The sequence below is a fragment of the Leucopleurus acutus genome (assembly GCF_964270905.1).
Source record: "Leucopleurus acutus genome assembly, chromosome: 14".
NCBI lineage: Eukaryota > Metazoa > Chordata > Mammalia > Artiodactyla > Delphinidae > Leucopleurus > Leucopleurus acutus.
Window position 1 is genome coordinate 70,972,540 of NC_139156.1, and position 144,179 is coordinate 71,116,718.

General features: G+C 38.3%; 1 protein-coding gene across 1 annotated transcript; it reads left to right on the forward strand.

The window, feature by feature from the left end:
- Positions 1-67,487: 67,487 nt before the first annotated feature.
- TMEM26 (transmembrane protein 26) lies at positions 67,488-111,106 on the forward strand (the record flags this gene model as incomplete). The annotated part of the gene is made up of 6 exons (XM_082854515.1): positions 67,488-67,678; positions 86,092-86,170; positions 90,329-90,442; positions 92,436-92,656; positions 107,373-107,449; positions 110,435-111,106. The coding sequence occupies 6 exons, from the start codon at positions 67,488-67,490 to the stop codon at positions 110,857-110,859; spliced, it is 1,107 nt and encodes a 368-aa protein (XP_082710641.1). The 3' UTR covers positions 110,860-111,106.
- Between the last annotated feature and the right edge of the window lie 33,073 nt (positions 111,107-144,179).

Consider the following 144,179-nt stretch of genomic DNA (forward strand, 5'->3'; position numbering starts at 1 on the left):
ATTTAAGAAAGTTGAAATCATAACAAGCATCTTTACCGACTGTACTGCTATGAGACTAGAAATCAACAACAAGAAAAAAAAAACTGCAAAAAGCACAAACAAGTGGAGGCTAAACAATACGCTACTAAACAGCCAAAGGATCACTGAAGAACTCAAAGAGGAAATCAAAAAATACCTAGAGACAAATGAGAACAAAAACATGACAACCCCAAACCTATGAGATGCAACAAATACAGTTCTAAGAGGGAAGTTGATAGTGATATAAGCTTACTTCAGGAAACAAGAAAACTGATATGATACAATAACTGTATCCAAACAAACTGAATCCAACAATACAGTAAAAGCATCATACATCATGATCAAGTGGAATTTATCCCAGGGATGCAAAGATTTTTCAATACCTGTAAATCAATTTATGTGATGCACCACATTAACAAACTGAAGAAAACCGTATGATCATCTCAATAGATGCATAAAAAGCTTTTGATAAAATTCAACTCCATTTATGATAAAAACACTCCAAAAAAGTGGGCATTAGAGGAAACATACCTCAACATAATAAAGGTCATATATGACAAGGCCACAGCAAACATCATACTCAATTTTGAAAAGTTGAAAGATTCCCTCTAAGATCGGGAAAAAGGCATGGATGTCCACTCTCACCACTTTTACTTAACATAGTTTTGGAAGTCCTAGCCACGGCAATCAGTGATAAAGAAATAAAAGGAATCCAAATTGGAAAGGAAGAAGTAAAATAGTCACTGTCTGCAGAAGACATGATGCTATACATGGAAAATCCTAAAGATGCCACTAGAAAACTACTAGAGCTCATCAATGAATCCAGGAAAGTTGCAGGATGCAAAATCAATACACAGAAATCTGTTGCACTTCTATAAACTAACAACAAAATATCAGAAAGGAAATTAAGCAAATAATCCCACATACCCTTGCATCAAAAAGAATGAATTACCTAGGAATAAACCTACCTAAGGAGGCAAAAGACCTGTACTCTGAAAACTGTAAGATGCTGATGAAAGAAATTGAAGATGCCACAAACAGATGGAAAGATATACCATGTTCTTGGATTGGAAGAATTAATACTGTTAAAATGACCATACTACCTAAGGTAATCTACAGATTCAATGCAATCCCCATTATATTACCAACGGCATTTTTCACAGAACTAGAACAAAAAAAATTTTTAATTTGTATGGAAGCAGAAAAGACTCTGGATAGTCAAAACATTCTTGAGAAAGAAGAACAGATATGGAGGAACCACTCTCCTTGACTTCAGACTATACTACAAACAGTCATTAGAACAGTAAGGTACTGGCACAAAAAGAGACACAAAGATCAATGAAACAGGATAGAAAGCCCATAAATAAACCCATGTACCCATGGGCAATTAATCTAAAACAAAGGAGGCAAGAATATACAATGGAGAAAAGAGAGTCTCTTCAATGAGTGTTGCTGAGAAAACTGATCAGCTACATGTAAAAGAATGAAATTAGAACAGTCTCTAACACCAGATACAAAAATAAACTCAAAATGGATTAAAGACCTAAATGTAAGACCAGATGAGGAAAACATAGGTAGAACAATCTTTGACATAGACTCTTGCAATGTATTTTTGGATATGTCTCCTAGAGTAATGGAAACAAAAACAAAAATAAACAAATGGATGCTAATTAAACTTAAAAGCCTTTGCACAACAAAGAAAACCATAAAATGAAAAGACAACCTACAAAATGGGAGAATATATTTGCAATGGATGCTACCGACAAGGGCTTAATTTCCAAAATATACAAACAGCTCATACAACTCAATTAAAAAAAAAAAAAAACCAAAAACCAAAAAGAAAACCAACCCAATCAAAAAATGGGCAGAAGACCTAAGCAGACATTTCTCCAAAGAAGACAAACAGATGGCCAACAGGCACATGCAAAGTTGCTCAACATCACTTATAACTAAAGAAATGCAAATCAAAACTACAATCAGGTATCACCTCACACTGGTCAGAATGGCCATCCTCAAAAAGTTTACAAACAATAAATGCTGGAGAGGGTGGGGGAAAAGGGAACCCTCCTACACTGTCAGTTAGAATGCAAATTGGTGCAGCCAGTATAGACAACAATATGGAGGTTCCTTAAGAAACTAAAAATAGAGTTACCATATGATCCAGTAATCCCACCCTTGGGCATATATCCAAAAAATACAAAAACTCTAATTCGAAAAGATACATACACCCCAGTGATCATAACAGCATTATTTACAATAGCCAAGACATGGAAGCAACCTAAGTGTCTGTCAACAGATGAATGGATAAAGAAGATGTGGTATATATATATATATATATATATATACACACACACACATACATACATATATATATGTATACAAACACGCACATTTTGCATTCAAATGGAATACTACTCAGCCATAAAAAAGAATGAAATAATGCCATTTGTAGCAACATGAATGGACCTAGAGATTATCATATAAAGTGTAGTAAGCCACACAGCAAAATATAAATATCAAATGATATCACTTACATGTGGAATCTAAAACAATGATACAGATGAACTGATTTATAAAACCGAGAAATAGAAACAGACTCACAGACATAGAAAACGAACTTATGATTGCCAAAGGGGAAAAGGGGGAGGTATAAATTAGGAATTTGGGATTAGTAGGTACACACTACTATATATAAAATACATAAACAACAAAAACGTACTGTATAGTACAGGGAACTATATTCAGTATATTTTAATACTGTATAATGGAAAAGAATCTGAAGCAGAATATATATATATATTTATATATATATAAAACTAAATCACTTTGCTGTACACCTGAAACATCATAAATCAGCTGTATTTCAATAAGAAAGCAAAAAATAAATAAAAGGATTCAAGAAGTAAAACAAAATATGTAATAGTGATCAGCATTTAAAAAAAATGTACCTTAAATATCTCTTCTTTTAGTAGAATGTTGGCCTTCAAAGCCTACCTTTCAATTTATCAATATATTTTTCTTTTATATTAAAATTTAAAAATTATTTTGATATATATGGCTCTTCTAATAAGCTACTGATTCTGTAATATTGGAAGAGTAAAAGGTAGCTCTTAAAAAAATAGGAATACCTCATTGTAGGTCAACCAGATGGGACTAACTTTAGTATTAGTCATGTGAACAATCAAAAATGGACTAAAATGAAGGCTACTATTTTGAGAGCAGAAAAAAATATTTTGAGTGCTTATTTTAATCTCCCACTTTTAATAAGTCACTTGTACATTCACTCAACTTATACCCTAGGTAATTATGTCTCAGATTCTTCTTTATTATTGTGTCTGACTGCCAAATTCAGGTACTTTTATGTTGATACTTGATTAGATAGATAGATATTTTTAAATTGAAGTATAGTTGAGTTACAATTTTCATGTGTATAGCAAAATGATTCAGTTATACACACACACATATATTCATTTTCAGATTTTCCGTTATAGGTTATTATAAGATATTGAATATAGTTCCCTATGCTATACAGTAGGTCTTTGTTGTTTATCTATTTTATACATAGTAGTGTGTATCTGTTAATCCCAAACTCCTAATTTATCCCTCCCCTCCTTTCCCTTTTGGTAACCATAAGTTTGTTTTCTATGTCTGTGAGTCTTTCTGTTTTGTAAATAACTTCATTTGTGTCATATTTTAGATTCCACATATAAGTGATATCATATGATACTTGTCTTTCTGTCTGACTTACTTCTATTAACATGATAATCTCTAGGTCCATCCATGTTGCTGCAAATGGCATTTCATTCTTTTCTATGGCCAAATAATATTCCATTTTGTGTGTATGTGGGTGTGTGTATATACATATATACACACACATATATATACTTATATACAAGTATATAATATATATACTTATATATTTTTTCTAAGACAGCAAAAAGTCCAGAGGAAAAGATTTGCTTTCTGTTTGTTTCCTGTTTCATTTTCTTCTATTTCTCTTTCTGTCTCTTTTTAACCTTCTGAGTGTTATTAGAACAGTTTTTAAGGATTCCCTCTTATTTATATTTATAGAATTTTTAGTTTCAGTAGGGGTTGTCCTGGGTATAACAACATGCATATTTGATTTATCACAGTCTGCTATTGTCAGCATTTTACCACTTTGAGTAAAGTTTAGAACGTTTACTTCCACTTAGGTCCATTTACCCTCCCTACCTTTTAAATATCACTGTCTTAAGGACTTACTCCATATACTTTGAGTAGGATGACACTGTATTGTAATTTTTGCTTTAATCATCAAAAATAATATAAGAACCTCATGAGAAGTAGGATTTTCTATTACATTTTGACATATTTTTCCCCATTCTGATGTTATTTCCTCCTGAAGTTCAAAGCCTTCTATTACTATTGCCTTTCTGTTTAAGGAACTTCATTTAGTCATTCTTTTATGGTAGATTTGCTAACAATAAATTCTCTTAGTTTTCCTTTTTCTGAGAATGTTTTTATTTCCCATTCATTTTAGATATTTTCACCAGATACAGACTTTGCAATTGAGTTCTTCTCTTTTAACACTTGAAAAATGTTGTGTCACTTGCTTCTGGCCTCCATGGTTTTAGATAAGAAATGGGCTTTCATTTAAGTTGGTGTTTTCCTATAAGTAGTATGTGACTTGGTTTGGTGTTGCTTAATTGGTATTTGTGTCATATTCTTTAGAACTTACTAGTTAAGAGAATAGAGATAATGTAGAGATTTTCGGGAATGATATAACTTCTAAACCATGTAGGCAGAAGATAAAAAATATGGTCAGTACTCATTCACTAAGAAACTCCTGTGTTATATTATTTTCCCTTTTGCGGGGAGAGCTCTACTTTCATGTTCCTGCATGAAAACATTTTGGTGGATGGGAGGTTACAGGAGAGCGGTGAGGTAAAGAGTGAGTAGTCTCAAAAAAATGGAGAATTGAGAAACCGAAAATGTCCCAAAGAGGTTCATGAATTTGCAGTCTAGAATGTATTCCTTTCTGATGTTTTTGTTCTCTTAACCATCTCTGTTTGAACTGGCCTAGGTCATCCTTGTTTCTGAGAGCAGATTTTCATCAAGAAGAATTGTGCCTTCTATTTAAGGTTTAAGAGCTCCCTCTCATTTAAAGAGTTACAGCAAAGGCAGTGAAGAGATGGTAAATGCAAGGAAGATGTACAAATAAGATCCTGTTAACTTTCTTCTTGGGGACGCACACTCCAATTCCCATGACCTCTTTGAAATTCTCAACTGAGTTTGTTTAAAAATTCTTTTCTTCAGTTGTGTTCAATTTGCAAGCAGAATTTAGTGGCAATATAGAAGACAGGATGTATGATTGAAGAATAAAAAAAGGATTTTCATTCTTAGAAAACACTGTAGCAATAAAAGGCATTAGATATAGAGGAAATCAGGATGTGACTATAAGGCCCACTTCTAAAGATTCAGAAAGATTTAAGGCAGTGCAGAGTAGACTCAGGTAGAATTAACAAAAGGGCTTCTCAGAATCATCAGTGCATTGTGCTACAATTTTCTTATCCAAGGACCAAAGTATAAAAGGATCTATCTCAAAAAAGACTTACGGGTGAGGCTTTTGGAACATGGTGTGAATCCCAATTATATTCATAGGAAACACATAAAGGATTTAAGAAGGCTGTGTGAAAGAAAACTCTACAGCTAGCTTGGATTTAAAGGGCCAGAAATGATTTATAAAAGGAGGGTCTCTGGGCTTTGAAATTTCTATGATGAGGAAGCAGAATAATAGATACTCAGGAATAAAAAATTATATATTTTTAATTTTTGTATCAACTTTATGAGGATATATACATGCATATATATATACACACACAGACACACATCTATATAAGCCCTATATGCTATCTATATATACATATATACATAATTGTATATTCACCGAGTTTTGACAAATGTGTATACCCATGTAACTGCCACCATAATCAAGATGTAAAGTATTTCCATTTTCCTAAAAAACTTATTTCACTAGTTAATCTCCATCCATTCCTGTGCTCATGTTACTACTGTTTCATTTATACCAATACTGATGAAATCTGACTTTTCTAGAGTATCATATGAATGGAAATAATAAATTTTATATAAACTTTCATAAAAATGGAATCATACACTATTGACTGGCTTTGCCTGGCTTTTTAAAAAATCACTATGATGGGGGAGAGAAATCAAGATGGCAGGGTAGAAGGACGCAGAACTTACCTCCCCTAAATGAACACATCAAAAAATACATGTACATGCGGATCAATTCTTGCTGAAAACTAACTGGAGACTGGCAAAATGATTCCTGTACAACCAAAGTTGTAAGAAAGATCCACAGGGAAACTGGTAGGAAGGGAAGAGAAGTAATGAGGTCTGTGTACCCCTGGGAAGGGATTCAGAGGAAAAGGGAAATTACATGGGTGGAGACCCTCCCTGGAGAGTGAGCCATTTGAGCCACATATTGGGTGCCCCAGCCCTGGGGTTCTATGAAAGGAAGTTGAACCCTTGTGACTGGTTGGAAGGCCAGTGGGACTAACAAGAGGGCTGTGGGAAGCCTGGACACTGCTCATGAGGAGCACGTGAATGCTTGCCTGCTCCCAAAGCAGGGCAGAGGGGGTTGACTGAAATTGAAACTGTGCAGGTGGCTGACTTATTTCCCATGACCCATCCGGTGCAAGACCTAGCCTGAGCTGACCACCTGCTCTAGCACCGCTTGTCTTGTGTGACAGGTTCAAACTGGAGTGATGGCTGCCACAACCAAAGAAAACGCTTGGCTGGCTGTGCGATGCTGAGGCAGCTCAGACCCTAAGTGGCATCTGAACAGGGAGGGGGAAGCCATTACTGGTGACTGCATAAATGTCACATTAGAGGCAGTCCAGATCTTTCACAGAGCCTGGATTGCCACAGCCCATGCCCTGACCTTTGCTGAATACCCACATCTGGGCCTCTTGCTCTAGCAATACTCCCCTCTGGGGCAAGGGTGCCTGTGCTAGGAGGAGAAGAGCACACAGTTAAAGGGAACTGAGTCAGCTTACACCCAACCCTCAGGCCTTCTGCTCCAGCAAGTTGGGCCTGCCCCCTGCCCACCCCCTGCATAGGGTGGTGATGGCCACTGAGTTGTGGGGATGCCTGGCCTCACACCTGGCTCTGGTCCTATCCCCTCAATCTCCAGCACCACCTCTTACCAAGGTGACAGCTGCCAGCACACCCTGAGAAAAGACGTTACTTGTGTTCAATTCAAATTCAGCTGTCCCACCAAAGCCAAAGGGCACATGCAGACTGTCTAGAGACGCTCCCACATAAGGATCCCACTTCAAGACCACCATAGTTAACTATTTCACCTAATTTCATAGAGACAGAGAAAGATGAGCAAAATGAGAAAGCAGAGAAATTTGTCTTAACTGAAAGAGCAAGAAAAAAACCCCTGGAAAAACAACTCATGAAAGAGAAATAAACAATTTACCAGATAAAGAACTAAAAACATTAGTAATAAGAATTGTAACTGAATTAAGAAAAAGAATAGATGAACACAGTAAGAATTTTAACAAGGAACAAGAAAATATAAAAAGGAACCAATCAGAACTAAAGGATACAATAACTGAAATGAAAAACACACAGAAGGAATGAAGAGCAGACTAGGTGATTTGAAGAATGCATAGGTGATCTAAAAGACAGAGTAATGCAAATCACAAGTGCAGACAGTAAAAACAAAAAATGAAAACAGTTTAAGGGGTCTTTGCAATAACATCAGATGTACCAACATTTGCATTATAGAGGTCCCCGAAGAAGAAGAGACAGAAGGGGGTCAAGAATATATTTAATGAAATTATGGTTGAAAACTTCCCAAGCCTGAAGAAGGAAACAGATATCCAGGTACAGGAAACACAAAGGGTCCCAAACAAGATGAACCCAAACAAAACCACTCCAAGACATATCATAATTAAAATGGCAAAAGTTAAAAATAAAGAGAGAATTCTAAAGGCAGCAAAAGAAAAAGAGTCAAATACAAGGTAACTCCCCAGAAGTCTATGAGCTGGTTTATCTGTGGAAACACTGCAGGTCAGAAGGGAGTGGCATAATATGTTTAAAGCATCGAAAGGGAAAAACATTCAATCCATGATACTCTACCCAGCAAGGTTATCATTTAGGACTGAAGGAGAAATGAAGAACTTTTCAGATAAGTAAAACTAAAAGAGTTCATCGATACTAACTTGACCCTAAAAGATATGTTAAAGGGTCTTCTGTAAGTGGAAAAGGAAAGGCCATAACAAGAAATAAGAATCTATAGGAAAGAAAAATCCCACTAGTAAAGCCAAATATATAGTAAAAGCTGAAGATCAAACAATTAAATCAGCTAATACAAAGATTAAAAAGTTGTAAAATCAAGTATAACTATAATAATCAGTAAAGGGATAAACATGAAGATGTAAAATATAACATCAAATACACAAAGTGTGGGGGAATGAAGTAAAAAATGTAGCTCTTTTAGAATTTGTTTGAACTTAAATCACTACCTGTTTAAAGCAAATAGATATAAGTCAACATATATGAACGCTAAGGTAAACAAAAATAAAAAGCCTACAACAGATATATAAAAACAAGAGAAAAAAGAACACAAGCACACCACTAAAGGAAAAATCAATCAAACCACAAGGGAAGAAACAAAAAAAGAACTACAGAAACCAACAGAAAACAAGTTATAAAGTGGCTATAAGTACATATCTATCAATAATTACTTCAGGGGCTTCCCTGGTGGCACAGTGGTTGAGAGTCCGCCTGCTGATGCAGGGGACACGGGTTCGTGCCCCGGTCCGGGAGGATCCCACATGCCGCAGAGCGGCTGGGCCTGTGAGCCATGGCCGCTGAGCCTGCGCGTCCGGAGCCTGTGCTCCGCAATGGGAGAGGCCACAACAGTGAGGCCCGCGTACCGCAAAAAAAAAAAAAAAAAAAAATTCAAATGTCAATGAACTAAATGCTTCAATGAAAAGACATAGGGTGGCTGATTGGATAAAAGAAACAAGACCCATATATACGCTGCTTACAAGAGACTCGCTTCAGAACTAAAGCACACACAGACTGAAACTGAACGGATGGAAAAAGACATTTCATCCAAATAGAAAGGACAGAAGAAGTGGTGGTAGCAATACTCTTATCAGACAAAATAAACTTTAAAACAAAGGCCACGGGCTTCCCTGGTGGCGCAGTGGTTGAGAGTCCGCCTGCCGATGCAGGGGACACGGGTTCGTGCCCCGGTCCGGGAAGATCCCGCATCCCGCGGAGCAGCTGGGCCTGTGAGCCACGGCCGCTGAGCCTGCGCGTCCGGAGCCTGTGCTCCGCAATGGGAGAGGCCACAGCAGTGAGAGGCCCACGCAACGCAAAAAAAAATACCAAAAAAAACCCAAAGGCCACAATAAAAGACAAAGAAGGGCATTACATACTGATAAAGGGATCAATTCAAGAAGAGGATATTATACTTGTTAACGTACGTGTACCAAATACAGGAGAACCTAAATATATAAAGTAAATATTAACAGACATAAAGGGAGAACTAGGCAGCAATACAATAGTAGGTGACTTTAACATCCCACCTACATCAATGGACAGATCATCAAGACAGAAAATCAATAAGGCAACAATGGTCTTAAATGACACAATAGATCAGTTGGACTTAATCAATGGCTAGAAGAAAAGATTCCATCCCAAAACAGCAGAATACACTTTCTTATCAAGTCACATGAAACATTCTTCAGGATAGATCACATACTAGGCCATAAAACAAGTCTCAACAAATTTAAGAGGACAGAAATTATATCAAGCTTTTTTTCTGACCACAACGGTATGAAACTAGAAATCAATTACAGGAAGAAAAATGGGAAAAGCACTAACATGTGGAGATTAAACAACATGCTACCAAAAAACCAATGGGTCAATGAAAAAATCAAAGAGGAAATCAGAAAATACCTTGAGAGAAGCGAAAGTGAAAATACAACTTTCCAAAATCTGAGACGTAGGAAAAGCAGTTCTAAGAGGGAAGTTTACAGCAATGCAGGCCAATCTCGAGAAACAAGAAAAACTCAAAACTTAACCCTCCTTCTCAATGAATCAGAAAAAGAAGAACAAAGCTCAAAATCAGCAGAAAGAATGAAATAATAAAGATCAGTGAGGAACTAAATATATTGGAGACCAATCAATTAATCAATAAAAGATCAATAAAATCAAGAGGTATTTCTTTGAAAAGATAAAACAAAATTGATAAACCTTTACCCAGGCTCACCAAGAATAAAAGAGAGAAGACCCAAAATAAATAAAATAAGAAATGAAAGAGGAGAACAAAACAGTGATACCACAGAAATACAAAAAAGAAAATCGTAAGAGAATACTACAAACAATTATATGCCAACAAATTGGACAGCCTAGAAGATATGGACAAATTTCTAGAAACAAACAACTTTCCAAGACTGAATCAGGAAGAAATAAACAAGCTGAACAGACCAATCTCTAGTAGTGAAATTGAATGTGTATTTTAAGAACTCCCAGCAAACAAAAAACCAGGACCGAACAGTTTCACAAGGGAATTCTATGAAACATAAAAAGAAGAGCTAACACTTACCCTTCTCAAACTATTCCTAAAAGTTGAAGAGAATGGAACACTCCCAAATTCATTCTACAAGGCCACCATTACCTGCATACCAAAGCCAAAGACACTACAAAAGAAAGAAAGAAAGAAAGAAAGAAAGAAAGAAAGAAAAAATTACAGGCCAATATCTTTGATGAATATAGATACAAAAATCCTCAACAAAATATCAGCAAATGGAATTCAACAATATATAAAAAGGATTATACACCATGATGCAGTGGGATTTATTCCAGGGATCCAAGGTTAGTTCAGTATTCACAAATCAATCAATGTGCTACACCACATTAACAAAAGGAAGGCTAAAAATCACATGATCATCTTGATGCAGAAGAAATATTTGACAAAATTCAACATCCATTTGCAATAAAACTGTCTTCAAAGTGGGTTAGGAGGGAACATATCTCAAAATAATTAAGGCCACTTATGACAAGCCCACAGCAAAACATCATACTCAACTCTAAAAAGATGAAAGATTTTCCTCTAAAATCAGGAATAAGACAAGGATGACCACTCTTACCACTTCTATTTAATGTAGCGTTAGAAGTGCTAGCCATAGCAATCAAACAAGAAATAAAAGGCATTCAAATTGGAAGGGAAGAAGTAAAACTGTCACTATTTACAGAGGACATGACACCATATATAGAAAACCCTGAAGTCTCCACCAAAAACACTATTAGTATTAATAAATGAATTCAGTAAAGTTGCAGAATACAAGATTAATATACAGAAATGTGTTGCTTTTATGTACACTAGTAATTACTATCAGAGAGAAATTAAGGAAACAATCCCATTTACCATCACATCAAAAAGAATAAAATACCTAGGAATAAACTTAACTAAGGAAGTGAAAGACCTATACTCTGAAAACTACAAAACACTGATGAAGGGATTTGAAAATGGTACCAAAAAAATGGAAAGATATTCCATGTTCTTGGATTGGAAGAATTAATATTGTCACAATACTACCATACTACCCCAAGCAATGTACAGATTTAATGTAATCCTCATTAAAAATACCCATGACATTTTTCACAGAACTAGAACAAATAATCTTAAAATATATATGGAACCACAAAAGACCCAGAATTGCCAAAGCAAACTTAAGGAAAAAAGAACAAAGCTGGATGTATCATGGTCCATGTCTTCAAACTGTATCACAAAGCTGCAGTAATCAAAATAGCATGGTACTGACACAAAGACAGACATACAGATCAATGGAACAGAATAGGGAGTCCAGAAATAAACCCACACTCTTCTGGTCATTTTATTTAAAACAAAGGAGCCAAGAAGGTACAAAGAAAAGATAGTCTCTTCAATAAGTGATGCTGGGGAAACTGGACAGATACATGTAAAAGAATAAGACTAGAACATTTCCTCATACCATATACAAAAATAAACTCAAAATGAATTAAAGACCTATATGTAAGACTGACTGAATACTATAAAACTCGTAGAAGAAAATATAGGCAGAACACTCTTTGACTTAAATCACAACAATATTTTTTTGGATTCATTTCCTAGAGTAAAACAAAAATAAACAAACTGGACCTAATGAAATGTAAAAGCTTTTGTACAGCAAAGGAAACCATCGCCAAAACAAAAAGAAAATGGAAGGAAATATTTGCAAATGATATGACCGGTAAGGGGTTAATATCCAAAATATATAAACAGCCCATACAACTCAAGATCAAAAAACCAAACAACCTGATTAATACATGGTCAGAAGATCTGAAGAGACATTTTTCCAAAGAAGATATGCAGATGGACAACAGGCACATAAAAAAATACTCAAAATCACAAATCATCAGAGAAATGCAGATCAAAAGTGCAATGAGATATTACCTCACACATGTCAAAATGGCTATCATCAAAAAGAACACAAATAACAAATGGTGAGGATGTGGAGAGAAGGGACCTCTAGTGCACTGTTGCTCGGATTGTAAATTGCTATAGCCACTATGGACAACAGCATGGAGGTTCTTCAAAAAACTAAAAGTACAACTACCATATGACCCAACAATTCCACTGCTGGATATATGTCTGAAAAAACAAAACCACTAATTCAGAAAGATACATGCACCCCAATGTTCATAGCAGCATTATTTACAATAGCCAAGATATGGAAGCAAACCTAAGTGCCCATCAAGAGATGAATGCATAAAGATGTGGTATATGTATACAGTGGAATACTACGCAGCCATAAAAAAGAATGAAATTCTGCTATTTGCAACAACATGGATGGACCTAGAGAATATTATTCTTAGTGAAATAAGTCATACAGAGAAAGAAATACTCTGTTATCACTTACACGTGGAATCTAAAAAAAATAGAATGAATGTATATAACAAAACAGACTGAAAGATACAGAAAACAAACTTGTGGTTACCAGTGGGGTAAGGAAAGGGGGAGGGGAAAAATAGAAATGTAATTAAGAGACACAAATACTATGTATAAAATAAATAAGCAATAGGATATATTGCTCAGAGCAGGGAAATACAGCCATTATTTTGTAATAACTTTAAATGGAGTAAAATCTATAAAAACATCAAATCACTATGTTGTACACCTGAAACGAATATAATATTTAAAATCAACTGTATTTCAGTTAAAAGTAAATAAATAAAATAAGAAATCACTTTAATGGTTTGAGATGTATCACATATTTTCATGTATCAGTTTCATCTATTCATTGAATACCTACATTGCTGAATAAATTCTATTCTATAGATTTTAGGAAATTGGATTGTTCACTCATCCAGGAGTTTATAGTTGTTCTGTTTCCAGTTTGGGGTTACTATGAATTATAGCAGCTATGAACATTAATGTATAGATATTTGTGTGGACACGTGATTTTCTCTCTTTTGGGTAAATGCCTTAGCGTTGAATCACTTAGCCATAATATAAGTGTATAACTACCTTCAAAAGACAATGCCAAAGTGTTTGCAAAATTTTACATTCTGACCAGCAATGTATGAAATTTCTAGTTGTTACACCCCAATTTGTTGTTGTTGGTCTTTATAACATTATTTTTAGTATAGTGTTATCTCACTGTGCTCTTAATTTTCACTTTCCTAGTGACATAAAATTCAGCTTCTTTTCATGTGTTATTTGTCACGTCATTATTGAATTCTAATTTTTTACACATACTTTTTCATATATATGCATGGTGAATATTTTCTTTCAGTTTGTGTCTTGCATTTTCATTTCCTTAATAATGCCTTTCAAAGAGCAAAGTTTTTAATTTGGAAGAAGTCCTATTTAACAAGTGATTTTTTTTATGTTGTGCTTAAAGAAACACATCTAAAGAATCTTGAACTACATCAATGATGAAAATATTCTATGTTTTATTCTAAATATATTATAGCTGTGAATAGTAATGATTAATTTTGAGTTAATTTCATTGCATGGTGCACAGTAAGTGTAAAGGTACCTTTTCTGATACAGCAGTATCCATATGTTCAAAAGACTATCTTTTTCCCCATTAAATTACCTTCTCTCCTTTCCCCATGAAAGATCCTTAGGTTAAAAAAAAAACAAACAAACTTGACCACATATATTTAGCTAAATTCTGGACAATTTTTCCCCAAATTAATTGACCCTTTACACTTAGGTCTATTTCTGGACTCACCAATTTGTTCCATTAGACTGCTTATCTATTTTTATGTCAATATAACACTATCTTTATTATTATAGTTTTAAAATACATTTAAAAATCAGATACTATAAGTTCTCAAATTTTGTTGTTCTTATTCAAGATTGTTTTGCCTATTCCACATGAATTTTGTTATCTGCTTGGTAATTCCTACTAAAAGAAAATCCCTTCTTGGAATTTTGATTGAGATTACTTTGAATTTTTAGGTCACTTTGGGGATAAATTACATCAACAGTTTTGAGTCTTCCAACACATGAATATTATATATCTTGCATGCACCAAGTTCTTTTAAAATTTCTCCTAACAACGTTTTGTAATATTCAGTGTATAACACTAATACTAATTTGTTAAATGTATCTTTCTACATGTTTAATTTTGACATTATGATAAATTATCTTCAATTTAATTCCCCACTTTATTGTTAGTATATAGAAATACATTTGATTTTTCGTATATTGATCATGTAACATCTGATTCTGCTAGACATTTTAGTTCTAGTAGCCGTTTTCTAGATTTGTTAGTATATTCTACACATAGGTACAAATCAACTGCGAGTAGAGAATTGACTTCTTTCTATTTTGTAACCCTTTAAGAAAATTTTCTTTTTCTGTTGCCCTGTTTAAGAACTCCAGTTCACTCCTGAATAGAAGTAGTGAACATAGATATCTTGCCTTGTCTTAATATACAAGAATAACACTGTCTTTCACTTATAAGTATGATGTCACCTGTAAGGTTTCTGTAGATGACTTTTATCAGGCTAAGGATGTTCCTTTCCTTTATATTGTTACCCTATTGAGAATTTTTCTAACAAATTTATGTTAAATTTTGTCAGATGCATTTTTTAAATCTAGTCACTCATTATATTTTTCTCCTGTATGCTGTTAATTTAGTGAATTGACTTTAATGAATTAAAACAATATTGAACAACCTTGTTTTCCTAGGATAAAATTCCTTAATTATAACACTTTCCATTTTACATATCACTGAGTTCAGTTTGCTAACATTTTGTTAATGGTTTCTGCTTTTATATAATAAGCAATTGTGGCCTGACGTTTCCTTGCAAAACCTTTATCTGGTTTTGGAAGCAGGGTTATACTTGTCTCATAAACTGGGTTGGACAAAATCATTGTATAGATTGTTATTTTTTTCTTCCCTAAATGTTTGACATTCACCAGCACAGCTTCTAGCCGGAAGTTTATTTTGTAAGAAAAAATTTTACTTATACAATTTAAAGAGATATAAGGCTACCTATTAATAGATATCAGGCTTTAACAGACTATTGGAAAGCTTATGTTTGTCTAGGAAATTGTCTATTTTATCTAAACTGCTGCCTGTGTTGTAATTAAGTTTTTCATACTATTCTGTTTTATTTTTAATATTTTTACTGCCTATAGTGATGTATCACCTTTAATTTCTGATACCAGTCATTTTTATCCTTGCTCTTATTTTCCTGATCAGTCTGGATAGGAATTTGTCAATTTCATTGGTCTTTGCATAGACCTTACGACTTTGTGCTTCATGTTTTTTTATTTCTCTTTTGTTTTTAATTTCCTTCATTTCTGTTTTTATATTTTTATTCCACTGCATCTATTTCTTTTGAATTTAATTTTCCCTACCTTTTCTAGTTATAACGTAGAAGGTTAAATTTTTCTTCCGACATCTTTATACAGGCATACCTCATTTTACTGCACTTCTCAGATACTGCATTTTTCCCAAATTTAAGGTTTGTGGTGACCTACATGGAGCAAGTCCCTTGGTACCATTTTGCCAACAGCATTTGCTCACTTCACGTCTCTGTGTCACCTTTTGGTAATTCTTGCAATATTTTAAACTTTTTCATTATCATTATACTTGTTCTGGTGATCTGTGATCAGTTATCTTTCATGTTACTACCATGAATCACTGAAGGCTCAGATGATGGTTAGCAGTTTTTAGCAAGAAAGTATTTTTAATTAAGGTACGTAGATATATTTTTTAGACATAATGCTGTTGTACTATGTAACAGTCTATAGTATATCGTAAACCTAAGTTTTATATGTACTGGGAAACCCACAAAATTCACGTGACTCACTTTATAGTGATATTTGCTTTATCATGATGGTCTGGAACCAAACCTGCAATTTCTCTGAGGTATGCCTGTACCGTGTTATTTCTGTCTGGCTGCTTTGGGATTTCTTCTTTACCTTTCAGTTTTCGAAAAGTTAATTATTCTATGTCTTGGCATGGATTTTTGGGGGGGGGGGTTGAATTCTACTTTAGGTTTGCTTAGCTTCTTGAATCTGTATGTTTATGTGGGTTATTGTCTCACAGGTCCCTGAGACTCTTTTTATTTTATTTTCACCCTATTTCCTCATTGTTCAGACTGAGTAAATTCTATTGATCTGTCTTCAAGTTCACTGATTCTACTCTCCATCATTCCCATTCTATTATTGGGTGTATAGTGAGTTTTTTTTAATGTCACATAATTTTCAGTTCTCTAATTTCCATTTGGTTCTTTTTGAAAAAAATAAATTTCTATTTCCATGCTGAGATTTTAATTTTTCATTTGTTTCAAGAGAATTTGTAACTTCTCATGGAAGCATTTTTGTGGTGGTTCCTTTGCAATCCTTGTCAAATTGTTCTGGCATCGGATTCATCTTATGCTGGTATCTGTTGGTTGCTTTTCTAAATTGTACTGTGATTTTTCTGGCTCTTGATATGATGCACAATTTTCGATTGTACCCTGGACATTTTGGGTATTATATTATGAGACTGATTCCTATATTAATCACCTTTTATGTGAAGGTCATGCCCCTGTTAACGTATACCTCAAGGTCTGGGTGATTGTGTATGCTCAGCTTCTCGCAAAGTCTAGTCTACTCCATTGTGGCAAAAGTAAGCACCCACTCACACTGCTTTGTTGCTGCAGGGTGTGGCTGGAAGCCTGGCTCCACACTATGCCCTACTGACACGAGGGGAAGGAGCGTGTGGGCTCAGTGGACTGTCCACTAACTGCCCCACCTCATACCACTTTATTCTACCTCCTGGATGCTAGGTGTACGTGGAGGCTCAGGTCCTCACCAAGTCTTCCTGACTCCAGGGGTGGGGTGAGAGTGGAGCACTTATTACCTCCAACTGGCATCTCACTGTCAGTCTCTTTGATGTCAAGTAGAGGTGGATGCTCAGCTCCCAGTGGGTTCCAGTACCCTGGTGGGGAAATTGGAGCATTGCCCTCTTCATCAGGCAGAGGATGGATAATCATCTCCCTGCTGAGTCCCTCAGACATCTAACAATGACGGAGGAATCTGAGTGCTGCCTGCTTTTGTCTGGGCAAGGGACTGGGGTAGAAGATCAACTTCCCACTCCACGGCTGAAACTGCAGGGGCGCAAGGTGTGACTTTTCCCCCTTGGTGTTTGGCTGGAGTAAGGAGGGTTTTGCCAAGAAGATTTCTAATGTTAGGCTACATGTTTTCTGGTCCCTTGCCTTGAGGGGAGCAAGCTCTTCCAGAAGCTCTTTTGGTCTGTACCTGTTGCAGGTTTCTGCAGTGCCCTGTCTGGGATATATGGGCAGTAATAAGGAGACATGGGGAACTCACCACCATGTTATTCCTCAAGTCTCGGGGTCCCTTTGCAGTCAGACTTCTTTACACCTTCCAGAGAAGAAAGATTTAAAACTTGTAGGAATCACAATCAACCCTTCTTATCTTTTACTTCACATATTGCACATGAACTTGGTCAGGGATTCATTGGGCTGCCAAACCTTCCTTGTCAAATCAGACCCGAGAAGATCAAGGGCAGACCAGGTTTAAGTCATCATTAATCTGTTAGAAGAGGGTGAGGGAAGAAACCTTTTCCCTGAGTAGCCAAGGCAGAATTTTTAAATATGTCTTTAGATGATAAATGATAAGTGAGAATATTTGATCTATAGACAAGTGTAATATTTCCTCTAGATTTATATCTACCATGTAGCACAACCACATTCAGTTCATGAACACGTTTAATGATAAATACCCCTTTTAGGTTAATTTTTCTATATCTAAAATAGTGGCCCAGTGGGAAGTGATGACCGAGCCATTCCCCGATGGCTTCAGGTAGGAAAATTACTGAGTTCATCATCCATCTCACCCTTTAGTCCTCCAGGGAAGATTATCTTTGTAGAACACTGTAAAGCTAAACAAATTTAAAAGATTATCAAAGAGAGATTATAAATCTAAGCAGAAGTTCTCAATTCTGGGCACCCATTAGAATCACTTGGGGGATTAGAAAAAATAATACTGATGGGTTTGCATTGCCCCAGATCAATTAAATAAGAATATTTTGAGTGGGGCCTGGACATCAGTAGTTTTTAAAGCTGTCTAGGTGATTCTAATGCGCATCAAGATTGAAAATAACTCATATAGGCAGGGGCTGTTTTCCTTGACAAGGGAATTTATATGTTATTACAAATTGCACTTAACGTACCAGATAAAACACACTGAATAGATGTTCTGGTTATATGAGATAGGCAGCTCAAAGGCAGTCCCTTTAAAATTGTTCCTCCCAGCTTTGCTAGTGGCTTATTCTGCTACCAGAAAGTCCTTTCAAACCGGGAATAAGAATGGACAATGCTCTAAAAATATTTTTCCCCAACAGGTAAAGAATCTAACACCGTGATTCTGGAGAGACCGGTTGCTCTAAAGTTTAGATCTCTTGTACAGAAGTTGTGTTAATAACTATCAGGTTCAATCCATTGGGCTCCTTAATTTTGGGACCCACAACATGCTGATTTACATAACAGAAACTTTACCTTTCAAGAAGTACCTGCAAGTGGGCCCACCAGGCATAAAGCATTGAAACTGTTGGATTTACTGGGAGTGGGCATTCCCTGAATCCACTGCTCCTGGTAGAGAGTTCAAACCAATCTCAGTTTGTCTATGGAGAACATTTCTAAGCAAGAGTTTTCATTTTTGAAACTCCAGGGTTTCTGGGATGGTTACCTATATGGTGAGTTAGTCACGCCTGGAAAACGATGAAGGACTCTTACTCAGGGAAGTAGTGTTGGGCTGACAGGGATGACAGCAAGAATGTACCTTTCCTTAATCTGGAAAGGGAGAAGGGAGGGTGCCAGTTCCTGAAGCTAGGTGCGGGTCCAAAGGTTATATGATCATGTGTCAGGGCTTTCATAGGGAAAAGCAGGCCTCCGCATTGGTAGAATCTTGTAAGGAGACATGACAGAAGTTTCTAGATGAGATGAATATTAGTATTAGGGTAGAGGCATTAGAGGCTGTTTAAATCACCTTTCAGAGAAGGCAACTCCTATGGTTCATTAACTTATTCTCCCTTAGGGATATAGACAAAGGATTGGCAAGCAGCGGCCAAAGCTATCTCCTTTTCCTGAGAGATAAGCCTGTTGACTCTGATAAAACGGATCTCTCCCCCTTAGGTTCTGATAGTCTGTGTTTCCTTGAGTGGTCTCTCATGGACTCTGATAAAGTAAGAGGGCCTCCACAACTGATCTCATTTACAAAATTCTACTAGGATTTTACTCTGTTCAAGTTCTCCTTAATAACTATTAATACAGCTGAGGTACCTGCAGCAATTTGCTCTGGTGTCAAGGTATTTTTGAGAACATCATGTTTCTTTTGATGTGGGGTTTAAGACTTGGGATTTTCTATTTACACAGGTCATTTTTTTTCTTGGCTTAGAAAACAGTAGTAAGGCTCAAGAGTGGCATAGGATCAGCCAACCCAGCTTCTAGAAACTGCAGGTCATTTAGTAACTAGTCAGCGTACACAGAAGTAACCCAAATGGTTAAACCTAGTTGCGCACATGGGTGCGAGCAAAAGATTCCTTGGAACTGCGCCACCCTTAGATTTCAGGGCAGGACTGGCAGCTGGCTTAATATTCTAGAGATAGCACTGGTTCAGTTACCAAAAATTTATTAAATGCCTCTGCATGCTAACATATATAGAAATGGATAAAAGATGGTCTCTGTCCTTTAGAAATGTACAGCCGATCATTATCTTTCTATTTTCGGCCAAACTTGACTGTGAAGAGCACCTGCAGCTTCACAAAGTGCTAAAAGGAAGTGTAACTTCTGCTTCATAGCTTACCAACACTTACATATTTACTATTAAAGCCTTTCTACATAAAGAACCCTACAAACATTCAAATTATATGAAGAAGGCTCACCTTACCAAGTGCATAATTATAATTAGTGGCTCTTTAAGTCTTACCAAGCAGCCACCCACATTTTCAATACTTCTCAGCCACCTCTGACATGCTGTGTCCAAAAGGAGCAACAGACTCATTGTCTAAATCTATGAGGAGCGACATCACACAAGCAGCACAGAAAGCTTCCTGCATGATTGATGGGATCTCCAAAAATATCAAGTGATAGCAAGATAAAAAGAAAAGTTCATGATGGGTACCTATAATGCTTGAAAACAGATGATTCATTCTCACTTAATGACAGTTACAACATTACAGTGAAGATGTGTATTAGATGTTAAAGCAGAAATTGAAGAGAAAGAAACTTCATTTGGACTTCATAAACAAATGACTGGTGAAGGAATGTCAGCTGCATTACAGTACTACTTTCCATATTGGCTAACTAAATGATGTGCTCATTAGTTTACTGGGTTAATAAACGAGAGGCTAAAAAATGTACACGCTCTTAAAGTGAAATATTTACGCAGAGCCAAAGGAAGACTGACTAATTTGAGTTAGATTTAAACCCTCCGTCTTTTGTAATGATTAATACCATGAGACAATGAAAGAGTAATCAGCTTGTAATTCTGACTCCACCCGGTGACAAACCAAGAGAACTTGGGAAATTCTCTTAACCCGTGGGCCTGCATCTCCTCATCTGTAAAAGGTAAGATGAAACTGATTCTTGGGGCTCTACCTAGTTCCATGTTCTGTGCCATCAGATAAAAATTCTAAGGGGTTTATATTTGTAACTGAATCTTACATATAATAAAATTGGTCTGGTGTTTTCAAAGTAGTCTTGTAGGATCAAGGTCATTTAAGGACTGAAGTATATCCGGCCCTGAGAAACACTCCAGGGCCAAGACCCATGATATAGCTGCAGTAAGTAAATTGCTAAGCTCTCCAAGGAGAATGGGGTTGATGATATATTATCATGAGATATAATAATGTAAATGAAAATACTTTGCAAACTATTTGGGGCTATATAAATGTCGACTGTTAGGCATTATTATCTACTCCATTTATTGAGGGACCAACTTACAGAACTGACTTCAACAAGGCCATATAATAAGTCAGGGACAATTTGGAAGAAAATACATCTTTTACTCTGACATTCCTTCCTTTCCTTCATCCCACCAATATTTATGGAGCTGTTTCTAAGTTTAAAGTACCAGTGGGGGAATTAAAGAGGTGTCTAGGACACTACTATTTTCAACAAGTTTGCAATCCAGTAAATACGTATGAAACAGCAGCATCTGTTTTTCTTTAATGATTTTATGGATAGGAGATGATTTTTCTTCACCAGGTTTTAAGCTCTTTGAAGTCCCCCAAAGACTTTTATTTCCTTTGACTACCTTCACTATGTTCAGTGGACTATGGGGCATATTGGTCCTAAAAATAGTCTTTGATGGGAAAGTAAAAAATAACCTCTGTGATAGGATTTAGACCCTCTAAGGGGCTAAACAATGTCACTTCTTACCATTATTTATGTTTGACGCTTTCTCTAGTGCAACTCAAAAAGACATCTAGACACTTAGGATTCTATAACTTTAGACTGATACTGGACCACTAACAACCAAAAATAATAATACAAAAGATAACAACCAACTTTTACAATAATGAGCTAATAATTATTAGCGCTAATAACGATTAGCACTAGTAACGTGCCAGGCACTGTGGTCCGTGTTTATATTCATTATCTTATTTATTCTCCACAATAATTTTATTAAGTTGGAACTGTTTTATTACTCCCATTTTACAGGTGAACAGACCAAGGTTTAGAGATGATAACCAAAATCACATGGATACTGAGGGGCAGAACTAGACACTGAATCTGGTCAGTGTAGCTGCCGATACCCAAAGTGGGGTACCATTTCTGGAAGCTGAATCTACCTGATTTACCACATTAAAAAATACCTAGAATTTTAAATCAGTCTAGACCAGTGTTCTCAATGGAGGACAATTTCACCACCCAGGGAATATGTGACAGTGTCTGGAGACATCTGTGGATGTCACGACTTCACATGTGCTATAGAAACCAGACATGATGCTGAACATCCTTCAGATCAGAGCACCACACCCCCAGCCCCCAACAGAGAATGATCTGGTCCAAAATGTCAATAGAGAAAACCCGACCTAGACCTGTCTTTCCATGCCAGGGCAGTTCTGAGGTCAATCAGGGACTCCCTTCTAATGGCTCAGGCACTCATCGCAAAACGACCTAAAAGGCCAGCACAAGAGCTCAGGGAAACGTAAAGAGGCAGCACATGTTCCCAGAGCTTCTATGAAAGGCAACATGATGTGGAATATTTTTTTCCCAGAGGTAGGAAGAGCATTCTCCTTTGATATGTATTATTTTTTGGTGAAATCTGAAATTTGTAAAGGTTTCATTTATAGTTCATTTCTCCCCAACTACCCTCCACGCTTTTCATTAATTTAGAACAATGTCCTACTGTTTTTTAAAATATAAAATCTAGCTGAAGATTATATTCAGCTGCAACTAACACAATACTGTAAATAAACTACTTCAATTAAAAGATTTTTTTTTAAATTTACAGTGTTTATTCATTTTTAGTACTTTGTTTTAAACATCTTTATTGGAGTATAATTGCTTTACAATGGTGTGTTAGTTTCTGCTTTATAACAAAGTGAATCAGCTATACATATACATATATCCCCATATCTCCTCCCTCTTGCGTCTCCCTCCCACCCTCCCTATCCCACCCCTCTAGGGGGTCACAAAGCACCGAGCTGATCTCCCTGTGCTATGTGGCTGCTTCCCACTAGCTATTTTACATTTGGTAGTGTATATATGTCCATGCCACTCTCTCACTTTGTCCCAGCTTCCCCTTCCCCTTCCCCGTGTCCTCAAGTCCACTCTCTACGTCTGTGTCTTTATTCCTGTCCTGCCCCTAGGTTCTTCAGAGCCATTTTATTTTATTTTATTTTAGACTCCATGTATGTGTTAGCATACGGAATTTGTTTTTCTCTTTCTGGCTTCCTTCACTCTCCATGACAGACTCTAGGTCCATCCACCTCACTACAAAAAATTTCGTTTCTTTTAATGGCTGAGTAATATTCCACTGTATATATGTGCCACAACTTCTTTATCCATTCATCTGTCGATGGACACTTAGGTTGCTTCCAGGTCCTGGCTATTGTAAACAGCGCTGCAATGAACATTGTGGTACATGACTCTTTTTGAATTATGGTTTTCTCAGGATATATGCCCAGTAGTGGGATTGCTGGGTCAATGGTAGTTCTATTTTTAGATTTTTAAGGAACCTCCATACTGTTCTCCATAGTGGCTGTATCAATTTACATTCCCACCAACAGTGCAAGAGGGTTTCCTTTTCTCCACACCCTCTCCAGCATTTACTGTTTGTACATTTTTTGATGATGGTCATTCTGACGGGTGTGAGGTGATACCTCATTGTAGTTTTGATTTGCATTTCTCTAATGATTAGTGATGCTGAGCATCCTTTCATGTGTTTGTTGGCAATCTGCATATCTTCTTTGGAGAAACGTCTGTTTAGGTCTTCTGCCCATTTTTGGATTGGGTTGTTTGTTTTTTTGATATTGAGATGGATGAGCTGTTTGTAAATTTTGGAGATTAATCCTTTGCCAGTTGCTTCATTTGCAAATATTTTCTCCCATTCTGAGGGTTGTCTTTTGGTCTTGTTTATGGTTTCCTTTGCTGTGCAAAAGCCTTTAAGTTTCATTAGGTCCCATTTATTTTTGTTTTTATTTCCATTTCTCTAGGAGGTGGGTCAAAAAGGATCTTGCTGTGATTTATGTCATAGAGTGTTCTGCCTATGTTTTCCTCTAAGAGTTTTATAGTGTCTGGCCTTACATTTAGGTCTTTCATCCATTTTGAGTTTATTTTTGTGTATGGTGTCAGGGAGTGTTCTAATTTCATTCTTTTACATGGAGCTGTCCAGTTTTCCCAGCACCACTTATTGAAGAGGCTGTCTTTTCTCCACTGTATATTCTTGCCTCCTTTATCAAAGATAATGTGACCATATGTGTGTGGGTTTATCTCTGGGCTTTCTATCCTGTTCCATTGATCTATATTTCTGTTTTGTGCCAGTACCATACTGTCTTGATTACTGTAGCTTTGTACTATAGTCTGAAGTCTGGGAGCCTGATTTATCCACCTCTATTTTTCTTTCTCAAGATTGCTTTGGCTATTTGGGGTCTTTTGTACTTCCATACAAATTGTGCAATTTTTTGTTCTAGTTCTGTGAATAATGCCATTGGTAGTTTGATAGGGACTGCATTGAATCTGTAGATTGCTTTGGGTAGTATAGTCATTTTCACAATGTTGCTTCTTCCAATCCAAGAACATGGTATATCTCTCCATCTGTTTGTATCATCTTTAATTTCTTTCATCAGTGTCTTATAGTTTTCTGCATACAGGTCTTTTGTCTTCTTAGGTAGGTTTATTCCTAGGTATTTGATTCTTTTTGTTGCAATGGTAAGTGAGAGTGTTTCCTTAATTTTTCTTTCAGATTTTTCATCATTAGTGTATAGGAATGCAAGATTTCTGTGCATTAATTTTGTATCCTGCTACTTTACCAAATTCATTGATTAGCTCTAGTAGTTTTCTGGTAGCATCTTTAGGATTCTCTATGTATAGTATCATGTCATCTGCAAACAGTGACAGTTTTACTTTTAGAAGTATATAGCTAAAGTCTTGCCTATATTTGAGACTCTTTCCATCTAACAGTTATATGGCTTCATCTATGAGTAGCTAAGATAAATAGCTATGGCAATTTCATGGTAGTTAAAATCACATTTCTTAGTAATCTCTAGATCTTCAGGGACCATTAGAGATCCCTGTGTGAATCTTGAAATAATGAAAAGTACATTTTAGCAAATATTTTAGGTATTCTACTATTGCTGCATTGATTTAGAAACACATTTCTAAATCAATTTTTTTCCCTGCAATTTTAACTTGTAATAAAATGAGTCTTAACAAAAGTGCCCTTTGCAATCTAAATGCTTAGTCTGAGTAACAGAGGGCCAAATTGAGAATTAATTAACATTTTGAAGCCATAGTGCTATATTGCTTAATCCTAAATTGTACTTCAAATAGGGATCGATTTCTACACCGGAGCAAAAAAAACCCTGTTTTCCCTTTCCATGCTTTTTTTTTTTTATTTTTAATAAAAAATATGGATGGCATGTCTTTAGACAATAAGATTAAATAATGCAATCATTAAATGTTTCTGATGAGGCCATAATAATATCCTATTACAGAACCCATGTTCTCCAAGTCATCTTTAAAACTTTGAGAAAACAATCATTACTGAATAAGGAAGACAGAAAACCAACCAATACTGAACACATTAGTATAATTTAGTATTCATAAAACTGATAACAGACATCTATTTCTAAAAATCCTTAAAGCACAGGTAATAATGGAGCCAGTCAGCAATTTGCCACTTGCAATTAATCACTCTCTTCATATTCACAACATTCAATTCTTCTTGCTATTTGAGAGAGTAATGATTAATTGATAAAAGTTTAACAAGTGCACTAATAGCAGGTGCTCCTAATTGCAAAGTCTTCAGAATGATTCCCCCCAAACCTACTTTATGTTAATTTTTACAGCATGAGTCATAACACTTTATGATTTTACTTTTAAAACGACTTTTCTTTTAGTCACCCTAATTTAATTAAGAATTTTAACTAGTTACATGTATCAAGAACACCAATGAATTTTAAATTTGTGAGTTTGATTACCATAAGAGATTAACAAGAGGACTCATAAAAATGCACGGCTGCCAATTAGAAGCACCAACACTGTGTAAATTAGAATTTGTTAATTGGTTTAGCAAATGTAAATTCAATTTTTTGAAATTTTATGAACTGAAACATTGATTATATTTTTGTGAGCTTCCAGAAATATCTTATTAGTAATGGTATTTGTTTCAGCAGTTCCTGAGATTATGCTTGTATTTTAGCCATAAATATTTCTATTTCATTTATTTCAAAAATATCTGATTATAGAATTCATTTTTCATCCACACATGTTTGCCCCTCACCATCTACACTATTAAATGAATATTTAAGTACACACTTTTCTTTCATCTGTCTTTCCTCTCAGCAAAACAGATAAAATATGCATTCAAGGTAAGGTTTGTTACTTTGTACTATAAGACTAAAGTGCATGTAATTAATTTAGTTTCCTTAAACACTATGTGTTTATGACAAAACCTAAAGATGCTTTTTACAAAGACGAGTACTGAAACAGCGTTTCAGGTGTGTAGATTAATACTGTTTGCCTCTAGGAAACAGACCCAGGAATCTTGTATGTTATAATTATAAGAGGAGCAGAAGCTGTACTTCAGTATGCATTGTGGAATGGCAGGGTCTCTTAGCAATGTAAGATTAAAATCCATTCTCAGCGACATACAGACACAGTCTGAGCACTAACCTCCCATCAGTCACTCCCAGGCTGAATTGCAGTCAAGAAAACTGAGGGCAGAATTGAGGACAGGCCTAAAATACTCTTATGGCAGAGTCTACATGCTGTAAGTGAGGAGCTGGGGAAACGGTGCATCGGATTGTTCTGTGAACTCAGCACTCCATTTTCCAGATAATGTGACTCGTTTGATAGTAACCACAAACACCCTCACTTGGCCCCTTAACTACTCCTACCCCTCCCAGAAATGTTTTCGAGAATCACAGTGCATGATAATCTCTCCTGAAGGCTCCAAATTTAGCAGAAAATTATTTGGCTGTTCAATACCTCTTGCATTAATGCATTATCCTAAATTAGTGTAATTAGATTATTCTATCCATGATCAGCTCCCGAAAGGGATAAAACACAGGATGAGACCAGACGGAAAAGGAATCATGAACTCAGTGCCTTCCCCTTTTATCAATGTGGGTAGGAAAGGACTTGACATTTACAGAGAACACGCCTCACGCGTATAGTTCCTCATCATCTTTAAGCAGGAACTGGGACCCACACAGCCAGATACGGGAACCAAGTAGCAGAAGGAAAGCATCTGACCTGGGAGGGCTCCTGCAGGAACTCAGGGTTAAAAGAGATGGAGTTCCTAGAAGTCAGCTGGGTCACAGGAGCAGAGCAGTCCCTGACCGCCAAGAAACAGGGTGGCTTTGATTTTTCACCCAGATCCCGTCCTCCTTGTTACACTCACCCTTCCCCAACATGATCTTCATGTTATACTAGTTTAAACGAAAAAAAAAAAAAAAAAAAAGTGGAAAACCACCTCAATTTCCAAAAACCAAAGATCGTTTAATAAATTTAGATATTAGGGGACTATTATGCCACTATTAAAATAATAATGAAGACATAAATAGAGAGAGAGAGACATGGAAATATGTTCACTACTTCTTAATTCATTGGTTCACCGAATATTGTTGCCTGCTTGTTATGGGTCAGGCTCTGATCTGTTTCAGCAGTAAAGAAAACACTGAGAGATTCAAAAAATTAAAAACTAAACAAGTACATAATGTAATTTCAGGAATGATCGTTGCTATGAAGAAATGTAAGGCAGGGGAAGGAATGGGGGGAGTATGTGGGAATGACACTTGAATAGATAAAGAGCTAAGACCATTCCCAGCAGAGGGAAAAGTCAGTGTGAAAGCTCAGAACTGGGAGTAAGAAGGCCAGACACATGGGGGGAAAGAAAGCCTGAGGCTGAAAAGGAAGCAGAATGAGAGGTGGGACAAAGAATAAAGATTGCAATGGTGGCAGCAAACTGGAGATGCTCTAGCGCCCTCATTTAGCTATCCTTTCCCAGGATGGTTCCAAGAAAGGAACCATCATCTGCCCCGAGCTGGTGGGAGTTCTGGGTGTAAGAAGGCATCTCTGGATGTTGTGCTCTACACGTGTTAATAACCACGGGTGTCGAATGCATTTGTCTCCTACCCAGTGGAGAGAGTGCAAGGACGTCTGCACCCTAAATATGTGCAATTAAAAATAAAACACTGTATAGGCCAGACGGATACATCTGTGAGCTGTATGAGGCCTTTGGGCTGGAAGTTTTTTCCCCCATTTTAAACCCATTTAGTGAACGTTCCAGGACTGACTGTGCTGGAGAAATTGGGAAAACGTGTGTTGCAGTCTAAGGAAGTTCCTTGAGCAGGAGACTTTCTCTGGGAGCAGGCCAACTTTCTGATACATTGCCCTTTTCCCTCTTTTCTAGATGTACCCTGGGACATCTTCTCTAGTAACAGAAGCCCGCTGTAAGTAAGTTTCACCGCTTTGAAGCTCCCCCTCATAATGTGGTATTGGTAAACTTTATGGTCTGCTCCTAGCCAATACAGGGACTCTTAACTCTCAACTCTCCAGTTGAGGTATTTTGGGGGAGTCCTGGGCAAAACCATGCCACTTGAAGCTACAATTTCTTAAGCTATTAATAAGGAGAATAATATTTACCTTTCCCACAGGGCAGTGTGATGGTTGATTAATAAGTGCTTAAAGGATGCTTTGAAGATTACAAGTGTCAGCTATTACAGTGATTATTATTAGCTGATCCTACAATCCAGAATTAAAATGAGCACCAGGTTACAGCTGACTCTTTCATCTTCTGTACACACGTTCTATCCACCGGAGGAATTAAATTTAAGCCCGGCATAATTAATTAATGTTTATAAAGCATGTTTTTAGTCTCAACTGCTCTAAGTGCCGAGCGCAGTTATAAGAAACACCACAGCTTTGGTGTGAACCTTGTAGTAATATTACATTCTGATTGACTTCATTTACATCACAGATCAAGTACTCAGGGGCTCATTTCTACTTTCTGTGCAGTGCCCAGCAGCCTGCTGGCATATCATAACTATCCAATAAAAGCAGAAATAAAGTTGTAATCTCCTTTCCTTTTCTCTTGATTTGTCTTTACATATTAAAAAAAAAAGTAGACTAGACAGGAAAAAAAGATGCTCTCTTATTTTTGGCAAAAGATGACTCAAAATCTTTGCTAATGGGAATATGGAATCTTCTTTCTCCTGCCTACCAATCAGGAAAATGAAAATTATTTACTCCGGGATGTCTGGTTGTATCACTCTTAAATCATTTATAGTCCACTAAGTGCCTTGAATAATGGAGGAGCTAGGAGGGCCCCTGATTTAATTTGATCTCCTGTGTTTCTTTAGTATCTTTGTGCTTTCTTACACGTAGGGGAATAGCACGGAAGAGAGAGTTAAGAATGATTTTTTTTTTAAAGAAAGCTATTAAAAGCTTTTACAAGCTTTAATAAAACCTCTCTGCATGCAGGAAGGCCAAATCTCCAGGGATTTGGAAAAAGGCCCCCTCAAAGTTAAACATTTGAAGAGCAAACTAAATTCATGACTTTAGCATCACTTCCTTTCTTCTCTCACCCTTATCCTCCTTGTAAGATACAACATTGGGTCAGCACATTCTTTAACCCCAAATCTCCAAGAGATTGCAGTATCAAATTATAACAGCACATATTTGTCTGACATTTCAGTTTATAAAATTCATATGTACTGGTTTTCTATTGCTGCCATAACAAATGACCATAAATTTACTGGCTTAAAACAGCAACTTATTATTTCATAGTTCTGTAGGTCAAAAGTATAGGCACAGGTTGGATTAGCTGGTTCTCTGCATCAAGTTTCACAAGGCTGAAATCAAGGTACCTGTAGGGCTGTAGTCTTTTCTTGAGGCTCTGGGGATGTATCCACTTCCAAGCTCATTCACTGTTGCTGGCAGAATTCAGTTCCATGTGGCTGTAGGACTGTGGTACCCGTTTCTCTGAAGCTGTTGGCCAGGGATTATTCTCTAGTTTCACCGGCCACCCACACTCCTACAGTGACGGCTTGCTTTCTCCATCTGCGAAGACAGAAATGGTAGATCAACGCCTTTTCAAGCTATGAGTCTTTCTGATCTCACCTCTGCCTCATCGCTTGTCTGCTTCCCACCTGAGAAAATTCTCCTCTTTTAAGGGCTCATGTGATTAGATTGGGCACAGCTGGATAATCCAGAATCTCACCATATCAAGGCCTGTAACCTTCATTATATCTCAAAGTCTTTTTTGCCTTGTAACATAACATATTCACCGATTCCAGGGATCAAGGCATGGACATCTTTGGGGATAGGACATCTTTCTGCCTATTATTTCATGGAATTATTTTACTAGGCAAGGAGAACACTATTATCCCAGTGTTACAGATGAAGAAATGCAGGATCTCAGTAGTATAAGTGATTTAACCCAGACCACAGAGCAAGTAGATGGCAGAACCCAAGGGTAATGACTAAAGTCTTTCTGTTATTTTCAGTTATTCTTTGCTTTCAGTAAATAGTTAAAGGGTGCTTCTTAAGAGTCAGGTTTTGTACTAAGCCTGGGAATAAAGGGGTAAAAACTGAAATTTCTGCATTCAGGAGGTTCACAATCTTCCAGGCTAAACTGACAAATATACAAGCCATCTTAATACCGTTTGTAAAGGCTTAATAAAGAACACAGAAAGAGCACAATCTCAGGGAAGGAAATGAGTGGGCATTAGGAAAGACTTCCTGAAAGAGGTGATCCTTGAAAAGGCTTTTCAAGAACGAGTAGGAGATCATCAATCAGATATCCAGGGTTTAGTGGGAAAAGCAGGTGCAAAGTCTTTGTGGCAAGGAAGTCTAGGGCTCCTTTAAGAGCCGGCAAATGGGATAAAGGGCACAGGTGAAGAAGAATTAACAGAGAAGCTGTAAGCGTGGGTAGTACTACATTGTGAAAAGCTTTAAAAAAAATACTCCCCTTCCCACCATGGAAAGGAACAGTTGAAGCATTTGAGCCAGGTTTGACCTAATCTAATGAACATTTTAGAAAGGTATAAAATGAGGAGATTCAATTAAATGGAAGCTGAGATGCTGAACAACAGTGACCATCATATTCAAGGCACTTGTTAATATTTTGAGGTTTAAAAATACAAATTAAACATTTGTCCTTAATTTTTTTCATCTTATGTCAGAACTCTTTCGGGTGCAAGGAGCAGAAAGCCAATTCAAACTAACTTTGGCCAAAGAAGGAGAATCTATTGATAATCACAGGGATAAATGGTTTCAAGCCAAGCTGGATGCCGGAGCTCAAATTATGTCATTAAGGGTCTGTCTCCACCTCTGACTTCTGACCTTCTCTTATTGGACTCATTTCAGAGAGCTTTCTTTCATGTTGTATCAAAGATGACCAGCACCAACTCTAGGTTTACAAGGACTTTAAAAGTAATAATCCCAGAGAAAAGAGCATGTCGCGTCTCCCAGCATCCTTATGATTCAGAAAAAGGGTTTGGTTTACCCATGCCCAGCCATGGACCACTCTGTTCACAGGGATAGGGTAAGTCAATAGCTTACCTGAGTTATACATCCACCTCTGTAGTAGAAAAAGTGGAACCATCCTCATGTGTTGGAGTTGGGGTATTTTTTGAAATAGGGAAATGATAGATTTTCTGAAATAGAGAATGGTAGATGAATATATCAGATCTCCATTACACCAGTGCCTACAAATCACCTGAGGAGCTTGTTAAAATGCAGATTATGATTCAGTAATGTTGGGGTAAGATCTGAAATTCCGTATTTTTAACGAGCTCCCAGGTAATAATACTGCTGCTGCTGCTGCGTGGACCACATTTTGAGCAGCAAAGCACTATACTATCTATTGAGGGAGCCAAGGTCAGCATGTGGAAAGATATAGCCATAATAATAAAAAGTACAAATGGTAATTCAAGATGATGACAGAAGACATGTGGAAAAAGGGAATGTCACACAAACTGTAAAGGCCATAGGTAGCTTAGGATTTCAAAGAAGAGAGGGTTTCCTTAAGCTACATCAGCAGTTTTCAAACCATGGTCTGCAGTTTGACATGGGACCTTTTCAAGAGGCCCATGAGGTCGAAACTGTTTTTTAATGATAATCCTAAGATGTTACTTGACTCTTTCCTGTTAGCACATGTAGTAATGGTGTAAAAGCAATGATGAATCAAACAGCTGGCACCTGGGCATGAATCAAGACGGGGCATCAACTGTATAGTATTTATCATGGCCATGTTCTCATGAAAAGAAAAGAAAACGGCACTTTCATTTAAGAATGACCTCAATGAAGCAGTAAAAAGTATTAATTTTTATGAAAGCCCAAGCCCGGATTTTATTCAGTCTTTTTAATACTTTGTGTGGTAAAATGGGAATTACACATAAAACAATTCTGCTGCATCCCAAAGTAGAATGGTGTCAGGAGGAAAAGCACTTGTGTGATTGTTTGAGTTATAAGCTGAAGTAGCCACTTGTTTTTAATGGAAAACATTTATTACTTGAAAAAGTGACTAGCAGATAAACTATAGTTATTCTAACTTGGGTATTTGAACATTTTCTTAAAAATAAACAAGTAAACCTACTGCAAGAAAAGAAATGATAGCATTCATTTTTAATGATAAAGTTTGAGCTCTCAAGCAAAATTAGAACTTCTGAAAATGTTTATCAGTCACCATGAGCTTCACAGCATCTCAAGTTTTAAAGGCTTTTCTGATGAGAATGAAGCTATATTAATAAATGTGATTTTTTCCACATTGCTGTGTCATCATCTGGGTGGTTTACATAATTCAGTGACTCAAATTTTCCAGATGGCCAATGCATAGTGTTACAAAACTATGCATGGGTAAAACACCCAATGAAAGTGCAAGACAGACCTATAGATTTAACTATAACTTGTACAAAATGGTATCAAATACCATTGATATGGTTTCCGATTCCATATTGCAATAAACCTGTAACAAACTACCACTTCTTAGGTTTGAGTGTAGTATCAAAGAAGAATATCCAGAAATGTCAAAAAAAAGCTATTAAAATATTCTTCCCATTTCAAACTATATAGTGTATCTGTGAGGGCCAGATTGTTTTCTTGTACTTCAACCAAACATATATTGCAGCAGACTGAATGTGGCAGGTGACGTAAAAACTCAGCTATACTCTCTGAAATCAGACATTAGAGGGATTTGTAAAAATGTGAAGCAAAGTCACTCTTGTCACCAATGATTTTATTTATCTATGGCTTTGGAAAATATAGTTATTTTTTCCTAAAAGGATGTCATTTATTTTAGCATGCGTTTGATTTAATGTTATTTTTAATGGCATAAAAATAGAAATTAAAAACATTTTCCATTTCAAGTGTTCTAATTCTGTAAATATTTATTGACATAATCCACGTACAAAAAGCTCTTGGGGTTCTTAATAGTTTTTGAGAGTGTAAAGTGGTCCTGAGACTAAAAAGCTTGCGAATTACTAAGCCAGGCTTATCAGAAAAGCTTAAGATTGCTAGTTTTTTACTGCGATTGAATTATGGGTATATCATAATAGAGCAAAAGCATGGATCCTCACTCTTAGAATAAACTTCTGTCATCTAGTTGGGCAGAAGCTTAGGTCATTTCTTAGATATGCTATTTGGAATAGAATCTATGCTTTTAGAATCTATCAGACAAAAAATAAAACAACCTCCCCAAAACACCCTTAAGTAAATGTAGTTGGTCTTATTTAAATGCCACTGAATAGAATGCGGCATTAATATTTGTCCCTTTGTTTAAAATGTGATTCTTCAAAATAAAGTTTAGAGATCAAGTCTCTCACATTTTTGAAATAAATGCTATCTGGCAGGGCTTCCATTTGTCCTAGTCTTTCTATTGCTTTCTGGGATGTCAAAACACCCTTAAACAGCTCTTTCGGGTTAGAAGTTCTCTTTTTTTTTTTTTTTTTTGGCACTTTGCCTTCCCTTCTAATGCTACTAAGGGTTGGATCATTAGAAAGTTGACCGATAGATGTATTCCACCCAGGGTTATCACCTCAAGATGAGGTTATGAAACTCCTTATATGGATAGCCATACTCCTTCTACCTGAAAATAAAGCTTTAGAAAAATAAAACTTCAGGGCTCCGTACAACAAGGTTTGTACCACTTATGATATTCCAAGTAATTTTCGAGATGCTTTACAAATGTTGACCCATTTAAATCTTGTAACAATCTTATGAAGGGACAATGAAATTGAAGAAGAACATAGAGGTTAGGTTACTCATTCAAGGTCACACAGCTGTTGCATGAGAGTCCAGACCATCTGACTTCAGACGTGTGTCATTAACCAGGATAGTATGCTGAAATAGTGCTTTAATTGGGGATAATTTTAAAAATAATATTTCAAATGAAGAGTTGCTCGATTTTGGTGGACATAATCTTAATTAAATTTACTTGTGCTTTGGACAAATACGCTTACGCTTCTAAAACTTCTGAGAAGAGATTCAGGAGCAACTGAAGGCACAGGGGATAGAAGCTGCAATGAGTTGGAGTTGCCAGAAATCTAGCTATGCTGCCCAAACTCTGCCAGTAAAATACCCAAGAATGGCAGAAGCACGAGAAGCCTGGTTCTCTGGTACTAGTGACGAATGCCTTTGAAATTTCATGCTTTCTTTTGTAAATGTTCTTGAATTCTGCAAACTATAATACTATATTTTAATACAAAAATCATGTTTTAAATGACTCCTCATTGAAAATGAACGAGGCTTCAAGAAGACCCAGTTACTACAATTCTTTGTTGCTTGAAGTGGTTCCTACCATACTGTCCCAATCTTAGAGAAGCCCGGCTCCATAGAATACTTTTGGAAGGCCCTGGAGGATGATCTCCTTTTTGTATCTCTTTTTCATGCACTATTGTCCAGGAACTCTGTACAAGTCCGAACTTGGTTACATAGCTCTAAAATAAAATGACAGTAAGAGAGTGCAGGGAGCAGCGGGGGTGGGGGGGGGTACTCTGTAAGCTCTATAAGTTTGGCAAAGCCATTGAATGGTCCCCCTTTCATTGCTCCTTTTAATTTAAACCCATAGTTATGGAGTCAAATATCTAAAGAGACAAGGCAGGCAACAAGAATGAATGAACCAAGCCAGGTAGGAAATGCTGGGGACTCGCGCACATGTGCTATTTAATGTGGGCTGCACCACACACCTCCAGCCCAGTAAGAATGGGTCCAGATTTGCCAGGTATCCTGATTTTTTTTTTTTTTTTTTTTTTTTGCGGTACGCGGGCTTCTCACTGTTGTGGCCTCTCCCGTTGCGGAGCACAGACTCCGGACGCGCAGGCCCAGCGGCCATGGCTCACGGGCCCAGCCGCTCCACGGCATGTGGGATCTTCCCGGACCGGGGCACGAACCTGCGTCCCCTGCATCGGCAGGCGGACTCTCAACCACTGTGCCACCAGGGAAGCCCTAAAATATTTTTAATTTTAGTAAATAATTCCATTTTATAAAATATGTGGCCAACCAAAAGAGTTTCAGGCCTATGCTATACATTCTTTAATGTACAGCATTGAAAATATTAAAAATATTTTATTAAATTTCTATGATTTCTATAAAACCATTATTTGCATTTTATTAAATTTCTATTCTAAATTTCTAGTATTTTTATTATCTATTAAACTTCTATTATTATCTACAGTAAAATATTTTTAATTTTAGTAAATAATTCCATCTTATAAAATACGTGGCCAACCAAAAGATTCTCAGACCTTTGGCCTATGCCGTACATTCCTCCCAGAAACCCCATAAATGTTCAACATTCACAGTGCACAACTGTATATGTCTTTGGTTGGAAGATGGATACTCTCTGGCAGTGTGTGTTTCAGGGACAGTGTGAGAAGAGAAACTTTTGTCCTCTGATCATATTAAAGTTTTTGTTTCTTCCTACTTACAAGTCCCAAGAGGGAGAATTAAGATGACTCTTCTTAAATAGGATAAAGAATGACCTCTTTATCACGTTTATGGTATTATCCTCTGAGGATCACACATTTCTTTTGCTCTTTCTTTAGCGTAAAAGGGGAACAACTGTTTCCCGTCCTCTGAAAAAGTCTTTTTGTATTTTGAAATAGTTATTAAGGCTCTCCTTGCTCACATCTTTGCTCTCTTCAGACAAAATAACCCCACATCCTTCAACATTTCCTCAAGGATTTCTTTTCTTCTTAAATTTTAATTATTTTCATTATAGACCTCTGGACCCTCTCCCAAGGCTCCCATATCTTGCTTATTATGTGGTCACAGTGGAATGACTTGTCCTCATAAAATCTCAGCCAAAACTAAGTACAGATAGAAGATTACTTGCAGTTACTACATGTTATGTCTTTGTGTGACTGTCAAATGGCATTGCATCTCTGACCAATACGTTAACCTGTAATCTGCTCCAAGCCCCGTATCATTTCCAAAGTTTTTATGCGTAGCCAGTTTTCTTCTTATTCTCATGACATAATTTGTGACTTTTACTGCCTTATCGTTCATCCTATGTACTTTTCTTTCTGTTTACTCTTTTCTCTATACCCAGAGTGCTGGAACTTTAATGCCAACACCTACATAGTGCCCAGTAAACAACAGGTCCTTAAGATATGTTTACTGAGTGAAATAACTCAAAACACGATTTAGGCAATAGTCCCACTAAAAAAATTTTATTGAATCTAGTAGAAATTTCTGGTACCTTTTTCAAAACTCGACTAAATTTCTGGATTCTCTTTAGAGAAAGATCTGTGTATAAGTCTTGGCCCTTGATTCTTAATAGCTATTTGACTTGGATAAGTTATTTAAATTCCTTAAGCCTTTGTGTCTAACCTATAAAATATGCATAACAGTATCTATCTCAAGTTACTGTGACATTTATATGAGACATTGCATGTAAAATAATTGGAAGTGTTCTTAGTATATAATAAATCCCCCCCAAGATGCTAGATTAAGAAAAATATACTATCCCAAACAGAGTTCTATATCTGAATAAGTTAAAGAAGAGATTATTTCATCTCAAGTTTTCCCTTCTAAAAGGTCTTATGCTGGAAGTTATTTCTGGACTCTGAGAATTCTTGTTCATGGTATTCTCTCTTGACACTTCACTTTCTCATCTTTCTGCTCAAATTGAACACAGGCATAAATGTTTAGTCCCAGTAAAATACTCACTACACAATGTTAGCATCTCAAAATCATCAGTAGTTTTAGTTTCATCTTTTCCTATATCTTCATGAGCTAAAAATCTAAATGGAAGATAAGAGTCCACTGACACAAAAAGAAATTGTATACCTGCTATTGAAATACTTTAAGGAAGAATAAAATATTTGAGCATTCAAAGAAGACTCCTGGTCCCAATGCAAGGAAAGAAGCAGGTCTTACCCAGACTGTGCTCCAAAGAAGGTGCTGGATAAGTGTCTCTTGGCTGATGGTGGTGGTGATGGTAGTGGTGGTGTTGAAGTCGTGGACAAGTTCCCATGTCACAGAAAACAGGGTGCAGCCGCTAGAGGAACAACAGAGAGTTAAGTATCCCAGTGAGTATCAGACTATGGCAAATCTTTAGGAATGACGGGAGAAGTAAGAGGAAATGACAGTACAGAAGTGATTCACAGCAACAGGAATGTAACAAGCCGTCAGGCTTCATGGATGTTAAAATTCACAGTTCTAAAATGGTCACCAACTTAACTCCTGAAGTGTGTGTCTCAGCAGAAATTGTAGTTTAAAGTGGAGATTTACAGTTTCTTTAGCAGGAGGTGAATTGCTTAGGAACAAAACTTTTATAAGGCTTATTGGTTGTCAACAAATAATAGCATTTAGGCATGTCATCTGTTAGCACAAGTGGCTATAAGGTGATAACTCACATAAAGTTTATATTAAGCTTAGGATTCATTAGAAGAATTTTTGTAATCCAGATGACCTTGCAAGCAATTTTCATTTTTAGCCACTACAGTAAATCATTTCATTTCCTACTCAGAACTACTTCAAAATTATCATGTGTCCCAAGGACACACTGAACTTTATTTTTATACCTGCCCAGTGTTACCTTCTCCATGAAAAAGGTCGTTGACAATGAGATAAATAAAATCATAAGATCCTATAATCATCACTACTATTAGGCTCACTGATGAGGATACATCAAATAATGAAAAGATTACACTTTTGTACACTGAGGAATACAACACCTTTCAAATTATAATATATTACTAGCCTAAACATTTGTGCCAATTTGTTGTCTATATTTTCTTGGGATGACTGAATACAAAATGCCTCAAAAAACAGTGAAACTAACGCAGGTCTAGGAATCAAATGACAATTTTGTATTAGTTCTATCACATTTGATACCTGTATACCATTTGTTAGGCAAAAACGTTGAGCCTCATTTTTCCCTTTAGTGAAATGGGAATGACTTCACAGTGCTATTTACTAGTACAAAGGTGATAATGAAGTTCATTTAAGACTCATGAGGGCTGAATGCACGCATGTAAGGCTCAGCTACCACTACTATAGCTACTAATACTACTTTTACTACTATTACTGCTATGACAATGGCTACCACCACTGCTAACAGCATTATTCTTTCTTGGATTTGCTTCAAGCAGGTACTTCTCATCCTGGGTTTGTATATGATTAATATATAGATAGATAGATAGATAGATAAACTACGTATGTACATTCCTCTCACACCTATATAATTAAAAACAATGAAAGATCATGGAGAGTGTGGTAATATGCTTTTATGTATTTATTTTTAATAAAATTAATACATATCAATTACAAAAAATGTCAAAAAATAATATAGAGTTTTAACGTAAAAAGTAAAGTATTTGAAGAAACAGAAGAATGACTGTCTTGTGTTATTCTCTCCCAATTCCATTCCCCATTTGAGTCTGTTTTTTCAGTCTGCTGCACTCAAGGCTAGCTGCTTAAGGAACAGAATATATACATTTTGAATGTAAACTGTTCCATACGAGGTAAGTTTCTACACAAGTAAGTTAGCAGGTAAGGGCCTTCAAATACTTTGCCTTTTAGTAAAAAGACAAGGCTAACTTAAAATATTGTCATTGACAAACAGATTTTGAGTGCCTGTTAGACACGGTGCAGAGTACTGGATACACTGACAAGTACAAATTCTCGGCTCTATTTTTTGCTAAGCCTCTTGCAGACTGTTTTTCTCTTCTATCTATGGTGACCATTAGAGCATCCCTCTTTTTATTTTTAATAGATTTTAAGACTGTCTTACAGTTCCAACTTTGTAATTTATTTCCTCTGGAATGTGTTCCTTATTACATATATAAAGTCAATTCAATTACAGCAATCAAATGTACCTAATTTTATTGCAGGTTTCCTTGAGATACTGATTTCCATCCATCTTAAATGGAGGAGCTGGAGATCTGAGAAACAAGATAAGGTAGACAGCGCTATAAATGAGCCTGCCCAAGATTATCCAAGGATTATCCAAGTGGAGCTGCCACACCGAGGTAAAATCTGGTTGCTGATACTGACAGGACCAAGGCTATGTTTGGTCTGCGCAGGCAGGGGTCATCAAAGGGTAAGGCATCAAGAAGACATAAAACATGCTTTCACTTAAAATTATAGCTGAAGCATTTCTCCATGTAAATTTAAATGACTATATGATAATCATGCAGATACCATTTACCACTGTTGTGTTACGGTGTTTCTAATGTTGCATTATAAATAACGGCTACGTGGAACGCATAAAGATCTCTACATATTTATGCTAATTTCATTAGAGCGGAGTCCCTGAGGTAAAAGTTTAAAGTCAAAGAATATGAAAAATGTAATGACTACATACGATATTGCCTAACTCACAACAGTTTCACTTACAGCCTGGATGCCTGAGATGACGCATCCCGCTGATTCCTCCACCTGCCCTCTGACTCCTCACTCCTGGTTTGGTTAATATCCAAAATATATAAAGAACCAATACAAATCAATAGCAAAACAACAAATAAACACCCCGCCCCCCTGACAACGATATGATTTAAAATGGGCAGAGGAGGAACTGAATAGAAGACATACAAATGGCAGGTACAGGAAAATGTGCTCCATATCACCAACGATCAGGGTCCACGGTGCATGAAATGGTGCATGAAAAGATACTCAACATCACTAATCATCTGGGACATCCAAATTAAAAGCACAATGAGATATCACTTCACAGCTGTTAGAGTCGTGATAACAGCCACTGTCTAGGATTGGGAAAAAGAAAACCCTTTTGCCCCATTGGTGGGAATGTACATTGGTGGTTCCTCAAAAATGTTAAAAAGAACTACCAAAGGATCCAGGAATCCACCTTCTGAGTATATATCCAAAGGAAATGAAAACAGGATATCAAAGATATATTTATACTGCTCTGTTCATTGCAGCATTATTCACAGTCGCCAAGATATAGAAACAACCTAAGTGCCTGTCAACAGACAAATGGATAAAGAAGTTGTATATACACATACAATGGAGTATTATCCAGCCATGAGAAAGAAGGACATCCTGCCATCTGCCACAACATGAATGAACCTTGAGGGCATCATGTTAAGTGAAAAAATTCAGAGAAAGAAAAAGACTGTATGGTATCACTTATATGTAGATTTTAAGAAAGCCAAAACCCATAGAAACAGAGACTACAGTGGTAGTTACCAGGGGCTAGGGGGTGGAGGAAAAGGTAAGATGCTGGTCAAAGGGTACAAACTTCCAATTATAAGATAAATGAGTTCTGAGGATGAACTGTACAGCATAGTGACTACAGTTAATAATACTGTATTAGATACTTGCTAAGAGAGTAAATCTTATATGTTCCCATCACAAAAAAGAAATGGTAATTATGTGACATGATGCACGTATTAGCTGACGCTATGGTGATAATCATTTTCCAATAATATAAATGTATCAAATCAGTATGCTATATGTCAATTATATCTCAATAAAGCTAGAAAAAATATTTCTATTTTTTTCTCTTGCGAATTGCTGATTAATATGGAAAACCTTATACAAACCTTAATAGTTTGACGTTTTATGTGGAAATTGTCTCAACCCATTGTCATACTTGTATAATAACATTGCTTCCAGATTTTTTTTTTTTTGCCTTTTAATTTGGATTATGTTTCCTTTCATTTATAGAATAAAAGAATTTTATGAAATCAAATTAATGGCCATTTCCTTTATTGTTTGTTTTATTTCCATTAAACAATGCAGTTAATCACAGGTAATAATGCAGGGTCACTTAAATAACTCTAAACTAATACTACTACCATCACCAGCACCACCACTACTATTTTAGTTTGCAGTATACCAAATAAGAAGTGAAAATCTGTCTTCATCCAACGTCTCCACTCATCCAAACCCAAAGCAGAGCTAACGGCCAGCAGTTTGATGTTTATCCTTCGTAGCTTTTCTTTTTTTCTTTCTTTTTTTTTTTTGTGGTACGCGGGCCTCTCACTGTTGTGGCCTCTCCCGTTGCGGAGCACAGGCTCTGGACGCGCAGGCTCAGCGGCCATGGCTCACGGGCCCAGCCACTGCGCGGCATGTGGGATCTTCCCCGACCGGGGCACGAACCCGTGTCCCCTGCATCGGCAGGCGGACTCTCAACCACTGCGCCACCAGGGAAGCCCCATAGCTTTTCTTTTACATGAATTTACAATCTCCTTTGCCCTCATCCTTCTCATCCTATCAGCCAATGAGCTCAGTAGATGTAACTTTCAAAATACATTTTGAATTCTCCATTTCTTTTTGTTTTCTTTTCTGGTCGAAGTCATCATCCTCTCTTGAAACAGCCTAATAATTGATTTACCAATTTCCACTCCATCTTCCCAACAATCCATTAACTTCATAGTTGCCCACAACGATCATTTAAAAAATATGCTTTCCTTTAAAGCCATTGAGTGGTTTTCCATTACAATTAGGTTAAAATATACATCTTTTTTTTGTTGTTGTTGTTGTTGCGGTACGCAGGCCTCTCATTGCCGTGGCCCCTCCCGCCGTGGAGCACAGGCTCCGGACGCGCAGGCGCAGCGGCCATGGCTCCCGGGTTCAGCCGCTCCGAGGCACGTGGGATCCTCCCGGACCGGGGCACGAACCTGCATTGGCAGGCGGACTCCCAACCACTGCGCCACCAGGGAAGCCCTAAAATATACATCTTTAATCAGCTTAAAATGCCCTGCAGGGATTGGCTGGTGCCTGTTGCTCCAGTCTCCTGCTTTGACTCTTTTCGGCTTACAGCACTATTTTTTTTTTTTAACATGTTTATTGGAGTACAATTGCTTTACAATGGTGTGTTAGTTTCTGCTTTTATTTTTCAGGTCCTTGGAGCTCTTTCTCAACTCAAGCCACGTACTGTTCCCTCTCCTTGGGCTGCTCTTCCCTCCCTATCGTCTATGCCTGACTAACTCCTACTCAGTCTTCGTGTGATATATTACTCCTTCTGATTCGTCTTCCCACAGTTTCCCCAATCTAAATAGTATTTCTCTTTTTGCACTTTTCATTTTTCCTAATAATATGAATACCACGTATTAATAATCATTTGTCTATTTATTTACTTAATATTTGTCTCTGCCAGTAGACCATAAGTTCCATGAGAGGTTCTAGTCACTTAGTGGAAAGGAAATATTACCCAGGATCGAACACCAGGTAAACTTCTAAAGTGCTGAAAGCATTTCATATCTTGATTTGGGTGGTGGTTACGTGATTGTATATATTTATTTTTACATGTGCACAAGCGTATAAATTTGTAAAAACGAAGATTTCTGAAGTTTATCATATATGCATGTTATTCTTAATGTTTTATACTACTTTTTTATTCTTTAATTAAAAAGTTTAATGAATTAAATCAAAGATACACATTTTAAAATTTTCATAGTAAATACCAGATTATCTTTCAAAAGCTGTAACAATTTAGGTTTCCACCAACAGTATATGAAGGTACTCTTTTATCCCCATGCCCTCATCAATAAACTCTTTCCACCAACATGACAAGCAAAAGATTGTATCTCACTGATGTTTAAATTTGCTTCCTGGATTATTAGTAAAATTGAAAATTTTTAATCCATCTTGGATTTATTTTAATGCATGATATAAGAATTAATTTATTTTGCCGATCCTGTTGTCTGAGCGCCATTTATTGAATAATCTTTCCCTTCCTCTTTGGATTGTTATGCCATTAATCTTTATCATAGTTTTGTGATGTCAATGGCCTTCATAATATAATAAATTCTTGTATGTAGTAGGATCTGTGTCTGAGATATCTATTCTCCTCTATTCATTTGTCTCCTTATTGTTTCACCAGTGCCATGCTGATTAAATTAACATAACTTAAAAACAGTCATCCTCATTAATCTTCTTTTTCAAATGTAAAAAGGATCCTGATACTCTAAATGATGTCTAAAATGGTTTTGTCAAGTCAAAAATTACCGACTGAGATTTTGATTTGAAATTCACCTTAGGTAGGTTTCATTGGGGATACAGACATTATGATGGAGGTTTGCATGCAGGTAGTTTATGGAGAATGCTTGTGGGAATAACACCTGTGAAGGCTGCAGAGGCGAAGTCCAGCTATGATGAAGTTACAACAGAGGCTCCAGCTGATCCCATCAGAGGCTATACGGCTAGGATGATTCTTCCGGATTGACCGGAATTAAAACAAAGGGGCTACATTAACCAGGCAATAGATACAGGCTGAGGGCCAGTTCTTAGAGACGGACTCAGCTCTGAGCTGTCAGGCGCCAACACTCAACCTCTGGAAGTGAGAGTCTCGATCCTGAACGGGGATATGGGTGGTGAAACCACAGCGTCCACTGCACAAGCTTCACAAAACTGCTTCCTTTGCCAGGGAAATGATTAGCCTTTCCTTCTATTCAATTTTTTTATATCTTAAATAACTTTTTGAGGCTAAAAATACAAAAGAAGACAACTGGAAAAACTGAGTAACTTTTCTGTACAATGACTGCTAGTCAAAACATCAGCTCAGTAGACTGGAATAATGAGCCCAAATCAACAAGGGAACTTAACAGGAATAAACAACCATCTTTTATTCAACGTTCGCTAAAAGTATAACGTGGCCATTAAAAAAAATCCAGTTCTTTCCTTTGCTTCACTTAGTTTTTCTAAACTCTTTGCATCCTCCTTGGGTGACGAAGTAAATGTTACGAGCCTCCTCTCTTTCTTTTTCCCGCTAAGTCTGCTTCTTTTGATGTAGCTAACAACAAACACCCAGCATTTGCCTGCACAAATATCTGCTGAACATCTCTTTCATCCCAGTATATTCATTATCTTTCTCCCTCAAACCCAGTCCTCCCTTGTGTTTTCTTGGGGCATCTCCAACTGTTCTCCCTCATAGCCTAGTTTCAGTTTGTGGTCAGGATTTACCACGTCTACCTGCCTCTCGTTTTTATTCTCAATGATATGGACAAAGTTCACATCAATGTCATTTGTTGCGTGGATTAATGTTGTAAATTTCTAATTGATTTCTATATCTCCAATTATTCCTGTCTATAACCAATTATGTCAGGGACAACACCATCATCACCACCTACGCTCAAACTCATTGATGATTCTCTGTCATTCGTAGAACAATAAAATCTAAGTGTGTTAATATAGAATTCAAAGCTCCGTGCACTCCTGACCTCACCTAGAATTTTGTTCTATAGCCTAGCTTTACTGTACCACTTGCATTCTCATTCTTCTCATTCTTGCATTCTTGCATTCTCATTCTTCTCATGCTTTTCTATGTATCTTTATCCATCTATAAATATAATTCTCCCTCTGTCCCTCTCTAAAGACAGTATATTTATCTTCAAGACTCAGCTCAAATGCTACCTCAGGGAAGTAGTCTTACATTTCCACAGCAGAAATTAATTGTACATCCTTCTATTTTCCACAGCGGTTTGTTTATGCCACTTTTAACATGCATATTGCTTTATTTATGTTTATAAATATATTTATAATATATTTTATGTGTGTGTTTTCCTAACTAGACTGTGTTTTAGAAGGCAGATGTTTATTCATCGCTGTATTCTTCACAAAGCCTAGCCTAGTACGAATCATCACTGGGCAAAATATATGATTGTGGAATATAATTCTGACGTTTAAAACAACAGGGATGCAGTTCTTTCATTCATTTGGTCCTCATTGGACTGCTTCTAGAGCTGGATTTTTTTTTGTCCAACATGGTCACCACTAGCAAAATGAGGCTATTTAAATGAATTAAAATGATATGAAATGAAAAATTCAGTTCCTCGGGCACACCAGCCACATTTCACACACACTATAGCCACATGTGACCAATGGCTATTGGACTGCACGGCTATGGAACATTTCCACCATCACAGAGAGTTCTGTTGGACAGCACCACTCTAGCACGTTTGCAACAGAAAGCTTTCAGCTGTAAGTAACAGAATATACAACTTGTCTTAATTTGTGTTCCTTGAAAACAGACCCTAGACAAGGTCTTAGACACATGTGATTTATTTAGAAGGTGATCCCAAGGTCAAGGAAAGCAAATTTGAGGGGAAAAAAAGTGAGACGGGGGCTTCCCTGGTGGCGCAGTGGTTAAGAATCCGCCTGCCAATGTAGGGGACATGGGTTCGAGCCCTGGTCCGGGAAGATCCCACATGCTGTGGAGCAACTAAGCCTGTGCGCCACGACTACTGAGCCTGAACTCTAGAGCCTGCGAGCCACAACTACTGAAGCCTGCACATCTAGAGCCTGTGCTCCGCAACAAGAGAAGCCACCGCAATGAGAAGCCCTCACACCGCAACGAAGAGCAGCCCCCGCTCGCAGCAACTAGAGAAAGCCTGCGCACAGCAACAGAAGACCCAATGCAGCCAATACATAAACAAATAAAATAAATCTATTAAAAAGAAAAAAGTGAGACAAGGAAGGGAGACAACCCAGCAAAAGCTGAGTTAATAAGTGGGTTTCTGCTGTGGGCAACTTGGACTCTGTTGGAGCTCTTTGAGAAACCACGTTTAATGCGTTTCAGAGATGGGCCACCAGAGTCGGGGGAGACTTAACCCCTCAGCTCCACTAAATCCCATTTCCTATTGATTGAGGCTCAGGGGGAAGGGACTTAAATTCCTCCTCACCTATCATGTTTAGCACAGGACCTTCAAGAAGAGAAGAGGTTCAGGCACCTGAGGTGGAAAGCTGTCAGAGTGCTGGCTACGAGCAGATCATCTCAGGTGGGCAAAAGGGACGGGTAGGGGCTTCAAAAGACAGTGCTACAGTCCTAAATAGGGCTTAGGCAATAACTAAAATGGATTGCCCTACATAAGAATATCTGCAAAATGGAAAAATGAACACCTGTTAATTCAGTGGCTTCATAATAAAGGAGCCCTGGGTTGGTGGTTCTACAATAATCTTGGCTTTCCTCCTAGCATCATTTCAGGTCGTCTGCGGCACATCCAAACATCACCCCACGGGCGGGAAGGGGTGAAGCCCGGTCTCGGATCTTTTCTAAAGAGTGAAGAGAACTTTTCTAAAGGCTCTCCTGAAGACTTTCTCTTGAATGTTAGTGGCCAAGATTGCATCACATGAAGGTGGCAGGGTAATAAAATTGCCATGATTGACTTAAACTAATCAATATTCACCTCTGGGCTTCCCTGGTGGAGCAGTGGTTGAGAGTCCGCCGATGCAGGGGTTACGGGTTCGTGCCCCGGTCCGGGAAGATTCCACATGCCGCGGAGCGGCTGGGCCCGTGAGCCATGGCCGCTGAGCCTGCGCGTCCGGAGCCTGTGCTCCACAACGGGAGAGGCCACAACAGTGAGAGGCCCGCGTACTGCAAAAAAAAAAAAAAAAAAAAAAAAAATCACCTCTTGGGTCTGGGGGCAGAGCTGCCTTTCTTGAGCAACTACTACCACACGCTCCAATATCTGAACAGAACAGGCCTCTGCTGGCAAAGAGAAGGTGCAATCGGAATGGAGATGTGTATGCGCTAGGTGAGCAGCAGTCTGCCACAGGTATAGGCACCAAGTTTTGAGAAGGATATTAACAAACTCAAAGGAATCTGGAAGAAAGGGACCAGGATTTCCAGGGCTGGAAAACGCATCATATTTTGAGTAGAAAATGGAACGAGGTAAATCCAGATCTTGATGTCATTAAACAACCGAATTAACCAACCCTTGAATTTTCCTCTGTAATATACAGAATAGAAAAAACTTAAAGGGTATTATGATAACTCTCATTATTGAAGAAATACCATTGGATAGTAGATCAAGGTTAATTCTGATGTACCAGGGGATGTAGCTTGAATCAGTGTGGGAGTGGTATATTTTTTTCATATATTTTACAGTCTTCTCTCTTTAGCAATTAGAGCTGTTCATAACAACATGATAAAGTAGTAATATCCTCACCAATATTAAAATTGAGCAAAAGCTGAGTGATGTTAACAATTTACATTCCAATAATGCTTTATGTTTCTAAGTATAATTTCATTTGACTACTCTGAAATGCTATAAGGTGGTAGTGTGTAGATACTATTACTTCTATTTTCCTATGGAAGGAATGAAGTTCAGCAAGTTTAATGATTGCTCAAATCGTGAAACTAATAAATGGCATAGATGTGACACACTCAGATTTTCTGACTCAGAAATATTGACAATTTCTAAAACTTTATAACTGGTAGCCTATTTAAAAAGTCTTACGTAATTAAAAATAATTTTGTAATAGACCTGGATGTGACACTCGTTCTGCTTTATTTCCTATAACTAGCACTATTTTCCCAGGAATGCCCATCATTAACCACTCTATTTCTCTCTTCCCTTGATAACTTAAACTTACATTTCTTATAGCCCCTGCTGCTATACTCTCATGTCTTACAGATTCTGCTTGTCTTCCCCTTTAGCTGAAGATGCTTTATTTGGTATTAGTCATTAGGTAGATTTTTTCCCCCTTTCCCAGTATTCTATGGGGTCCAGTTTGTGAACAGATAAAAACACAGCTAGAGGAAGTACCCTTGTTTCTCTCCTTGATCAGTCTGAATTTTTTTTCTTTCATGGAGTGGTCTGGTTTATTTCATGATTTGCTGGAACATAATAAACTCTCTCTTTCCCTTCCTTTGTATGACATATGAACGATTAGGACTGCTGTTCCAGTTACACTGTCCTCTGTTCTTAACTTCCTTACTGGGTGGAGGTCAGTGCCTCTGTACAGCCAGCACCCATTGAGCTCTCTTCAAATCAATTAGGGAAGTCTAATCTGAGCTGTGGGATCTTTTGATTTAGTTCCGGATGTTGCTTTATGGCTCTAATTTTTATATTCGTGCAAACATACTATTTCTCTAGTTCTTGAGTTGGAATTTTTTAACAATCACCAGAGCTTCAAACTTTGCAGGATTTGAAGCAGCTATAGGTACAGGAAAAAAAAAAACAACTTCCCATCTCAAATATGCTTGATGCAGGGGTTCCTTCAACTTCTTACAGGGGTTATTTTTGAGATAAGAAGAGTGACTGTTACACTGTACTGGTGATTTTGATATGTGTTATTTGGGGACTCATCCAAAGAGTACCTAAGAATCTTTAACTCCAGATATATAGCAAAAAACACATGAAAAGATATAGATTAAGTAAATGACTTTCCAATTACTGCAGTGATGCTTGCTTGTTTCTTAATGTTCACTTTGATCTGCTATTTTCTACTAATTGGTGCTTTATTTTATAGTAGCAGTGACAAAAATAATAGTAAGTAACAATAACAGTTACTGAGAGTTTACTGTGTCTGAGGCATGATTTTAAACATTTTACATGTATTAGCACAAAAACTTGGTCAACAGAGTACCATTGGTATCCTCATTTTACATGTTTGAAAACTGAGGCACAGAAAGATTAAGTAATTGTGCTAAGTCACACAGCTTTAAATGGTGAAGCCAAGACTGCTAGTCAGCCAATCTAGCTCCAGAAAACCATACACTATTCACTATACTATTATATTATTATTATTATTAAATGTACTCACCATGTTGGAAGTTTTAGAGGTATGGCAGGAAAGCACAAAAGAAACTTGTGTCTTAGACGGTATTAATGCGTTTTTTATTCCCTTCAAACAAACTCCTGCTATTTCAACTTGCATGTTTATGCACTGGCCAACTTTATTTCATTTTTATTAATTTCTACACTTTGCCACCTACCTAAAGTGTGTATGTGTATATGTGTATATATATATATATATATATATATATATATATAAAATAAATTGTTAAAGGTGATATTCTTGCATTAAGTCCTCTGTTTAGACCTCTAAAATCTTTGAGGTTAGAGAGTATGCCTTGTGAATTTTCTGAAAGGTTGACTTGAACTGTCTTTGAAGGAAGCCCAAACCAGGAAGTAAAAGAGAGTGAGAGGAACAAAACTAACCAGAGCAGTGACGAGAAGGATTCTCAGTAGTTGTTCAGACAATGAAAGCAAGTGAATAAGTGAGATAAAAGGTTTAAAACACAAGTACTAAAAAAAAAATAGTTTACATAGTACAAATATTCTTATCTAGGGAGAAAAAATTGGGAATGTTAGGAAATAAAAGCTAGTCTAATGGTATTATAAATGTAGGATTAATTTTTATAAATCAGAGAAAAAAGAAAAATTAGATTTCTACAAAGAGCTATAGATATATGCAGGAAAGAAATTGGAATCATTACTACAGAGCTTCAGAAAAATGAAGGAAAAGTCAAGGAGATGGATAGGGAAAAAAATGTGACAAAGCAGTGAAAAAAAAACAAGAAAGAAAAATATTGAGGGCGCAATATTTACAAAGACATTCCCGTGATTTTTAATGACTAAAAGTCACAGATACATAAGATGTGAGAGAAAGGCAGAGTTGAGTCATTCCCACAGCTGGCTGCTGAAGGAAAGGCTGCAATGTTTCTTTATTATGACAACTGACCGGCCAGATAAATTATGATTCAGTAAGTTACAGGTGTGGGAAATGGAGTGGAAACGTGCAAGGGACTCGGCAAACTATAAACCTGCATTGGCTTTATCAGTGGACTCGTGTTGAGTCCACCTACTTGATGAACACCCTTATCAGCCAGCAAATATAAATGACTTATGGGAATAATATTTCAAGGAATAATGACACAGCTATATCTAGTCTTCTTCTAAGATCTGGCTTATTAAATATTAAATATCAAAGCTGTAAATTACAGTAGCAGCTTTATATAACTAAATTAATTTCAAACAAAACCTAATTTCCTTAATCATTGGCTGTAATCCTCCAGGAACATATGCTATTAACTCAACTACAAATGGCACTGAAATTGTATGACTTCAGTTATTTGATATCAAATTCTAATCCAGGGCACACTTCTCTGTAAATCTCCTATAGGGATTTTAATACTTCTACAATTATGTTGGCTTCGTACAGAGTAATCTTTTCATGCTCTTATTTCTCACTCCTTTATCCAATTTCTTTTTCTTTTTTTCTCTCAGAGCATATTCTAGGTCAAGTTTTCAAAACAAACTTCTGTGGAATTAAAAAAAATTATCCCAAATGATCACCAGAGTTAACATAACCTAAGATTCTGCACAGAGAAATAATTAAACGTAACTGGGGGGCTTCCCTGGTGGCGCAGTGGTTGAGAGTCCGCCTGCCGATGCAGGGGACGCGGGTTCGTGCCCCGGTCCGGGAGGATCCCGCGTGCCGCGGAGCGGCTGGGCCCGTGAGCCATGGCCGCTGAGCCTGCGCGTCTGGAGCCTGTGCTCCGCAACGGGAGAGGCCACAAGGGTGAGAGGCCCGCGTACAGAAAAAACAAAACAAACAAACAAAAACTTAACTGGGAGCATTTATAGATCCAATTAACTGTCTATGGCCATGTATGTCGGGGCAAACCCAAAATAGTTAAAAAAAAAAAAAAAGTGATCCATATAATTTAGCTCATTGTCTCCATGGCCAAATGTTTATCTTGGAGTTTGCTCAGTGATGACGCGCATCGTGTCTATTGTAATTATGAACAAATGGCTTAAGTGAATTTATTTTGTGCTCTTCTTGGACAAATGTTATCCATTTTTTGAAGAGTCCATTATGGTCACAGGCTAAATAATATATGATTAAGAATCTAAAATTGCTTAAAGTAAAAGATTTTGAGAAGGAGAGAAGAATTAGTTCATCCTATGGGGATGTACACAGCAGTACGCAGATGAGAATCCTGGCAAAAGTAGATGCCTGGGAAGTTTGGGCTTCTGTTCATAAGTAGTGATGTGATGCATGGGGAGACTGGTGTTGACAGACACTTAGAAGAAGGAGAGTAATTAGTTCAGGTTTTAACCCTAGATGTCAGCCTTCCTCAGCGTAAGGAGGGGGCAGTCCAGGACTGCCTTGAATCCAACAAGATGGTAATTCAAGATAGTGGGCGTCAGCAAGAGGGGATGGTTGCCTTCCCAGAGAGCAACAGGTCATAACTATTCCCCTCTGCATCTAAAGGCTGAAAATTCTTAAATGTTATTTTCTCCAGCTCAGACTTTCCCGGCCTTAAGGTTTTTCCAGACTCACTGTTGCTTGCCTATCTACATCTTCACCTGGATGCCTAACAGGAAGATCAACATAAAGTCGGCTCCTCTTATAGTCAGGGTCTCGTCATGGGATATCTGGCATCCTTGAAGGTTAACTTTTGTCTAAGCAGGCAAGTTTAATGAGAAAACAGTTTACACAGGTGTGGGTAGAATGAACGGAACCAATACCTGAAGCTGAAGCACCCAAGGATTGGTAACATTGGGAAGCTGTTATCTCCTTTAAGCCTACAATGTAGGGACAAGGGCAAGGAGCCCAGAGGAAGATTTGAGCCACGGGACAGTCTATTTGATTGAAGCAGTAATCCCAGAAGGTAGTCACCGGCAGAGATGAGGTAGACAGGAAGGGATCATAAGGAATAAATTCTCCCATTTTTCTTTTCTCCTGTCTCCTGCTGTTATCTCACATATGTACACATCTATGGAATACACACATTATCTATCTATTGGGGTGGCCAGAAAGTTCGTTCGGGTTTTTCTGTAACATCTTATGGAAAAACCTGAACGAACTTTTGGGCCAACCCAATATCTATCTATCTACCTATCTATCTATCTATCTACCTATCTGTAGTGATCTCTTATCCATATAAATTATAGAGACAAATTCCTCATTCATATATATTTATATAAGCATGTATATATGTATGTATAAGTCAACTCTGGTCTATATTTTAAGTAAACGTAAGAATCAATGTCTGTACTAGTTACTGTAGATATCTAGGCTGGCTGATCCTTACATGCGGCAACTGGCTTTGAACTCTTACTTCTAACAGGGTCCCTCCAGTGCCTAACAGCGGAGTCCCCAAACGCTGAGTCCTCAACCCTCAACTCTTTCTCCTTATGTCCTATTCTCAGAATTCAACTATTGCCTTTATGCTACTGTGGGCTCTGACCTCAAGGCAACAATTCATAATTCACAGGAACAGTATTTGATTAGGAGTGAATTTAAAATGAGGTCTCTCTTTTGCTATGAAAAGGTGTAGAATTAAAAATTAAATAGACCCACTTTTGCCCTTTCTTGATGAAAACTGAAGCAACCCAAACAAAACAAACAAAAAAGAGAAAGGGAGCAGGTGGTCCGTCAAGCTAGCAGTGAACGTCTAAATTACATTCTTAACACTAGCCTAGGTCTGCTCTGTAATCATGAGCAGGGCTTGATCGAGTGTGGTTTAAGTCATATGTAACTGAAATGTTCCCAGCTCTCTCCAGCTTGTGGCTCTCCAGCTTATAGAAAAGTCACCAAAGGAGTCTTTTCTCAAGTCTCTGAGGGCCGATGGCTGTCCGGCATGATTGACACTCCCTCCGCCCTGTTTGAGGGTCAGTGCTCTTGAGACAGATAATCATCTCCATAAGGGCCAGGACTGCACTTACAGCTTCATTGCCACTTGCCTCGGACTCTCTGGTTCTCTTCTTTAAGGCAGCAGGAAAACGCCTTTCCGTTCTCACCCCTATGCTTACAGGGGATGTCCCATGGTGGAGTGGCCTGATTCCCTAGTGACAGCCGGTTGTAATACTCACCCAAAGCATATGGGTGACTCAGGGCTGGAGGAGTTACAGAACACCCAGGACCTCTCCTTCCTCCCCTACTTGGGCTGCTCACCTGAGTCTGACTCACAGAGGCAGAATCCTTCATCCAGCTTGGTAAGTGATTTCCTACACTTTGTCTCTGAATTTAAACTCACAACCTCCAACCCCAAGCCGCATCAGGCTACATCCCTGCTGTGGATGAAATTCAAGTCCTTTGAGACTTACGGGTCCCACAGAAGCCTGGAACATGGCTAGGTCTACGAGTTTGGAATGTACAGAGTTGGGGGTGACCGTGGAAAAGAAAGAATGAACAGCCTCTTTCTCTCTGAAGTCAGGAGAGCGAGTTTCAGCAGCCCTGTGCAGCGTGGGGCTGGGAAGGGGTGGGGCAGTGGCAGGGGGATAGAGAGGGAGTTCGAGGTGTGCAGGAAAGGGAACGGTCATCCACCTTCTGTGCCAGCATGTCTAAGCCTCAGCTCTGCCCTCAAGATTCCTTGATAGGTTTCTGTGGCCAGCCACACCGAGGTTTCAGTCCTCGTAATCAATTTTTAGCTTATTCCATTAAGGATATTTTCATCTGTGACTAAATTTTTCAGCTCTTAGTAGTTTGAGAAAATGGTAAAACTTGTCTTGAATGCCCTTGACTCAAAATTGGATTTGGTTGATTCATTTTTGAACTTAATCTTGGGTTTCTTATAAAAAGTACCACTGTCTATTAACCTACTCCCTACTGTTTCATCATTCATCACTCATTTTACCAACCCATCTTAGGGAATTTGTTGTTGTTGTTAGAAGGGCATCAGTTTGATTGGAGTTAGTAACTTAGCAGGAGCTGTGTTGAGATACGATTTTTCTTAAGGCTCTATGGGAAACAAAGGCAGCATTGGTATAATTCTTGGACCTTGGGCTTGTTAAAAAATTCCTTTCTTTTTCCCCCTACATTGGGGATTTCTAAAAAACGCAGCAGTAAGAATTGCAGTCAATTTCATGCTCAATACAAAATGTTATGAACTGAAAAGTTCTGGAGGCTTCAAAGGAAAAAAAAAAAAAGGAACATACGAACATATGGCTCATTTTAAAGGCATAAAGCTTACCTATTCAATTAGGTAACTTGGAGAGTATACCTTCAGCCATTGCTGCAAAGTCTCCACAATTTTCTGAAGAAAGTCACTCTTCAAACCACAACTGCTGTTTAATAAAAAGAAAAGATGCCGTAGTCATGGTATTTGCGCAATATTTCTGCATTATCAATTTCTGACTCAGAAAGGAAAACAAAAAACAAAAAACGCTTTAGTTTCCCCAAGCAAAGTCTGTACCAATCTATTAAATGAATCTATCATTGCGTCTACTGGAGAGTTTAGAAATAGTGTCAGGGAAAAATTGTGCTGCTTTTATTTACAGCTTCATAGGTCATCTCTGAAAGCTATGAAGGCAGTACAGTGAAAAACGGAAACAGTGAGGGACGCCGTAGAGCCCACTCTGCTTGGCTTTTCTCTAGGACTTAGAGCACAAAGGTGGTATATTAACAGTGAAAATATTTCAAGAGCTCTCTTCAACTCTGTCAAAAAAGTAGTTTTGCCCAAAGAATGAAAACCAACTCCTCAGGGGAGCTGGGGCCTTGCAACAAATTAGGGCCCTAGAAGTTGTGTGATTAAACACACACATACAGAGAGACACCAGACACCGTGTTTGTCAGTCTAGTTTATCTTCTAGGCATGCGTCCATTGCAAACTCCTTAGACCTAAATCAAATCTTCTACAACTCAGCAGGCAGCACAATGTCAAGACATCAGGATAACCAGGCCGTGGCACCTGCTAGCCCTGCCGACAGCCAAAGATGACAAGTGAAAAAGCATACACTCTCCCCAGTGAGGGAGGAGTAGCCGCCAGGTAAGCCTGTATGTATAGTTGGTTTCTGCTAGAACCTCCAAATAAACTTTTTAAAATCAATGCTTTTTGTCATTACAACCCTAAAGATTCAGAGGAAGAAGTCCCCTAGCCCCACCCTGGAACCTAGGTCACTCACTAGAACACTACCTGCATCTTTTCCCCATTGTGTTGCAAAGGCTCGGCATATGGTAAGCTTTCCATAAAATGGACTGACCTTCTCCTCTCTTTCCCAGTCATCCCCTACTATTAGCAACTTTGCCATGCTGCCCCTGAAACAGCATGGGAAGATTCAGCAATTTATAATTTATAATCCAGCCCTCAAAATATCAGGAAGGGTATTTTGGGTCTATGCCCAGCCTAGAAGTTTAACAGAATGGATTAGCACGTGCAGACAATTATTGGACTGATATACTTTGAATAAATTCCCTCTTCTGTGATAGTAACAAACGTCCTCAGGTAGGGCTGTGGTCATTACATTAGTCAGCTCAGGACAAGATACCACACACTGGGTGGTTTAAACAACAGCCATTTATTTTCTCATAGTTCTGGAGGCTGAAAGTCTAAGATCAAGGTGTCTGCAGGGTTGCTTTCTAGTGAAGCCTCTCTCCCTGGCTTGTGGATGGACACCTTCTCGCTACGTCCTCATATGGGCTTTCCTCTGTGCATGCACAGATTGACCAAGAGACCGCTGGTGTCTCTTCCTCTTCTTATAAGGACACCTATTCTATCAGATTAAGGCCCTACCCTTATGACCTCATTTAACCCTAATCACCTTCTTAAAAGCCCTATTTCCAAACACAGTTACATTGGAGTTTAGGGCTTCAGTATACAAATTTTGAGGGAACACAATTCAGTCCATAACATTCCACCCTCACAGTACTTAAGTTATGACATATCAGTGAGAAGAGTAAATATCACTCAAGGGTTTTCTGTCCTCTTCTTGGAAAAGGCTTAGTGTGTTTGGCTGTACACAGGATAATTGTGTCAAGTTACGTATAAGGATGACATTGTTATTTACCTTATTTGGAGATTAAATATGGCTTAAGGAGAAGTATATGGATGACAAGTTGACAAGAGGTGGACTTGTGATGGTTAATTTTGTGTGTCAACTTGACTGGACCATGGGGTGCCCAGATATTTGGTCAAACATTATTCTGGGTTTTTCTGTGCAGGTGTTTTGGGCTCAGATTAACGTTTGAATCGGCAGACTGAGTACAGCAGATTGCCCTCCATGATGTGGATGAGCCTCATCTAATCAGGTGAAGGCACGCAGAGAACAAAAGGCTGACGCTTCTACAAAAAAGAGAGAATTCTCCTGCTTGAGAGCCTTCAGAGTGGAAGCTCTGTTCTTCCTGGTTCTACAGCAGGCTGCCATTCTTCAGACCCCAACTGGGACATGGACTCTGCAGATCTTGGACGTGCCAGCCTCCGTAAGCACGTGAATCAATTCTTTATAAGTAATACATGTACATACACACATAATACGTACAAACATAAATCCTTTTTTTCCTGGAGAACTCTGACTAATAGTCATTCATGCATTTCAAAGGCTGGCTATTGCCCACCTGTCACTTAATCATGTATACACACATTTATTGTAAACGTTTCCTGTGTAGTCATGGTCACTCTTGTTGTTGCAAAATTTAGGAATCAGACAATCCTAGCCAGAGTTCCCACAGTTCTGTGACTCCTAATTTGAGTCAGAAATTTGAGTGGTTATAAGATATTCAGATGATTACAAGATATTTCCTTAATTCTCTAACTTACCAGCTGCACGAACTATGATGAGTTATCTGCTCTGAAATCCAGTTCCTCATTTGGCAATGGGGATAAAAATACTTCCCCTTTCTATACTGTGAGATCACTTTAGAACCTCATGGGATGACTCGTAAAAGCTCTTCTAAAGATACAAAGTGTCATCACATCACTGGCTGTATTACTATTACTGCATGACATGCATATGCATTTGTAACTGTGGGTTTATTTTGAATTAAAAATTCCCAAACGTTAGGAAACAGATCTTATCTCTTATCATGACAAACACCTTAGGTTAAATGAAGGATGGTCACTAAGTGGCTCATGTGCCCACTGCCCTGGCCAGTATCCAAAGTCTACCAGTGCACTTTACCACTGAGCTTGGGAAGAGCTTTAGAAATCTTCTAATGCCTGTATTCCTGGCAGCCACTACCAGTGGACCTGAGTAGGCACACAAGTGTATACCTTGTTGACATCTCTGAATTAGTTATTAATTAATCAGTTCTGTGGGCCTTATGGACCTGCCAAAGGAAAGTCTAGATTACTGTTAATTTATATAATGCAACATAGATCTACGGAAGAGTGAGGAACATATGTCCAACCTTAACTGCTGCATTTAGCAGCCATCCACTTTGCAGCTGTGTCCCACAGCCTTTGTGACCTTTGTGTTTGGAAATACGGACATGTCTGCTCTCCTCTGCAAATTTCTTTACGAATTCTGCAGGTCGTGGGAGCTGTCTTTGTAGAAGAGAGTTTTTTGAAAGGGAACAAGAAATCAGAGACACTGTGCCAAGAGAAGAAAATAGGCTAAATTATCCACCTTCCTCACCAACCCTTACTCGCCTTCCTCCCCAACTAGAGGCACAACTAGTCCTTCTGGGGCTATTTTCCCAAGTCTTCTTCAGATTACACAGAAAAAAACAGAGCTCTCTGATTAAAGTTAGCCTAAGGTTTTATGTTTCTTTTTTCACTGAGTCATACAAAACAAACAAAACACATTCAGCTCAATCAAAATCTAACCAATCATATAGCGTTATTAAACACGGCATCGACCGAAAGAAAATATGAACTCCTTGCCCAGGAAGGATGAATGCCAAGAACAGAGTAATTTTCTGGCTTTGTCTTTCATATCTATAAATTTTATTTTTGTGCAAGTCACTACGTTCCTGAATAGCTGTTGATGTTAAACACTGGGGGAAACTTACAAATGGGCAGTGAAATGCATTAGGGATTACCAGATGTTAGCTAGCCACACTCCGTGAGAACCTTACTCACATCTGGTTTTGACCTCCAGAGTACATAAAACACTTTCTTCTCTCTTCTCTTATTCAATCTCCTTATTTTCGTGGCCAAGTATATACTGGATGCAAAAACTTTTCAGACCAAAACTTGGCATGTGAACTCTCGATCTGGCTGCAGTTGGGTTACTACCAATTTGCAAAATAAAGTATGAATAATAAGTAAGAGTGCAAGTAAAGTAAATCTTTACCATCTTATCAGGGAATATAAATCATTCTGGCACATACGTCAACCTTAATTTCTGTGTAAAAGTTCCAGATGTAGTTATGATTCTATTTTATAAACATAACCAACTTATTAGGAATAATGAGAGCGAAAGACCCCATGGATCTCATGAATGGCCCTTCCTCATGAACACAATCTGAGCCCAGAGCCTTGGAATTCGACTGAGTTCACTTGACAATGTTGCCTCTACACAGGTTTTCCTGGTCTCTTTGTTCCCGTCCCTCACTCAATTAAACGCCTCTTCCCTCTACTTCATTTTCTGCCATGTATATGCCTCCTCTTGACCTACAAACAACAGATTAGCCTTTTGGGGTGCAATCAGGGCCAAAAAGGGCATGTTTTTTTAGAACACATATCTGCAGTAATGATTTAGGATACCCACCTCCACTAGTTTTTGTATTTCAAAGTAGGCTTCAACATGAAACGCTTGCTATGGGTTTTCAAACCTAAGCTCTTGGTCACATCAGACTCCCACTGCTGCTCTGCCCGCCTGGCACCTGGGCATCACCACCTCTCTCTGTCCACTGTGTGCAGGTCTTGCGTAGACCGGTCAGACCACCCAGGATTCTCAGCCACTGTCAAAGTTGGCTCTCCTTTATTAGGTACCACTTACTGTGGTCCAGGTGCGTTACCTTCTCCAGTGCCACAACAGCCTGTTAGGGCAGAACTCTTTAGAATGAGGAAAGGGAGGCCTAGATTCATGTACTTGCCTGTAGTGCCACAGTTAGGTCGCTTGGTACCTAAACCCTTCACCAGGAGCTGCTTCTTTCCTGGCCATATTAGAAGCATCAGTTCTGACCACTCCTCCCATTTCTGCAATCCTTGGTCATTGAACAAAGGTATCGCCACTCCATCTCCTCTCCTTGGTGTTTTTTTTATCCCCTACTGCTCTTCAATTCTGTACCCCTGAACAATGCCAACACCCCAGGTGCATTCTCCTGGCACCCCATCGAGCTTTTGCCTTCATCTAAGTGTCATCCTCTGTCAATGTCATCTGGGTTGAACATCTTCTGCCTCTCTTAACCCTCCAGACATCTCCTTTCTTTACTCAGAAGCTTGACACATGGATTGGTTTTCTTTTCTAACAAATTTAGTTTTAAGAGACTGTGACTTTCTCTGATTCCTACAGGAACGTTGGCTTTCATGTCGCTTTTATTTTCTTCCAGTCTGCTGACTTCCTTCTTTCCCTTTTTGCCCTGCCCACGACCTTTACAGCTGAGGTCCGAACAGCAAATATTCACCATCCTTGGTTCTCTTAGATCCCCACACTCTGCTCCCCCTGTCTGGGAAAACTGAACCCAAGATGAAGGCTACAACCTACTTTCTCTGTACTCTCTCTACCGCTGGACAGTTGAAGGCCGCCAGAGGAAGCTGCATATTCCTGTATGTTGGTGCTAATGCTAGCTTGGAATGTTCGTTAACCCTGTACTTGCCTTGGATTAGAGTCCACTCTCTTCTCCCTCAGATACAGGCCCAAGGCTTTACCACACTCCTAAAGATCTCCACCCAGCGCCCTCCCCTCCCTGCCAGCACACGGCCTCACGCCCTACTTCACTGTGACGACAGCCCCTCGAGCCTGATCTGTCAACTTCCCGTCCTAAGATTTTGCCTTATCTAAATCCACATGCTTCCTTCCTTCCTTGCAATCTCAGAGGACAAGAAGTCTCTTCTCCTGCCTGGAATCCGCCCCCCCCTCGCCGCCCCGTCTCTCCATTCGGCTAACTCCTCACTCCTCTGTTAAGGCATCTCAGATGGTCACTCTTCCAAGACGGGCTCCATCGAGCTGGTCCTATAGTTGGGTCAGGTGACTCCCATCTACCCTCGTGCTTCTGACGTGCTAGTGTAAAGCTGCTTAGGTGTTTGCTGCCTGGACCAGGCTGGGAGGTCCCCAAGGTCAAAGACCTGATCCTTCTCACCTTTAAATCCTCAATGTAGTGCAGGCCTGTCACCTAAAAGGGACACAGTTTTACTGATTTGTTTTTGTTATCAACTTCCTTCCTTAACTGAGCTGGATGTGTTTCCGTAACAGTCTAGACAAAAAAAAAAAAAAAAAAAAAAAAAACCAAAACAATCCACCCCCCCAAAAAATCCCACCAGACTAACAGACTCAATAAGGACGCCCTATGCTTTTACATCTCATTTCTATTAAAAAGAAAGATTTTATAGATAATGCAGTATATAACATATATTATGTGCGTGTATATATATTTATACACATACATATTCATAATTTTTCTAGTACTTTATGTGCAATAAAAAATATCTTTTGTTTTCCGTTCTTAACACTATCATACACTTTAAATAAGTCACCTGCCCATTCTGGGCCTCGGTTTGCAAAGTGAGGAGGCCGGACTTGGTAAGCTCAGTGAACTCTTCAGTAATGAGATGACTGTTTGATGACAATGATAATCAAGCAGAGACTCTAGGCCTGGGCGACAGCAGAAAAATAACTGACTCTGCTATTCTAAAAGTATTTGCAAACTATCACATAGTTATTCCTTTACCTGACATTTCTAAAGTGACCTTTTGAATTTATAAGCTGCTTTCAAATTAAATGAAATAATCAGATAAATTCTTATATTAGTACGTCAATTTCCTTTTTGAAAATACACTTTTAAATTTTATAATAATTTTAGATTTACGTAAAGTTTGCAAAGATAGTGCAGACAGTTCCTGTACACCCCTCATCTGGTTTCCCTTTTGTTAATATCTTACATTACTACCAACTAAACTCTAGACCTCATTTGGACTTCACTAGTTTTCCGCTGTCCTTTTTCTGTTCCAGGATCTCAGTGAGGACACCATATCCATTCATCATGTCTAATTAATTTCCTGTGGGCTGTGAGAGTTTCTCAGTCTTTGCTTGTTTTTCATGACCTCGATGGTTTCGAGAAGTACTGCTAGGGTATCCTGCAAAATGTCCCTCAATTTGAGTTTGTCTGATGTTTTTTCTCATGGTTAGACTGGGGTTATGGGTTTTGGGGAGGAAGACCACAGAGATACAGTGCTATTCTCATCACATCATATCAAGGGAATGTATACCAACATGACTTATCACTGTAATGTGAACCTTAACCTCAGTGTCCTTTTATGGAGCAATTTCATATTCGTTACCTCATGTGACTCTTTTAAGGATCATGGTATATACAAGCCTGGCATCCCCAGCTCCGTTTTACAAAGGAAGACCTTGAGTTGGGGTTTGGAGACAAGGCATCATGACTGTCACACTATCAATCTCTCCCTAGCCCCCTGACGATCTCTTCTAAGTCACACCTAAAAGAAGCATTTATAAGAAGCATCTTACAATGCTTTCCTGTATACATTCATTTTAGTGCTCCTGTGGTTAAGAATTTTCACGATTAAATGCTACATGGCATCTTCACGACTACAGCTATAATCCTAGGCTTATTTGGACAAATCCAAAATGAATCAACATGTCCAATCAACCAATCAAGTAGCCAACTAATCATTATTTAAATTCACATTTGGAATGAACTTTCTTTTTTCAAATGGATTACTTGGTGTTTGATAGTCACACTTTATTTTCTGAAAGATTCAAGCCTTCTTACCAGACCCCAAAAATCTTTAAAAGAAAGTTGTTTCTTCATCTGTAAAATAGGCTTGTGATTTACATAGAGATACAATATTTTGGGTGTGTATTTCAATATGATAGGAAGGGGGCCTGATAACTGTCCTTCTGGAGACACTAGTAACAATAATAATCATTGGTATTATAATGATAGCAATAATAGCTAACATATTTAGCTCTTACTATGAGGCAGAATTTGTGCTAAATGATAATCTCATTTCATCATCAAAATCTACGGGTTAAGTGCTTGAAGCATTTACTTTGCTAGGGCTACCATAATAAAATACCACAGACTGGCTTAAAGAACAGACCTTTGGGACTTCCCGTATGGTTCAGTGGTTAAGACTCAATGCTCCCAATGCAGGGGGCCCGGGTTTAATCCCTGGTCAGGGAACTAGATCCCACATGCCGCAACTAAAATATCCCGCATGCCTCAATGAAGATCCCGCACGTGGAAACGAAGATCTCACATGCCCCAACTAAGACCTGGTACAACCAAATAAATTTTAAAAATAAATAAATATTAAAAAAAAAAAAGAACAGATATTTACTTTCTCACAGTTCTAGATCACAGAGAGCAGTCTGCTTCTGTCTGAGGCCTCTCTCCTTGGCTTGCAGACGGCCACCTTCTCGCTGAATCCTCACATGGCCTGTCCTCTGTGCATGTGCACTCCTGTTATCTCTGTGCACCCAAATTTCCTCTTTTTATAAGGACACCATTCAAATTGCATTAGGACCCACCTTAATGGCTACATTTTAATTTAATCACCTCTTTAAAGACCTTATCTTGAAATCCACTTACATTCTGAGTTACAGTACTAGGGGTTGGGACTTTAACATATGGATACTGGGAGAACGTAATTCAGCCCATAACAGGAACTGTGACTCAAACCCAAGCTGCATGACTCCCAAGCCAAAATCTTAACTATTTAGCTATCCTGGGAAATGAATCTTACAACTTCAGGGGAGTAAAACCACCAGCATTTTTAGACTTACTTATCATCACAGCCAATCATGCGGTGTTTCCACTGATCTGTGATCTCCCTCCATGTGATAGAGTGAAGCACTGAGCTCATACCAATAATATTTACTACTTTGTTATTTACCCCATCATTTACAAGCAGCTGGCCTTAGAAGAGGACTCAGCTATGATGCCAGCTGGGGAATAACATATTTCTGTTTTGGGGTGTTGCTTATTCAGCTCTCACTCGTATCTTCATTTATTTATTCAACAAATATTTACTGAGTGCTTGCTATAATCTGGGCATTTTTCTAAGCACTTTAGAAATATCATTTAATTTAATCCTCATAATACATGAAGGTATTATCATTATTCTTATCTTACAGATGAGAAACCAAGGCTCAAAGAGGTTAAGCAACTTGCCAGTCACTTAAGAGGTGGTGACAAGGCTTGAAGAAGGCAACTTGAGGGCAGTCTCACTCCAGACCCTTTGCCTATACTTCAGATTTCTCTTCCTTGCTAGCTGTTGAAGTTTCTGAAGGTTGATAATTACCTCTGACTTTTCCTTTTTTTAAAATGAGAGTAATTATTACAGTTATTAGTAACTTAGCAAAGATCTGTTTTTCCTCTACTATTATATATAATGTGAAATAGTTGCAATTAGCGTTCCTATTTAATCCTTATGTTTCAGAACAGTAAATAAATCTGCGAGTTTTCTGGTTCAAATTTGTGATCTAGCAGCTAAGACTTCACCTTTGAAATAATAGAAAAGATTTTTAAAGCCAGAAAGGATGCAATTAAAACAGTGCTTTGAAAGCATGGGGGGACAGACTAGGCATTTTGAGGAATTTCAGGAAGATAGAATACAGAGAGGATAGGGTCAATGGAGAAAGCAGAGCAGAAGAAAACAGCCTAAGAGAACAGAGATGAGCACAGCTCTTTCCATGAGAGCTCCTAAGACGCTAAAGTCATACCAGCAAGTGTGAAGAGCAGCTGTGCTCAAGGTATTTATTCAATAACTATATTCAGACCGTCTATATTGGGGACCACCGCTACTCCTTACCTAGGGCCCTCAATGATCTCGAGTTAAAATCTGAGAAGTGTTCTTGAAAGAAAGAGGGGGGTGGGCTGGGTGAGACTCCTAGTAAGGGTGTAAAGAGAATCAGAACACTCTTGGGGGTGGATGTGGCTCTTGCAGCAGCCAGGGCTGGGGGATGGGGTAGAGGAGAGAAATCAAGGCAGCTCTACCAAGGCCCGAGTGAGACGCACTAAGCACTAGCTCTCAGAGGCTCATGGGAGCCCTCCTTACACTGACACCACTGCCTGCTTCTGTGTGTGTGCGTGTGTGTGTTAGAGTGATGTCTGAATAGGATCAAAATGGGGCTATGGGAGAAATGAACATTATTAGGAGGTTGTGGCTTTTGAGACCAACCTGCAACTTTGGTAGCTCTGGATGCAGACATGACTTTGGATTGCATCACTATTGGGAGGCCATGGGTGGGACCGTAATTGCATGCACACTCTTCGGATAGTATCAGGCGGGGACATCTCTAACCCTGTAGGTGTGGGAGAATTTTTTAATTGCTCAGTGCTTTTTTCTTTTTTTAATGATTATTGGACTCTTGGCTTGAAGGTTTCAAAATATTTTTCAAAGCTTCCGGTTTTCTAAAACGGGTTTAGGAGAAAATTAAAAAGAACTAACCTTAAGGTGCTCATTAATGACAGTTTTGTTTCTCAGATCCAGAGACAACAAAACCTATACCGAATCTAAACCTTCAAAACAGAGGGGAAAAAAAAAAAAGATGTGGGGAAGATGTCAGATTGACCTCCTTTCTTTTCTGTTAGCCTCTCCCCCTGGAGAGCCCTTCTCAAGAGACCTGAGAAAGAGAAAAGCAACCCCCTAAAGCAGGCAACTGGTCTGGCACTGTCAGCCAGGTCTCGGTCTCCTCCTGGTGAGCACAAAAATTTCACAGCACATCCACTTCAAGCAAGGCCACTCTGTGAGCATGATGGATCGAGACAAAAGATAGGACCACTCTACAATCATGTCTGAACACAGACAAAACAGGAACATTGTCCAAACCACAAAAATGACCAAACATTCCCCACCTATCTAAATTAGCGTCAAGACACTCAATTGTAGAATTATTAACTCTACTTGCTGATAGCATCCAATTTAGAGTAAAGCCCCACCTTCTTCAGCCCTCTTTAAAATCACCTAACACAAGCCCAATCCTTTCTAGTAAGTCTTTTCTAACCTTTCTGACAGCTTCTTAGCGAGACACCCCACAGTTCTCCATGGAGTGTGTACTCCCTCCCTAAAAACATAATCAAACCAACTTGTTCAGCAATAGATGTGTTCCTGGTGGTGTCGGGATGGAGGATTTTGACAGGTCTTAGGAACGTCAAGTTTCTCTCTGCACTTTTATTATTACTTGTCTCAGATCATCAAAGAGCAGCTCCCCTGGACTAAGTTTCCTGGTCCAGGCAGTAATTGCCAAGGTTTGCCAAGCTCTTAGGGCGTGCCAGGAGCTTTATATGCATTAACTCCTTTTATACTCACAATGGCCCTACGAGTTGAGAGGCTTAGTACCCCGTTTATAGATGAGGAAACTGAGGTACAAAGGTTACACACAACTAAGTGGCTGAGCCAGGAGTCCAGGACAGCCAGTTGAGCCAGTGCTGGGGCTCCAATGTCCACACCATGCTGCTTCCCGCTGCACAGAATCACTGCTGTACAGTCACTGGTCACTGTGCCATCAGCCTGCACTGAAGGGCACTATAATAAACAGCCCCAGGATATCACTGCTAGGTTTCCTATAAGATATGGAAGAATGCAGACGCACAGGAAAAAAGAAATCTCCTTAATCACAGCACCAGAAATAACTGAGTTTCTTTTAAGTAACTGGATTTTTTTTCACCTAATGAAGACAGTAATTGTATAATTCAGAGATTTCAACCTAATTTAAGACAGGGATGGGATGATTTTAGACTGAATAAACCTAAGCAAGAAAGACAATTCTCTTTGAGTTTTACTTTCAATTTTACTAATGTGGTCAAGAGAGCATTCCTGCTTGGTAGTAAGAGGACTAGCTTTTTTTTTTGGCCGCATCACGAGGCATGGGGGATCTCAGTTCCCTCATCAGGGATGGAACAGAGCCCCCTGCAGTGGAAGCCCAGAGCCTTAACCACTGGACCACCAGGAAAGTCCCAGGACTAGCATTTCTTTATTCTCCCAGAAAGAGGGAGGTTGAGGCACAGAGGCTTGGAAGGTAATAATTAATATCTAGCAAGATCTCAATAACTTAGCTTCATTTTATTCTATTGATTTTTGGTAATTACCTTCCATTTATAGCCTACTACACTGATTTTCCATTTACAAGTGATACAAAGATTTCTTTAAAAATTATTTCAGTAAAAATTTGAGTTCGTTTAAGGAAAAATGTTAAAATAGTGGTACAGGTGGTAGGAGACCAAACAAGGAAACAAAAATCATGAAGGTGCTTTGGGAAACGCTGACTTCAGTTGCCTCTTTGCCTTGGGTGCTGGCAAGTCGGAGTTTACTTCATGAGTCATTGATGTCAAGGGTACAGTGTCCTACTCCATGAATTTCTCCGTCTGACCTAAACCTAGCTTTATCTTGTCTCCCCCTCACTGTCCCCTCTGCCCTCTTGTCTTGCCACCCTACTTCCTTTCAGAAAAAATAGTGTGTGGGGGGGGCGAGACATAATAAAGACTATCTCTTTGCTTTAATAACACCTGGTCCAAACAGTGGAAGTGACCCGGGCTACCCGTCTGCTAAGGGAGGGGCAGGGAGCTCTGGGAAAGCCCAGGGTGCCTCGTTTCCTCTAGTCCGGGAAAGCTTTAATTCTTCAAACTGGGCTGGAACCTTATTTCTAAACCTGCCTGCGCAGCAGATTCTCCGGCTCTCCTGCGTCCCATCTCAGAGTCACCGTGAGAGCCTGTTCCTGCAAGAAGTGTGAGTGAATTAAAGTACTTCAGTGGAAAAGTAAGGGAACCCCCCAGCCCCCGACGTCCCCCTCCCCCTTTCTGGCTATGCAGCCCCACGACCTTCAGTCCGCCTCCCTCTTTCCAATTCCTCGGAGCGGCGAGGTTCTCGAGGACCCCACGGAGGCCGGGCGGCGGGGGTCGAGGGCAGGGACGGAGAGAGCCCTCCCCACTCCCCGGGATTGGGAGGGGGATGGGCAAGCGCGGGAGAATAACGCCTGGGAGCCCGAGCAGCGCAGCCCCAGACTCCCCGGAGAGCCCGAAAAGCTGGGTGCAGAATCGCCTCTCTTTCAAGAGTTCTCAGGAAGTTTGGGGGAGGGGCGCTCCGCTCGCTCCTGTTCGCGGGAGGGTGAGGGAGGACGACAGCAGCGGCAGGTCTCGCAGCTGTGTCGCGTCCCGCCCTCGGGCGGGCTCGGGTGCTCCCGGCGGCGGGGTCTGCGGGGCGCGGGCAGAGCGCGCCGGGCGGCATGGAGGGACTGGTCCTGCTCAACGCCCTGGCCACCCGGCTGCTCTTCGTGCTGCACTCGCTGGTTGGAGTCTGGCGAGTGACCGAGGTGAAGAAGGAGCCGTGGTACTGGCTGCTGGCGCTGCTCAACCTCTTGCTTTTTCTGGAGACGGCGCTGACCCTCAAATTCAAGCGCGGCAGAGGCTACAAGTGGTGAGCGCACCCTGGGTGAGGGAGGGCACGCCGAGTCCCCGGGCGCTGTCCCCTGCGGCACTCTCAGGCGGCCCAAGAACCCGTCTCCCCGACGATTCTTTACTGGGATGCGGAGGACCCCCTTTGTCCTCGCTGGGAGCATCGAAGGAGCGCGGGATGGATGCTTGGGCGTCGCTTGGACACAACGGAGTGCCCCAGGGTCCCAGGGCAACCCGGGAGAGGGGAAGGCTCCAGTTGCAGCCACGCGCCACCCAACCCCAGGTCTAGCAACTTGAAAGATGGGAAAAAAGAAGGGAAGCGCTTGCATGCTCTGCAGAAAGTGCTCCAAAGTGGGAGAGTAGTGGGGCGACGGGGGTGTCATGTGCTCTGCGTTCTGAATTTGGGGTGTGGTTGTGCACGGCTTAGCCTGAGTGCATGCAGTTATGGGAATGCCCTTCGCCGGGCATCAGCGACTTGTGTAAGGGCTTGTGCACATCGGGCAGCGCTGGGGGCAGCACTTCCCGGGGTGAGAAGCCACTCGCAGCACGTCTGTGGTTTCAGCCGCTTCGCCGCAAACCAGCCCCAGCATGGCACTAGCTTCAGGTGTCTTCCGGGCTTGGTTGCTTCCGAGAGCCTCGGTTAATGGTCAGCCCATCTTGTCACATGTGTCATTTCTTGCTTGTTTCAAACAGTCTGCTTAGTTTCACTTAGATTTGCTCTATATCACCTTAGGAAGTTACCTTAGATATAAATGTGTGATTCTGACATTGGTTTCACTTAACCTGCTTAGATTCATCTTAATTTGCTCTAACTTGTACTAAGATGGTACTTTTGAGATGAATGTGCATTTCTGAGCTTGTTTGCTCATATAAAGTTTATATAGCATTTACAACGTTAAAAAAAAAAAAAAAAAAAAAAGATGGGTTACGACCCTGGTGAAGGTACTAGCAGGCAGTGGTTCAGCCCTCACCTCAACGTGCCAGACCGCAGACTCTTTAGTGATGTTTTATTTCCTCCCCAAAGACTTGGATGGCAATCAAAGAATTGAGAAAAAGATTCCCTGCCATTTACAAAGCGCCTCTACCTCTACGGCTCCACTCCCAGGAAATTTTCAGCCCAAACTTATCTGAGTTAGGCCTCTTTCTGTATTATTTTTTAAAACAATGAGTCTGTGTTTTCATGTATGCCATATTTAAGAAGAATACCAACTGCTATGAGATAGAGGAGAATACTGTTAGCCAATTCAAGAATTGTATACATGATGGCATATTAAGAAAAAATAAAAGAAAAAACCCCTCTGGACAGTTTTACATATTAAACTACAAAAGGCTGTGTATTTCACTACAATCCAAGGGAGAGAATGCGTTGTCTCTTAAAATCATGTGAGTCTTGCTTAAATTTTCCACTGTCGAAAAATTTCTAGAATTAGCAATGAAGGAATTATTCAAGTAGAATCAATTTAATACAACAAGGATTGGAGGAATGTCACTGCCCCTCCCCCCATTAACAGCTTATCAAGCAAGAGAGATCTGAGGAACTTTCCAGTATGCCTTTCGGAAATCTCAAAGAAAAATAGTATTAGTTCCCCAAATAAGCCTTAGGGTTAAAGAAACAAAAGGGAGAAAAGTGTTCACCCAGCAAGCGGATCACATGAGATTGATTTAGCTTTTACTGAGTAGCTTTAACATGCTAGGGTAAAAAATATCTTCAGTAACGTGAGGATGAAATCTGAGGCTTAAATATGTTCCATGGGAAGTAGTCCTGCCACCAGCCATCATCAGAGCTTCTGGGAGAAATGTCAACCTCAGAAGAAGGAACAGCTCAACTGGCCCTGAAATATCCTCCTTCTTCTCCAAGAGTGAGGGCTTAGCTCACATTAAGTCAAAATTCCATGCCAGTTGTGTAGAAATACTGTAGGCAATGGAACCTTCATGTCCGTATCACCATTGACCACTGACTGACTCAGATCGACATGTAACTTAAAACTGAGAGAGGACAAAAGGATGGGCCAAAAACTGGTGATGGTCAATATGGCAAATTAAACAGGAAACTGGGGACATGTTTGTATATAGAGCATGGATTCAAAATCAGACAGATAATGGAGTAAAAATCGGGGCTTTCCTACTTACTTGCTGTGAAGCACTGAATAAGTTACTTAACCTTTTTGAGTCTCAGTTTCCTCATCTATAAATACTTATCTCATAGGTTGTTATGAATTAAATGAAATAATATATGTTGATGGTCAATGAATACAAAAGAAATGGTCTTTTCTAGATCCTAGAGTTTTTCTTATTTTTCTTCTTATTAAAAAATATTCTGTGTCCAGTGGACATATTTTCTGTCTGTAAAAGTCAAAAAACTTTACCTGAGAGACTGGCCAGTAAACCATTGGTTCAGAGCCAGAAAGCAGAAAATAATTCTCATCTTTATTTCAGAACAGGCCCATGATGTATATTGTATATTATAGCACTAACTGAAAAAAATTTTTGCTGGCTCAATATCAAGATTATATTTGAGAGTTAGCAAAAAAAATAAAAAATCCTTGATAGACTTGGCTATTATAAAATTTCAGGAACAAATGAGTCTTTGTAAAATGATCTAAACAGAAATGTGATAAGTAGTTCTTTGTTCTACTGATGTTACCAAATAAAACCAAGTCTACAAATATCGTCATTTTCGTGATGGACAAAGGTCACATGCTGTTCTTTCATAAGTTTGAGAAAAAAATCAGAAAGTGGAATGCTAAAAAAATATAGAAAATTATCCCAGATATAACATGGTGACACTTAAAAAGGGTTTGATTTGGGACATACTTCATTTCTGGATTGAAGTTTTCTGAGTAAGGAAAAGCATAATTTTTTGTTGTTTTTGAACATTAAAAAAAGTTGCCATTAGAAAATCAAGGCTGATGGAATAAAAAAAAAGATAAAGTAAAAATGATGGCAGTAGGAAAATGTTCCTCTAAGTAGGAAAATGTTACTACAGAGATCTTTATGTAGATCTACATAATATAAAGATACATGTATCTTTTTCTTTTGGCTGAGTTGGGTCTTCGTTGCTGCGCATGGGCTTTCTCTAGTTGCGGCGAGTGGGGGCTACCCTTCGTTGCGGTGCGCGGCTTTCTCATTGCGGTGGCTTCTCTTGTTGCAGAGCACGGGCTCTTGCATGGGCTTCAGTAGTTGTAGCACATGGACTCAGTAGTTGCAGCATGCAGGCCCTAGAGTGCATGGGCTTCAGTAGTTGTGGAGCATGGGCTCTAGAGCACAGGCTCAGTAGTTGTGACACACGGGTTTAGCTGCTCCACGGCATGCGGGATCTTCTTGGACCAGGGATCAAACCAGTGTCCCCTGCATTAGCAGGCGGATTCTTAACCACTGTCCCACCAAGGAAGTCCCTATATCTGTATCTTTCGATCCATTGGTCTTACATTTTGACTCTACCCTATAGAACCAAAAGTACCCATATGCAAAGACACGCATACAAAAATACTAATTTTCATCTTGTTAGTGGAAAATAAAGCTAAAATCAACCTGATTATTCACCAATAGATTGGTTGAAAAATTGTAATATACCCATGCTATAGAATATTTTGCTGGTATTAAAAATAATGAGCTAGGGCTTCCCTGGTGGCGCAGTGGTTGGGAGTCCGCTTGCCGATGTGGGGGGCGCAGGTTCGTGCCCCAGTCCGGGGGGATCCCGCGTGCCGCGGAGCGGCTGGGCCCGTGGGCCATGGCCGCTGGGCCTGTGCGTCCAGGGCCTGTGCTCTGCAGCGGGAGAGGCCCGCGTAACGCTAAAAAAATTTTAAAAAATAATAATAATGAGCTAGATTTTATCTATTGACTTTGAGGGATGTCCATGATATGTTGTCAGAAGAATAAAGTTACAGACTTATGTATATTATGCCCTCAATTTTTAAACAAACTTGTCAAGGAACTACCCTTTGTATCAATTGAATACATTGTCTATTTACTAGTCAAGAAGAAGAAGGAGGGGGAGAGGAGGAGGTGGGGAGGCAGGAGAAGAGAATGAGAAGAAGAAGAAAGAGGAGAAGAGAAAGAAGAAGATTTGGAGGAAGAGGGACAACCCTCTCACACTGAAAATCAATCAATCAATCAATCAATCAAGGTCTGAACGGTGGACTAAACTCTGTTTACACATGAAGTGAAAATTTCTCTTCTGGAATATCGGATCCATGAAACTCCTTTAGACTGCTCTAGGCTAGTTTGAACATTGTTCTTTTTATTAAAATTTGCACCTGGCCCCAAATAAATCAAATCTCTAGAAATCATGGTGCAATAAACAGAGCTAGAGAGGAAAATGTGAAAAAAATTTCTTGAAACGCAGCAAACATATTACACTTGTCCAAAGAATGTTTCTTTAGCTATTCTTTGGATAGGAAAAATGGAACTAGAGCTGCTGAGCTCAGCTGTCCAGGGACAGGCAACATTACATCAACACTAAGAACTTGCCAGTTGGAGGAGCTTAATTTGTTAGAATCCTATAGAATAAAGAGGGTAAGCCAACGACACGTTCCTTGTTAAGTCCAACAAATGTGTGCTGGTGGAATTTGGCCCTTTTCCCCTAGTATTTATTAATTTCATCTGCTCTTCACTTACTTTTCATTAAGATGAAAATTGGTATCACTGCTTTATTTTTTCTTGATTTTGTTTTCTATTGTGTGGGCAACAATCCAAAGGGTCTGTGAATTACCATTTAGGTACAGTCAAACAGAAGATAAGATTTCCAGTTGCTTTCTAGCTAATACTGATAAAATATTCCTCAGGAAATAGAAAAACGATCAAGATTGTGACAAATTTGAAGCCTGTTCACTTAAAAGCAGGTGGTATCTGAGAATAAGTAGAAATCTAAGTTGAATTTATTGATAAAACTGTAGAATTGTAAGTACTGAGCTTTCTTCATCAAAGTTTCAAGAATACGAGGTAAATATCATTGAGTTAATAAAACAGCTCACTTATACGGTCACCTTTCTGCATTGTCTCTTTCCCTTCTCTTTTTTTTTTTTTTTTAAATAAATTAATTTATTTATTTTTGGCTGTGTTGCTACCCGCAGGCTTTCTCTAGTTGCGGCGAGCGGGGGCTACTCTTTGTTGCGGTGTGCGGGCTTCTCATTGCGGTGGCTTCCCTTGTTGCAGAGCACGGGCTCTAGGCGTGCAGGCTTCGGTAGTTGTGGCTCGCGGGCTTAGTTGCTCCGCGGCATGTGGGATCTTCCCAGAACAGGGCTTGAACCTGTGTCCCCTGCATTGGCAGGCGGATTCTTAACCACTTCACCACCAGGGAAGTCCCCTCCCTTCTCTTTTATTAGGTTGAATCAGACAACTACTTGTTGACCTGCCTACTAAGTAAACACGACACATGCTAGACACTGTGAAGAAACAGAAAACAGACATATTTGAGATTTTAAAATAAAATGTAGCATTTCAATGAAGTGTTCACATGTGTGGGAATAAGAATAATTGTGAATAGTTAGCATTTTGTGATGTTCGGGCTCTTTCAAGTGTTTACAGAACTTCCCACTTGACCCTGACAGCAGCTGTAGTTATTTTGTTTCTGTTTTCTCCCATTTTTAGGTGAGGAAGCTGAGGCACAGAGTTGTTAAACCATTTAAAGATCATTGAGCTGGTGACGGGGAAAGCAGGGATATTAGGACTCTAACAATTTAGAGGAGAAAAGGATGTGGGGAGGAGTGATGGGGCAGGGTAGGGACGTGGCCAGGGGATGGCGAGTAGGGAGGGAGAGGGGGCTTTACAGCATTTGAGCCGCAGCAGGAAAAGCAGATATGAGAGAGAAGAGTGCCAAGGCTGGGTAAGTAAAGGACATCCTGAGGGAGGTGAGCGTGGGGAAACGATAACAGATTTCTCTGGAGGAAACACAGAGCCTTATCATTCTTCATTCAGCAAAAATACCTGGAACATCTCAAGTGTGTTAGATGTTTTTCTTTTAGTGCCAAGAATACGGAGGTGAATAAAGCAGGTAAAATTCTGCCCTGAAAGAACTCGTATCTTAGTCAAGGGACTCAGAAAATAAAATAAATAATAAACAAATGTGCTGACGGGGAACTGGATAAAGGCAGTCAAAAGGTACAAACTTCCAGTTATAAGATAAATAAGTACGAGGGATGTAATGTACAACATGATTAATATAATTAACACTGCTGTATGTTACATATGGACGTTACTGAGAGTAAATCCTAAGACTTCTCATCACAAGGAAAAACTATTTCTTCCCATTTCTTTTATTTGTATCCGTATGAGATGGATGTTCACTAAACTTACTGTGACAATCATTTCATGATGTACGTAAGTCAAATCATTAATGCTGTACGACCTGAAACTCACACAGTGCTGTATGTCAGTTGCGCCTCAGTGAAACTGGAAGAAAAAAACCAGGTGTGCTGATAAGTAACAATAAGCAGGTAAACAAATGAGGGATCAGAACTATGAAGGCCTAAGTGGGATGGGTTTTAGAGGGATGGAGGCCCGGGGGAAGGTTCCACTGGGTGGAAAGAGAGATGTCTAGCTGGGGAGGCGACGTGTGAGCTGAGTCCATTAGAGAGAGAAGGAGCCAGGCAAGGGAAGAGCCAGGGAGACGATGAAAGAAGTGAGAGGAAGAAGAGCTATGCGTGCCTTGGGACACTTCCGACATCCTCCCAGAAGACAGAGAAATACTGACTTTCTCTTCTAGTCTTCATTGTCTCTTCTCCCCATGTCCCCTGCCTCCAAGTGAGAAATTCCTTCTAAATTTTATATTTGATCATATCTCATTTTAAAAAATTGAAGTATAGTTGATTTATGTTTTAGGCATACAGCAAAGTGATCCAGTTATATACACATACATACATACACACACATATATGTGTATATACATAGTCTTCTTCAGATTCTTTTCCATTATAGGTTATTACAAGATACTGAATAGAGTTCCCTGTGCTATACAGTAGGTCCTTGTTGTTTATCTATTTTATACACAGTAGTGTGTATCTGTTACCATATCTCATTTGAAACATCATGTGTTTGAAAATGTCTGGCTGGCCCCCAACTAAAAACAGGAAAGATAAATTAAACATCAAAAGAGATTCCATCCTAAATTGATTGCAAATTCAAACCAATTGTGTAAAAAACTCAGTGAAATCTGATTTGATTAATCAATTGTATTTAGACGGTTCAGCAGCGGAAATGAAAAACCTAGACTAGACAGGTATCCTATGAGGTCTGATCCTGAACAAGTTTGGAGCAGTGTAGAAGAGCTCTGTAGGATTATACTGCTGTAGTACTTGATAATATGTATCTTCCTCTACCCAAACTGCTTACAAAAACGCCACAGAGGACGTTGGGAAATAAAAGCACTCTTCTCCTGATCTTGTTGGGTATCAGAGAGGACGAAATGAAGGCATTTAGAAGGAGACCCTATGATTTCCATATGGCCAGGGTGGGCACCGGAAATTCTCCCAGGAGATAAACTGTTTCTCTTCTTGTTCACATTTGCTGTCCAGATTTCCTGATATCTCTCCTTAACTTTTTAGTTATTCCAATAATACTTTCCACTGTGCATTGGACTTAACAGCACTGCCTGCAGTGTACATCCAGAGCTTTATAATATTCATTATCTTCACATGTGTTTGTGTGTATGCGTTTTCTATCCTGAACCTTGAGCTCAAGGCAAAAGGGTGACTTACATTTGCATCCTTTTTGCAGGCATACACTGAATGTTACCAGCAAATGACTTTGTTTTTAGTGATCCGAGTCATGGTTTAGGAGGAAGAGTCTTAACCTATCTTGAGTTAGTACTATGCTTTGCTCCCAAGAAGAAGTCATATTTTCTTCCTTTATTTCACAATGAACTTGGGATCAAATCAATAATCATGGCTGCATTTAGAATGGGACCCCCAGGAAATTGAACCACTGAGTGATGCCCGTGTTTTTCTCCACCAGCATGTTCAAGTGAGACATTTAAAACTGCAAATTAAGGCTATAATATTTTGTAACTTCGTGTACTTGACTGGGAGAAAAACAAAGTACAAATTAGTGTGGGCGGCTCCCATGAGTCAGTGTATATGTGTATGTCCCTACTTCTAAATTTCAAGCATCTCTCCTTCTCATAGCAGCGACATTATTATGCATACAGCATCAGGGCGAATCTGAATAGCTTCACTTTTACAACAATGGAAAATTCACCTTTACATGGAGGTTTATTTTCCCCATGTGCATTTCCCTCCCTACTCCGGAAGTTCCTCTAAAGTACCAATATCAGGCGTGTTAGACCTGGAGTGCATAAATCATTTTGTTAAAGAAAACCCGTGGTTTTTAAAAAATAAAATAGTATTTTTTAATATGCAGGTATGAAAAAATGAACTTTCTTTGAAAGTCACGTTCAGGATTGTTAACAATCCACAATTTTAATGTAAAATGCCAAGGTGGGGCTGCTTTTGTTTATTTTTTCTGAATATAAACTTACCACCCATAGTTGTTCAGGGAGAGGGGTTATATTTTATCTTTGGGTTGTCTGACCTCCAAGAAGTAGCTGGTGTATGACTGACTTAATGTTGTATGCTTATTAGAATAAAAATTAGTAATTCTTAGAAAACAAAGAAGCCCTCTCTATGACGGATGCCTCTGACAGCCTCGGTTGGGTCCTACAAGAGTCCTTTGCTTTCTTATTTCCCTGACTGAGCCCCACACACCTATTTTATTAATAGGAATAGCCTCTTAATATATTGGCTGTGCCATTTTCTGACAGTCTGTTAATAATGGAGATGAGGAGGATGATGAAAGTGATGGTGATGATGCAGGTGGTAACAGTTATTGATTACTGAGTACTGACGATGCTCCTAGCCTGCTTTACATCCATTATCTCATGTGATCCTCACGACCACCCAATGAATTCGTTTTCATCTTTATTACTATTTTATGATGAGGACGCTGCCGCATAGCAAGGCTAGGTCACTTATCTAAGGTCACGACTAGTAATAATAAATCACAAAAACAATGCCTAGCATATGGTGAGCCCTCACTTTTATTGAGCCAGGCTTTTGCACTGAATGGATTACCTCCTTCACTCCTCACAATAGCCCTCGTGCTACTATTCTAGCTCCTACTTGCAAATGAGGAAGCCAAACTCAGAGAAGTATTCCCACGCTCGGATTAAACTCCATCAGCCTGTTTGTTGCGCTCTGCATTCGCTAACCAAACTGGGTTTTGCCTGTGGACAGTACAACTACGTATATTTTGGGGGTCAAGGATTCCCTACAGTAGAGAAAGGGTCAAAGTATTTCCTCTGTTTCAAAATTGGGTAGGTAAATCTCAGGTGACTTGCTAATGAGTACTAGGATGGTTTTGCTTAGAATGTACAAAATTTCAGACTCCACATGGCCACGGCTCAGAGACACTTGCACAAGCAGACCTCCCTGTAAAATCAAAGCAGATGCAAAAGAAGACAGAAGAGGGGAAAAATTCTAGAGCGTCTTCATTTTTGGTCCTGAAGTGAAGAACCAATCTCTTCCACAGAACAGAAATAAATACCATTGTCTTTTATAGAGTGAAATAAATTGAAGTGTTATATAAATAACATCCATAATGCATTTACTCCTCTGAGAGACCATTAAAATTCCTGTAGTCATTAGTGCTTAAGTTCGCTTGTTCATTAAACAATCATTTATTATAGTAGGTGCTATGATGGTGTTCTTGAAGGAATATAAAACATGCGCAGTTATATGAGGACAAGACAAAACAATACTCTGAGAACCAAATAATTTTCCACAAATTAAGTCCAAGAGTGCAGAAAGGCTTCAGAATAAAGATACGGTCTGCATGGTAGACTTGTTGGACATGGAAAATTTCTCAGGTATGTGCTTTATGTCCTAGCCTTTGAAGTGGCTGGTGGTTTTACAAGAGTGGAGAGAAGAGAGAAGGGCTTTTCAGGTTGAGGGAATATCATGATGGTAATACACAGGGTTTCAGCTGGAACCAGTTCATTTACGAAGATGTCACGATTTCCTTTGCCTCAGAAATTCTATGAGAAAAACAGTAATGTAGATCCTAAAAATCGATGCATATTTTGTCCCTAGAGCTCGCTTAGTCATCCTGAAGCATTTTGTTGAGGTTTGAACGTGAGCAACTTCAATTTTAATGGCGTTTGTTCTTGCTTTAGATATCATCTTGGAAATTCTTAAGTGAAGTATGTAATACTAATTTTGCTAGTGGTTGATAATATACTTTGAGAATGTTACCTTATTGAAAAAAACAATCAGTGACAATGAACAAAGAAAGTTATAATTAAAGGCCTAGTGTTCAGCTTCAGAAGTATTCTCCTTTTTACAAAACCTAGATGTGGGCATTCTTCAAGGGCTTTGGAAATCTAAAGAACGATTCCACTGTAATAGGCATTCCTAACCCATTTGAAGTTCCTCCCTGTCTCTTCTATTCTCGTTATTAGTCTGCTCCCCCATAAGATCCCGGACGAAACAAACCCATCATCTGATCTTGGTACCTATTGAAACATACACACTCCATATTCAATTTTCCATTGGTGGGGAGTTCTCACCAGCCTACGGCCATTTGGTTGCGGCCTCCCCTCCCCCTGCTCCTCCCTTATGGGCGGGCACCAGCAAAGGGCTCTAGGAGGGAGGTGATGACAGATTAGTGATTTCCCAGGCATTAGGGGGTCGTGTGTTCTAGAGGAGCACAGGGTGCATTTTGAGGGGTGGCAGAGAGGTAGGTGCTATCTGGAGGCTGTCGTATTGGACACCCTTACCCCCTGTGCTAACAGAAAGCCCTCCTGAGCAGCCCAGATGGAAACCGTGGCTGTTAAGGCCCACTTCAAGAAACCAGTCTACAAGTAAGGAGGCCAGACAGTCCTTAAGTTGTTAGACACGGTTTAGGGGCTCATGAAAGGATATCTTGACCTAGTTTCTTGATTTCCATGAAAATAAGCCTATTAATATAAAGTGCTCCAGAAATTTTGAAGACCCTCGAGGCTGTTTAACATGAGATTTTGAAACCTGGGTCTAGTATATCCTGACAACTCCATGCTGCCTTTGTAGAGTAGGAAATACTGAGCAGTGAAATATAAATAAAATCGCAGTTCGCATCGAAGTAATTTTGGAACATTATTTTTGCTCCATTTAAATATTATCTATCTTCAGATTTATGCATATAATTACAAGATTAGAATCCTCATTGTTTGCAGAGAGAAAAGCTGCACAGGGTAGTGGCTGATATTATGGTTAATTTTTCTTCTATTTGCCTACTTCCATTGTTGTATGTTTCTAAAGTGAATAAATGTTACTTTTCCAATAAGAAAACAATAATAAATATCATTTTGGGGAAGAGGAAAATGGAGTCCTAATTCTAGGCTAATGGTGAGTTGAAGTAGATATCCATTGCAGGGCTAAATTGCTAAATGTCATGACATAATCATTTTGTGAAAAACACTGTCATGTTGAAATGACAACTTCGTGTGACAAATGATACTTTATATTTGGATGAACTGAACTGAAAATAAAGCAATGAGTATAGCTCTTTAAGAGCTCAGAGCAGTGTCTAGCATGTAGGAAGACCTACAAACATATTAGTGAACAAATAAGTACGTAAACAAACAGAGAAAAACATCCTTTAATGTAAGGTGCTCCTGCTGTGTATTTAGAGAGAATTGGTGTGTTGGCTAAGGGCTGTGAAATAAAAAACAAACAAACAAATAAAAAAAAATTTCTGTGGAGAAAAATTATCTTCAGGAAGGCTGGAATTTAGAAAAACTAGCTGAGCAAAGGGAAAGCAATTTGGCATTAAAGTATTAATGCTGGGCATCTTCTATATTGTGATAGGGTAGTGATAGTTGGAACTGTAGTTAAGTCTGAGTTTCCAAGGATAGGTAGCTCATCAGTAATCAGGTATTATCAATTTTGTAAAAATATCCCACCTGGACATGTCTTATTCATTTAATCATATATTTATCAGTTTTTGTCAGTCTCTCAATAGTGTAACATAATTTTATAAACAAGCAACCAGAAACCTGATTTATTTCTGAGATGGCTAGACCCCTCTCTGGTATTAGTGCTTGTGGTTGGTATCTACTGACTTTTGATACAATTAAGACATGAAAACTGGAGTAAAATGATTTGTAGCCCCTAAGAAAGGGCATGCAATTTGGTTAATTACCCAGAAAAAGGTGGGATCAGGCTTAGTTTTTAATTTTTAGAATTCACATTCTCCTTGGTTCCAAAAATGAATCACTGACAATGAACTATCAAGAATATGACAAACCTTCAAAATAATAAGTAACAGCTAAATGTCATCTTGAAATATTAAAATCCTTCATAGTGGCAAAAAATACCAAATTTATACAAGAACGGAATAATTAGTTTCCTTCAGAAAAACTTCTGATAAGAATCAATTTATGATGATATTTCAAAAAGAGATTTCTAGTCAAACCAGCAACAGAGTGTCAAGAAAGTTGGAATTATAAATCAACTAGGACCTTATGAAATCACTGGCTATTTGGGGGAGCCCATCATGTGCCAAACACTGTGGAAGGAGCTGAGGGCATAATGTTGAGCAGACAAGACACAATTCTGTGCTTGTATTGGGCTGGCCAAAAAGTTCGTTCATTTAGTGACTACATTGTTCAATAAAGGTCTTCGTGAGAATGAAAAGCGTCCTTTTTTTGTACTTAAAACCGAACGAACTTTTTGGCCACTCCAATATTACTCAGAATTGCTGGGAGACAATTAGTGACCACAGGTACACATACACATATATACATATACAGAGTTATAAAATTTGAAACTGTATGGGGTGAAAGTGAAGAGTGTTATATATGGAACAAGTGTAACAAGGAGATCTAATTTAGGCTGGAAGGACAAGGAAAGCTTTTCTGTGGAGTCCTATAGAGCTGACATGAATTTTGAGAAGGAGATAATCAGGTGAAAAGTGAGGGAGAGAGGTATTTCGAGGGGGAGAAATACATGTGTGAAGGCCTGAGTTAGGAACTCACTCAGCTTTTTTTTCCAGAACTGAAAGAAAACACCATTATAGGAGCACAGTGAGCAAGAATGCAAGCAACAGAGACCAAGAGGTAGGCAGGGTGCTGATGGTACAGCATTTTATAAGTCGTGATGAGCAAAAAGCCCACGCCAACCATGACTGTGTGACAGTAACTGCCTTAACCGTGAACGTGAAGTTAGACATAGTGATGTCCACAGCACTGCAAACAACTTCCCTGGATTCAGGGAGTCTCAAATAGGTTTGGTTTTGAGAACCATAGTTGAAAAATGGGATTGATTTCAAGTTATTTGAAGAAACAATCTTCTAACCAGGTATTCTGTGGGTCTGCTTTAAGTGTAGGTGCTGAATATGTGGCCATGAGTGTATCTGCAGAGCTGAGCCTGGGTAAGGCAGCAACTCACATGTATTGAGCACATACAGTATCAAGCTCATAACACTGTCTTATTTAATCCTCACAACCACCCTATGAGGTGGATATTATTATACCCATTTCCATAGACAAGGAGATTGAGTCTCAGGAAAGGTAGCGACTTTCTAAAGATGAATGAATAGCAGAGGCAAGATTCAAGTTTGGGTCTCTCAAGTTCATGAAAATGCTACCACAGTGTCACAGTTCCTCAAGGGACACAACAAGAGGAGCATACTTGTTACCAGACCCGCTGAAATGGGAAGAAAATGTCCTCGTAGATGCCAGCAGCCTCCATTCACTTCATTTGCTCAATCCTCCCTTTATTTATAAATTCAGGCATTCAAGCATTGAAGTATTTGCTTAATAAACATTAATTAAAGACTTAAAAAGACACCTGAGACCACTGAGGAGGGGAAAAAATGAAGGAGAGGGAAGAGGGAAGGGACATAAAGATATATATGACTCAGGATCTGTCTTCAAGGAACTTAGGAAAGCGAAGTCATATATACACATAACAAGAAAACAGTGGAGAATGTGTTGGGTCACAAGAAAAGTACAAGTTAAGATTAACTGCTGCCATTAATTCCTATATTGCAAAATACAGGAAGGACGTCGATGGGTAGATGTAAGAGGAGGGCTTTCCAAAACAGGCAGTCATAATTTGAAGGGACGTTTGCTCCAAAAACCATGTCAGAGCCTCTCTTCTCAGATGGACCAAGCTGAAGGGGCAATAGAGCCCTTTGCTCTTAACAGGGACCCATGGTCCAATAAAACATATGTGACATATGGTTGAAATGTCTTCTTCATGTCCCAAATAAAACCTATCATACATGTTTTAATACTTCTCTAGATTATAGAGACTTATTTTCTCCATAATTAAAAGAAAAAAGAAATTTCAGTTGTACAACTACCATAGCCTGCTACTGGAGGGGGGGAGGGGGAGGGGAAGGGGGAGGGGCAGGGGAGGGGGAGGGGGAGGGGGAGGGGAGGGGAAGGGGGAGGGGGGAGGGAGAAAGTAGGGAAGGAAGCTCCTGATTCTCATTTGCTATTGACCACTTTGCAGACTAGGCATTTCGTTGGTAATTCTACCTGGAAGCCTTTGGAAATTCCAGCAAATCCTCTTAGGTGTAGGGTTAAGAGGGTGGGAAATAGGGGGAGAAAGACTATGGACTCATACACTCTTGAGCTGAATATGATTAATTCTCCGGGGGTTAAATGTGATTCCCTCTTCCCACCCCCTTTCACTTACATCAGATAGGTCTGACGAAGAGGGGCTGAAGTGAGGGAAACTTTCTAAAACATTTTGTTTTGTTTCATTTTAAATACACAGCAGGTTGAAACTACTGAGTTGCTCAGCTTGATAGAATGTGGTAAAGGAAGAGGAAGGGGAAGGGGAGATAAGATTAGATAATGGAGGCTTTGAATATCAGAGAGAGAATTTAGATTTTCTGTAGTAAGCAGCACAGAAAATCCTGGATTTGGAAGTTTTTTGTTTTCTAATATAACTAGATTCCTAATTAGAGGGAATATGTTGAACCAGGATAGTATTTTTTTTCCAGTTATAGAAATAAATCTTATGCATAGAAGATGTTAAGGGTTATTGTTCTTTTTTATTCTTAACCTCTTTCAAGAGCTATGTTATGTTCAGTCTAGAGTCTCCCTAGATTATTATTGTAACAGTATTGTTAGGGGAGTTAATCCCAAAATTAATTCCAAGAGAGTCAACAAAACTGCAGTCCAGCCAACATTTGATGTATCCAAACAGACATTTACATATTCCCTCTGACTGTCCCTCCAACCAGAATTCATTTCCTTTCCCACTTTCACAAAGGAAATATTCTCTCCTGATGTTTCCCTTGATATGGAAGGTCAAAGAATTAAGTGTTCCTTCTCTTTTTGAAAGCATGTTCAACATGGGGGCTTTTGATATCTTGCTGCAGCCCAGCCATCGTCTAAATCAGATTTTAATAATATCATGACCCATACCCCTTTGTTTCAAAATTATTTTTTGCAGGAACTCAAAGGTAGGGTAGTGTCCATTTAAATACTGATTTTTTTTAACATCTTTATTGGAGTATAATTGCTTTACAATGGTGTGTTAGTTTCTGCTTTATAACAAAAGTAAATCAGCTATACATATTAAATACTGATTTTTTTTTAAAAGACTCTCTTTCTTTTACCCTTTCTCCCTTCTTCTCCTCAGAAGCTGAAAGGAGATATTAATGAAAGGGTTAACAGCCTTTAAAAAGTCCATTCTAAAAATTTTCCTGCATTTAGGTTTGCTCACTTCTTCCCCCACTGGATTATAACAGTATGAATTTAGTAGCATTTCATCTCAAACAATTCTATTTTTGAGCAATTAACATTTCTATTTTTCAGGTCACTTTAAACCATCACATATGTGTACTAAAAGTATTTTAATAAAATTATATTGACTTACAATTTTGACTTTAAGATGATTCATAAAGCAAGATTCCAATCTAAATTAAATGAAATTGGAAGAAATAAATTTGGAAAGTATGTAATTTTCATCTTCTTTCAAATTTTTAAGGACATGTTTTCATTGCACAATGTCCCATAATTATATGAGTAGTAGCTACTTGTTATTGAATGCCCAACTCTGCCAGGCGCTGCTTTATAGAAAGTACAGTTGACCCCTGAACAGTATGGGTTGGAACTGTGCAAGTACACTTATATACATATTATTTTCAAGAAATACATACTATAGTACTACATGTCCCATGTTGTTTGAATCTGTGGATGTGGAACTGTGGATACAGAGGACCGACTACAGAGTTATATGTGGATTTTCAACTATGCAGAAGGTCAGTGATCGTAACCTCCACGTTGTTTAAGGGTCAACTGTATAATAAAAATTCCTGTGAGATAAATGTGACAGCTACGGACTGAACTGTGTTCTCCCCAAATTCATATGTTGAAGCCCTAACCCCCAATGTAACTGTATTTAGAGACAGAGCTTTTAGGAAGTCAGTAAGGTTAAATGAGGTTCATAAGGGTAGGGTTCTAAAATAATAAGATTAGTGGCCTCATAAGAAGAGAAGAGAGGGCCTTCCCTGGTGGTGCAGTGATTAAGGATCCACCTGCCAATACAGGGGACACAGGTTCGAGCCCTGGTCCGGAAAGATCCCACATGCCACAATACAGGTGACACGGGTTCAAGCCCTGGTCCGGGAAGATCCCACATGCCACGGAGGAACTAAGTTGGTGCACCATAACTACTGAGCCTGGGCTCTAGAGCCCACGAGCCACAACTACTGAGCCCACACGCCACAACTACTGAAGCCCACACTCCTATAGCCCATGCTCTGCAATAAGAGAAGCCACTGCCATGAGAAGCCTGCGCACCGAAATGAAGAGTGGACCCTGCTCATAGCAACTAGAGAAAGCCTGCATGCAGCAACGAAGACCCAATGCAGCCAAAAGATAAATTAAAAAAAAAAAAAAGGGGCTTCCCTGGTGGCGCAGTGGTTGGGAGTCCGCCTGCCAATGCAGGGGACACGGGTTCGTGCCCTGGTCCGGGAAGATCCCACATGCCGCGGAGCGGCTGGGCCTGTGAGCCATGGCCGCTGAGCCTGCGCGTCCGGAGCCTGTGCTCCGCAACAGGAGAGGCCACAGCAGTGAGAGGCCCGCGTGACACAAAAAAAAAAAAAAAAAAAAAAAAAAAAGAAAGAGAGAGAGAGAGAAATCTCTTTCTGTCCTTGTGATGTGTATGCACACTTAGGAAAGGACATGTGAGGATCTTGAACTTCTGATCTCCAGAACTGTGAGAAAATAAATTTCTGTTGTTGAAGGCATGCAGTCTGTGGTATTTTGTTATGGCAGCCTAAGCTAGTATATGACTGTTCCCATTTTGTGGATTAGGAAGCAAACAGAGGTCAGTGGCAACACTAACATTTGAACCTGATGTGTCTGACTACAAACAAAAGCACTCTCTTTGAATTGCCCCCGGAATTTTGAGTCTGAAAATAATTAATATAGATAGCTCTTTAAAAAAATACCAAAGCCTTCATCTGTTGTTTGTTGGTATAGGCATACCTTGGAGATACTGCAGGTTCAGTTCCAGACCACTGCAATAAAGCAAGTCACATGAATTTTTTGGTTTCCCGGTGCATTTAAAAGTTATGTTTACACTATACTGTAGTCTTTTAAGTGTGCATTGTTTTAAAAATCAATGCACATACCCTTAATTTAAAAATGCTCCATTGTTAAAAAATGCGGACTACCATCTGAGCCTTCAGTGAGTCTTGGAAGTAACATCAATGATCACTGATCACACATCAGCATAACAAATATAATAATAATGAAAAAGTTTGAAATATGTGACACAGAGACACAAAATGAGCAAATACTGTTGGAGAAATTGCGCTGATAGACAGACTTCCTTCACGCAGAGTAGCCAGCAACCTTCACTTTGTAAAAAATACAGTATCTGTGAAGTGCAATAAAGCAAAGCGTAATAAAATGAGATGTGCCTGTATTTTTGTTTGTACCAGGTTTAGCAGAAACACACAAAGCCAGTTGATTTCCTTCAGTACATATCATCTGATTTTTTTGTCTTTTTGTACGTTACTATTTGAGCTCTCAGAATTTCAGGTTAATGTTGAAAAATGTAGCCAATCTTTCTGAAAGTACAATGTTCAAAAATCCAAGATTTACTATTTCTGTATTTGCTTTTTGTAAAATGTATTAAATACAAAATATACAGTTTTGTGCCTGAAACTAATTGGCAGTACCCCATTAAACTATATTAAAATTAACATCTATTAATTGGATTAGAAATTCAGTAAGAATGACAGCTGCTAGTGCCTTTTACAGTTACTTTGTTTCTCTGTAATCCATATGGCAGGAATCACATAATGCTTTTTCCCCCTTAGAAAGAAACACTTGAGATAAAATGATCTGACTCAGTGTGGTCAGGGTATGTGCACTTGTTTTCTTTTAAAAAAATTTTGTAAAAGCTGAGCTATCTTTTTTTTCCTCTTTCACAGGTTTTCACCAGCCATATTTTTATATCTCATTAGCATTGTTCCATCATTATGGCTTCTTGAAATGCACCATGAGACCCAGGTATGTCCTTTTGGAAAGTAGGGAAGTGGAATACTCAGCAATAAACTACATTCATATTATAATCCAATTTCTGTCAGAAATGCACTTTTCTAAGGAACTGGAGTTATCAAGATTTGAATAAGTAAGAGGCCTCAGCGAAAAGGAAGTGAATCCATGATCTGTAAAACCCCATGAAAATGTTGCATTCATTTAAGATTTAAGACTACATCATTCATTAACAATTTGGGTTAGAGATCTTGTTCTTAAGACTTCCCCTCCAATATGCTACAGTTTACATGGGGATATGCAATTCTGGTTTTAACCCTTGCCGCTTCAACGAGTTGTGCTAAGAACTGTGCTAAGAAAGAATTGTGCTAAGAACTGTGCTAAGAACTGTGCTAAGAATTGTGCTAAGAACGGGCAGGGCTCAGTCATCTAGCATCCTATAAAATGACATTTTTAGGGACAACAGAAACAAAAAAGAAACCCCATCATCTGTACTCAGCTATACAAATACAATCAAACTTGGAGGGGCTATTTGAAGTAGTCTGTCTTAAAATACAGGCTTTGCAGGTTACAGGAGATTCACTTTTGAGGGTCCTATGAACTGTCTCAGTAAAATAGGAATTTTACCCTAGGGACCCGAAATAAGGGTAAAGGAGAGGAGCCAGGGGACCCACCGTCAGGAAGGGTGGGCTCTCTGTTTTAAGACCACACTGACCCAGAAAACAAACAGTGGGTTCCAATAAGAGTCCCTAATCCATATTAGGGAGATACAGAGGGAGGTACTGATTTTTAAGTGAGTTGCTTCTTGCCTGGGCAACCCTAGGTAGCAGGCTCTAGGCTGGATTCGGTCATTGATTGTTGTAAATGCTCCTGTACAACACTGGGGGTGCCAGTTGGCGAAGTCCATCAGACTGCAGCCTGGACATCACATCTTCAGGGTGCAGGTTACAGGTTCATATGTTTTACGGTAGTTATAATATTATTTTAGGACATTTACTGGTAAAATCTGTGAGACTGTTTCACAGATTTCTTTGCTACAGTTGGTCATTTTATAGCAAAGTTAAGCCTCTTATATATGTTTCAGATATTCAAACCTTATCTGGAAAATGCTTGCTCCAAATTTTAGGCACACAGATGGGAATTTAGTTCTGTAGACTATTTCTGAATTCCACAAGCATGTACCAATGATGTAGGCATGAAGAAAACATTTGTCTGCCTAAATCTCCTGTTTAAAAAACACTGAAGTCAAAGACTCTCTATATGTTTGTAGCAAAAGTATTTTTGTCACAGTAGATTGGTTGGTTCAAGTTATTATAGCTTCTAAAAACTGTACCATAAGGATTAGGGGACTGTTTCAATTTCCTTACTACTCACTGCTTTCAAGGATATGAAAATAAGCTCTGGTGATTTGAATCATTTTTTTCCTTCACATCTAATTCTATGACGTGGCTATCATCCACAATAACAATTCATTTCCCCAAATGCTTTTATAATATAAATGCGTTGCACAGTTAATTGATATACAGGTCCAATCCTATTACAACAAATAGCATGCAACCAAAAGCTCTCTTTTTAAGAAAAAAAAGATTTTTGAGCCCTGGGCAGTACCTCTTTAATTTTCATACTACAAAAGAAATAGGACCTTTAGCCGTAATGGATTTGACTCATTTTGACACTGAGAATTAAAACGAATGCCCAGTGATTGAATGGGGCAGGCTGGGCAGAGACAGAAGTAGAAAAAAGTGAGAGAGAGACAAAAAAGTATTGGCATTGCGTTTAAAGAAATAAGAAATGGCAGAATAAAGGGAGGTACAGAAATTCTTAGTCCATTCATGTAGGAAATTTTGGTTATGATAATAATCACTTTTTTCATATAGTCCCTTCATTTCGAAGTATTTTCAGATACATTTTCTCATGTATACACCCAGCAATTTCTTAAGTTAGACATGGTATATGGATTTCTATTTTATAGAAGAGGACCCTGAGACTAAGAAGGGTTAAGTAATTTTCCCAAGGCCACACAGCTAATCAACCACAGTTCTGGGGCTTAGAACCTGAGTCTTGAGCCCTAGTGCATTAAACCACACTGCCTTTCTCAATTATGTGTTCTGTGTGTTACAGGAATTTGCATCAAAATCATCTGGAGTTTTCATGATGGGAAAGGATAATTTAATTTCCTTTCACATTTTCCCTTTACTCTATACCCTAAATGCTCTAACCTATGACTTGGCATTTGAAAAACATGCTGACCTATTTCATGAAAACATTCCTCCTAGATGATCAATTTTGTACCTTCATTTCTGAATCTGGCTGGGTCTACCTGAATGGAAACAAAATGCTTATGACAACAGTTATGACCTTAACTCTTAGTCAAGTCTATTTATGAAGTGGCACAATTCAAGCAAAGGAAATTTTCTGGTCTTGATGGTGTCACAGTCTGGTTGACCCAACGGAGTACTTTTGAAGCTATTAAAAGTTTTAAGACAGAGCCCACGAAAAAGTGACTTGTTGGCACCCAGATCATGCACATCACTCACTTACAGAATGCTGAATGTAAACAATATTACCATAAAAACAATATAAGTCAGGTTAGGTCTTAGGAGTCAAACCCACTGTTCTTTGCAGTCCTAAGGCAGCTGCCACTTAAAGGAAAGTCATATCAATTTATAACAAATAGAGTTCCAAGAATAAAGAGGGACTCAGGTCTTTATACCATAACACGAACTACAAAACTATTTGCTATCAAGTTATCTTATGCTGCAGTATAGATGACGATGTTTTAAAAATAACAAGATGTCTATGGATTTTCAGTGATAAGAATGTAAAAAAACATATCAGGGTCACCATTTTAAATATACAATCTGCTTTTCATGCCTGTAAGAGAAGTGGTCAAATTTGTTTCCTATTGAACATGAGGTTCTTAGATAGAGTCACCAAACTCCTCTGCAATGAGGATTTGTTGCTTAAAGATTTGATTTGTTATCTTTATTATCTTTTCTCGGAGCCTTAGCTGTACAAAAAAAGAGGGTACAAACAACTGCATTTCTGCTCTTAGAGTTACGGCACACGGCCATTTTTCTTAATTATTCTTGTCATTTCACCTGTAACACTAGTTGTTTTGATGGAAGGGAGGAAAAAAATAGCTTCTTGACAGACTTTCTTTTCTACTTTTCCAAGTAGCTCATAGAATGATCGATGAAGTATCCAGAATAATTAAGAAAAATACACTTCTCACAATGTTAGCATTTAAAAAATTATAATTTCTCTCTAAATCCAAATGTGTGATCATGTGTGTGTGTGTTTGTGCATGTGTATGTGTTTCAAAAGTACGTTTGCTCTGCAGATGTTTTTTTTAAAAAAAACCATATATATATATATATATATATATATTTTTTTTTTTTTTTTACCCATTTGTGAAATAATCATTGGCTACAGTTACATTTTCAAGTGCCACCCCTTTCCTCTCTTATGTACTTTTTTCTTCTCTTTCTGTACCTCAGATTCCCAGCATCTGGCTGGATAAAAATCATCCACAGTTCACTTGTAGAAATTTGCATGCAAAATGAAAGAACAAGAAGGGGGAAAAGTGCCATTTATTTTAGGTCTATTGCTAAATTTTTTAGAAACCTAAACTGACTTCTAAAGTGACACAAGATGTATATGTTGGTGGGTGAATATGTTAATTTATTATTATTTTGGGGGGGTTGCTACAGTGCTTAACAGGCATGATTGAAAGTAACTGAATTATCTATATTAGCAAAATGGTATTTTAGATAAAGAGGCCTCTGGACAAGAAACAAAATCTTAGAATGAATGCTCTGACCAGGATCATACATGCTTTCATTGGTTGTTGGTTCGTTTTATAATTGATCCAGGGTTCAAGGAAGGGAACACAGTGATCGATCCATAAATTCTACAGCTCTCCACAATGAACTCAGAGCATCTACATCCTCATAGACTTGTGGAAAAATAAGACATGTAGAGTTGACTCTTTTCTCATATTAGCTGAAAAGTGGTTTTCTATCTCAAGCCTATATTCTGATTTTCAGAAATGTTTATGCATACTATGAAACGTCACATATTTGCTCATAACCTCTTAGACACATTGAAGCCATCTTAAACTCTACCTACTGTGATATTTTTTGACATACCGCTTTTTAAAACACTTCTTAGTATTGCAGTAGCCAATCTGAAGGAATGTCAAGGAACACCAGCACCAAAGAAGACTTCAATCAAACTCTGTTGTCAACTGAACAAACCAACAGAGCGGATGATCTCATTGAGACGGTGAGAGCTTTCTCACTGTATATTAAAGGATCTAGCAGATCACCTTTTCACTTGGTGAGGATAACATGCTCTATACCTTTCAGCTCATTCTTTCCTAGGGAAATTTGCCAATTGTTTGGCTCAGGAATTCACAAGATAATTGTATTTAAAAATATTATTAAACATATTTAACTTGCACAATAGGCATATATATCTTATATACATTAATAAATATATTTAACCTGCAGTATTAAGGAACCTTTAACACTTAGATCAGACAGTCTATGTACAAAGAGAGATACATACATTTGTGAAGGAATGATATAATGGAAAGACTGGGATCTGCCCTACATATTTTTTAGGTGTTTATGTTAATAAGTCAGGGAAGGTTTCCAGCCAAAATAGAATCGCTTGTTTGTTCTTCTCATGCTTGATATTTGGCAAACTAACCATGACCTATTAGAAAATGATATACTGGAGAGACTCAAGGCCAAGGCCCCTACCACTGAACCATGTTTTCAACAATAAGACAGGCTACAGATTCTGTGAGGTTTAACAGAGCTACTTCAAGCTTCAATCACAGCTTACCCAGATCACTTTGAACACATCAATCTCACTGTCTCTCAGTTTATCATCTGACAATTGAAAATATTAACACTGCTAGTATGCTGCCTCCAAGAATTAAATAAAATGTATGAGAAGTCTCAAAGAAGTGTGCAAATGAAAGATTATTGATCTTCACTCCCGGCTTCAATCAGGTTAGCATCCTGCCTTGTCTTTTATCCTCCCTTAACCTTTACACTTGACATCAGCACGTGATCAAGAGGGGTAAATAAATTTTGCACAGATATAGTTAAGTCACTTGTATACATCGGTTGGAATCACTATCCAATCCACTTAAGATCTACACCCTTGTAGTCTTTAGAGATCATAACTGATAGGGCCAATAATGTACTTTAAAAGTTATTTGGAAGTTTAGTGGGCAAGAGATGGCATCCAGAATACACGAATGGGATGTAAATTTTTCTCAGAGTCCAAGAATAGGGGCAGAATAAAATTTGCTAGCTTATGAATTTTTGAATAATATGTTAAATGTTCAGGGTAAAAATAACCTTATAGTTATTCTCTTTCTTTACTTTTAGGTAATGAATAAACACTATTATATATTTTCTCCTTTGATATAGTGGGGTTTTTTTTGTTTTTGTTTTTTAAGAAGATGTTGGGGGTAGGAGTTTATTAATTTATTTTATTTATTTTTGCTGTGTTGGGTCTTCGTTTCTGTGCGAGGCCTTTCTCTAGTTGTGGCAAGCGGGGGCCACTCCTCATCGCAGTGCGCGGGCCTCTCACTGTCATGGCCTCTCTTGTTGCGGAGCACAGGCTCCAGACGCGCAGGCTCAGTAGTTGTGGCTCACGGGCCTAGTTGCTCCGCGGCATGTGGGATCCTCCCAGACCAGGGCTCAAACCCGTGTCCCCTGCATTAGCAGGCAGATTCTCAACCACTGCACCACCAGGGAAGCCCTGATATAGTGTTTTATAGCAATAAAAATCAAAAGAAAGATTTGTACCATGCTAAAAATATTACCAGATTAGTAAATTCCGATTTGAAATCTATAAAAGAAAAATACAGGAATTTTTAAATTTTAATATGGAATTTTTAAAATGTTGCTGTGTGTTATACTGGTTACAGAGACTGATGGAATGATAAATGAGAAATTATCTATAAAACATTGCAAAATTGGTTTTTAAAATATCATATAGTACAATGCCCCTAGTAAGTGAAAGGTTTAAATTACTTTCAGTTATAAGGCTACCCCATTTTAAGGACCACATTAGCTTTTTTTTTAGCGTGTTCAGTTGAAAAGAGTTTTGCTTTCTTTATTAAGTGAAGAATCATTTTCTGAAAACGACCTTCCACAAAAGCTAACTATTGACTGACAGCCATGGTGAAGAAGGCCTCTCTCTCTAAGGTGGTAGCTCATAATCCTGCTGTCTGTATGACATTTCTCTTAAACAGGCCAAAGTTTTTGTAAATAACTTATCTACAGTATGCGAGAAAGTTTGGACTTTGGGACTCCATCAGACATTCCTGCTAATGCTAATAATTGGAAGATGGCTTCTACCCATTGGAGGCGGGATTACTCGGGATCAACTCTCTCAACTTCTCCTTATGTTTGTGGGGACAGCTGCTGACATACTGGAATTCACAAGTGAGACCCTGGAAGAAGAAAATGTGAGGTAAGAAGGCCCTGCAATGAAAAGACCTTCTTTTCAAGGTCAGGCCCACACACCTGTCTTTTTGTTCTATTATTTATATTCTGCATGAATAAGGATTTTCAGGAGATCATATATCCAGTGCTAGAATCACAGGATTTGTTGCTGTTCAGGTACATGTTAGGTACCAGCCCCCTAACACACACACACATATATACATACGTAGGTATATACATACATATGTATTACCATATATATATAAAAACTTTATATATGAATATGTCAAGGATGTTGCTGCTAGAGAAAAGGGGCAAATAATATTACCCATGGGTAAGAACAGAGAAGCTCTGACTGTTTGCATGACCACAGATTAGGTGAAGCCGTGGTTATCCGAAAACCTTCTGAGGGTGGAATGACCATCCCTAGCTTCCCTTTCACATGCTCAAGTGTCCAGGAATGTAGCCAATCATAAGAGTCTCTTCTAGAGCAGAGCAAAGCTACCATTCCAGGGAAGAACCTAGGGTGACATGGAGAAATCACTCCTCTAGCCAGTTGGGGAATTTATACTCCCTGACGTGAATGCAGAATGGGGCAGATTAGGTTTTATTTTACTAAATTTTATTTTTAGTCAGTTTTGTTCGAAGTGCCCAAAGGCTATCTGGTGTAGATGCCTATAAATTAAAACTTATTGAGTTGGTACTTTTATTTTTGCCACAAGCAAATAAACTCAGAATCCCTGATCCCAGCTGCTTATGGAACTACTTTCTTACCTTTAGGGATTTAAGTCTCAGTGCCTAAATGTACTTTCAGCTTTGGTTGTTTTGCACTCTGCTATAAAAATAAATTGCAGTGAGGCTGGCTTTTAATTCTACATTTTATGCTGTGTTTCTCAAACAACGAAACATAAAGCTGAGCAAAATACACTAACTTACTGAGTAAACTTAATACCCCAGTTGTAGTACAAAGTGTATCTGTAATCATAGCTTATCTTCACATGATCATTGCCTGTTCCGTTTCTACTAAGTTTTCTTATACCGTAAGTAGACGTCGAATTTTAAAAAGAATCCAATCTAAGTTGACCCATTGTCCTCAGAATGTCGACTTTAGCTTTGTAGCTTTAATACCAACTATTTGGTCAGTGCTTCACATTGTATAACACATTTTCAGATACATTAGAATACTTACAGTACAATGAGGTTACAAGAAAATCATGAAGAAATCATGACCGAGCACATAAAAACAATAAATAACTACAGGCACAGTGATATGGATATGACAATATAAGGATGATTAATTCTACCTAAACAGAAGTAGACATTTAAAAGCCAAATATCTAGTGAGATGCATGGGAAATAGGGTAGGAGAGGGGGTTCAGGAGGAATATGTTTTGAGGGGCTGGTTATAAAAATGTGAGAAACGCCAAACTCAGCTACCTTAATGGCCTGTTTATGAGGCCCATCCGCAAGTGACACCAAGAGGCATTTTATAGATCAGTGTTTCCCAACAGATGTTGAATATTAAATAAGTTAATGATTAAAATGTCAATCACCCGGGGGGGAAATACCTTGAAAATTACGAGGGATCATTCATGCACCAACTCTTGACTGATCGTCTAGTGTGGGCCAGGTAGTGTGCTAGTGCTAGTGGAGACTGGGGAGCAAATGGTGAGCAACTGATGAAATAAAGGACACACAATCCTATCCCAACCCAGGTAATTTCAGTTCAGCAATTTCTTCACCCACCGATACATTAATCTGAGTGTTTTATAAATCGTTTTTTCTCATTTTAAACTTATACCATGTCCTGAGAATAGAACTGAATAAACTCTGCCCAGGTTATTGTTTTTAAGTTTCTTTTCAGGTTTCATGATCTCAGATGAAATCATTTTATTTTTAATATAACTGCATTGTGTCAGTGACCTTCGGTGGTCTCCACTAGACTCATGCATGTCTCCATCATGACCCAAAGACTCCAAAATCAAGGCCCAGAGAGAACTGAGAGTTTTTAATTCCCTCCTAAGGCCTACCTCCCAAGTTCTGATTTCATCTCAGGCCCCATCTATACTGCAAGAATTAACACTGCAAATTTCCATCTCTTCAAAGGAAATATTAAATCCTTCTCACTGTAGTGTAGCTTTCCTCTTTGGCCTCAAAAAGACAACCATGAAGCATAAATTTAATAACGACGTGTAGCATCTTTCCATGTGCTGATTAGCTATCCATATATCTTCCTTGGTGAAGTATCTGTTCAAATTTTTGCCCATTTTTCATTGGATTAATTTTTATTGAGTTGTAAGAGTTCTTTATATATTCTGGATACAAGTCTGGTATTAGATACATAATGTAAATATTTTCTCCCAGTATATCATTTTTTAATGTTGTCATTTGAATAACAATTTTTTTGAATTTTGATAAAATCCCATGTATCATTTTTTCTTCTCTGTAGTGCTTTGGGAATAATAGATTCTAAGAAATATTCTCCCCATCAAAAATTAGAAATATTTTCCTGTGTAATGTTTTCACTTAATTTTTGTGTATCATGAGGTAAGGGTCTAAGTTCATGTTTTGTCTTGTTTCATTTTGGGTTTTGGCATTATCCCAGCAGTATTTTTTGTCCCAGCGAGGACCAACTGTCTCAGCACCATTTGTTGAAAAGACTATCCTTTCCCTATTAAATTGCCTTGGTATCTTTGTCAAAAATCAATTGACCACATATGTAAGGAGTTTTTCTGGACTTTCTATTGTGTTTCATTGCTCTGTGTGTCTATCTTATGCCAGTACTACGTTATTGAGATTACTGGAATTTTATGGTAAGTTTTGAAACTGGATACTGTAAGCCCTCTAACATTATTCTTTTTTCAAAAATTGTTCTGATTTTTCTAGCTCCTTTGCATTTCCATGTAAGTTTTATAATTAGCTTGTCAAATTCTACAAAAAAAATCCTGCTGGAGTTTTGATAAGGATTGTATTAAATCTAAGCATCAATTTGTGAAGAAGTGGCATCTTAATAATATTAAGTCTTCCAATTCATGAACATAAACTATCTCATCTTTTATTCAGATGTTCCTTAATTTCTCTCAGCAAAGTTTTGTAATTTTCAATGTATAGGTCTTGCACCACTTTTCCTAAATTTATTCCTAAATATTTTTCTTTTTGATAGAATCATTTTCTTAATTTCTTAGTATCATTTTCATGTTTTTTATTACCACTATGTAGAAATACAATTGACTTTTGTGTGACAATCTTGTACCCAGAAACCATGCTAAACTTGCTTACTAGTTTTGTAGACTCCTTAGGGATTTCTACATATGGGATAATGTCATTTGAAAACAAAGATATTTTTGATTCTTTCTAATCTGTACGCCTTTTATTTCTTTTTCTTCTCTTATTGCACCAGCTAGAATTTCTTGTACAATGTTCAACAGAAGTATAGAGTGGACCTTTCAATCTCAAAGGATCAGCATTCTGTCTTTCACTATTAAGGATGATGTTAGCTATAGGTTTTGCACAGATATTTTTAATAGATGCCCTTGATCAGTTGGAGGAAATCCCCATCTAGGTTACTGAGAGTTCTTTCTTTTCTCTCTCTCTCTTTTTCTATGGACACTGAATGTTGTTAAATGTTTTTCTGTTTTTCTTATGATCACTGTGTGGTGGCTATCTTTTATTCTATTAATATGGTGTATTACATTAACTAATTTTCAGATGTTAAATCAACCTTGACTTCCTGGGATAAATATCACTTGGTTATGGTGTATAATCCTTTCTATATGTTGCTGAATTTGGTTTGCTAACGTTTTGTTAATAATTTTTACATCTATACTCATAGAGCATACTGATTTTTAGTAATATTTTCAAATGATATTTTTCCTGGCTTTGGTATCAGGGTAATATCCTTCAATGAATACCTCAGGAAGCATTCCTTCTTTATTTTCTGAAAGACTTTGTATAAGACTGATGTTATTTCTTCTTTAAATATTTTATAGAATCCACTTAGGAAGCTATCTAAGCCTAGGTTTTTCTTTATGGGAAGATATTTTATTACTAATTCAATATCATTATTTCTCATAAGTCTATTCAGTTATTCTATTTCCTCTTGGGTCAGTTTTGATTATATTTTTCTTTCTAGGAATTCTTACGTTTTATCTAATTTTATTTTTTATATAAAGTTGTCCATAATATTATTCCTTTATACTTGTGTCAATTTCTATAGGGTCACTTATTATGCCCCTCCCCAACTTTTCATTCTGAGTTTGGTCATTTGTGTCTCCTCTATTTTTTCTTAGACTTCTCAATTTAGTCAGTCTTTTAAAATAACTAATTTTCGGTTTCATTGATTTTCTCTATTATTCTGTTTTATATTTCATTGGTTTGTGTTCTGATGTTTAATTTTTCCTTCCTTCTGCTTGCTTTGGATTTAATTTGCACTTCTTTTTTCTAGTTTCCTAAGATGGAAGCTATTGATTTGAAACCTTTCTTCTTTTCTAATACGGTATTCAAAGTTACGTTTCCTTCTAAGCACTGCTTTATCTGCATCTCATAAGCTTTGATATGTTATCTTTTTGTTTAATACAGTTCAAATTATTTTCCAGTTTCTCCTATGGGTTCTCCTTTGACCTATGACTTGTTTAGAAGTAAGCTGTTTAATTTTCATGTGGGGATTGCCCAAATTTCTCCCTGTTGTGTTCTATTTTAATTCTGTTGTAGTCTGAGAATATACAAAATTATTTTAACCCTTTTAAAATACTGAGACTTATGGCCTAGCATATGGCCTATCCTGGAGAATGTGCCATGTGGGCTTGAAAAGAATGTGTTGTCTGGTTGAGTGTTCTGTAAATGTAAGTTATGTCAAGTTGGCTGATAGGGTTGTTCAAGTCTTCTATATCCTTACTGATTTTCTGTCTAGTTGTTCTATCAATTATTGAGAGTGAGGCATTGAAATCTTCAACTCTGATTGTTGAATTGTCTATTTCTTTTTTCAGTATTGTCAGTTTTTGCTTCATGTATTTTGAGGCTCTGTTTTTAGATGTGCACACATTAATTTTTTAAACTTCTTCCTCATGTAGTAACTGCTTTTCATCAGGAAATGTCACTTTTTCTCTAGTAATATTTCTTGTCTGAAAGTCTATTTTGTCTCATATGAATCCAGGCACTCTATTTTATGACGACTATTGACATGGGATATCTTTTTCAAACTCTGTATCTTTACATCTAAACTGTATTCCTTATATACCACATATAGTTGGATCTTGCATTTTCCTCTCAGTTAGACAATCTCTGTCTTTTAATTGGAGTGTATATTAATTTCCCAGGGCTGCCATAACAAACTACCACAAACTGAGTGGCTCAATACAACAGAAATTTATACTCTCTTAGTCCTCAAGGCTGAAAGTCCAAATCAATGTGCCAGCAGGGTTGGTTTCTGTTAGAGGCTCTGAGGGAGAATCTGTTCCCTCTTGTGGCCCTCTTGTGGCTTCTGGTGGTTGCTGGCAGTTCTGGTGTCCCTCAGCTTATAGACACATCACTCCAATCTCTGCCTCTGTCTTCACATGGCATTCTCCCCAGTGTGTCTGTCAGTGTCTCCAATTTTTCTCCTTCTTATAGGGACACCACTCACTGGATTAGGACACAGGTTAATCTATTATGACCTTCTCTTACCTTGACTACTTCTGCAAAGACCCTACTTCCAAATAAGATCACATTCTGAAGTCTACGCAGACATGAATTTGGGGGAACAATTTCCAAGCTTTTGCAATGTGTTTAATCCATTAATATTTAACGTAATTATTGATTTGGTTGAAATTTTTTTTTATTTATCTATCTATCTATCTATTTATTTGTGGCTGCATTGGGTCTTTGTTGCTGTGTGCAGGCTTTCTCTACTTGCCGAGAGTGGGGGCTACTCTTTGTGAGGTGCACAGGCTTCTCATTGCAGTGGCTTCTCTTGTGGAGAATGGGCTCTAGGTGCACGTGCTTCAGTAGTTGTGTCATGCGGGCTCAGTGGTTGTGGCTTGTGGGCTCTAGAGCGCAGGCTCAGTAGTTGTGGTGCACAGGCTTAGTTGCTCCACGGCATGTGGGATCTTCCCGGACCAGGGCTTGAACCCATGTCCCCTGCATTGGCAGGCAGATTCTTAACCGCTGCGCCACCAGGGAAGTCCTGATTTAGTTGACTTTATATCTGCCATTTTGCTATTTGTTTTTCTCAATGTCTCATTTCCTTTTTGCTCTTGTGTTAATTAGTTACTGCTTTAAAAAATATTTTTAATGAACAATTTTAATTCCTCTATTGATTTGTGTATTGTTTTATTACAGTGGTTACTGTAGGGAATACAATATGATTTTAGATCTTCACACTCTATTACAAGTTAATAGCTCAATTCCCTCCCCCCTCTTTTTTGCAATTATTGTCATATACATTACATCTTTATATGTTATAAGCCAGACAGTACAGTTTTATAATTATTGTTTTATAGACTTGTGTTTTTTTAAAGAAATTAAGAGAAGAAAAGATATGACTGTATATTTATATGTTCTCATATTTACTTACATATCTTAAGATGCTCTTTATTCCTTCTTGTGGATTTGAGTTACTTTCTGGTGTCATTTTCTTTCAGCCTGAAAGACTTCCTTTATTGTTTCATCTAAGGCAAATGTGCTAGCAACAAATTCTCCTAATCTTTGTGGAGAAATGTGTGTATTTTTCCTTCATGTTTGGAAAAATAGTTTTGTTGTATGAAGAATTCTTGCTCCATAGTTTTTACTTCAGCATTTTATACGTATCATGCCTCTTTCTTCTGGCCTTCATTATTTCTGATGAGATGTTAGCCATTGTTTTGTCATTACCCTGTACAAATGAGTCGTTTTTCTTTTGCTGTTTTCAAGATTTTCTCTTTCTCTTTGGCTTTCAGGAGTCTGTGATGTGTCTAGGTGTGGGTCTCTTTGTCTTAACCTTACTACAACTTTGTTGATCTAGGATCTGTAAATTAATGTTTTTCCTCAAATTGAGGAATTTTCAGCCATCATTTCTTCACTTTTTCTGACCCATTGTCTTTTCTTCCTTCCGGGGCTGCTGTTACAAATAGAAATGCTTAGTTGTGTTCCATAGGTCTCTGAGACTCTGTTCATTTTTCTCCTATCTGTTTTACCTACTAGTCTTCAGACTGGAGAGTTTTCACTGATTTATTTTCCAGGTCACTGATTCTTCCACTATCTCAAATCCATATGTAGAGTCAAACTGTAGAGTTCACCTAGTGAATTTTTCATTTCTGTTACCATATTTCCAAATCTAGAATTTCTATTTAATTCTCTTTTTAGTTTATATTTCTTATTTCAGTTATTTATTTGTTGAGTCCCTGTCATCATATTTTTCTTTAGTTTATGGAACATAGTTTTCTTTCATTCTTTGAAAATATTTAAGATAGTTGCTTTGACGTCTTTATCTGCTAAATCCAATATCTGGACCCCATTAGAGTCAGTTTCTATTGATTAATTGATTGTTGTTGTTTTCTCCTGAGCATGGGTCATGCATTCCTGTTTCTTTGTATGTCTCATACTGTTTTGCTGAAAACTGAACATTCTGTATTACGTTTTGTAGCAATATATTATCCTCAGGCTTCCCCACATGCCTCAGGAGTCTTCTTGTCATCTTTGTTGTCTCAATAAATTGCCTGAACTTCATCTGAGGACTCTATCTCCCCGTGGATTGCAGTCACTGATGTTTCTGCTCGGACTTGTTTTTCATTTGTTTTTTTAATTCTTATTTTTGTCTTTAGCATGGCTATTAGGGTCACACCTATGGTCAGCCAATGATTTGAGCAGGGTTCGTGATCAAACACTCTGAGCCCTTCAGAGTCCCACCCTCTGCTGATGGATCTGTGTATGAGCTGGATCGCACATGCAAGTTCAGAAAGTTTTCATATATAACCAGTTTTAAATTTCTACTGGGCCTTCTTGGATCGTCCCTGCACATGTCTGGCAAACTTGGAGACATTATCTAGCCTTTCTATGGCTCTCTTATTTTTGGAATCTCTCCATGAAATGTTAAGTTAGTCTGCCCCTCACCCCAGCTGAGGCTGCAACCTCTAAGTAGGAAAGCCATGGGCTTCCCCATTCATTTCCAACTAAATGTGTTACTTTTACTGACCACACCTTTAACCATGGATTTCACACTCCACTCCAAATCAAGTCAGCATACTCTGGTCACAAGGGGCCTCTGGTTTTCATTGCTAAGCTCTCCCTGGTAAAACCACCACTCCAGCTGACCGAGGCAGCCTTAACATTCCCCTCAGCTTGATTAAACTTTAAAAAAGTTTGTTCCTGAATATAAGCCTCTGCTCCCCCTTTCCTCAGAGCACTGATTTTAGAAAACTTGCAACTGTAATTTCTTTCTACGTCCCTTTGAGATGCAAGTCTTCTCTTAGACTCTTTCCAGCTTTACAGAGTAGGAATATCTTTCTCGAGGATGTGAGAGCCATCCCTTTGAAATGTGATCATCAGGAAAGATAACACCCCCATCTCCTAGTCTCTCTGGGACTGGGACGACAGGAACCTAACTTATATCAGTGCCAATTAGCAAACACAGATGGCCTAATCACATTGACCAACTTCCCTCTCTAACAACCTCTAGTACTGTTCCACTAGCTCACCCCAGTGTTTAAAAACTCTTCTGATTTTGTTTCAGTGGGGGTGAATTCAGTCTCTCTCCCTTACTGCAGACTTCAATAAAGTCTTCATTGCCTATTTAACTGTCTGGTGCCATTTTTCCTTCACATAGCAAAGCTGGAGGTTTAAGGGAACATCCCATGGGCAAGAAAGAATGCCTTAGACGCTCACTGTTCTTAACTGAAGTTCTACCAGGTTTTCATGAATAAATGTTACTCAATTTGTTATTTGCCTTTGGTTTATTTCCAGAGATCTGAAGTGGTTGTTTTTGACAATTTGTCCAGTGTTATGTATGTTTGCTGGGGAGAGGATTTGCTGACCATTTCATTCTGCTACAGCCACCCTCCAACATTTTAACAGGTCTGAATTTCAGTATAATTGCCAGGAAGAGTTAAGTAGTTATTTACACCTTTGGAGATCACTCTCTGCAGTCTTTTTTTGAACACAGATCATTTACTGAAAAGAAAAAACACACTTGGTAAGATGTTCCCGTAGCATTACTGCTACTTCACTGTGAATATCTGACCAAACAAAGGAGAGTTTTTCTATGTTTACGCTATGTGTTCTTTTAGTTTAGCTCTTTTTGCTTGATGAAGCATTTCTTCCAGGTTAGCTTAATAGCTCATTTGCTTGCTTTCTTTCCTTTTCTCTCTCTCTCCTTAATTTTTTTGCTCCTCTGAAGAGGTTTGTGGGATGCTTTTTAAAAAGCTAGAGCAACTCTATCCACTGATTATCTCTTATCGATAGGAGTATTTACACTTTCAAAAAGAAACAGTTAAGCAAATTAGCAATGCATGAGAATACACCCTCAAACCATGCACAAAAATAAACTCAGACTGGCTTAAAAACTTAAATTTAAGACAAGACACCATAAAACTCCTAGAGAACATAGACAAAACATAAATCACATCAATGTTTTCTTAGGTCAGTCTCCCAAGGCAATAGAAATAAAAACAAAAATAAACAAATGGGACCCAATCAAACTTACAAGCTTTTTCACAGCAAAGGAAACCATAAACAAAACGAAAAGACAACCTATGGAATGGGAGAAAATATTTGCAAACGATGTGACTGGCAAGGGCTTAATTTCCAAAATATACAAATAGCCGATACAACTCAACAACAACAAAACAACCCAATCAAAAAGTGGGCAGAAGATCTAAGTAAACATTTCCCCAAAGAAGACATACAGATGGCCAATATGCACATGAAAAGATGCTCAACATGGCTAATTATTAGAGAAATGCAAGTCTAAACTACAATGTCGTACCACCTCACACTGGTCAGAATGGCCATCATTAAAAAGTCTACAAGTAACAAATGCTGGAGAGGGTGTGGAGAAAAGGGAACCCTCCTACACTATTGGTGAGAATGTAAGGTGGTGTAGCCACTGTGGAAAACAGTCTGGAGGTTCCTCAGAAAACTAAAAACAGAATTACCATATGATCCAGCAATCCCTCCCCTGGGCATGTATCTGGACAAAACTATAATCAAAAAGATACATGCGCCCCTATGTTCATATCAGCACTATTCACAATAGCCGAGACATGGAAACAACCTGAATATCCAGAGACAGATGAATGGATAAAGAAGATGCGGTACAAATGTACACTGGAATACTACTCAGCCATAAAAAAGAACAAAATCATGCCATTTGCAGCGACATGGATGCAACCAGAGATCATCACACTAAGTGAAGTAAGTCAGAAAGAGAAACAAATACCATATGATATCACTTATGTGTGGAATCTAAAGTATGACACAAATGAACCTATCTATGAAGCAGAAACAGACTCACAGACATAGAGAACAGACTTACGGTTGCCAAGGTGGGGGGGCGGGGTGGGAACAGCTCTTAGCTGTTCTAGGAGCTTTATATGTTTAACATATTTAAACAATATATTTAATTAAAATTATAATATAAAATCCAACAGCTATTATTACTGTCATCCTCACATTTGGGATTAGTAGATGCAAACTATTATATACAGAATGGATGAACAACAGGTTCTCTTCTATAGCACAGGGAACTATATTCAATGTCCTGGGATAAACCGTAATGGAAAAGAATATAAAAAAGAATGTATATTTATGTATAACTGAGTCATTTTGCTCTACAGCAGAAATTAACACATTTTAAATCAACTATACTTTAATAAAAAAATTAGCAATTTATGACTTTATTTTTACTTTTCACCCAATAGTTGTGGTGCACTGATTTACCAAATGCTAGTCTTTTATCCTCCTAGTTTTCCAAGCAGAGAAGTGATACATCTATAATTATACTTCAAATGATCTTTTGTCTCTGTATGAAGAGCCCATTGTCTGCTTACATGCTTCTCAGTTGACGCTTATGAAGACAGATTACACATGAGAAAATGGGGCAAGACAAGTTGGGGAGACAATTACACAACAGAGACAATGCTGGAGAAATTGACTCCAAAATTCCTTCACAAATTTGGAGTGTTTGCCATTTAAGCTCAGTGATGTATTTATATTCCAGCGTTTAACCTTCCTGGGTAAATTTTACTGTCTGAATTAATAATACAAATTTGTCTGCTCCAAAGATTTTCTGGCCATCTTTTCCAAAGTTATTTTTGATAACTTTAGTAAGGGGTTTCTCAACACCCACATTCTCCCATATTGTGTGTGTTCAGATAATACTACTTGTGAATGCAAAAGACATATATTTGGTATTAGAGGGTTAGAGTTTGACTTACTTAGGGCTAAGGTCAGTTTATTATTTATCCCTGTTTTGTATAATAATAAAATTAAAACACAAAGAGTTTAGGAAATATGTTCACATAATAAAAATAAAAATACTATTACTACTACTAACAGTAGTAGCGGATAATATTGATTTATCTCTTGCTGTGTTCCAAGCACTGTTCTAAGGGTTTTAGTTGTGATGAGTTACTTAGTCTTTACAACACCACCATGAGGTAGATACTGTCATTACCACGATATTATAAGCTGAAGAATGGCAGGCAAGAGAAGTGGCAAGAGTCTCAAGGTTACGTGGTAAAAAATAATAATACTTAACTTGTGGTAGTATACCATGCTTAGACTGTATCCAGTGCTGTTCTAAGAGCTTTATATGTTTAATATCTTTAAACAATATATTTAATAAAAATTATCATATAAAATCCAATAGCTATTATTACTGTCATCCCCACATTGAAGGTGGGTAAACTAGAGCACATAGGTATTAAATTACTTGTTCATATTCGTGTAGCTGGCACATGATTAGTCTGGGACTGGAAGCCCACATCCTGTCTCTCTGGTGAGGGTTAGAGCTGGTATTTGAACCCTGGCAACCTAGCACCAGAGCTCATGCTTTACCACTTCTTTCTGCTGCCTTGCAGACAAATTGCACATGGGTTTTTTCGTAGAATTACTGAAGTCTGAGATGAGAAGAAACTTCAAAAGTGACCATCTATTGAGAAACCTATTTTACATCTGTTACAAAATCCTCTCCAAAATTTTCTCAAGTTTTTGTCCAGACTTTCTTTGAAAACTTTCACTAATAGAGAGTATACTAACCCCAGGGGCAACGTGTTCTATTTTGAATTAGTATTATTAGAAAGTACTTTCCTCTACTGGGATGAAATTTGGATTCTTACAGGTGCAACTCAAATCCTCTGAACCTGAATTGGCCCTCTGAAGTCGTAAGAAATAAGTTTAATTCCTTCTCCACAATGATAACCCTTTAAATGTATGAAATCAAGTTTTAAAGCAGTCTTCTCTAGTTTTTAGTTCCATGAACTATGCCATGTCTAACATGGCTCTGAGTCCTCTCACCACCCTAGTCTCTCTTTTTTGGACCAAAAATGTTCTCAGTGTTCCTCCTAAAACATGAAGGACAACACATAATATGTCAGATACACCGTGAATATTGTAGAACAGAGCAGGGCTAAAACTGTCCATTTCCTTCATGGAAATACTACCATGGAAAGGTAAGAAGGTGGATGCTGAAATCACTGGCCAAAGAGAGATAATAAGTGTTCGTACTTTGTCGAGCTGGTATGAGGATTAAGTGTGATCGCAGAGCTAAACACTTAGAAAACTGCCTGGCACATAATATGAGCTCAGAAACGGCAGGCAAGATTATTTAAAAATTCAGGCGCTTACTGAAGGTCTACTATATAGAGACATTGACTTTGCAAAGAGGGAAAAGTTATAGACTGCATTCCCTAGGCATTTTCACGTAAAATTCTAGACTTTAAACTTCTCGGGAAGAGACCTATGATTGCATCTGATTTTGGAAAACCATAAATCATGTCACACTGCGGACTCATAATTAGATAACAGGAAGGGAAAATCCTTGAGCCTTTTTAATGGCTGCTGCTGTGAAGTGCTACCTCTTCCATCCTACTCTAGGTCATCCAGTTACATCCTGTCAAGATCTTTGGGGATCCTGATTATGTCTTCTGGGGTATTGGTTTCTCATCCAGCCCCCAATGTCATATGTGCATATGAGAAGCCTTCCATCAATGTCGGCAACCAACTCAGTGATGAACTGTGAAGTAGAACAGAGTCAAAGGCAGAGCCTGCAGCGACCCTTGGAGAGCTCCCTTTACAGATCCCTGAGTCATTTACACAGTTAGGAATCCACCTAACTGTACTCACACTCAGAACATTTCTTAATCTTGCTAATAAGAACACTATGGGAGGCTTTTTTCATGAGCCTTGTTTAAACCCAGTGTCTATTATTATGTATGTATCATTATCTGCTTAGTAATCCTAACTCTATTTTTAAAAAAAAAGGAGGGGGGGGAGAGAGAAAATAATCTTAGCTGAGTGCCGTTGTTCTCAGGTAACCTGTGCTGATTCTCAGGTAACACTGTCTTCTTCAATAAGGGCTCTCAGAAATCTTTCAAATACTCAGTTATATAATCTAACTAGGGATTAACAGTAAATGTGCCTTTATAGTTGACAATATACTTCTGCTTCATTTTGAAAGTTAAGACTTCATTTTTTTGTCACCAACCTTGTCTTCACCGTTAACTGCCAGGACAGATAATGACGGCTTAGAAATCTCATTTACAGATTCTCTCAGAGTTTTAAGATCTAATTTTTCAGGGCCTCAATACTCGAAGCATTTAAAGATATCCCTTACAATCACCTCATTGAGTTTGGTTTCAATTACTGTTCCCTGATGTTTTTCTATCCCTCTCCATTCTGGAAATCCCTCTTGACAGAGAAGTTGGCAACAAAATCTGTTATTACACCACTAACCTCAAATTGATAATTTCCTTTGGGATTTTGCTGTAAAAACGTGACTTTGAGACTTCTTTCAGATCCTTTGCGTTTTTGTAACCTCTCTTCTTTCTGACTTTAGTCTTCAAGACCATTTTCCTAGGTCTATGACATTTGTGTTTCTTCCAAGTACAGATCCTTTGATTATTCGTTCAGCAGTTCCTTCCACAAATATTTGTTGAGTGACTGTTATTTGCCATGTACTGTTATAGGCACTGGGGAAATCCAATGGTGAATGACACAATCACATCCTTTAATTTGCATCCTAGTGTCCAATGTATATCTTTGATGATTGGACTTATCTCCCCACTTTTTTTTCAACTGAGGATAACTTTCTTTTACATGCTAAGCTCTTAATTGTTGAACCTCATGTAGGCCTTTTGAGATGTACTTTTAAGCTAGAGTCTTGGGAATCTTGGAACAATTTTCAATTTCCCTCCTTGAAATTTCTTGAAATCAGTCCTCTGAATTTCCAGGTTAATGTCTAACTTTTGTCCTAGCATTTCCCTCCCATAATGTGTCCATGATTCTGTAAAACTAAATACAGCAATATAGGACCAAGAGGCTCTGTCATAATTCACACAGATGTTGGCACATGTGGAAGTTGGGTTTTAAGTCCCAGATTTTTTTAAACTTCTTTTTCATTATTCCATTTTAATCATGCATGAATTTTTCATGGATATCTTATATCACCAAGATATTCTGACAACTCTCAAGAGGTTTATTAGGATATAGTCAAATATGAGAGCAAAAAGAGACAAGATTTTTCTGCATGTGTTCGTATTTTTCATCACTAATTTAAAATTTTGTCTGCATTCTAGGAATAGCCCTGCTCTGGTCTATGCCATCCTTGTTATATGGACCTGGAGTATGCTGCAGTTCCCACTTGACCTGGCAGGTAAGTGTCCGATGTTTGCTCAAAGAAACAGAAAAGTACAGCTCTTGATTATGAACTGCAGTGAAGCTAAGGAAGCATTTGAGAGGATTATCTTTTTTTTTTTTTTATCACTTCGATATCTCAGTGTTAGTTCCAGTTCAGTTTAGAAGACAACTAGGTTGAAACTTAGGAAAGCCGTGATCCACTCTGGTACATGGTGAGCCTGACACAATTAAGTCGATAAGAGCACAGCTTTATGTTCATTTCATACAGTAGTTCCATCACTTGCAATTTGTAAAAGCTTCTGCAAATTAGTTAACACATCAGCGCCTCAGTTTTTCATCCATGCAATGGGGATGATAATTATTGCAGTGAGGATTGTAGCGACTGTGCTTCAGCACACTTACTGGCATATAAATGTTATCTCCTGATTTTTTAAGGGGCCATTTTCATTCCTTTGTCAGACCCTTGCATTAGAACTTCAAAGGGAATAAGAGCAGGTTCAGGGCCACATGGGAAATTAGATTTTTCCTCAGTATTGGCTCTTAGACTCCCATTGGGCTTATTTTAATAAAGACATAAACCCCCAAGACTTTGCAAGAAGTAAACGGTTTTCTGGCCATTTCATACTGATGATCTAGAGCTGCATTATCCAGTACAGTACCCACTAGCCACATGTGGCTGTTTAGATTAACATTAATTAAAATTAAATAAAATTTAAAGTTCAGTTCCTCAGTCACACTAGCCTGCTCCGTGGCTGCATATGGCTATGATGTCAGACAGCACAGATACAGAACGTTTTTCCTAACACAGATGGTTCTATTGGAATGCATTGACCTGGAGTTATGCCATAACTTCTAGGAGCCCTGGAATTTTTTTTTTTTTTTTTTTTTTTTGCGGTACGCGGGCCTCTCACTGTTGTGGCCTCTCCCGTTGCGGAGCACAGGCTCCGGACGCGCAGGCTCAGCGGCCATGGCTCACGGGCCCAGCCGCTCCGCGGCATGTGGGATCCTCCCGGACCGGGGCACGAACCCGCGTCCCCTGCATCGGCAGGCGGACTCTCAACCACTGCGCCACCAGGGAAGCCCGCCCTGGAATTTTGATCTGGAAATTCTCCTGGATGCCACTTTACTCTGAAGAAATTCTAGGATTGAATAGTTAACGTTTTCCTGAAGTCTGACTCCTTTCTTACGGTACCCTACCTGATGGCCTCAGGGTTAGAATTAATCTTTGTACAGAGATATTTAATTTTTTTCTGCATCTTTTTTTGGTCCACTTTGATAGGCACAGAGGTTTTAGAGGCCATTTTAGACCTTAGCATCCACTCTGCAAAACAAAATTGCCAACAGAAGGAAAGAGTGGCTGTGGCTTTTTGGAAATGCCCCAAACCTAATTACTAGTTAATAACTGCAAACAAATGTATGCCAATAGCGCGCGCGCGCGCACACACACACACACACACACACACACACACACACACACACACACACAGATTTTGTTGTAATGTGCCCCAGAAGGTACTCTATACCATTAATCAGCTGGTGTCCTCTGCGAGAATATTAGGCACCTTCAGTTTAGATGTCGAATAATACTTTTAGGAGGTCCTCTGGGAGCCATTTCCCGACCCTAACTTCTTAGGAACGGTGACTATTGATCTTACGTTGGTTTTTCTTTTGTCATTCCCTCTGCTGGGCCTCACCCTCCCTTATCTTGTGGTTTACCGCCTTGCTTAGAAAATTTTTATTTAAGAAAGAAATTCTGTAAACTTTCAGGGGTGATAATGTTATGCAGCTGTTTGAAAAACAAAGACCAAATGTTACTTCTGACTAAATCACTATTGTATTTCCAACAAACGGTACGTTATGTGCACCCATATCAAAGCAGCTTCATAATATTTGCAGGCTCCAGTAGACGAAGGCATTCTTTGTTTGAAAACTCCAAATGGAAGTCTTCATTATTATAAAAGGATTATTTTCTGCCCTTGACCCTGAATTAAATTTACATTTTAGAAATTAAAACAAAAAAGGTTCATTTGTTGATTGGACCTCCTTTTGTTCGACTGGAAAATCAGTAATTATATCCAGTCTTTCTTGTAAACTGTGCAACAAAACCATAAGGAATTAGACAAAATAAAATAACAATGGCATTTATTTGGGCTTTTTTTCCCCACCCCTGTTAGACAGATATGTTTAACGTGACTTCAGTTTGAATTTGAAGATAAGTGCTTGAATTTTCACAACACAATTTACATAGAGGGCCAAGTGAGTCAACCAGTAAATAGGCAGGTACCAGAGAGGGGATGCAGACAGACAGCTCTGGGCCACCGACACTCTGTTTCATTTCCCAAATTTAGCAGCCAGGTAAGTCATGAATTATCCTCAGGGAAAGACAGTGAGAAAGGAGAGGTGCCAGGGGTGTTAGTCTAATGGAACCAAAAACAGTCAGGGAATAGGGGCCCCTCTCCTCAAAGCTGTCATTGTTCTCCAGTTTTCAAAGGAGGAAACTGAGGTCCAGGCAGCCTAAGTAACTTGGCGTGCATCTTGCTGTTAGAAAATGAGGAAACCAGGAGAGGAAGCCAGGCTCCCTGACTTGAGGCTGAGAGCACCCTGCCGTGCTGCCTTCCTACTCTGCAGACTTCAAAGACAGACAGGGCGGCTTCTTCTGCTCTTTATCCTTTCTAGCCTAGTTAATTGTGCTTTCCCCAGTGTGAGTGAGGACTTGAAGACGAGCTGATTTTTTTTTTTTACGTGGATAGAAACCAGAGGCTGGCTTTTTTTCATGTGTGTCATTGGACTTATAACAGATGATCCATTTTGAATATAAAATGCCCAAGGATGTAAAATGGCAGGGTGGTTACACTTGTTTCCCTCCAGAATGAAATTACAGAATCACTCCCCATTGTGAATGAGCGTAACCCCCATGGCTGATGACTTGTCCCCACTTCACTCTGCCTTACTTTCCTGCATGTCAGAGAGCTACGGTAACTGGTCTCTCTTGCGTTTTCAGTACAGCATGTTGTGTGCCCTGTGTCTATGACAACAAGGGGGTTCCCCAGCCGGTTCTTTTGCCAATACAGTGCCGACCTGTGGAACATTGGAATCAGCGTCTTCATACAAGACGGTCCCTTCCTTGTTGTGCGACTCATCCTGATGACCTATTTCAAAGTGATCAACCAGATGCTGGTGTTCTTTGCTGCCAAGAATTTCCTGGTGGTGGTGTTACAGCTCTACCGCCTGGTGGTGTTGGCCTTGGTTGTCCATGCTTCCTTGCGGAGTCAGCAAGAACGCCTGAAAGGAGAGCACAGACGCCCAGGTGTACCAGCTGAGAGTGGGGTCTCACCTGGGGCCCGGGCAGGTGGTTCGAAGGAGGGCTTGGCTATTCCTTTACAGGCCTTGCCGGTCACCTCTGACGACTCTCCCCTGACCCCATAGTTAGTCACCGAGAGCAGCATGCCGCCAGAAGGCTTGACTTTCCGGTTCCTATAGACAGAATCTTCTCTCTCTCTCTTTCTCTTTTTTTTTAACCTTGGCATATAATAATTTTCAAAAGAACAACATAAAAAGTGATCTTCAACCAAAGCCGAGGAACTTCTTTTTCAACGGAATGAAAAGAACTTTGATTAGTGGCTGTCGCTACCACGTCTGTGTGATGGCATCAGATGCTACAGTTGTTCAACCGCTAAGTGATTTGTTTGTCTTGAACTGTTTGAAAAGCTGTGGACAGGGTTACAGTGACACATGCCCTCAAGACATTTAATGCAGACAAACTGTCCTGGCTGTTACCTGAGAATAGAGAAGCTTTGAACTTTGGCTCTATTGTCAGCCTATCTCATCTGATCTTTCCTGCAATGTCCCCCTGACATCAAAAAATGTACATTCAGTGAATGCAGAATAAATGAAGGGAAAAGTGCCTTTAAAATTACCTCACTGTGGGCTGGAAGCAGTGAAAATCTCTGCCCAGCTGCCATAGCATCAAGAGCCCTATTCATCGCTGTACAGACCTTTCCAGGAAAAATCATTTTTCTGGGCTGCTGTAGTCTTCTGTCATGGCGCATATGCTCTTACGGAAATGTTACTGCTTTGGCTTGGGTGCCGCAAAACTCACAGCAAGCCATCCTGGTTACGGATCTATTGGTTGGGAGGCAGGAAATACTTGTAATGCTAGCAAAGTCACAACTTCCATTCTAAACATGATTTGCAGTATTCGTTAGCATTTCCCTTAACTCCACTTTACCATTTTCTATATTGCCAAGTCGAATTGCGTGGGTTGATGCAAAAACGCACTGCAGCAGTGACTAAAGGTGTTTCAGGCCCTTTAAGTGTTACCATAGTCGCTGGTGTCTGCCGGCCGTCAAGGTAGCTCCTCTGAACTGCCGCATCTGGAGCCGGCCTTTGGTCTCAGGGAAGATGCTGGTGATGGAGACTTGCATTAGCCCTACTCACGGCCAACGGCCCTGGATTAGCGAAGGGGATCAGAAAATGCCCCAGCATCGTGGAAATCAGGAAATGCGCTTTTCTTCCCTGCATTACGACCGCATTTCCCCAGTACTGAAATAGCCATACATTCCCTTTATATGCCTCTGTACTTTCCAGATGGAGGCGATTCAGAACCTTTTAAAATGATTTTTTGCTTTTAAAGATACAGTGTGAAAATCTACCTGCTATAAAGTATAATTACTTTATAGCAGTAATTATGTAAAGCAAACAGCCCCAGAACTGTTCCTTTAGGGTTCAAAGCACAATTCCTCCTTGTTATTATGCTCAGGAAGTGAAAGGGACATTAAAGATAAGGCAGGGTGTGACCTTAAATTGGGTGTGACCTACCGACAACCAATTGGGACAATTTCAACTATAAATCTATGTGAGAGGATATCTGTTCAAACCATTTAATAAAGAGTTGCATAGGCAAACTCTGTTCTTATACAGAAAAATTAATACTTTCCAATTAATAGCTTCTCCAGTGCCTGATAATGTTTCTATTTCTTTCTTTTTCTTCCTTGTGTTTCTAATTTTAACAATATGATGATTGTAAACTTACACATGAAGCTAATGGAATACATTTATAATTTTTCATAATAACTTTATGAAAGTTAAGATCAGGAAATTATATTCATATAAAGAACTTGACGACTTTTAAGGGCATGCTATTTAGAACGCTTAGCAATTGAAAGCAAAATAATAACTGCTATTCATAAAGACGCCTCAGCAGAATCTGTTTTTATGTTGACTGTCTTACGTTGAATGTTTTCCTCCACAACATGTATGTGCTGCTTATTATTGCAGATTTGCTCCTGGGCATACTTTTCACGTTCCAATTTTTTTCTTCCAGCCCAACAAATATTGGGCCTCTAAAAATAGATAAAGTATAAAGCAGTATGGCTGTTACAAGGATAGTTTTTAAATGCTTTCAAATCCAAGACTGGGCTTGGCTCTGTGAAAGAGTTTCTAGTATTTAAGCATTTTGTAATTATAAAGCGCCCTGGACAGCAGTTACTTCCCAGAGGCTGACATTCTGGGGCTGGCTTCTGTTGTACCTGTAATAACATAACGGACTTAGATCATCTATATAATGCGATGCAGGCCATACCTCTCTTCCAGCCTCCACAGACACACAGAACACGCATATCCCCAACCACTGAAGAAAGTGGCTTATTTGTGGTTGCTGGTGCTATTGTTATTATTATTGTTACTGTTGTTATTTAATTGCTTGATTAAAGCTCAATCAAATAAATGTGCTTCCTAAAAACCTATCATTCCATTTGTGAGAAAACACAGTGCGCATGTTTTAGCGATGCTGTGTAGAAACACACCTCAGAACCATCTTGTGGGCTTTCTTCACTTACTAGAGGAGTCTCCGAGGACATGACTTGACACTGCAAGACTAGTGATCTGTCTTTCTCTTTGACTATTCTGTTAATTTTTATTTAAACTGGAACAGATAACGTAAGAAAATGGAAATTTTTATTGGCCAATAACATTCTTTCTAATCTTCTAAAATGAAGATTGTTACACAAATTCACCAGTTGGCTCTGTTGTAGTTCCACTAACATGTAGTAGCACTTCAGGCCTTTTAAGACCAAAAAGATGTGGCTAGTTAACTATCAGCATTCACTATCATAATATTAATTGTTAACTTGTTATTTCATAGACTTTTCAAAGCCCTGGGAAGGCATGCATTTCAGTGCACGTTTTAGGATTTCCATACAGGTTTCAGAGATCCACACTGACTCTTATTATCTCTGGCATTTGATCTCAATGACTCAATTACCTCTCCTGTTAAAAGAGAAAGGATTGCATAGGGCCACTGTCCACCTTCACTCTACTCCAGTGTCAGGAATGTGACATACATGCTGACATACATCTAGAGCCTCAGAGATGTAAATGAAAAATCAAACCGTCTAGAATTATAAGAACAGAAGAGACTGTTACTTTTTTTCCCCTAATTTCAGACTTCGCTTTTTACTTAATGGACATTCTGATCCACTCTCAGAAATATCTGATTTGGGGTTAAACTAGGCAGCTGGACGATGTTTATGGCTTTGAGGCTTAAATAACTTTCTATATGATGGGAGTAACTCTAAACAACGTTTGAATAATCAGCTCCTACAGTCTTATATTTCATGGGTGTCCATCCTCTGAATCTTTCTTACAGAAGTATTTTATAAGAAAATTTTCTGTGAATTATTTATATTTATACTATTTTGGTATGAATGACATTTGTATTATATTATATACATTAAAATTAAATAGTTTGTGTACAACTTTATCTTAATGTCTGTTTTTTGCCTGCATTTCCTGTCTTTGTTCTCTACTGTAATTCAGTTTATTTATTTTTTAAGCTCTGGTTTAAAAAGAAAACTGATCTACTTAGAATATGACTAAAGTGGCATTTCAAACTAGTGTGGAAAGACTGACCAATTTTATAAATGATGTTGGGATATTTGGCGAACCATCTGGAAAAAATGAAGTTAGATTTTTATCTCATGCAATACATAGAGATAAATTCCAGATGGATCGAAGATCTAAGTGTAAAAGTGAAAACTATAAAATATTAGAAGAAAATATGGAATGTCTCATTAGCATCTGGGGAGTGGGAAATATCTTCCAAAGCAAGATATAAACCCCAGAAGCTATGAAAGAAAAGAATAACAGATTTTCTTATGTAAAGATTTAAAATTTCTAAATGGCAAAAGGTATCAGGAATACATCACTATTATCTACTTTTTGGAGAAAGGTGTCAGTGCGCTCAGACAAGGGAAATGAGAGGTAAAGAAATTAGGAAGGAGGAGCGAAATTTATTGCTTACTTCTAGAAGACTGAGTCTTGAATATGCAGGAAAAGCATAGGAAAACCTAAGAAACTGTTACAAATAATCTGAAATCACACAATAATCAATAGCTTTTCTATACACAAATCAACCACATAGAATATATATCTGAATAAGAGATTTCCATTATAATACGGACTAGCATCATAAACTACATAGGAATAAACTGAATAAGAAATGTGCAAGATTCGTGTGAAGAAAACTTTAAAATGACTTTGAGGACCATCAACGAATAATTTAACAAATAGAAAGACATATTCTATTGGGAAGTGGTAAGAAGCCTTGATATTTTAAAAAGTCAATTTAAAAATCAATTTCTCCTAAACTGATCTATAAATTTAATACCATCTCCGTAATGAATCAATAAGATTTTAATTTTTAATGACTACACAAGCTGATTCTAAAGATATTATGATTAATTAAGCATGAAAGAATAGCCAGAAAATACTAAAAGGAAGAAAAAAATTGGAGAGGGTGGCTTTCAGCATATTTAAACACATTAAAGAGCTACAATAAGCAAGAGAACCTGATTCTGTCAAGAAGAAAAATGGAACAGAATAAGGTCAAGAAATAAATTGAAATACATAAGGATTTTGATACATGGTAAATCATGGGGCTGGGGTTGATAGACTATTATAAGTGGTTTCAGGTCTGAAAAATATCAAACTGGATCCCTACTTCAATCCTCGTATCCAAAACATTTCCAGATGGATCAAAGAATTAAACGCTAAAAATAAAAAACACAGAGAACTTTGCTTTTACAATTGCAATGGTGAGAATGTTTTCAAAGCAAGATATAAAACTAGTAACCGTAGATGATTCATATATTTCAACTTGTAAAACTAAAAATTTTACACCTTAAAAATACTATAGGTCAATTCAAAAGTTGAACAACAAACACGGTAAATATTTTTGCAACAAATGTAACAAAGCATTAGTTTTCAGAGCAAACAGTACTTACAAATAAGAAGAAAAAAAATACCCACTGGAAAAAGGAGCAAAAGAGGTTACATATATGATTTACCGCAAAAGATATAGTTAAGAAAATGGAAATCAGACCACAATGAAATACCGTTTTTCAAATCCAGACTAAACCATAAGATAGCATTTTTCAATTAGCAGGTTGGCAAAGATTCAAAAAGCTTTTAGAATGCTGTATTAGAGGGGATCAAGGGAAGTGGGCATACTTATTCATTGGTGGTGAGGATGTAAATTGGAACAATCCTTTGGAAGACAGTTTGGCAATATCAGTCAGAATTAAAGGTACATTTATCATTTGACCCAGCAATTCAACTTCTAAGAATGTAGCCTGCAGATACATGTGTGCAAAAATATGTATACAAGCCTGTTCAGAGCAGTATTTTCTCAGTATTTGCTACAATAGCAGCATAGTCTCCATCAATAGGGTCATTATTAAATTACGGAACATCTAGACTCCATAATACTATGTAGCTTTTGAAGAGACTGGAGTAGGTCCATAAATGCTGATAAGGAACAATCACTTAGATATTTTATTACATCAAAGTAAGGGAGAAAACCATGAGGTGAGCATGTCGCTCTTTTTATAAATGTTATCCATGCCTTGTCCAGTGGCTAGAAATAGAGGAAATGATGCTCAAATGTCCAATGATCATGGACAGCCCCCCCTTTTTTTTACCTTAATGCTTTCTATAATTTGAAAGTTTTAAGTATGCATTACTTTTGTAATTTTAAAGACAATTATTAACAAAAAGAAATCTCACTAACTTATAGAGCCTGCTGCTATGTACAGATACTCTAATATCGTTTTGCAAATAAAGGAAAAGCACACCATTCTTTTTCACCCAAGAAGATAAAAGACTTTGCCATTATAACTAAGGATGCTTTAGATAAATCAAAGGTTTAAACCGTATCAAATTCTGCTTGCCTTACGAAGTGTTAAACCTTAGGAAATGAAATAATGAATAGATCTAAAAGAACCTGGAAAAATGAAACTGACCAAAATGATTCACTGGGTCTTGATGAACACCATGGAGACCACTTTACAAGAGCCAGTCTGACACTTTCACACTCCATAGAGTGTGAAAACCATAGAGGAAGACAAACCATAGCGGAATTTCACATTGAATTACAGACTCAAGCTGATCTCCCCAGGAGAGAGAGAGAACTAAAGGAACCCTGAAAGACAAAACTTCAGAAAAAATCTGGGCATCTGTTTCCCAGTCCATATTTATAGCCCATCTAACTTGTTTATGTAAACTTTTTAGATTTTTGCCAAACATTTACTAAATTTATAATTGATTGTGATAAGTGATCAAATGGATCATATGCAAATCTGATCAAATTAGTGAGGAAAACAAAAATTCCTAAACCAACTATATGTCAGATATCATATAGTCTTTGTATCTAAACTAAGAATTTCGGGCAAGGGAAATTGGATCTGCAAGACAAAATATGTTTTCTCTGTGGAAGGTGTTGTTCAGTTTCTACCAAGTGCGTAGCTGGAGAGTTCAGATGGTTGTGGTTCTGGGATCTTGGGGGTTGTTTCTACCTTCTGGCAACAAGTATTCTTCCCTAGTGTTCAAGGGCTCCCATATGACCTGAGTGACAGCTAACAGCTGGGTCAAAGCTATAATTATTTCATCAGCTCTCTTGGTTTCAACTAACTCCTACCAATACCTAGTTATTGGCCTCTTTCCTGCACTCCGTGCCTGGATGTGCATCTACCCCCGCCCCCGGATACTCTGCAAGCATATGCACTCAGTATACATGGAGTACAAGTTGTACCACACTTAACATGTAATATGCCCCTCTCCCTGTGTTCCATATAATGGCTAGTAGCACCACTAGCCTCTCAGGCACCCATGTTAAAACCAGAGGGCTCCCCCGGTGGCGCAGTGGTTGAGAGTCCACCTGCCGATCCAGGGGACACGGGTTCGTGCCCCGGTCCGGGAAGATCCCACGTGCCGCAGAGCGGCTGGGCCCGTGAGCCATGGCCGCTGGGCCTGCGCGTCCGGAGCCTGTGCTCTGCAACGGGAGAGGCCACAACAGTGAGAGGCCCATGTACCACAAAAAAAAAAAACCAAAAAAACAAAAAAAAAAAACCCAGAGATATCCTTGACCCTCGGTTCTTCTTGCTTATCCGTTCTACCTAAGTGATCTCCAAATTCTTACAGTTATGTTGCTTATAATTCCTTTCCATTTTTAACCTGCCCTCTCTATTTCAACTGCTACCATCCTAATTTAGTGTCTCATCATTTCTTGCCTCACTGACTGCAGTCATTTCCCAACTGGTCATTCAACCTCCTGGTTTAATCCCCCATAATAATATTCCAAACTGAATTCAGAGCTGTTCTAAAATGCACAGTTTATCATATGTCTCTTCTATTTAACACTTTGGTGATGCCTTTCTTTCAACTAAATCAAGCATAAAGTCCCAAGGAAATCATTTAAGACCTTTCACAAGCTGGCCCTAACCTGACTTTTCAGTCTTTTTTTACCATCAATCACCGCACTCATACACACACACACACACACACACACACACACACACACACACACACCTGCCACCATAACATACTACCCACGCCCCCCTAAACTTGTCATTATCCTTTACATTGCTGTGTATTTGTGCACCACGCTATTTCTTTTCTTCAGATGCTCTCCATTGCCAGCACTCCATCACCGATACCTTGGTCTACTCACTCCCCCCTTCTCATGGGTAGCCCATTTCCCCATCCCGAGTTAACGGTTAGGGGAGGAAGAACGATCCCATCAGCCAAGATTATTCTGCACCCTAAGAGCACCCAGGAACGTGAGCACAGACCTCCTCTGGGAGCAGAGACATCCTCCAGTCCCGGGTCACTGATTTCTGGAGTTTCCTCTGAAGCAGCAGAGCTGATGAGGGCACCAGGTAAGACAACATGGACACAGAGCTATGGGATTTGTCACTTATCATGATCGCGAAGAAGAATCTACAGGAGAAGCGATGGGTCAGTGGTCCCCAGAAGTTTTCCCCTCTTCTTCTCAGATCTGGCTGAACTAGTCAGTCGCTCCTGTATTTACTAATCTAGCAGCTTCTATTTATATTGCCTCCGTGACGTCTTCCCCTGCTCCTTATGAAGAGTCCCCCTTCTAGCAGTACTCCTCACCTAGCGATCGCCAACCATGGCAGAAACCCACAAAAGCTTCAGAAGGCTTAGCTCAAAGATCACATTTGCCTGTTTCCCAGATTGAGTGACTCTCCCCCTTTACTGTGTATTTACAGCACTTTGTACTTGCCTCTGTCCCAGTGGTTACAATAATATATGCAACGATTCGTTTATGTGTCTATGAGCTGTCCGAGGGCATTGGCCATGTCTTAGACTCTATCATAATAACCAAGCAGATCCAGACACACTGAAAGTTTGTCTGTCCCCAGAACTCACCAAGCTTCTTTCTGTCTTGGGGACTTCGTTCCCGCTGGTGCTTTTTCCTGGGACAACTCCTACTTCCACCTCCCATTCTCCCAGAGCTGGCTCCTTCTTTTCATTTGGATTCCAGCTTAAGTGCAAGGTCCCCAGAGAGGCCGTCACTTTTTCCCTTTGCCAATAATTTCCATCACAACTATCTTTACTTTATTCCTAGCATTTATCATTAGTGGAAATTATCTCTACTTTATATGTCTATTTGTTTACTGTCTATCCTACCTATAATGGAAATGTAAAGGTCAAGGGTACCTATCTTGTTCATCTCTGTGTCCCAAGTGGGTAGCACAGAGTAGCTGCTCAAAAACTACTGTTGGGTACATTATTTTTCTGTGCTTATTTACACCTATAATTTTTTATAAAACTAAAATCAAACTACATATTTACATGTATATTCTGCTTTGTTCATTTATTATCATTTCTTGAGCTTTTCCTAATGTTAATTATTCTTTGAGAATATAATGCCCAGCTACTCTTTTGTGTGAATGTAGAAGAAGTTCTAAACACCATTTTTTTAGATTCCACATAAAAGTGATATCATTGTCTTTTTCACAGAGAACTCTACTCAGTACTCTGTAATGAACTATAATGGGAACAGAATCTGAAAGAGCGGATATATGTATATGTATAACTGATTCACTTTGCTGTACAGGAGGAACTAACATAGCATTGTAAACCAACTATACTCCAATAAAATTAATGAAAAAAAAAAACCTCGGGCTTCCCTGGTGGTGCAGTGGTTGAGAGTCCGCCTGTCGATGCAGGGGACACGGGTCCGTGCCCCGGTCTGGGAAGATCCCACATGCCGTGGAGCGGCTGGGCCCATGAGCCATGGCCGCTGAGCCTGCGCATCCGGTGCCTGTGCTCCGCAACGGGAGAGGCCACAGCAGTGAGAGGCCCGCGCAACGCAAAAAAAAAAAAAGTGTCCTCTCCCAAATCAGCTCCTTTTCTTGAATGCTCAATGCCTACAAAACCACCATCCTTCCAGTCATTTTGGCTTAAGCTAAGGTGTCATTTTTGACTGACTCTACTCGTTCACACATTTGCTGAATCTTACTTCATTTTTTTTTGCATACTGAATATAATTTTGTTGCTTTTCTCTGATTACGCAAGTCATATGTGTTCAATGCAATGATTTCAAACATATAGAAAAGAGGGTAAAAATCACGTGGGATCCCACCTTACTGTAATGTTCATCATTAATAATAATCATTCTTTCATGAATCTTTTACTTCAGATAGAAAAATGATAGACACAGACAGATGACAGCTAGCTAGCTAGCTAGCTAGCTAGGTAGATAGATGAGTTTATAGAAATAGGATAATATATTAATTAAATCTTTAAAGGTAAAAAAACATCAAAAGAGTTGCAAAAACTGTGGGTTAATTTAAATTTGTATGATGAATAATGTCAGCTCTCAATCTTGTCAGTATTATCTTTATGAAGGCATATATAACCTCATGTGGAGAAATGAAGAGTGTCTGTTTTAGGGTTTTTGTGAATTTGAAGCCTGGACCAAATGGTGCCCCTGTGGAAATTCTGGAATTGGGACCTTGTTTTATTCATCTTTCTATGCTCCATGGAGACTCTCATGGTCTATGTAGAATAATATTTTGCTCTATGAATGATCAATGGCCTCGACAAATATCTTTTAATACCTACCACATACAAGCCACTGCTAGCTATGTGAGAGATACACAAATGAATAAGACATTGCCCTTGCTTTTGAGGAAATTTATATCTACGGTTTTTTTAAAAAAATGTTTATAAACGCCATAAACTTTGCTTCCTACCACCTGTCTTCAAGCCTGTGAAGAGCTCATTTTGGTTCTCTCTGGGTTTTGTGTAGGACCTGAAGTTTCCAGCCTTGTTCCCAACATACACGTTGACACATAAGAGGGGATGCAAAAAAAAAAAAAACAAAAAAAAACGGAGATCTGAGAGGGCCGATTTAAAAGAAATGAAAGTTGTTTATTTTTTGAAAACACGTTTTGTAGGTGATGGCTCTTGATCACTGCGGGACGGCCACTGTAGGATCCCTCAAACATTGCAAGATCTCATCCTGGACCTGTAATCATTCTGGCTATAATCTGCTGTCTTCTTTTCAAAGGATGCAGCTATTCTGAAGAGGCTTCTGTCTGAACTCAGGCATATTTCTAGGCTCAAAGTAGTGGGACACTGCTCATGTGAAAGCACCATGGAAGACTTGAAAGCACTATATGGACCTACAGAACAATCTAAAGTGTGTTCCCAGTACATGTCCAGGACAGAAGATGCTCATTTGTCACATGTGAGGGAGCAGTGAAATTTATTTTTACAGATTCACTGGGCTGAAAGGAAGACTACGTGGGCCCATCACATTCTAGCAATTTCCATCACAGCAAAAACAATCTTAGAAGGAAGACATACTTGATCTCTACTTGAAGATTACAACCTCTTTCATTAACTCTTTGCAAGTACTTTTCAAAAAATTTAAGATTATACTTCAGCGATATATGGCATAAAAGCATTAGAGAGGGCTTCCCTGGTGATGCAGTGATTGAGAGTCCGCCTGCCGATGCAGGGGACACGGGTTCGTGCCCCGGTCCGGGAAGATCCCACATGCCGTGGAGCAGCTGGGCCCGTGAGCCATGGCCGCTGAGCCTGCGCGTCCAAAGCCTGTGCTCCGCAGCGGGAGAGGCCACAGCAGTGAGAGGCCCGCGTACCGCAAAAAAAAAAAAGCATTAGAGAAAAAGGTAGTTGAAAATGTCAGTCATATTTAAGAGCAGATGTCCATCATTTCTCTCTGGGGAAGCAGCCCGTTAAGCTGTATGCTGCTGAATCAGATGTGACAAAAAAGTTCATTCAGCCCGGTTTATTTTGCCTTGAGAGTCAGAAGCATGAGTGGCAATGGCTGGTCTTTCTGGATCTGCTGTTTCTTTTACTTTCGAGACTGTGGAGTCGGACCTGACTGAGCTCACGGACATCTCTGGCTCTGCTGCACACACGCGCCCCTTCGCAGCCTGAGTGCCGGTGATCTATAGCATCCTGGTAATTTGTGTTTTAAAACTGCACACCTACCTGCCCAGATGTAAAGTCAGCACCAAGCAGAATCAGCTTCCCCTCGAATCTGTGTGTTCTGTGCTCTTCCACAGAAGACTAAACACCGCGGTGTGGATCCGGGGTGCATGTTATATGGTGCATGACACCTCTGGGGGTGACAGCCACATTCATCAAAGCTCCAGTCCCTCGAAAGGGATAATGTGCAGGAACGGTGTGAGCAGCTATTAGAGAATTCATCCTTGCCTTATGGCTTTTCTAAAACTTAATAAAAATCCTCTTTTCAATCAGAATCTTCCAAAGAATACAGACCTCATTTCTCCAACTTCCTGGAGAAGCCAAAGCAAACATCAACTACTAGAATTTCTAGTTTTCAGTTTCAAGTGCCTCAGAAATGCTCTTTCACTTAGTGTCACGCTGTTGATCTCCTTTCAGATTTGCCTACACAAGGATTTTACTCAGGACAGATTCTGCTCTTCATTTGTACTTTGAGTCACATACCTTTGGAGCCTTTGAGCTTGAAGGAATGTTAGATCTCCTTACCTCTTTGAAGGCGAAGAGATGAAAGGTGGAAGAAGAGAAGGGGCGTCCTAGTTTTACTCTAGCGAATGGCACAATCAAGACCAAAATGACCTGTGCACAAAAGCAAAATACACACAACAGGACAAAAATTAAACATTTTAAATTAAAAATTCAAGTTTTCTGCCAATAACATAGTATCTGTAATACCCTTAGGATAATCTTCCTTGCTCAACATTTTAGAGTTTATGCAATGCTTTCACATAAATTGTTTTAATCCTCACAACCACTCTAGATGCAAGGTTTTTTTCCTTAAACAAATGAGGAAATGAGCATTCAGGGTGCCCAGAAGACTGGCAAAGATCATGTCTTTGGGTCTGAACAGGGGCTCAAGCCCAAAGGTTCAGATCCCCAGGCAGGAATGCATGATGAAATGATTCTACCCATCAGTGAGCAGCAACTTAAAACATCTAAATAGATTTGCTTTTTCCCATTGGTCTGTAATTTTCCAAACTTAGCTTTGACCAGCAAAATTGTCCTGCCGTACCCAGAAGTGGGTCCACAGACACTTCCAGAAGGTGAAAACAATATCTGTCAGAATGATCAGAATGGGATTTAATTACCACTCGATTTCTTTGGGCCCTAAACTGGTTTGTTCCCAACAGTTTCAATCCTCAGGAATATTAAAGTAATTTGACGGCTTCTTCCCAAAGAGAGATTTATATTGTGCAGATTGGTTCAAAGAAAAGTCTTGCCATTGTTTCTGTGGTACTGGGATTAATTATGCCAGACTGTTTTCGTTTATTGTCTCCTTTTCTATATTTAATGGAGCTAGGAAAAATAAAACTCATTTTTCTTCCTTCCCACGCTGAAACCCCTACAATATTTTCTTAGGCAAATTAATAAAAGACACCGTTACAGGGAAGATGTGGGATTCTTCTACAGAAGACCTTCTGAGTTTCCCTGACACAGACTTCTTCCCTTCCCTTCCCCTCCAAGCTCCTCCTCTTTCATAGAAGCACTTTAAGTCATGGGGGTCAGGAGTCTGCAGCAAGTAAACGTGAAACGAAAACACTAAGTTTTCCTTTTTCTTCTTTCTCTGATTTCTTCATCTGCATAAATTGAAACCTATTCTAAACTGGCTTCTTTGTTTTGGCACAAAAATAAGTTCTTCAAGTGCTCATGAGGTGCCCAGTCACCTCATCCTGGGTCTTCTGCTTCCTTAACTTTTTGTTCCTCAACTTGCCAGGCATATCTCTTGTCAGACCAGTATAATTTTTTTCTGTAAAACCTGAATTGGTAACCTTGGAAAGTCTGAATTGCATCCAAAAGGAATTCATTACTGAGTGGCGGTGACTTTGACTTTCATGAAAATGAATGCTCCGAAACCATCAGCTTTGGAAAATAATTCATTACACTTCTTTTTTTTTTTTTTTTTTTTTGGTGGTGGGGTGGATAAAAGTGCCTTTCATAAAAGTACCTCTTGTATGAGTATCCTGTGTGACCTATCTCTTATGAAAGAAAATGTTAGGACAGTCAGCTATTTGGAAACATTGTACATGCAAGCTTTTATGCTGACTTTCACTGAGAACAAGATGAATCATGAATACTTAAAATTATTTCCCCATGGTCCTGCTTAAATCCTAGTTTAACTGTTTCGGAGTATGCACCTGGGGGAAGCCATATGCAATATGGGTGTGGGAGTTAGAGCTTCCAAGAACTGTCCAGCTCTGTGGCCGGTGGGAATGCTGCTCCCTGGAATTTTCATCTCAGTCCCCTCTTGTCTCATTATTTGGGCAGATACATTCATATCTCTCTTTCTCTTGAGACAAAAGAATACATACCACTAGCCCGAGTATTTTGTAGGCTGGCAAAAGTTATGAGATTTTTCCTCAACTTAGAACAATTACATAGAAGAACAGAGTAAAAGATTCATACATCGAAGACCCAGATTTTTAAAATTTAATATTAAATTTGCTTCAGAAATTTTTTATATTAAATACATAAATAAAATAGGAATTAAGGAAAAATCTGCTTTGTACGTCTACTCAATGGTATTCTTTCTCCCTCCCTAGAGGCACACACTCTCATCAATTTGGGATATATTCTCCCAGACCATGTTTTTACATCTTTACTACCCATCTTTAAACATTTTATACTCTTTGAGGCAGACGATTCTGTTTGCCCACCTACTCATTGTCATTCCCCTCTTCCCTTCTGTCAGGACACTGCTCTTGTTCAGGAAGCAGAGATCAAGAAGTCTATTCATTCACCCCTCCCAGGCTCTGGTGCAGCTAAAGAGTGGAGGGGCGGCTAGGGAACGACGTGACCTCGATTTGACCAAGGAGGTAGAAGCAGAAGTTCAGAAGATGAGGCTTCTGTAAAAACCATCATTTTCTTGGTAAGAGGGGGTATATTCAGACTAGGTTCAGATTCATCTTCTACCCTTTCTCTCTATGGACCTGACACATGGATGAACTGTGTGGTGTGGAAGCTCTCATCTTGTCATCTTGAGGATGAAAGAGTGAAAGATAGAATGAGCTCTGGGGAAGGAACCCTGGTTGCAGGTTTGAGGACCCCTAAAAACAATTTTCAAGCTCTCCACCAGAGATGGACTAATTAAACATATTTACATGTTATATACCCTATCCCCTTTCTGGACCACCAGACCTGGTTAATTGTACAAGTGGCCCATCCCTTGCTTTGTGGGACCTGACTGATGGCTTCTTAGAGCCACCTTCATCTGGATCACCTTCAGCTGAACTCTTACAGGACAAAATTATAAACCTCTTTTTGGTTAAGCCACTGTCATTAAATTTCTTCGAATGCGACCAAACACAATCCTAACTATTGATATATTGTTTTTAAGATTGTTAAAATGGTGGTATCCCAACGAGCTGTTTTACAACTTGCTTTTTTTACTCAAATTATGTTTGACCTCTATCCACTCTGATACATATCTAGTTCACTTACTTTTAAATTTATTTCCTCTATCCATTTCTTTTTGATGGCCCTTTAGATTGTCTCTAACTTTTCACCATTACCAAACTATTGTTCTGCACAGCCCCGCAGGCTCACACACACAAGAGTTTCTCTAGGATGTGTCCTAGATGTGGACTCTGACAGATCTTCCTGAGATTCTTAATTTGGGTCCAAGTTGCTTTTTGAAAATAGAACTATTTGTACATTTAGAGGCAAGTGGGCAATGGCAGTCTCCAGGACTCTTTAAACTATACCATGTCACATTTCCTAATTTTCTTACCATATTTGTTAGGCTTCTGACAAAACTAAATTGAAAGCTAAAATCTGGGGGTGGGAAATGCAGAAACAGCAGCAACTAAGTAAGAAAGATTTTGATCTCCACCAGTTCTCTAACCATTCCTTCTGTTATTCCATTTTTGGCCATGAAACTCTATACCAGGAGTTTCCAACCACGGTACCATGGACATTCAGGGCTAGGTCACTTTTTGTTGTGGGACCTGTCCTGTGTATTCTGGGATGTTTAGCATCCTCTCTGGCCTCTACTCACTAGATGCCATGAGCACAGCCCCTCCAGTTGCAACAACCAAAATGACTCCAGACACTGCCGAATGCACCCTGAACATGATACAAATTAACACTGATGTTTACTATCAAAGTTATTTAGCATTAGGGAGTGGGGGGGATCAAAATCACCCAGTTGAGAACCACCGCTCTACAGTTGCTAATCTTATGGTATTTAGGACCAATATAAACAGAGAATCCCACGGAGGCACTGGCAGACCGTGTGATTTTTTCAAAATGGCCATTTTAAGCCCATTTAAGAAGCCTACTATGGATTCAGTTTCAGTAAAGCAATATTTCCAACCCTTAAGTTGGGGAAATTAATTTTGGATATTTATAAAACCTTTGTAAAATAAAATAAAAATATAAGAAATAATAACAACAATAATAATAGCATTTATACGGTATTAGTAAAATAAAATAAATAGTAAAATAGTAAATAGTAAATAAAATAGTAAAATAAAATAAATAGTAAATAAAATAAATAGTAAAATAAAACATCTTATAAAAATATAAGAAATAATAACAACAATAATAATAGCATTTATACGGTATTAGTAAAATAAAATAAAAATATAAGAAATAATAACAATAATAATAGCATTTATACGGTATTAGGAATTTTCCTAAACATGTGACTATGCCTGCTTGTTTAATCCTCACAACCTAGCTGTGATATAGGTACTATTTTATACCCCTTTCACAGATGAAAACACTGAGGTACAGGAAGGTTAAGACTTGTTCTTCACAGAAATTCTTTTTAATTCTCACAACAAGCCTTCAAGCTTATGTGTAGCCTTCAACAAGCCTACACACTATTCCTGCCATTTTGCAGATGAAGAAATTGAAACAGAGATGAACAAACCTATTAAGCAACTATCCCACAGTATTAAACTCTGAGGTGATATTCAGTGTGGATTAATGTGGTTATACCCATGAATGTGGTATAAATGAAAATTGATATTTACTATCAAAGTTATTTATTATTCAGCATTAGAGGTATGAATCCCTTAAGATGAATTTAATTACCTCTTTTGTAAATACAGAAAAATTAGATTTTATAATTTGTAGTAGAAAATTATATTTATGTCTAAGTTTAAAATTTTCAACTTTCTCCCTGTTTCTCTTCCTCCCTAAGCCCCACATTCTTTTCAGTAAGGATTTAGGTAAGGCAGCTAACCAGATGTATAAAGCTAACTAAACATAATAAAACGTGTTATAGTAACATAAGGTGGATTCAGAAATAATGAGAAAACACTTCCTATATGGACATATACACTGCTATGGGAAGGCTATAAATGAGAATTCTGCTCTCTCACTGCCATTATTAAAAGGGAAATGTGGCCAATCACACAGTTCCCAGGGCCCACTAAATACAAAACAAACCCATTCCTCAGAAGTACCACAGTGGTTGGTACTAAGATCAGACAGGAATTTCTCCCATTGCACCGGACAAAGTTACACTGTACACAGTGTTCAGAACAGCATCCTCTACAGCATGCAAACAATAAATGCAGTGAGGATTTTCATAAGTCTGGGTGGGCTGCAAGCCCAGTTCAGGGAAAGCGTGATTATCACTTGTGAGTTGTCCTTTTTATCCTGACTGCACTTTGATTCTCTGACGAACATTTCTGAAGTCATCAAAATATCATCAAACTATACAAGAATTTTAAACATCATTCTGATCTTATTGGTTTTTGCTGATTCTTTGGGCTCTCCATTAATCTCCATTTGACACTGCCTTTATAAATCAACAGACATATTTACATATTTTAAAATATACTTTCTTTTTTAGATTTTCAAAAATTCCTGATTGTGCCTGTTCTCCAAAACTACTGTACTGAGCCACCGTAGGGTCACTGTGGTTTATGCTATTAACTTAACAGTGATTTATGTAACTTTATTGCCCCAGCCTGCTCAGTTGCTTATATTCTGTAAGGCTCAGGGCACTTTATAAATTAATAATTTTTAAAAAGCCTACAATAATATTTGCACAGGTCTATTAGCAACCAGAACAATGGTGAGGATTATAATGGTTTTTCTTGCATTACATCTTTAAAAGAAGATTCAGCAGAGTAGGTCGAGGTGAAAATAGCTGAAACTTCTAGTTCCTATTGTAATTCAGAAAGTACTGATATTTATTATTATTAATAATAATATTATTATCATCATTATCATTACAAATAGTGAAAGTAGGAATGCATAAATAAAGTCTGCCCTAGGGGCAGCCTGAAGCTATATTCCAGCAAGTAACTGTGCGTCAGTATTATGAGAATTTTTATCCATCATCAATAAAAAATGAGCATAGCAGTTATTATGGAAGTTTCCACAGTCAAGACTGTTTCCGCTATTACATCTCTTAGTAAAAGGGGTGATACGCTCTCCATTATACGATGTCAACTCATCCACCTTTCTGACATTAAAGTATAGTGTACAACCTTTTACATGGATTCTTCCATAGTGAAGTCACATTTCCATGCACTTGGGGCAAGGACACAATGGGGCCAAATTAACTGGGGGCAGAAAGTAAAGTAAATTACATTTTTTATAAACCAATAGGGGTACTGAGCTGCCTTCATTCTTTTTCTGGAAGGGAATGAAGTTGAAATAAATTTGATAAAATAAGGGCTTCCCTGGTGGCGCAGTGGTTGAGAGTCCACCTGCCGATGCTCCATGGGGGACGCGGGTTCGTGCCCCGGTCCGGGAAGATCCCACATGCCGCGGAGCGGCTGGGCCCGTGAACCATGGCCGCTGGGCCTGCGCGTCGGGAGCCTGTGCTACGCAACGGGAGAGGCCGCAACGGTGAGAGGTCCGCGTACCGCAAAAATAAATAAATAAATAAATAAAAATTAAAAAATAAATATTTTACAGGGCAGGCTTACGTTCACCAGTGGTAGAATTATGCCAGACCAGTGCCCTTGATGCTCCACTGGGCACACTCCCCGGCAACACAAAAGAAGCACGTACTTCTCTACCCCTACACTCTCCAGCACCACGGATACGAAAAGCAGCCTGAGCAGCTGCCTGGTGTTGCAGCCATCTTTCCAGCAGCACGGTAGTTGGTGCTGGGCTCTCGGAATACCAAAGTTCCCATCCCTATATGCTATTTTTTTCTCTCCCAAGCCCTTTTTATTTTATTTTGTCTTTAAAAAAAATATATTTATTTAGGCTGTGCCAGGTCACAGTTGTGGCATGCGGACTCTTATTTGCAGCACGCACACGGGATCCCCGTGTTCCCCGACCAGGGATCGAAGCCGGGGCCCCTGCATTGGGAGCGCGGAGTCTTACCCACCGGACCACCAGGGAAGGCCCTATTTTGTCTTTCTTTTTTAAGCCTAACTACTCTTACTTATGATCATCAAAGGGATATAGTAGCTCCTTGGGTAACTCGCTAAAGAGTATGTGTGGAGAAGTCTGAGAAGTACAAGATTTGGAAGAGAAGACCCCACTTCAAGTCCAGCCTCTACTTTCCTTTGATGTGTTACTTTGGGAAAATGCCTTTCCCACTTCTTAACAGATATTTTTAAGGGTCTATGACCAGCTCAAAATGATCGCCACTTCTCTGGGAGACTATGTCCATCCTGTCTGCACACTCCTCACCCACCACGAACTAGACCTTACCCATCAGATTTTCTCCCCCAACAGGGTTGACAAAATGTAAGCTATGGAAAGCTTCATTCTGTCATGTGGACAAAAGAGCAGAAAAAGTTGATCTGCAGGTAGCAAATAATGTGATCGAAAGGAAGAGAAGAGGCAATACAGGAAAGGGAGACTGAGTCTTGTGTATTCTTAAGCCATCCTAGGAAAGAAGCCAGAGTCACCTTGGCAGTGTTCCCATCCCATCACCTCCGCTGAGACCCTACTTGACATCTGTCTGCACCCCTACACTCTGGTTCTTTGAGACCCCCTAAGTCATGACACTCGGAGTGCTTTCTATTGTTTTTCTAGATTTTGTGGGTCTTTGTTCCCTGCAACTGCAAGAATTCTAAAGACACTCTTGAACTCTTGGTTTTCCTTTTTCTACCACAGAAATAAGGATTCCTGACCCACTATTATCATGGGCTCAAAGGGAGGGGCAAGTGAGCTGATGGACAAGGACGTTCTTTGTTAATCATTTTCAAGCTCATTCATTTTCTCAACGAATGTTTACCTGGCATCCGCTATGTCCAATGCTCCGGATGTGAGTATAAGGCACAGAGAGAAAGAAATTATTACCAAATAGAATTTATGTTCTAAGGGAGGGAAATAGACAATAACTTTTTTTTAGAAGCTAGTACATATATTGTATGACAGATAATAAAAGGAAGTAAAAATGTAGTGTAAAGGTGGCAGGGAGTGATGGAGGTGACGAGTTGCTATTTTAGGTGGATTGCTTAAAGAAAGCCTCAATAATGCAATAACACCTGAGACATGATGCAAATTAGGGAGTGAGCTACGGGGACATCTGAAGAACAGCATTCTAACAGAGGGAAGGTCAATGCAAAAGCTCTGAGGCAGGAGTGGGCATGTTGTGTTTGAGGAACAGGAAGAAGACAGGAGTGACACCACAGAAAAGGAGATCCTCCAGGGGCTGATATCCTACGGTAACGACTTTGAATTTTACTCTGGATGAGATGGGACACTACTGGAAGCTTTTGAGCAGAGATAAGATGTGATTTGACATCCACTGAAAAAGGATTATTGAGATGTCGTGTTAAGAATAGACAACAGAGGGGAAGGTAAAGCCAGGAAACTTGTTGGGCAGCCAATGCGTGGTCCAGGTGAGAGATGTTGGTGGCTTGGGTAAGAATGGTGGCTGCAGAGGGACAAGGAAGTGCCGGATTCTCATTTAATTTGAAGGTAGAAGCTATCAGGGCTGCTGATGGTTTAGAGATGGTTTTGAGAGAAGACAGGAGTAGAGGAAGAGTAAAGATTTGGGGTCAGAGAGAAAGATGAAGCTGTTGATGAGACGGCAGATGACTGCAGGATCCTGAGTTACTGAAGGAGGGAAAATGAAAAGTTTCATTTTTGGAAATGGGGAATTTCAAATGACTATTAGACATCCAAGTAGAAAAATCAAGTAAGAATTTGTATATGCAAGTTTGGAGGTCAGGAGAGAGCTCAAGACTAGAGATCTGGTTTATGTTCCTGCCTTTCTATTGCCCTTTCCCCTCCATAGAAACATCCCACTTGGACCTGCTAGAAGATTGATATTTTCAGTCAGTGGGATTAAGAAGTAAGGCGATTACAGACAGCATGATACTTTAAGATCAAAGTGTTTGTAAGGGAAGCAAGAGAATTTTTTAAAGCCCCAATTGACTTTCTTGGCTTTCTGTAATTAATTTGGGTCAACATATCTTTTATCTTTGAATAAAATACTATCAGCAGCAAAACATCTTATATCTATAAATATATTTATTGGAAACACTGGGGATTCCGAGTCAGAAAACAAATATAGACATCACGAGAATAATAATTAACAAATTATTCTTTGATGTGTGAGTTGTTGGATGAGCATGTCAGTCATTGAACATTTATCAAGCACTGACTTTGTGCTGCTGAGAACAGCCTTAAGAGTGTAACACTAATAAAACTCAGTCCCTGCCTTAAGGGGCTTAGAGCAGAAAGCCTGAAATCTGACATAATCCCAAGGTCAACTCACAGCAAACTGTAAATTTGCAAAATCTGTCTTTGGTCCTTTTCTACCACCATATTCAGAATTTAATTTATCCTATAGCACATCCACTTTCCAAACCAATCTGTAAACCAGAGAAATTGTATCCCACCGTTCACCCTGGAAATACATGCAAATAAAAAGAACCTATATTTGAGATGTGAAATAAAGCGGAGAACCACGAAGGCAACACAATTTGGTGTAAAGAGAGCAAGGATAGAGCCAACTTCTTAATCCTACTCAGCATGTCACTTACCAACTGGGGCATATACGATAAACTCATTGATATGGAACACTTCAATGCCTCACTGATGCGAGAGAGCAATTATCCTCCACTAAAGCCTTCAGGATTTCTATCTCCAGTCCTTCAAACCTTCTTCATTGTTTTACATAGCTTTGTTTTTTAATCCTCATTTTAGTGGGGTTTACCTACCCAACTCCAACATATTTTATTGTGTAATTATCACACATGGCACTCATGAGCCCAGTAAACGTTAATTGGGCACCTACTGTGCTACAAACTGGTGACACGAAGAATGAGATGCACACCTTTTCAAGCAGAGAGGAAAAAACCACATAAACACAATGCATTACAGAAACTGCAAAGGTGGATCTTTGCATGAGATATTATGAGAGCCCGGAAAAAGGCACTTATCAACCCAAGAAGGTCAGCAAATTCTTGCTCGGGGAGTTTTTTAATTTTATTTTTATTTTTTGGCACCGCCACACGGCATGTGGGATGCGGGATGTTAGTTCCCCGACCAGGGATTGAACCCGCGCTCCCTGCAGTGGACGTGAGGAAGCTTAACCACCGGACCTCCAGGGAAGTCCCTAACCTTGCTTAGGGAGATTTAGAGCACAAGTGGGAGTTCACCAGGCCAAGGGACAAGCAGGCCATGGGTAGGAAGAGAGACCATTCCTGCAGGGGGAGAAATAAGACCCAACAATGAGTCAGTTGCATGAGATTAAGTGCTGTTGGAATATAAACTTCAAGACAGTCATGAGAGCTGCAACTGGAGGGCAAAGTTAGGGTCAGATCATGGGGGTGTCTGATGGCCAAACTTAATTCTGCTTTTGCTAGGGAGCCATTCTTCCCTAAGCTAGCTCAAATCCTTCTCTCTTTTTTTTGGAGATGGGGGAGGTGTAGGTGGGCCGAGCATGTTAAACAACTGAGAATGAAATAAACTGTAGACGTTTCTTCTTTTATGTTTTTCTGATGCCTGGGGAGAAATGATGCAAAAGGCAGGAAAATAAATATTATGGAGATTAATTAATTAGAATATTGCTTGCTATATTTAAAATTCATCAGAAATAATGATACAGGCTACAAGCATCTTTTAAATGATTATTACCGATTACAATCAGAAAGCATAAATATTAAGTCAATGACCTCTGGGGTCCCTTATAACAGTTGTAAGATTCCAAAATTATGACCTTGTTTTTTAGCTTGTGTCTGCAGAATTGCCAGAGGGGAAGTATCTCTAAAGAAGGAATTAAAAACTCAGTCTCAGCTTGTGGTGCAATATCTCTGTTCTCAGAGCTCACTTCATAGCAAACAATGAGGGTATTTACCAAGGGTTTCTCAGAAATGATTTCAAATTTCAAGAAAGTGCATTATAGGAACTCAAGAGATTAGCCAGATAGAAGATTATAAGAAAGATACAAATGATATAAAAATATTAATTTAAGTAATATAGCAAACTAAGCTTACTATAAGCTTAGTTTATAAGCTTATAGTAAGCTTACTATCCTTATATAAGGATATAGATGTAAATATACAAACTATACCTCATTAGTGCTTTTTATGACATGTGTCTGACTCTACGACTAAAAATATTATCCACTAATACACATAGTTTTGATCCAGTACACTTTCATTTTAAAAATCATTCCCCAAATCCTATAATTACTGAGGTCGCTGACCAGTGCTATTTGAAAATTATTTGTAATCCAGGTTACTTATCATCATGTTGGATAAAAATAGGCAAATGACATCTGCTCCCTTTTAAGAAATAGAGGTCCTGGCTTCATCTAACCTAATTAACTGGTTAGAGTAGCCATCCATAAAAACAGAAGCTAGCACTTCAGGGCCCATTAGCATCACCCTATGAAGCTGTTCTCCTTAGCTGGCTGACTTCTCTCTTTCCAAGCCTAAGGATCCTGACCCTGAATTTGTGGTAGGTCCCATTCAAGTTTCCTCTTACCTTTAATTCTGTAAGTGATTAGAGTAGGATGCTAATGAGGTTAAATAATGGGCTGAAGTCCTAGGCAGAGTTTTTTGTTATTATTGTTCTTTGAGTTCATACCTTGACCCAGTCAGTTCCACCAAAATTAAGGTGACAGACAGTCAGTTGTGTTTATATCAATATGTTCTCTTCTAGAAAGCACACTCTAACTTAAAAAAAAAAAATCAAACACTGAATTTTAAACATTTGTTTCATAGAACACTAATTCTCAAAAAAAAAGAAAGTATTACTTAAAAAGCAAAGGAAGGGAGGCTCCAAGGCTAACCCCTACATGTTTCGTGTTGACCATGCGTTTCAAGGTCAACACTTGAAGTGTTGCATGGATGGCTCGTTCAGGAAGACTCCCAACTATGAGCACATTAAAAGTCCTGAGACTTTTAGCAGTGAAGAAACCTGTTTCCCTTCATTTAAACAGAATTATCAAGCCTATCCGATCGAGGAAGGTTTGTTTTTCTTGAAAAAATATGTTAAATATTCCATGAAATTCCACAATGTCGGAAATGAGAGATATTAAATCAGAATTTTGGAGTCCGCAGTGTCCAAAATTTATTCATTTTCTACATCTACAACAAATCCCATTTGGCAGATAATTTGAGGGTCATAGATATCATTCCAAGGTTGCCTGGCTCCTGTTGCAGAACTGTTAAGTGGCAATAAGGTTTCCTGATTTCCATTCCAAATCATCTCATTGTTACCAAGAATTCTTGGTTACTTGCCTGAAGATATTCTCCACTAATTTATCTGGAGGCATAACACACATCCTACCAGACTTGGCGTAGGAGCATATTTATAATTTTCAATCTAATAACAAATTTCCAAACATGTGCAAAATGGAGCAGAGTCTACATTTTTACCACATGTACAGTTCCAAAACCACAGCAATAAGAAGTAAAATATAATACTAGGCATTACCACGGTCCTAATAAGGCTCCCCAAGATAAACTCTTAAAGAGATGAGAAAGAGAAGAAAAGGAAGATGGTAAACAAGACTGAATCCATGAGTCCACATTCAGGTTGCAGCAGCTACTGTGGGAAATTAAGAGTTCTAGATGATATTAGGACCAAAGCTAGAAACACTACCTGAAAATAGGGGCCAGGGTGCTCTCCTGCTCATGAAAAAATAAAGCTGGGAGAAAAAAAACAAACCCAACTACTGCTGACTTGCTACCTGGAACTAGGGCATTGTAGGGATGAGGGAAGGCAATGACACAGGCTCAAATGAAAGAATAATTAATAATTCCTATTTACCAAGAGCAAGAATCTATAAAACATAAAATAAGTATATATATAAATAAAACATATGTACATTAATACATTCATAAATAAAACAAGCCTGGGGAAGATGAAACAGACTGAATCACAGACTCTGGAAGTGAAAAATATAGTCATTGAAATTAAAGAAAAAAACGCAATACTCATTAGGTGAAACAATTCTGAAGATGAAGCAATGTGGTAGAAAAGAGAGAATTAATGAATTATATGATTATACTAAAGAATTAACAAAGAATTCATCACAAAGAGCAAAATAAATTTCTAAGGGATAAGGAAAAGCATCAAAGAAATATGGATGAGTGATTTGAGAGGCTCCAGAATCAGAGAACAGAAGAAATGGTGAACGAACAATATCTGAACAGATATAACTGGCAATCTCCCAAAAGCGAAGAAAGACAAAAATGTTCATAACAAATTACTGAATTCTGAGGAGTGTGCAAGATAAACCATAAAGCTAGAACTGAAACACTGAAGACATTAAAAATAATCCTAGGGCTTCCCTGGTGGCGCAGTGGTTGAGAGTCCGCCTGCCGATGCAGGGGACACGGGTTCGCGCCCCGGTCCGGGAAGATCCCACATGCCGCAGAGCGGCTAGGCCCGTGAGCCATGGCCACTGAGCCTGCGCGTCCGGAGCCTGTGCTCTGCAACGGGAGAGGCCACAACAGTGAGAGGCCCGCGTACCGCACACACACACAAAAAATCCTAAAAGCTGGAATCGAAACCTTATCTGAAGAAAAATGGCACTTAAAACAGTCAGGAGATTTCTCTTCAGCAATAAGAAACCCCAAAAGACAATGGATTTACTTAAGGTGCTGAGGCCAATACCTGTGACCTAGAATTTTATACCCAGTTAAACTAAAACAGTGAAAGCAAAACGAAGACATTTTCAAATATACAAATACTAAGATTGTTAACTACCACAGATACTCAGCTTAAAAATATTAGATTGTCATCAAGCAGAGAAGTGAACTCAGAAACTGATAAAATATGTCACTAAATTTAATTATTTATTGACTGCAAAAACAATTTACTGTTTTATATGTTTTTAGAAATGTGAACTATAACTGAAAATAATTAGATGATAGACTAAAATGATTAGTTCATAGCTGTAGTATGATAGGTTCTGTGTTATGTATGAGAGAAGGGAAAAAATGTTGCGCAGCTGTAGAATTTGCTAGAAAATAAAATTAACCTTATATGTTTTGAAAAATTCCAGAATACCTGGTGAAATAATAATATAATTGAGCTTCTAGGCCTCTAGAAGAAAATAAAGTAGATTAAAGTTTTTATTAATTCAAAAGAAAACAGTAGAGGGACTTCTCTGGTGGTCCAGTGGGTAAGACTCCACACTCCCAATGCAGGGGCCTGGGTTCGATCCCTGGTCGGGGAACTAGACCCCGCCTGCCGCAACTGAGAGTCCACATGCCACAACTAAGAAGTCCATATGCTGCAACTAAGAAGCCTACATGCCACAACTAAGGATCCGCATGCTGCAACTAAAGATCCCGCATGCCTCAATGAAGATCCTGTGTGCCATAACTAAGACACAGCACAGCCTAAATAAAGAAAATAGGGGAAAAAAGGAACAAAGGAAAAGAATGTGAACAGAAAATACATAACGAGATGATAAGAATAAGACTAAACAGATGAATAAATATAATAAGTGTAATAGATTTAACATTTAACAAAGCTAACAATGAACAAAAGACTGTGATTTATTAATAAGGTTTAGAAAACAAAATCCATCTAAGACAAAACTACCCTGAGAAATTTAAAATATGAATATGGGTATCTCATAAATTATAAATCATACTGTGTCATCCTACCTTCTTTTTTAACTTAACCTTATGTTTTTGGCATTTATTAATCTTGGTATGTGTAGCTCTAGTTCATTTTTCTAGAAAGTTGTATACTTAATCAAAGTTTTCAAATTTTTAAAACTTTATAGTGTTCTCTTACAATTTTAAAAATTGATATATCTGTGGTTGTGTTTCCTTAGTTCATGATATTTAAAATGCTTTTGTCTTTCTTGATCACCTGGAAGTGTCACTATTTTACTAGTTCACTAAATGAACATATTTAGCTTTGTGATCTTTTCTTTTGTTTCTTTGACTCATTTTACAGTAATTTCTTATCTTACTTTTGAAATGTTCTTCTCCCTAATTAAGAGTTTGTTTTTTGTTACTTTTCTAGCTTCTTGCGTTGAAAGCGAAACTCAGTTATTTTCAAATATTCTTGTTTTTTTAACTAAAGGCATTTAAGCCTATGAATTTATTCAAATTATAATCTTAGATACTATAAATTTTATTATTTAATACTTTTATTTTTCAACTCAAAATATTTTAAAATTTCTATTAGAAATTTAGAAGAACCATCTTAAATTTCTAAATTTTCTAATATTAATTATCAATTTGTTGTTGAATTATTAATTCAATTTTATCTTAGAGAGTGTGGAATGTATGAACTCAATTTTAATAAATGTTTACTGTGTACCTGTATGAAAGTATACTTGCTATTTCTTTGATGTAAAGTTCTTTCTCTCTCTCTCTGTCTTCCCCACCCAACCCCTGCCCTGCTATTTGTAAATGTCTCACTCAAAACATCTATATCTATCTTAACTACTTTACTTTTGGCTGTTTGACCCATGGAGTTTCTTACAAGCTTGAGTTGAAATATCTCATCGTGATTGTGAACAATCTGTCAGTTTTTGCTTTATACAAGATGACATTTTTAGTAGCACACAAACTCATGATTCCTATATATTCCTTATGAATTATTCTTTTTTTATTACTTTTTGTTCTTACTAAGTCCTTCTTGCCTTAAGTCCTGTTTAATCTGATACTAATAATTCCCTGCCTTTTAACTTCTGATTAATGTTTATTTGACATCTTATATAAACTTACATAAATTTGAAAGCGCACAGAAAAACACCATATATTGTTTATGGATCCACACATATACAGAAATAGTCAAAACAGTCAGAGAGAATGCTGTTGCTGATAATAGCAGACAAGCAATTTAGATAAATACGCCCATAAGGAAAATCTGTATGCATGTTTGCATGTATTCTGGAAGAGGCAGTTGAGAAGCTGTGGGTGAAAGAAAAAAAATCAAAAGGAAAAGTAGAATTTTTAATGTATTTTGAATTGATGATAGTGAAAAGACCACATATCAAAGCTTGTTTGCTGCACCTAAAGTCATGTCAGAGGGACATTTTTAGCATTAAATATGTTTATCAGAAAAGAAGAAAAACTAAACAACCACGAGCTAAGCACTCATCTGAAGAATTTAGGAAAGTAAATTAAATTCATAGAAAGCACAGGAAAGGAAATAATAAAAGCAGAAACTTTAATGAAACTAGAAAAAAGGAAAACACTCTTCAGATCATTATTTGAAGCCAAGAAAACTGTGATTTTTGAAGAAAAAAAAACTCAGACATCAAAAGAGAAAAATTACAGGCCAATTTTATTTAAGAAGATAGATGCAAAAATACTGAGTAAAACATCAGCAAATAGAACCTAGCCATTTATAAATGGAGTAGCACAACACAAAGAAACTGAGTTATTCTAGGAATGAAGGTCGTTTAACATGAGAACATCAGGAGTGAAGTCACCACACGTACAGCCTAAAAGAGAAGATAGTATGATCATTTCAACTGATGCAGAACATTCATTTAATAACGTTTATTATTTGTGGTAGGCTGAACGTACATATCTTAATCCCCAGAACCTATGAGTACAATGCCTTAAATTGTAAAAGGGACCTTGTAGATGTAATTAGTTTAAGGATCTTAATATGGGCATACTGGATTATCATGACTGGGCCAATCTAATCACAAGAATCCTTACAAAAGGGGGGCAGGAAGGTCAGTGTCAGAGAAAAAAATGTGACAACAAAAACAGAAGTTGGCATGATGCAAGGCAATGAACAAAGGAGTGTAGACAACCTCTAGATCCTGAAAAAGGCGAGGAAACATATTCCCTCATAGAGCCTTGAAAAGCAATGCACCCCTGCTGACTCATTTTTGGGCTTCTGACCTCCAGGACTGTATGACAATACATCTGTACTGTTTTAAGCCACTAAGTTTATGGCAACTTGTTACAACAGCAATAGGAAACTAATATATTATCATTTATGGTTAAGAAATCTTAGCAATCAGGAAAAGCAGAGAATTTTTTCCATCTTAAAAGGGAAACTACAAAAAATACAGTGTGAACATCATCCTTAAAGGTGGAATGTTGGAAGATTTCTCTCTGAAATCAGAAATGAGACAAGGATGCCCAATATGACTTTTTCTATTAAACACTGTACTGGAGGTCCTACCCAATGCCATAAGGCAAGAAAAATAAATGATAAAATGATTGTGAAGAAAGAAAGAAAACCACCATCATTTGCACATCTCATGATTATATATTTTAAGATCCAAAAGAATCTATAATAAATTTTAGAATAAAAAAGTTAATTTAATTTAGCAAACTGAGGAAACAAGTCTCCTTGAAGATCTTGCTAATCCCAAAATCATTACAGTAAAAGTAACAGATGAGTCTGGAACATTTTATTATGTTGAAAAGAGAAAAGTACTCCCAAAATGAAGAAGACATGTCAAAATTATACAGAACCAACTTGAAGACGCTCCCCACTGGCCATACTAGGGGCAAATTTACCCTCAAAATGAATAATGACAGTCATTACCATTGAATAAAATAATAATCCTTGACTCCGTGCTGAAAGGAAATAAACAAATATATAAAGGAGAACTGAAAGTTTTTTTAAACAGTACAATGATTATGTAATTAATTCAGGCAAGAATCATAAATGAATGTTTAAATTATTGGGTAAATATTTGGAAAGAAACAGAATATTTACTTAATCTCAAAGTATCTCTCCTTAGTTCACTTAATTAAAAATAGAAATAAATGGTAAAGAGAAATAAATGGTAAGCGTAAGTGGACCACAGCTGGTGGACACCATCTTGATCAGAGGTAACATCACTAAAATGGAAAAAACTTACAATATGTGCCTTCTGATGTAATGCACTGGGAAGGAGAGATTAGACAGATAGATAGATAGATAGATAATACATAAATACTTATGTCTGTGTGTCTGGGAAATACTAAAAACTGGTAAATCTGGGTGAAGAGTAAATGGGAATTATTTGCACTAATTTAATGAAATATGTGAAATATTTGTACACGGAAAATTTGGAAAAATTTAGAAAAATTAAAGACCTAAATAAATGAAGAAGTATATCATATTCATCAATTAGAATACTCAATACTGTAAAATTTTAAATTATCTTCAAGTATACCAATTTGTTCCATACATTTCCAAACAAAATTCTAGCAGGTTTTTTCTGTGTAAATTAATAGGGAAAAATACAAGTGCTGAGAATAGCCAAAACACTCATGAAGAGTGAGTTCTCTCATCCTTTTCTCTTCTACAAGAGGCAATAAATGTGAGGGAAATTTCTACATCAGGTATCAAGGCTACAAGGTTACAAGGTATAAAGCTACAGTAGCTAACTAAACAGTCTGGTATTAATACAAAGGTGGACAAATGGTTCATAATAAAGAAAGCAAATCCTCTTGTCTATGATCTATGTTAAACACACACTGAATAGCACTGGGTAAATAATGGCCTTTTAATTAAATGTTGCTGATATCCATATGGGGGAAAAAAATGAAACTATACCCCTACCACACCCTGTATACAAAAATCAATCCTAAGTAGTTTGAAGAACTTAGTGTGAAAGGAAAAGCAATAAAGGTTCTAGAAGAAAACATGGGGGAATATCTTTATGACTATGGGTTGGGGAAATATTTCTTAAATAAGATTTTTAAAAGGCATATCCATAAGGGAAAATACTATAATATATACACATTAAAATTATGTACTTCTATTTATCAAATAAAAAATTATATGAATGAAAAGGCAAGTTGGGAATATATTTCTAACATACATAAATTGACAAACAGCTCACGCACATAATAGAGAGTTCCTACAAACCAATAAGAGAAAAAAACAGACAACTCAACTGAATACTGGGCAAGATGCTTGAATAGGCACTTCACCCAAATGAGCCAATAAACAGAGAAGAAAAATGCTTAATCTCATTCATCATCAGGGAAATGCAAATAAACATCATGGTAACACTTTACATTTATCAAAATGGCTAAAAGTTAAAAGGCTGATAATGCCAAGCTTTGCAAGGATGCAGAGCAATGGCAACTCTCAAACCTTGCTGGTGGGAGTGTGATCGTTAGAATCACTTTGGAAACTATTTGGTATCATTCATTAATTCTACAATTTCCTTCTTTGATTATGGCCAATAAAAACCTATGGAGATGAACGCCCATGGCAACATTTATTAATATTTGGAAACTAGGCACAATCCAAACGGCATAAGCAATAGAGTGATTAAATCAATTCTGGTATACGAATACAACTGAATACTATACAGCAATGAAAATGAACAATTAAAGCCACACGCAACAACAAGATGAATCTCACAAATACCACTTTGAGCAAAAGAAACCAAGTTGAAGGAGATATACATTTTGACTCCTGATATATCAAGTTCAAAAACAGGTACAACTGATCTATGGTCATAGAAGAAAGAATACTGGTTACTTTTTGAGAAGGGTAGGGGGATAGTGGTTATAGGAGGTAAAAGTTTGGGTGGGGAGGGGCTTGAAAATGTTCTGTTTTCTAAACTAGTGTTTGCGTGAGCCTTTTTACTTTATGAAAATTAATTGAGCTGTACACTTAACGTTTATATACTTCTTCTTTAACATGTATTTAAAATTCAACTAACGAGTAAACATTGTTTTAATGCATGGGAATAACAAATAGCAAAATCGTAACAGTGGTTACTTCTGGAGAAAGAGGGTGGAAATTAAGACTTGGGAGGGGTTGATGGTGGGGCTGGGAAGAGTTCAACTCTATGTTTTATTTCATTTTAAAAGAATATATATATAATGTAAATATTTAGCAAAGAATTAAGATGTAATTAAGCTGAGGGTTTGTTACATAGCTGTTTGTTACAGTACCATTAATCTGTATATATTTCTGTAAATTCAAAATCCTTCCCACACCAACAAAAACCAATCAGTGAGGTTATCCTAAGTAGTATGTTGGTCAAGGCAAGAGACACTTCCAGGATCATGCCATTATGATCTCCAAATTGCTCTCAGAGACCAAAAGTGTAGCAAGTGAAGATGTGGTTGAAGACTGTGCTCATTACATTTCACAATGCTCTTTATTAAGCCTTGGCAGAAACCTCCCTGGCATGAGTACTGGGAATGTTAAGGTTTTCCTTCCCTTGAGGGAAATAACAGACATTTGGAATTATCATATAATTGATTTATTTTAACTTTTGTATTATTAATTAGAAACCTCAGAGCCAAGTTTGGGGTCCGTTCCTTATAGAATGCGTTTTTAGTATTAATCTAAATCTTAGACTAATTTTACATATTTTAACATTAATTATTGTTTGCCCCTATCTACTTTTAAATTTAATCTTGAATCATTTGTTAAGGCCCTCCTGGAATTTGACAAGTTAAATATTATTAAACACAGGGTTGAATTTGACCCAATGATTTTTTAAATGTCCTTTTCATCATGTATCTTCTGTGTTTGTATCCATGAAGAGATTTGCAGGACAGAAGAACTGGTTGAAGAGCAAGTGGCTCAAATGATATACTATTCTGTAGCCTAATATACTATTCTGTTCTCTGTAGGGAAACGTGAAATCTTGGTGACTTTTCCTAGGATAAACACCTTTATGAACTCTTCATGGGACCCACAAGCCCTTCCACATGGAGAAAATTTACATAGTTACATGTAGTTCATATGGAAGGCAAAACTAGTTTTCGGGCTCTCTTTGCTGAATATCTTGTATTGATGTCATATTTGCAGTTTTATTACATTTGGTTTATATTTTATTTTGTTAAGATTATTTTATTTTAGTTTATAATTAAAAGATACTCTGGTTTATCCTGTTCCCCCATATTCCTTTCATCTGTAGACACACATGCAAACACACACACATGTGCGCGCGCACACACACACACACACATCTTTTAAATAATCAGGGATGATTTGCAAACTACTTCTCACCCCATTTTCCATTTCAGTCTCATTAAAACTTCCAAAGTCCACCCCTGAGTTCAAGCTTTCTCAAAAGATCAGTGCAGACTTAACTTACCATTGGGTTTTGTTGATCCATCCTCCAGGAAGCTAAATTAAATCTCTCCCCGCTAGGTAATATGCAAAGACACTACCCTATGTCAATATTTGCTTTAAGTTCCTTCTCACTTGATGGAGTTCATGAAACGTGTAAAGCATTTTCCTGGCTCTTCAAGAGTGGGTTATGTATGTATGTAAAAATAGAAAGGAAACGAGTGTAAACTTTTCCAAAAGGCCTTTCTGAAATAAATGATCATTTTATTATTTTTCTCAGATAAAATTCGTCACTTGAAAGAAATACAACACTCACATTTAATGCAAAGTATTGAGGTGAGAGAATGAAATCTATCTATATTTATAATTCATCATAACATTTTATATTCAATTTTCACTTTGCCAAAATGCATCCATCACTGTATTTAGAAAAATAGGGGAATTCTTAATACTTCACGAATGTAAGTCTGAAGGGGAGGAATTCCCTCTGGCTGCGGTTTTATTTCAATACAAGTTGGTATCTTCAA